General features: G+C 32.8%; 2 protein-coding genes across 2 annotated transcripts; both read left to right on the forward strand.

The window, feature by feature from the left end:
- The first annotated feature begins 8190 nt into the window (after window positions 1-8190).
- Window positions 8191-72609, forward strand: LOC129231794 (WD repeat-containing protein 48-like). Its single transcript, XM_054866169.1, has 20 exons — window positions 8191-8244; window positions 10473-10613; window positions 13633-13708; window positions 14040-14122; window positions 17585-17714; window positions 20028-20218; window positions 25010-25114; window positions 29538-29657; window positions 32645-32710; window positions 34270-34357; window positions 37847-37944; window positions 43602-43709; window positions 45926-46022; window positions 46198-46298; window positions 47863-47867; window positions 48329-48394; window positions 51670-51784; window positions 64486-64562; window positions 65502-65709; window positions 72517-72609. The coding sequence occupies exons 1-20, from the start codon at window positions 8191-8193 to the stop codon at window positions 72607-72609; spliced, it is 2022 nt and encodes a 673-aa protein (XP_054722144.1).
- Window positions 72610-102825: 30216 nt separating this feature from the next.
- Window positions 102826-134157, forward strand: LOC129231522 (uncharacterized). The gene is made up of 4 exons (XM_054865861.1): window positions 102826-102986; window positions 111741-111841; window positions 130979-131079; window positions 133880-134157. Exons 1-4 carry the CDS (start codon window positions 102903-102905, stop codon window positions 134035-134037), a joined length of 444 nt encoding a protein of 147 aa, XP_054721836.1. The 5' UTR covers window positions 102826-102902; the 3' UTR covers window positions 134038-134157.
- The last annotated feature ends 10022 nt before the right edge of the window (window positions 134158-144179 follow it).

Raw genomic sequence — 144179 nt, forward strand, 5'->3', positions numbered from 1 at the left:
CTTGTTGAAAACCTTTTCCATAAATATCCTAAGAAATAATGGCTGCAAAGAAAAAGAAACTAAAACTCATTCAGAGCCTCAAAATCGAAAGCGAAAGCAGCGCCTCATAACTTTAAGCTTTTTCTCACAGTCTGTGAAATCGCTACATTTCTGAAAGTGGTAAGGACTAGAGTCCCTCTGCATAATGATCCTCACTATGTCTACTAAAATTCTCCAAGTGTATTCAACATCCCACTCATTCAATGTACATAGATAGCAATAATATACTACAATCATTTTTTTTTTCAAAACAAAAATTTTAAGAAAATTTTCCACACTGACTGTAAAATAAATTTATATTAAATTTGAATATAGCATAAATGAAAATTTTAAAAAAAAAAGCGATTCTTCCAAAGTTTTTTTTTATAAATTCTCAAAACGTTATCTCTTTGTTGAATTAACAAGGGCCATAATCATTCCCATTTTCCCATCACGAGGGGTGCGTTCAGAGTAACGGCACGAGGCACTCGTGACACTCGGGTCATGCCCCAAAGCGTCCAGAGTAGCAGCCCGAAGAGCCCGAATGTCCCAGGTGCTGTCCAGAGTAGTGGCCCGAGTCACTCGGGACAGAGCGCAAGCAGCCCAAGAAATTTAGCTGGGCAGATAGGTCACGTGTTTGGGACATTCGCAAAGGATGATGTTCATTGGCTGAAAATTTTCCCTCTTATTTATCAACTTTTCACACGTTCGAGTTCGAAAATAGAGAAATTTGTAATGGTTTTCGCTGCGATTGTTTATTATTGTTTTCGAATCAAGAAGATTTTGTTGCTCATATTTGTTTAGAAAGAAATGATGAAACTTTTGAGTGGAAAAACTCTGTGTATGCGCTCATTTATTAGTATTTACGCAGCTCCATAAAGAGAAAATTGACAAAATTTCTTCAACGTAATACTGACAACGTAGCCTTTCTTAAAAGCCGGTAAAGAAAGTAAATGCATAATTATGCCATCACTAAGAAAGAAGCTCTAATTTAATTGAGAATCGAAGAAGGTTTTTTAAAAAATTTTTGCTTTTCAATTTGAAGTAGTAATTAGAATTTTTAGTACTGTTCATTTATGTCATTTTGTGTACAGTCCTTTTTTACTTTCAAGACAACATCTTTTTTTTTTTTGAATGTGAAGTAACAATGGAAATATCAATTACAAAATGGGCAGCAAAAGAGTATGCTAGTATACTTTAAAATCTACATACGCTGTTGCTGACCTTTTTTGTTTTATATGCTACACTGCATGCTGTGACTGGTAGGTGAGAATAGCTCTTGTCCAATGTAATTTCAATTATGGAGTTTTAATGTGCTACTATTAAATTAAGTCTTATTTGTTTGTTGCGTAATGTAATGATTAAGATATCTTGATATTGTTTGCTGTTTTAGTTAAAAAAAAACTCCATTAACCATTGAAATTACTTTTTTTTAGTTGCATGTTTCCCTCTTTAAAACCGATGAATTTCATTGAAAATTAAGAACAACAATTTTAAGTGCACCTCAAGCAGAGCAAGATAGCATTAAAACTGTTTGCAAACTCAAATAATATCTTTAAAATTTTCTGCAAAAAACCACTACTTCTCCCAAGTCTTATATTGTGGACCACAACAAGAATATCAAGTTGAAAGTGAGTAGAGTTCCGCAATGAGTCCAGCATGTTATTAATTGGGGGGAAACTCGAAATTTGCAACCAACATTTGTTTCTTATTATAAAAGTGTAGTAACTAGTGATACATAAATTTGTTTCAAATATAACAATTATCTGTAAACTTTGAAAATGTTTCTGTCAATGGCGTTCACCTGTTCGTCTATACAGTGTTTCTTAATTTCTTTGAACAGTGTAACCCTTTTAAATGCTTATTTTTTCATGGAACCCTCAGCTTATTTTTAATAGTTTGCAGTAGCGTATAGTTTTGTTTTCAAGAGAGCCCAGGTTCTTATCTCAAATAGACTGTCGCATTAACTATTTGTCGTTAAATTGATCATTAAATAGACTTCATTATAGACCATGGTAATTATTGCTAGCTGCTAATTTTCATTGATTATTATAAAACACAAAAACACTCCTATTTGCATTGGCGGCTGGTGCATTAAAAAATTGGGGGGTTAAAGGAGGTGCTGGGGAGGGGGGCAGGTTTGGTGAGCAACACACCCTTAAAGCTAAATTTTTTCTTCAAAAATTGGGCAATTGAATTTTTGCGTCATTATTAATGTGAATTGACCTTCTTCGTCTTTCATTTTACAACATTTTTTAAAGTTATTTATAAATCATAGACTTTGATGTCACTGCATGTTATGTTGACTTAAATAGGTCCTTGTTAATGTTAAAAATGTGCTTTCAACTGCCATAGATACTGGGAGAGTGGCTAGTATTAATAGTAGAATATTTGAAATTCACTTCAAAAATCACAATTTTAGGCAATATTTGGTAATGATGCAGGAAAGGGAATTTGAAGTGTCATTCCACAAGTTTTTCAACATTGAAGTCACTTTTAAACTATCTTTGGTGATAGGGGTCAGTTGCTTCTTCCAGAATTTTTTCGAAATTGAAGTGTTTAAAAGCAGTGGTGTTCCCATTGGGTATACTCTGGGAAAGCGTTTTATCGATTTCTTAAGTGACAAGTTTGAAAGATGTGGAATGAAAATGTTTCATGGAACCCTTGAGGGAACTTCATGGAACCCTGTGGTTCCGGGGAACACAATTTAAGAAACGCTGGTTTGGGTCTGACCCAATTAACCAAAACTCTTTTATATCAAACCTAATTTTCCTTGAGAGACTAATAATGAAATCAATGAGTTAGATGAAGAGTGCCACTTGATGATTAACCAGATTCTACAAATGCTCAAATGAGAAATGCATTGAGTGCTGAAACATAAACTCAGTGGCAGATAGAAGGGGAGGGTCATGGGCGTTATGACCCCCCTAAACTGTCCATATTGTGTTCAAACACTGAATAAAATGTAAACGATATCAGTTGTCTTTTCAATTCATTAAATATTTTTGAAATTTCTCTTTTCAGTGCTTCTGATATTAATTTGCAAAGTTTAGGCCGATTAGGAGGCTTATTCCTGACCGATTTTGTGCTTTTTATCAATACCAATGCATTTGAAGAAATTTTTCGTGCCCAAAACCGTAGATTCACTGTAAAATGGTAATCTGTATAAACCCCTGCATAGACTACAGCAATATTCTGACGACATAAAAAAATTTTTAGCAATTTATAAAGGAGTTTCTGAAAAATTCTAGACAACATTTGATGATTTTTTAAAAAAATTATGTTTGTTTTTAATATTTTACAGGTAATACTCTAAACATACGATGAGCTTCCTCATTTTATTTTGAAAAACTTCTGTTAAATCTTAAAATGCAATTGATTTAAAATGTGAATTGGTGATTGTATTGGTGATTTCATGATACGTTTCATATTAATCGGTTAGTTTTCCCAAGTTATTGCAATAAGTGGAGACTACCGTATGTGTAATACATGTATACTAACATGTATCTGGTTTTGCGATTTGTAAATGATAAAAGTATTATGCATTGTAAAATTGAATTGATAAACTGGTATTTGAAAACTCCAAGCTTTTTTTATTATATGCCATACATAAACACATATAACTGAAGTCCAATTATCCAAACTTCAAATTACCGATTAACTTTAAGAATTTGAGCAAAAAATTTCAAGTGAGTTTATTAAAGCACTTGTTACGATTCGCAAAATAATGATTCTGACGAGGCACACAATACCCTTCCCTCCTGAACAGCACTTGCTAGTTGGTACGCTTAGCATAAAAAGCCCTGCCTTTCTACTGGATTAATTGAAAAATCTTTTTTTTTTAATTTTTCCCCCCCCATTTTCAACATTTATACAGTACTGATTAAAATATACCCCCTTTTTCAGAAAAGTCTAGTTATCTGAAAGGGGTCCGGTCCCAATAAATTCTGATAATTGGAGATGCTCTCCAATTTTTCGAAAATTAAAATGAAGTGTCCTATAATGTTGCGACCCCATAAGAACCTTTTGAGGTCGCGACCCACAGGTTGGGAACCCCAGTTTTAAATAAAGTATACGTCCTTATTTATTGTACCAAACATTTTGAACAATGCATATTTCTAATTACCAGAAAAGAACTTGGTTTGCTGCAACTTGCATAGCAACGAATTGGTTGTCCAGCAGATGTGTCCTAGGTTATACTAAAAATATATTTAAGGGTGCTAGCTTTGCGTCTCAGTGATAGAAATCTGGCTTTTGAAACTGTCCAAAGATGGAAGTTGGACTAAGAAAACTACTCTTGCCGAGGGAAATAAATTGGGTGGTCAGTGGATTACTTTGGGAGTTATACATGTCACATGTTCATTTTCAGGTAAAATTGCACAATGAAATGAAAGCAAGTTCGTCTATGAGAATAACTGCACAAACTATCAAATAGCTGGTATTTTTTGCTAAATAAACAATGTGCAATGCTGGCATATATTCAAGTACACTGCGGTGTGCAGGTAAAGGGCAGTAACTGCAAATTTTTCAGTTTTTTGCATTTTTGTCATCTTTGTACATTATCTACAAGCTCGCTTACTTGGTTTCCGCTGAAAAAAACATCCAATTCCAACATTTTCCTATTTTTTGTATTGAATCCACCACACATTCCTTCAAATGTCTCGAAAACTCATTTCTGCAGATATTGCCGTTTACCTGCACACGGCAGTATTAACCTCCATGTTTGTCTGCCTGGGTTCAATTTATGGGTTGTTTTGTTTAATAGGTACTTGCATTAAATTGGATTCAAGAGGTTCTACTGTTTAAAGCCATAAATAAAGGGTGGCAAAATATTAACATCAGCGACTTAACAATGAACTTTTGTAGAAGTTGAATGCAGACTTAACAGTTAATTTTTGTAGAAGTTGGGGATGTGGAAAATGATTTTCGCCATTTCTTAAAATGCTGCTCTCGCTCATTTTCATTCAATTGAAAGTATATCGACTTTCAAGAAAAATAAACAGCAATAGATTGAATTTGTCTTGGGGCAAAGGTCCCAGCTTTTTCCCCCATGATCCGGCACTTCTATAAGTATATTCATATAGAAGTGGATATTTCAGGGGCGTAGTTCCCCTACTCTTTTAATATTTCATTAACTAGCATCCCCCACCTTTTTCCAGGACTATTAAATGCTACAATAAGGAATCAGAATATGATTTTAACGGAATTTCACCAAATTTTTCAAGTTTTGTTTTGCACAAACATTAATTAATATTTCAATTTAAAAGAGTAAAATGTGTTAGTTTTTTTTTTATTAGGACATTGTGAACCCTTAACTATCTCCCCAGTCAGATCAGCAGAGTAGGTTTGTCATTGTGCAGTTTGGTTGTTGCATTGTGTGTGTTGTTTCTGCTCCTACCCTCTGATAAAAATTGTCTCTCGACTGCATGGCATGCAAGTATTCATTTTTTACCAAAACTTCTTTTATTTTTATTTGCTGCGAAACATTGTTCGAAATAATTCAGATGATAGTACACATTAGTGCAGCACCGAGTACTTGGTATATACTCGGTACTCGGACCAATTTTGACCCTTTATTCTGCCAGTATCAAGTAGTTAAAATTTAATATAAGTATGTCTGAAAACAATGAGAGTTTCAATTGCAGAAAAGTATTCAAATATACTACTTGAATCATAGAATCTTGATATTTTGTGTAGGGATTATCAACCAGAGAATGAACACTATCCAGTGAATAAACACCTCAGATGTTTTGTAAAAAAATAAGGTTTTAAAACTTTTTTTAAGTGAATTGGCAGAAGTAACTTTCTTTTACCCATCTCCAGAAAGAAAAAGATCTTAACAGTTTTTGTTTGTTGGTACTCTGGTTGACAAAACAATGCTGTGTTTGTCCACTGGTTGGGCTGTTCATTCTCTGGTTCGTAACATTTTTTCTTTCATCCCCCCCCCCCGAAAAAAAAAAACCTTGATGCAGAACCATAAAAATTCTCACATTTTTTAAAAAAATAAATACATCATTTGATGAGATTTTTCTGTCATGTGGCTAATACAGTGCAATTCCGTTACATTGAACTTTAAAGGACCCTAAATAATATTCATTATAATGGAATTCTAGTAATAAGGACTGCAAATGTATTTTGTTGAAATGATTATCTCATTGTAGTGGCATTCGTTGTAACGGAATTTCACTGCACATTTTTTACAAAATAAATACATCATTTGATATGATTTTTCTGTCATGTGGCTAATACAGTGAAATCCCATTACATTAAACTTAAAAGGATCCAAAATAATATTGGTTGTATGGGGAATTTTAGTTTTATTGAATTCTAGTAATGTAATGGTAATTAAATGAGGACTGAAAATGTATCTGTTGAAAAGGGCATTTCATTGTAGTGGTATTCCTTGTAAAGGGTTTTACTGTACGACAATTTTTAACAATGCTATGGATTTTTCAAAATTAAAATTCGTTTAAGTGTTCATTCATTGGTCCGTCTACCCTATGTTATGTGCCAGCCCTCGATTGGCCAGTTTGAGTTTAAAAAAAGCATGTATAAGAAGATTTTACCTTTCGTATGAAACTTTTTTTTATAAATTATTGCATGAGATATCTACTGATGGGAAAATTATAAAACAAAACAATTACATCTGTGAAATTTATTGAAAGCCTGTAGGTATATATTGTACTGTTAGATATATAAAGTAATGTTGAATGAACACTACCTATTTGATTGCGATGAATTTTGGAAGCTTAGCAATTACAGGTTGAAAAAAAATAAAATAAAAAAATAGAGACACTGAATGGTAGCATTTTTTAAAAGTTGGCTGAATCATTTATCACTTCAACTGCATCAAGCCAATAAAAGTCACTATTTCTTATCTTTCTTTCAAATTTAGCAGTATTTTTTTCATTTGCATCACCGTCCAAAATTAGAGCTACATACCGCTTCATACTTTTTTTAATGAAAGTTTCACAAATACATAGTAACCAGCTTTTGTGGCTGGATAATCAGTTCTTCTAGGTCTTCTCTATTATTTTGTATTTCATCATAAACATTTCTTCGTCAGAGTTGCTTTTCATTATAAAATAATCACCCTTAGGAGGGGGGACCTACTTATCCCTTAGAGAAAAACTTTGCAAAATACCATTGCAGTACGTACTTTAGGCTAAACTGCACGAAAAAAAGTTCAATGAACATAAAAAAAATAATTAAAATTGACCAAGAAACAGAAAAATGTGCTCTTGAATCCGCTAAAAATTACTTTGAGTTAAGTTCTAAGACCTAGAAAAAAGTTCCAAGAAGTCCAAATATATGCAAAACCATCGATCACTGTGATGAAATGTGACATGTTCAGTGTTACATATTTTCTAATCCACCAGTAAGTTAATTGTACCATTCTTCCCAACTCTTTTAACACTTTCACGACTGATTCGAAAGTGACATCTGAAGTCTGTATTCAGCATCTCAGGAAATTTTCTCGCAGTAGCCCTGAACTCTGGGGACGTCAGTTCTTCTCCTTGATGCATGTATAATTACAATTTCATCCTCAGTCGATAAGCTTTCTTCAGAATCGCTATTATCTTCTAGTAATTGCAGCGCTTTCAACATAACATTATTTCCCTTCGTTGTCCGCCATGTTGTTTTCACCCAAATGGCCCAAGCGCTGTCCAGAGCACAACTCTCGGGCTCTGCCCCATACGATTTTTGTGACGTCATGGCTGGGACACTTGGTCGCCTCGTGCCGTTACTCTGAACGCACCCGAGGAGATCCCTTGCGAAAACAACGAAATAATTTGTTTGATGGCAGCATAAATGACGAATTTTCGTTTTGAAGTTGAATATTCGACTGTTGAGCCGGCTGAGCACACACCAGCGTGTGTTTGACGTCACAGAAAAGACTGGGCTTGATTTAATCGTTCGTAGTAAATCTAGCTTTTGTTGCGAGGTAAACTGTGTGGTGTAGTGAATTAAATGGGAAGACTCTTCCGGTCAAAATGTGAGTGCGATCGGCAGCGTGTTTTGCTGCGTTTATGCGAACAATCTAAACAATGGCTTTTCCAAACATGTGAAACAATTACACTGAAAAAAATTGCAGTTTCATCTGCATTATGATATTGCTAAATTATGTGATTGTTATTATATTGTAATATGTTAACTCCTGCGCCTACTAGTATGGCTGCCCATCACAGGCAGGCTAGCGGTCATGGAATGCGTAAAAAAGTGCAGGTAAATTTTTTTTTAGTTATTTACTTACCTGTAACTAATCATTATCTAACGATATTATTAATATACATATGTTATTGTTTACTACGTTCAAAGTTGCGTAAGAAAAATCCTAAGCTCCTGATTCGTAACAAGACTTTCTAGTTAGATAGTTTGTTTTTTAATTTTCTACTTGGACTATTATTTATTATTTGCACCAAATATTTAGGCAATACTAAGCACCATCTTTCTCACAATATATGTGTAATGTTGGCATTGTGTTAGCTACTTTTTTAAATCATCGCATTGTTAGGAAGAGAAATATCTATTATCGTTACATGGCTCTCTTTTATATAGTTTCTACATGATCCTAGTCATAAGTATAATGCAGAAATAAGGATCCTGGGGGCTCTTCATCAGTCAAAAGTTTTTCCAAATTGTGGTTGTCCAAATGCACTTTTAGACTGTTTAGTAGCTTTTAGAAATATAGAGGTTTAATGACCTTCTCTTGGAATTTTTTCTTTACTAAAGTATTGAAAATGTGCTTGTTGGAGAGGGGATGGGGTTCAGAGTCTCTATCAACAATGTTTCAAAGCTGAAGTTCCAAGACTGTCATTGATGCAGTTTTGGATAAATTTTTTGCAATGGAAGTTTTAGATGATATTAAATGTGTCTGGGTATGCAATTGGCCTAGAAAAATCTTTAAAATTTTACATGTCCTGTCGGGCATGTTTGTCTAAGACATACATGCCCAATTTTCCATATTGTATATCAATAAAAGCATTTGAATTTGTCGTACAGCATTAATTAGACAAATTACTTTTATATAAATCATTCAAAAAATAGTTTGAATAAATAGTGTATAATAAGCCATCATTAAATTTAACAAAATTTAAATTAGATAATGGGAAGGATCACTTCCACACAAACTAGAAACAGCAAATCATTTTAGCAGTAGGGCTTGAAATAAATTTTAAGGGTAAAAGATTCATGCCCGATCAGAATTTTTACATGCCCCAGGCATGTCGGGCAGTATAATTTTTGAGCCCTGGTTTGCAAGCATATCCCCCCTAATTTTTTTTTAAACTGCAGGTCTGAAAATGTGATAATACACTCTCTGGTAGTAAGAAACCTTTGATGAAGTTAGAGGAATAATTGGGATTCAAGACCTTCTCCCAAAAGCTTTTTTAATTGATGTTTCAAAAAGGCAATTTTCGATGATGTTGGGGGTTCAGAGATTCTCTCCTGGAATATTTCTGAAATTGATAATCTGTAAATCCTTTTCTAGGTTACTTTTGGTAACTTAAAAGGAAGAGCTTAGTTTCATTTCCCTCTTTGGCTACATTCAGATCTTCCCCGAGTTTAAGTAAAAGTGAAAGTTGCGGGAAAACTCTCGGAGATTTTACTTTCCAAAAACAGTTGACTAGTGACTTTTTCCATTTCAGCCATAGTATTTTTAATTGCTTGAAATATAAACATATAGCCCCAGTGATTTAATTTTTAACATTTATAACTGAGGTAGGCTATGGCATAGGCAGAAAAAAAAATCAGAGGGAAATTCGGTTAGTTTTTTTTTTCCTTTTTTGGATAGGGTTTAATCTCTAAATCTTTTCATCCCTTTAAGAGAGGGACATATTGGAGGTGGTATTATATATGGATACCTAAAGTCACTTCAATTTTGTTATAATATTTTAAATCTCTTTTTGCTAAAACTTTACTTATTTTTAAAGCACATTTCAGCATCACGTGTATATTCCCCCTTCTCCCCCACTTTGCTGTGGTTTGTGTAATGATATTTTGATTTAAAAAAAAAAAAAAAACAGAAATATCAAAACCCAAATAAAAATATGTTTATTTCCATACTCATTTTTTAATGGAGTCATGCCAAAGATTTTACAATGTACTGTTTTTTTTTTTTAAATCAACAATTTCTTGAAATTGAACATTGTTTTATATACAACAAAGTGAATTTTTTCCTTGTTTTCTACAGCCTTGATTTTTTCTACAAAATATATTGTATAGAATGCTCTTCTTGACATTGAAAAAAGGAAAAAAAAAACATATGTTTAATTTTGTTCCATTTACTATGCAGGAGGGGGAACTCTTCTCAACTGGGCACATCATCATGGGCACTGGGCACCCTTGAGTTTTGAATGACTTTCAAATTACTACTGTTTAATCACAATGACTAATTTTATTTTAGGATGATGCTTTCATATGAAAAATTTCATTGCACAATTAATCTATTTCAGGTTTCATTTGTTATCCGTGATGAAGTGGAAAAATATCACAGGTCTGGTGTTAATTCACTTCAATTTGACGGATATCTTGGCCGCTTATACTCTGCTGGGCGCGATTCCATCATCAGAATATGGAATGTAAGGAACTTGAAGGTATGCAAATTCTTGAATTTATTTTCCTCTTTTATGCAAATCAAGTGTTTATGTAGTGAATTGTAGTCTAATGTGTATGTAATCATCTGGGGAGAAAGTTTTTGGTCTTTTTACGAATTTCTGTCGAAAGCAAAGTTCGACTGAACAAGAAGAAAGATAAAAAGTAACAATTGAGTTAAATCTGTGAGAAGTTGAGATAATTTTTTGTTTTTATTTAATTTGTATTGCATGATCATAATGAAGAGAAAACTGCTACTTATTGCCTAGTAATGGAAAAAAAATTCTTAAAATAATAGCTTATTTTATGTTTAATTTTAACGAATGGATTTATTTTTGGACGCATGCTTCCTTTTTAATTGTACTTCGCGGGAAATTGCATCAAGTGCTTGAGATTTCAATCCTATTGCTTCTTGTTCATATTTTAATATTTTTGACAATTGGAAGTTGTTTCGGCATAAGCTACTTTAAATTAGCTTATTTGTTTATTTTAATAGATAATCCATACGTTTATTTTCATGAGACATGCTGACATTGCACAGAGGATTCGCGAAAATTTTTTGAAAGTACCTTTCAAAGTTTTTGCCAGTTGAAAACTATATTTTAATAACTAAAAATTAATAAATTCTGCTTATATCTATATTGACTTTTGCAAGTTTTATTTTTATTATTTTAGCTTAAGTAGTAATACAGCGCATCAGAAGTGGACATTTTTGCAAAAGGCTAACTTAAGTTTCTTGTATTTTTTTTCTTTTTTTAAAATTAGATTTTGCAGATTTTTTAGACATTGTTGCAAAAACATCTCAAACCTTGGAAACAAGGGATATTTTATAGCAGTGCATAGTTGCAGTGTCAGTAATGAAAAATGCTGTGCAGTGACCAACTGGATCACCTCAAAATAATGCAAAAATTACTGGTATAATGCTTTGCATTATCTTTAGTAATGCTGAGGTTGACAGAGTGTGGAGTTCCAGGAAAGATATCATAGGCATGAAGAGCATGTCTTTAAAACGAGATACATTTGAAGCAAGGTTGAGAATCAAATTTAATGACCAAAAAATAGCAAACAAGGATTTCAGCAAGGCCATAAACTTATAGTGGCAGGTATCCATTAAAGCTAGTCACTCTAGGTGTCAAATTTTGCAGAATTATATTAAATTGTTCAATATATACTAATTCTTATTTTTTCTGTTTTGATCACTGGAGTAGATGCTTTTTAATATTAATGTTCTATAAAATCTAATAAATCTATGCTTTAAAAATATTCAGAAGTAACTATCAAAGAAAATAGCTTATTTTGTTGCTTTTAACAAAATATATTATTATCCCTAGTGAAATGTCCCCACTATATTAGAACTTTCAATCATTTATTTATTTTGAGGAACATAAACTAATTCTGTTAATGAATCACACAGTTTTTTACACTTTGACTCATTTTTTTGACTTAAAATATGCATTACAAGTTTGAGTGCCAATTTCTTCTTTAGAAATAATTTTTATTAAGTACAATTGTTTCTCTACGTCCAAAATATGTAATGTGACAACGGTGTTACATGTGTATATATTATCACATACAAGCTGTGACTAATTACTGCAGAATATGTTCCAAAAAATTACTTAGTAGTTTTACACCTGTCTACTGCACTTATATATCATGTTTTATAGCTATTGAATGGATCTGTAAACTGAAATTTTAATTAGCATTGATATTAGCAACAAGTCATACTCTGTCGTCGATAAGAAAAAGAAAATAATGACTGAAACTGAGATTTTTATTGGGTAGGGTAAAATTTTTTAACTTACACGTATTTGTAAATATATATAGAGAGATATGTATGTGTGTGTAAGGCTACCAAAAATTTGAAGTGGGGTTACCAAAGTTTTTGGTGTTAGTAGCCACTGGTTGCCAAAGAGAAATACCAGTCTACACCTCTATTTAATGTAGTTAAAAACTGAATTTGTGACTCACCAGAGGTCAAAATTCATGGTCTAAAAAAATTGAAAAGGTTCCCCCCCCCCCCCCCCCCCCATAAAAAAAACTGCCTCAGTCGCCAACTTTTTCCTCTTTACTTCCTGAGGAAACTCTTGGATTAAAATCGAAGTATGCCCTCAACCCAACAGGAGGGAAAGTAATTTATTGCTTTAAAAGTATGCCTGGGGATCAACACTGAGAGGGAGACTTGATCGAGGAAGATCATTTTCTGACCTGATAGAAGATTGGACTTTCTGCTAAGCATGAAACGTAGTTGCCATATTTGGTCATTTGCAAAGATGGAAATAGGCAAGATGCTTTGTGCCTTAGTTTCCGAAAAAAGGATTTATTTTTTATTTAATTATTTATTTATTTATTTATTTTGTGTGGTTTAAAATATGTTTATCATTTTTATTATTATTTTTTAGAGATAATTTTCGTGAGAAAAGAAAAATTTTAAATTTTAAACCTATCCTTATTGCTTTGGATGCTACTGTGCTAAAAACTATAACATTCTAACTAAATTGTAGTTTCGTGAGGATTTTTATTTTTTAATTATTTCTGTGACAAATTAAAAAAACGATCTAAATTTTTAGGGCATTGCCATATTTGGTCATTTGAAAAATGATAGTAGACAAGTTTCCTAAAAAGGAATTAAGTGTTTTTGCAGAGCAAAATGTTGAAAATAACGTAAAATGTGCTTTTTTTTCCCAAATAGCTTTAAATTATTTTCTTGAAAAATGCAAAGTTTTATCATCAGAATATTATCTTATATCTTATTGTCATTGCTTTGGACACTGATGTGCTAAAAACTGACTATGTCATCTAAATTGTAATTTCTTCAGATTTTTGAATTATTTAATTACTTTTATGCAGCAATTCAAAAATCTATTTATTATCTTAAATTTTATGTCTATTCACCATGCTTGGTCATTGGCAAGATAGAAATAGGCAAGACTCTTACCTGCCTATGTATCCAAAAGCAGAATTAGATCTTTATGCAATGTAATGTTATGCAATGTTTCTGACCATGTAACTTTCAATTTTTAGGAACCTTACATTCAATCGATGGAACATCATACAGATTGGGTGAATGATATAGTCTTATGTTGTGGTGGAAAAAATCGTAAGTTTTTGTTTTTATAAAAAAGTTGCCTTTATTTTTTAAAACTGTGTTATACACTTGTAGAAAGTTTCTAATTTGATGTAGGTGATTTTGTATTCTGTATAGAAAAGCCTCAGGAATAAAATCTTCGATTCAGTTTGATTTTTGATTATGGACTAGTACAAAGCACAAAAGCTCACTCAATAAAAAATTTTAGTCAACGAAAAATAAAACATGAATCAACCATTCTACATTGAGTTACTTATTTTTTTTCTCTCTTTTTGTTCAGGTTTTTATTTTTATATGATGGTATTTAATGTTTACTCTAACTCTTATTTTGTTGTCTTCTTAGTTATTTCTGCGTCAAGTGATACAACAGTCAAAGTTTGGAATGCTCATAAAGGATTTTGTATGTCAACTTTAAGAACACATAAGGTATACTACATGAAGGCATTTATTATGCATGATGTGCTAACAATCAAGTTTAATTTAGTCACATTTTATCTACTAAATTTAAATTGAGCTGAAAAATCTTGGAAATAGGGTAATAGAACTAGTCATAGACATCCTTAAGAATCTTTTTTTTTTTAAGCTGGACAAAGTGAATGGGGGCCTGATAGTTGACACCTTCAATTTTTCTGAAACTTTCAGTATATTTTACTTATTGTAATAAGAAAAAATGAAGCTTCTTTCCCCTCAAATTTGACTTGTTGGCCCTCGAGTCAAGGTCAAAGTTTAAGGTCATGAAAAAAAAAAGAAAAGAGCTAAATATATGATTACTTTGCTTCAAAAGCAATGAGTGAGCCAAGCCAATTCTTTTAAATGTGGATACTACTTGATACTAGGTACATTCTAGCATAAATATTTTGGTGACTCACTCAAAGCTTTGAGGGCAAAGGTCGATTAAAAATGCAATTTTTTTACTTTTTTTTGTCTTGTTTGTACCCGGATATCTTTTGCTAAAGCCACTAGTAACCCTCGTAAATGACTACTATATGATTAATTATACCACAGTATAGTACTAAAAAAAACATAAAATAGAGTTTGTTTCTCTTAGTTTTAGTAATTAAATAGTCTCAAAGTCAATGATTTTTTTTAAATGGCCAAGTTCAGAGGTCAATAACTTTGTGCTCGAGGGTTCAACAACTTTGGGACACAGCTGTAGTTGTAGTCCAAGTGGTGTAGTTTAAAGTTCAGGTTAGAAATCCATGGCAACTAATCCACTTTTTTAGTTATGTGGCCTAAAATTGATAATTTGTAACAAAAAAAATCTTAAGTTTAGGTCAATTACTCTAAAATGCCCGAGTCAATAACTTTGAGAAGGGGCTGTAATTATACTCTATGTGGTGTAGTTTTAGACTCATGTCAGAAAACCATAAGATCTAATCATCTTACTTAATTAAATGGTCTCAAAAATGATGATTTCAGTATAAAAGAACATTTTTTCACTAGTTTATATGTGTGCTACTCAAAATCTCATGAGCCCAAATTCACATAAATACTTCAACAAATCAACAGCAAAATGTACTTTAAGCTCCCAAAATTTCATGGTTCCAGTGTAATAAGATTTTTTACCTCAATAAATAGACTATTCAACACAAAAATAATTTTTCAATTCGAACCAGTAGTTCCAGAGATTAGAGCGTTCAAACAAACAAACTCTTCAGCTTTATATTATTAGTTAATCAATAAGAAAAATAAGACAATGGTACGTGTATATATATATATATATTTGTGTATATATATATATATATATTTGTGTGTGTATATATATATACAAATAATTTTTAGCATTGTTTAGGGTTTCTTTGAGAAGTACCTTCAAGATTTGCCTCATGGCTGACTCGAACCTATGCCTACTGCATCCCGAAGCCTGCACTTACAGGTCGAGCCACTGTGGCTACGCAAATTCTGCGTTCCAAGCATTTTATATTATAATATAAATTTTTCCATTTTCATAACATTTTTTATTGCTGCTCCACTCCTATTAGTCATAGTGTGATGTTATATAGCCTATAGCCATCCTCAATAAATGGACTATTCAACATAAAAAGAATTTTTCAATTCGAACCAGTAGTTCCTGAGATTGGCGCGTTCAAACAAACTCTATAGCTTGATATTATTAGTATAGATTAAAGTTTTTGAAATTTCGATATAATTAAGAATGAATGATATTTGTACTATTATTTATATTTATTTATATTCATATCTTGATCTATGGATGTTTCATTATGTTTAAAAAAAGTTAGAAAAATCATTTTACACTGTTTAGAAAAATCTGGAAAGATTTTACTATCATATATTCTAAATATGCAAAAAAAAGGTAACAAGTGCACCATTTTATAGTGCCATCCTATAGTGATCCAGGCATACGTTTGATGTTTTAGATTTGCCACTCAAAGCGATGATGAGCCAAGATTTTGTTGGAAATTTTCTGTTTCTCATAAACCATGTTCTCTTCTAAAGTTATATCAAACAAATTGTTGGGCACAGGTGTCATTCTATTTTGTTTTATATTGCATAATGTTACTATAATTTATGTAGTCCAAATCTGGGAGCTTTCTTCATAATGAAGAGGGGGGGGAGCACTGGGATGTTACAAAAATGTTAGTGAACTTAAAAAAAAAAAAATCATTTAAATAGGTAGTCGGACTAATGGACTAATAAATGACTGATTTTTTAACAAATGAGGTCTCAAAAGCCTTTTCTTAGATAAATTAGCAGCAGTAATTTCCTTTTCTATAGTTCCAAAAAGGAAACAACTAGAAAATAATGTGGTTATCCACTGGTTGTATGTGCTCATTTACTAGGGTGCTGTTTTTTTATTCATTTAAAAAACCTGATGCAGAACCGAAAAAGCTCTACAATGTTTGAAAAAATATTGACATCGCTTGTTTGGAAAAAGAGTGCCATATCTCAATTTTTTTTTTTTTTCACTGAAAGGGCTTCAAATAATGTTATCTTCTTTGAAAGATAAAAACAGATTTTTCGTTCTAATATTAACTACTGTAAAGCTCAGCAAGTTTACTTTTCTTACAGCAAACTTCAAATGCTTCCTGTAAAATTTCATTTCTTCGTATTGTGCACTCTTCTTGCAAATGAGCGATATATCAGTAAAAATGTTTATTGTCATTTGCCAAATGCTACAGTTTTTGATAACACTTTAAATTTCTGAGAGTAAAATTTCACTTAAGTGTTTATATACCAGTCAGACTACCTTATGTATCAGATATACTCATTTAATGTAAACAAAAAGCTTTGTTAATTATGATTAATCAAGACTTTTTTTTAAAAAATGTATTGTATAAAAAATGTAATGGTAGTAAGATTAAATATTACCCTTTTAATTTATTAGTTCAAACAAATGGTTTTTGTTTTATTATTAAAAAATCTCAAGATATTCTTTCACATAAAATCTAAATATATCAAATAAATCTGCTTTTTTTTTTTTTTTTTTGGAAGAGAGACTGGCAGATATAGTATTAGTTGTATACCAGGCAGGTTATAGTATTAGTCCATACCAGGCTGAATAAGGGGGTGATGGTATGTGTAAGATAAAGTAAAGGAACTTTAATTTTGTTAATGTTTTTAAAATATATCATAATCATGCCAGGAATTAAAATAGTATGCTTGGTCTGAATATTGTTTATCGGTAAATATTCGAATGCAAAAAGTCACAAGAACTTTTATTGAAATTTAACTATCATATTCTGCTAGAAAATTTACATATTCTGTTATGCAAGATAGTTTCCAATTCTGACTACTGAATGTTAACACAACTTCCTCCAAATTTGGCTTCATTGCAATTTTTTTTCCTTATGTATTTTCGAACAAGCTTTGAGAATATTTTCATCTTTCTCTCTTATATTCATTAAAGATCATGATTTTTCCCTCCAGGATTATGTCAAAGCATTGGCATATGCTAAAGACAGAGAGCAAGTTGCTTCAGCAGGCCTGGATAGAGCAATTTTTTTATGGGATGTTAATACATTAACAGCACTAACTGCATCAAACAACACTGTTACAAGTAAGAATTCTTTATTGCAATCTTGTTCAGCAAAATAAAAGTACAGATGAGTTCAAAGATTGAAAGTACTCTACTAACACATATTTAAGATATGTCAAATAAATAATAATGTTACTTAAGTCACTTTATTGGTTTTGTATAATTTCAACTTACAATATAAAGTTAAATACAATAAAACCCAGATTGAACTATAGTCAAGAGACTATTGGGCGCTACTGTTCAACCAAGACCATATTTAAATCAGAAAAGCATACAACCTTAATTAAATTCTAACCAGTAAAATTAATCCTTGGTTGAAGACTCAGTCGTGCTTTAAATAACAAATCAAAAGTTGCTAAACCTTAATTACTACTTAACTCCTGGCTGAAACATCTCTCAAGTCACCTGATTAAAAAATCATAATACAACAGTATCACCATGTTTCAAGTTGTTTCTGATTTAAATTGCTAAGGACACAAGGCATATGACTGTACTGTGATCACACTATGATGTTTCTTAAACATTGAGTATAAATAAAATCATGGAGAATTTTAATAGCCTAGTCGATAAATTTTTGACTGCGAAAGAAGTTAACTGGCTGGTTTTCAGTGCCAAATGCTGGCTGTTTTGGAGAGGAATCATGTTTGACAAGTCAGTGAAAAAGTGGAGTGCCAGCGTTTGTGAAAGGAAGTTGCATTTCACATTGGTGTAGCTTTAGATGCTCTTACAGATGCAAATATAAGAACTATTTGAATTGATAAAATGTATTGAAATTATATAGAGAGAATGGCATCTCCTCTTAAATACACTACTGCTTGCTGGACACGACTGCTTAGAGAACAGCATCCTTCATGCTGCCAGCATGAAGGATGCTGTTCAAAGATTGAAAAACTTGATGTGTAAAAACTTAAAAGTCAAATCACACAACAGCAGTTCTATTCCTAAGCATGTTCAATGTTTTTGGGACTTCAGAAGTATTCTCCTAGAAAATTTAGATCAGTTAAGCAATGAGATACTTTTTATGCCATCTTAGGTATGAATTTTGTCAATTTTGTTTCGACTGAAAGTATATGTTTGCAACAAAGTACTGCAGTATTTTTCTTGGCACATTTTTCTCTCATTTTTGAGTTTATGTAATTACTACAATGCTTCTGGTGACTCCTGTGCCCATATCAATGGTTCAACAAAATCAGTTATTTCTAGTGAATTACAGACGTCTTGGGGAAAAGAATCTAAAACTTTTTTTTTTGCACCAAAAAAAAAAAAAAACCTTAATATACAGGGTGTTTTAAAATGATGACCTGATTTGAAATGCATATATTATGAAAACTATTGAAAATAGACACTTCAGATTAATTTTATGTAACATTTTTAATAAGAAAGTTTTTTTACAAACAAAATTAAAGGTGCTCAATATGTCCACCTTTGGATGTGTGGCACATGTCTACACAGTAGTCATTCCCAAACTTTTGCAAGCATGTCTGCATTGACTGCTTCCGCTGCTTTCACAAACAACCCGTGTCTTTGAATTGTTTATATCTTCTAATGCTCTTGGGGGCAGGAAGTTCAACACCAGGGTATTCTCGACAAAAATCATGCTGAACAGCTGTTATGGACTCACACTTTGTGAAGCATAGAACACAATATGATTTTTGTCGTGCAGTCCCCGTTTTCACAAACACTGAAATGGCAGGGGAAGAAAGAGAGTTAGCGCTACCTGTCAGCAACTCTGTGAAACTCGAGATTTTCCCCATTCTAATTATACCTTTATTTAATGAAACAGATTAAAATCTGAATAGTTATGATTTTTTGAAATCAGGCCATTCTTTTTGAAACACCCTGTAAAAATGATGTGAATAAGAAAAAAACCTCTCAAATAAAGCACAAATCTACTGACGTACACTTGTTTTAGGGTACAAAAAAAAACTTTTTGATGCATATTTTTCAGTACATTTATCCTATAATAATCTCCATCTTATGTTCCTACTCAACACTTACGAATGAATTTCGTTATATGTCTCATATCTTGTGCTAATTTTAACCTTTTTGTAAATTTCTTGGACTTGAAAGATTTGTCTGCACATGATAACTAGTTTTGTCTACTTGTATTATTCATTTTAACTGAAAATAATATGAAGAACTGATATTAATTATAATTCAAGAGTGAAAATGATCTGCCTTACTGTGGAAGATGTAATTTATTATTTCAGAACTAATAGTTATTGATTGAAATACATTGTATGCATCATTAGATTTGCAAGTAGTCATGTTATTTGAAGCAACTTCATCTTCACGCAAATCTTTATTTATTCATGTTTTATTTTTTTTTTACAGCGTCATCATTGTCGGGAAACAAAGACAGCATATACAGTCTTGCTATGAATCCTCCAGGGAATGTAATTGTTTCTGGCTCTACTGAAAAAGTTTTAAGAGTTTGGGATCCTCGAACTTGTCAAAAATTAATGAAACTAAAAGGACATTCAGATAATGTAAAAGCATTGGCAATCAATAGAGATGGTACACAGGTATGATATGCCACATTTGAGTTTTATATTTTAACACGTTAAAGGACAAGGACCGGCAAGGCCTAAATGGAAAGTACTAACCTAGAGACCGGGTGTCCCTTAATGTGTTAAAGAATTGCATTTTCCGGTTAGAAGATTAAAGTTTGGGGTTTAAAAAAAGTTTTATTTTCATTTATGTGTATTTATTTCTATATTTGATTCATTACTAAATTTTATTTAAAAATCTTAAAGTATTCTGAAGTTTTATGTATGGAGTCATTGTGTGAATGGGGTCAATTCATCGCCAGATGGCGATGGAGTAGACTCACCTGATAGCTACATAAACAAACCAAAAATTGTGAGTTTGAGTGTTGTTCTCATCGAGTTCGCTAGTTTACATGCTATTAATTAATTTTCTTTGGAATTACATAAATAAGTAATGTTAAAAATGATATTTTCCATTCTGGAAAACAGTACTATTAACGTTGTCCATAATGAATGACATATTAATTTTTTTAAGGCTCTTAACTGTACTTTTATTTATCTGAAATCTAAATGTATTATGTTATAACAGGAATTTTTCTTGTATTTTAGAATGTGACTTGTCTTGCATTCAAAATTTCGCATATGTCTACAAAAAAATTTTTGGCTGAAATACTAGTAGGCCAGTGGTTAGGGAGTGAAAAAAGGTCAAATACGGAACTAATTGGTGGAAAGCTGGAAATTGCTTTAATCTATGCCGTATGGGTCTGGAATGACCATGCTAAGTTTTTCCCCCTTCTACTAAATGAGCTTTAGCCGTTACCTCCAAATTAGTGACAAAAAACACCTGTTTTTCATTACTATAACAGCATCTCAAAAACAACACTTCCAACGGCCATACATTTAGGCAGATTACTTGTAGAGATTAAAATTTTGAACAAAATGAGTATCTACAATATGTACCTTTGTTAAATACTAAACGCACAACTTAATTTCAAAGTTTGGCTAAAATCACTACTCAAGCGCTTCAAGCCAGAAAATACCTTTCCCACCCCCATTGGCCCTCTCGGAGACCCATTGGAATATAATGCCGTAACACTAAAACACATGGCGGTACTTTCCTACCTACTAAAGCAGCTATACAGGTACGTATTCATCAAGTTGACAACTAGATGTTGCTGAAAATAATTTATTTCATTACAATGTAACAAAGAAATGAAAAAGGATGCTATCTTCATACAGAACTCATTTTAGTTCTTAAAAGGAAGCACAAAAATACTGATAGGTTAATTTCAAGTAGAACTATCCAGAGAAAATGACTGATTTTGAATGACATAATTTGAAATAGAAATTCGCTATTTTGTTCAAGGTAAAAAAGTTTTCCAGTTCACTTTTCTTGAAGTAAATCAATTTTTTACTTTAAACAATTTCAATATTTCATCTTTCATAAGAAATGTTTTGCTGTGAGATATAGTATTATATGAGATGCGGTTCAGGAAATCAACATAAAATATTACAAATTCGAAGTTCTAAAGAAATGCACATTAAAAACAATAGATTAGTATTTTTAAAAATGTATTATTACAACAAGAATTTAAAGTACAAATGGCAGTCATCTGGACTTCAAAAAAGTTATTATTTTCCTATTAACAGAGTAAAATAGCAAATATTAAAACAAAAAGCAAAAAGATAATATACGCAGCAACTTTAAGTAGTTTTTGAAACATAGCTGAAAAGCTTTAAAAACTCAGACACATAAACCATAAACTAAACAATTTGCAAAATTTACTATACAAAAAAAATTAGTTCAGAAATGCAAAAATCATTTCTAAGAGTATGTATTGTTGAAATACATTCGATTCTTATTTAAGATATTTTTTGCTAGATCAGCAGCAATTCATTAAAAAATATTCATATTTTTAACAAACGATCGACAATAAATAAAAATTCACACCTATTTCCATTAATGCTCAACTTTTGGATTTCATCAGTGCATAATTTTTTCAACACATACAGTAAAGAGCAATTTTACATACAGTTAAGAATAATTAGAAAAGTATTAGACGTGATTATAGAAAAAATATGTTATTACAATAACTTGAAGTACAAAGGGCGTAATAGAGAAAGTCATCAGGTATAAAAAAATACAAACAATATATATAATATATACATGGGTCACCTAAAATAATACACTCAGCGAAAAAATGCGAAAGTTTAACAGTGCGTGGGATGGTGATAGAAAACAATATAAATTTTCTTGCTTAATTTGACATGATAGTATTTTATGGCTGCTTTCAACAATTTTTTGAATACCACGTTCTTTGTCTTCAATCACGTCACCTTTGGTATATAATTTAACCCACTTCACACACAAGTCAGTCATGTTTTTCACAAATAATTCACTCATGTAATCAATGATTGAGCTATATAGTACAATTTCTCACAGCAAAACATTTAATATTATTAATTAAGTTTTCTTAAAATTGTTTAAAGTAAAAAATTGATTTACTTCAAAAAAAGTGAACTGGAAGACTTTTTTTACCTTGAACATAATAGTGATTTTCTATTTCAAATTATGTCACTCAAAATCAGTCATTTTCTCTGGATAGTTCTACTTGAAATTAACCTATCAGTATTTTTGTGCTTCCTTTTAAGAACTAAAATGAGTTCTGTATGAAGATAGGATCCTTTTTCATTTCTTTGTTACATTGTAATGAAATAAATTGTTTTCAGCAACATCTATTATGTCAACTTGATGAACATGTACCTGTGTAGCTGCTTGCGTAGGTAGGAAAGCACCACCATGTGTTTTAGTGTTACGGCGTTCTATTCCAGGGGGTCTCCGGGTGTGGAAAAGGTATGTTCTGGCTTGAAGTGCTGGATTAGTGATTTTAGCCAAAGTTTGAAATTAAGTTGTGCACTTAGTATTTAACAAAGGTATATATCGTAGATGCTCATTTTGTTCAAAATTTTAATCTCCACAAGTAATCTGTTATATGTATGGCCATTGGAAGCGTCATTTTTGAGATATTGTTATATTAATAGAAAAAACAGGTGTTTCTATCACTAATTTGGATGGAACTGCTAAAGCTCACTTAGTAAAAGAAGGGAAAACTTGTATGGGTCATTCCAGACCCATACAGCATAATATCCAGCTTTCCACAAATTACTTCCATATTCAACTTCCCAACCACTCGGCTATAGGTATTTTTAATCATTTTTGTTTTAGTTTAAAGAACATATTTACTGGCAATATTTCTGCCCGTGGTTGATTGCAAAAATTAATGTCTTCATGATAAAAAAACCTTTTTTTTTTTTTTTTTTTTTTTTTTTTTTGTTCAATATGCGAATTTTGACCGTCCCATGAAGATTTTATCAGACTGTGATGTTACTTTAAATCGGATTTCACCGTGGTCAATTTGAAAAGTAATTAAAAATTAATGTATTCGTAAAGGACAAAAACTGCTTTTTTTGGGCTCAATTTGCAAACTTTGACCACCTTGCAGTGCATGAAGATTTTATCTGACCAACTTGAAATTTTACATGTAAATGTTTAGTCCTAGTGGACAACTTTTCTCACCCTGGCAGACTTGAAATTCCATGAAAAAGATTTTTTATCCACCATACTGTGCACCTGTATGAAAACACAAAAGAAAAAAAAATTGTTTTTACTAGTTGTTCTTAATTTATTTTTTCATTTTATTTTGAAAAAGTGAACCAACAAATTTATTTTATTTTCAAGTGAATTCTTAGATGAATTTTGATCTTTGTTAAAATTATTTCATTTGTAAGTTTATTTCTCTGGTCATAATATTTTTGTTATTTGTCCTTCGTTAAAAATGGATTTTATTTCACTTATTCAAAGTTGTTGTTTTATTTAATGATATTTTAAAAAATCTTAAACTAATGCTACTTTTTAAAATTAGTGGAGTTGTAATTTTAAAAGCTTGAGGGTGGAAGCGGTTCCCCCTTGCAGCCCCCTGTTGGCTCTCATACACATAAACATGAGATTAATCATTTTCCTGATGTATTTTGTCGTTTGTTGTTTAATGAATTTTATTTCATTTTTAAATGCCACGGGGTGTGATAATCTACCCACTTGCTTCTCCCTACCACTGCTAGTGGACATAAACATGAGATTCTTAGTTTTCTTGATGTATGTTGTAGCTTTTAAAGTATTTTGTAGTTAGTTTCTGTGTAAATTAATTAAATATTATATTTAAAAATCCAGGGTTTGAAAGCACACCACTTTGAACCCCTGCCGGAATCCAAATAATTTAAAATTAACTAAATTTAAAATTAAATATTATTTTAAAAAACAAAACAACTTTTCAAAGTGCTTAATTAGTATCATTTTTTAAAACTAATGTCATTTTATTTTAAAAAGATAGGTGGTGAAAGTGCACCCTTTTGCAGCCCTTTGCTGGTGCTCTTGGAAGAGAAAGTGAGATTAATGTAGTTTGTGATGTATTTTGTAGTTTCTTAAAAGTAGTTTACAGTATTTCCTTGTTTTTATGAGTTGGTTTATTTTTTTTAAACCCAAAAGGTGTTGGAATGCACCCCCTTGCTTCTGCCTATTGGCACTTGTAGACATAATTTTCGTAATGTATTTTGCAGTTTTTAAAGTATTTTGTAGTCCCTTCTTAATTAGTTAAATTTCATTGTTAAAAGCCTGGGTGTGAATGTGCACTCCCCTGCAAGCACTCTAATGCAATATTAAAATGTTTTCATTTTATATAGTTTTTATATAGTTGAAATTTAAACATAAGTTTACTTATGTTCAAATAAAAATTAAAAGTGTTCTTCATGTTTTATTTTGTCATTTTATAGTGTTTATCTGGTAGTTCTGATGGTACAGTTCGTTTATGGTCTCTTGGTCAACAGCGATGTGTTGCTACTATTAGAATTCATGAAGAAGGAGTTTGGGCACTTCAGGTAATAACATAAGTTAAAATCAACCTCTTGTATATTGAAATTTTACCAAAAAATAATAAACTTTCTTAAAAAAAATCAAACGAAATGTATAGGATAGAGTTGCTTTGATGGTTTCAAAATCTTGCATCAATAGCCAAATTCAAAATTGTAATTAAATATTAACATATTTTATTTTTTTATGCATCGCTTTTAGTGCAGTGTTCTGCTTCCAATTTACTGGTTATTAGTGCTGGGCAATGTTGCAGATTTTAACATCGCGATACATCGCCAGTAAACATCGCGATATTCCGATACATCGCAATATTTCGATGTATTTTCTTTTCATTAAATCAAGGGTGTCCACGAAGGGGGAGGGGGTGGGGTAAGGCGCAAGGCAAAAGCATGAGCCACATAAAAACACAGAAGATTCATTTTAATTTCATATTTTGGAAGACATTCCCCATTTCAAACAATGACCCCAGTCCAGTGCGCATTTTTTGTGCGGGGGGGGGGGGGAGTCAGAGAAGGGGTCTGACTGAAAGAAAGAAGTAGCAAGGTCAAGGTGAAGGGGAAACGTTTTGATTAGAGGATTCAGAGTCTTGGTTGTTTCTTTTCTTTTTTCTTTTGAGTGGAGAAGGAAAAACTAAAAAAAGGGAAGGATTAAAAAGTTTGTGTCCTAGAATTTCGGGGGGTATTTGTCCCGACGGTCCCTACCCTGTCTACGGCCCTGCCATCGACATAATATCACGATGCTTCGCCATTGGCTGCGAGAAGCGATGCTTCGACTTCAGTCGCCGAGTCATCATAAGCCGCGATGTATTCTCAAAGGCAGTTCTTCCGACGCATCGCGGTGTATCAGTGAGCCGGGGAGGATCGCGAAGGCCCCAAGCGAACGCAATCTCGCCGAATCATTATGAGGCCGTTCTTCCTTCCGACGTATCGCGGTGTTTCAACGAATGCGGTCTTTCACAAGCATCGTGGTTCGCTCAGACGTTCTGATGCCGTTGGAAACATCGCGGCGCATTACAATGTATCGTGATACATCGCCTTTCACCGGGAATCGCGATGTATCGGAAGAACAGTAAATATAAACACCGGTGTGGCGATGATTGCTTGACACCGATGTTTTGCGATGTATCGCCCAGCCCTACTGGTTATCCTTTTTTTTTTTTTTTTTTAAAGAGATATCTGAACCAAGAATTTAGATTAGTATAAATTTTAAAACTATTTTTCTGTATGCATAATCTGGTTTTTGCTTTACAAAAATGCTCTCGTTAAGGAAGAGGGGGACACTTTGTCACCAGTTGAATTTTGAAAAATTGGGACAGCAAAAGTAGATTTTACAACTAACTCTAACTGCCCAGGGCTGCTGCTTCCATGCACAGGCAGTCTCAGACACCTTGTGTGTCAGTGAGCTTGACTAAGAGTTTTATTTTTTATTAAGTGCTCAAAGTAAATTTTTTAGTTTGTGATGGACATTTTGTTACTCTACCACTATCAATTGAATGTATTTGAATATTATTTTATCTTAATCCTTACTTAATTAGCTATATATTTATGTGTTTGTGTAAAAGTTTGGATAATTTTAATTTACTGAAACCTTAAAGAAAACAAATACATGGAGGGCACTTAGCCACAAAAAAATTTGAGGCTCTTTGTCACAAGTGTGGTTACAATGTTCAAAGTGGGCTCATGAGAAATAAATGTGACTCCCTTCTTCTACATGGCTTAGCCTGTATAAATGAGCTACTGAGTAACATTTTATTTGTTTGTTGATTGCAGTACAGTAAACTATTGATGATTATGTAGTAAATTACAGATGGGGGGGGGGGGGGTAGCATTTCATTTAAATAATGTAATAAACATAATTCAAAAAGATGTTAAGGGTTTAACTAATTTCTCTTTTAAAAGTGTATGTGACAGGCACTTTGTCTTACTTAAAGTGCTTAGGGAAAAACAAATTAATTCATACTTGGACATTTTTGTTTTGTCTCAAATACTAACTAAAACCTGGTGGGAAAAAAAAACGCTAGTGAAAATTGTGACAAAGTACCCAGCTCTCCCCTATTGCTTTTGTTTTTAATCTTTACTCTTTATTTTTCATTTATTTATTTTTGTCGGATTTTTTTTCCATTTGTTAGCACTAGTATAGAGCATACAGAATAATCAAAAAGATATTTTCACCTTATGACACCCTTACGTAGCAGAAAATTAATGAATTGCAATTTATATTTAATGCCAAAGTTTAGCTTTTCAAATACTGTGGGACACATGATTATTATAGTGTTGAGGTATAAAAATAAAAAATAAAAACTTTTTTCCTAATTTAAAAATAAACTTTAAATTTTATTCAGAGTTTTAAACTTTAAATTGCATTTTTAATTTTTTTAAAGATACTTAAGAAATTTTGGGTGTGAGTTAATTTACACTTATAAATACATTTAAGAAAATTAACAAAAACATTGTACTTCATGTATCACTTCACCAAAATACTTTCATATTATGATGTTAAACCAAATTTAATGTAAGTGCAAATGATTTAAATCGAATTTAATATGAATTGTGGAAGATTACTTAGATATCTTACATGCTACAAAAGATGCATGCATTGAACTCTGTTCAACTGCTGCAAAAAATTAAAGCATGGGAAGATTCAGCCTCAAAGACTACACCTTTCTACCTATCCTCATTTAAAATAGTGGTGATTCAAGCATGAAGTTGATCGGCATTATTTTAATCAAAACTCAATGCACAATGGATGATAATGTATTTATAACCTTATTTAAACTTGATGTTTTAATAAAAATAGAAATTTTTGTCTTTTTACTTCTAACCATTGTAATAACCAAAAAAAAAATGTTGATCACTTAGAAAAAAAAAAAGCCTGTTTCAAAATTTATCATAGAGAATTAATACCACTGAACAGTTCACAAGTGAACCACATGTGAACAGTTCACATCTGCTCCACACCTGTGTTTATTGAGCTTATTGCCCCAATCTTTGATTGACTGATACTTTCTCCCCCCCCCCCCCCCCTTCCTCCTTGAAGAAAAACCACAAGTTGGCGCAAGTAGGCATCGGTATTATTAAAAACATTAATGCCTAATTTTAGTTTGAAGTGAAAAGTATATAATGAAGCAATTTTCTGAAATCATTCTGAAACCAAAAAATAAAAGTAAATGCTTAAAGTACCTTTTTTACAATTTTTCACTTTATTTTACAAAACAAACTGGTAAGTATTTGAAGGAAAATATTACTTAACTAAGATCGTTGACTTACTTTTCAAAAACGGAAGTATATATTTTTTTAATTATTATTATTTTTAAATTGTAATCTGGGGGAGTAAAAAACACCAACATTTACAATTTAAAAAAAAAACTTGAAATTTTTGAAGATTCAAACTTGGTAATGAATAATGAAGTGCTTCCTTGGAATTCAGCTGAGGCCTGAGGAGTAAACTCTTGAACTTTAAGTTGTACCCTTTTTAACACGTGATTCATTGCCTGAAGTCTGAATAATAAGTTTCATATACGTTTTGAATTTCGATATTCACAGGCTTTTTTTTTTCTTTTAAATACTAATCGCCCTTGAAGAGCCTTTGGGGACGATCACCCCCTTAGGTTGGGAATCCCTGCCCTAGATGATAAAAGCAGTTCATAGGTGCCCCTTCATCTCTTCCTTAGACTTAACTTACAAAAATAGAAGAAAATTCTTAGTGAAATATTATTTTAAAATGTCATTAACTTTCCTGAATGTTCATGTAATATTTTGCAATAATAAATCATTTCGTCTCATTCTTTAGTTTTAGCTATGGTTTCACTTGAGGGAATCTGTGGTAAAATTATATACAATGCTTGCTGAAACAAGGAAATTTTTGCTACAAAATGGGTTTCATCCTGAAAGAGTTGCAGAGTGATAAGATAGCTCTATTATTTATTGAAAGGTTTTCAAGACATTTTGTGTGAAATTATCTTAGTTAAATAAGTAATGTTAATGTATATTCTTTTCCCTATGCAATATTGCTTTTTTGATACAACAAGTGGCTATCACACATTGTATGCATAAGTATATTTCTTTTCTTTCTTTTTTTCGTTAATAAGTGGAGCTGATATTTTAATATTTTTAATTCAGTTTTAATGGAATAGTTAGACTCAAAATATTTGGAACAATAGAAAAATAATTTTGTGTTTACAATTATTGAAAAATTAACTTTGTATCAAATGTTTGTTCCACATAAGTGGCATTGGAGTAATGTTCTGTGTGATTGTTAGCATTACTTTAATTTCTATTCCAATTAAATGATTTAAAAATAATTTTAATTCAGAAGCTTTTACTACATTCAAACATTATGATTTTTTTAAAAAAAGTATAAAAGTATTCCTTATAGCTCTGAAATGTATAACAAAGATAAAATGAGTAAGAAAAGATGAAGTATTCATTACAGGCCAACGAAAGTTTTACTACTGCATTTTCTGGAGGAAGAGATAGAAAAATTTTCAAAATAGATTTAAGGAATACAGAAATGAAAGCCTTAATTGGTGAAGAGACTGCATCGGTTCTTAAGGTAACTATATAAATCTTTGTAAGCAAAAATTTCATCTTTAAAAAATTTAAAATAATTAAATCTTCTCTTTTATTTTGCAATTACAGTTCTGTAACTAATGCCCTTTCAGTTCTAGAGATATTTTCAATTATTATTTATAAAATCATATGTTTTTACTCCTAATTTCTTGAAATGGATTTAAATATGTCTTCTCTTTTATTTTGATCTTATCCATGTCTTTTCCCCTTACTACTTTTTAAACTACAGTTGAATCTGTTAATTCAAAATGTCAAAAAGCATATTTTGTATTGGCATATTTATCAGTTTGTATCGTTTATTCATAAAAACCCATGAATAGGTGATATTGTTAAAAATAAATGCTTGCATATATTTTAAAAAGTATCACTACTTTTTGTTATTGCTAATACACACATGGTAATCTAAATACCATATATACTTGCACATTAGTTGAGAAATTTAGTACAGAAATGAGGTTAAAAGTTAGGGAGTCAACTACACTGGTCTCAAAAAGTTAAGGTACAACTGGTTTTTTGCATCTAATTTGCAAATGAATGAATGTAGAAACAAAAAAACAGTTACATTGACGGACAAGATTTTTTTTCACTGTGATTTTTAACTGAACGGTCAATCAAGCACCGTGCGGTTTGTTTACATTTTTCTTACTACGCATGCAGGAAAGACCGAAAGTTTTGGGACTGTATTTAATTAGTGCGGCGTCAAGATATGGAGAGTCCCCTCACATAAAAATAGGTAAGTATTATTAATATCATTTCCCCAGTACCGGAAAGTCAAGAAAACAAATAAAAAATATCAAATATTTTGACAGATACTCCCAAAGATGTTCTATTCAGGTCTGGAGATCGAGCTGGCCATTTCATTTGTTCCAAACCGTGATCCTCAAGATGCTCCTTAAGGTTCCGAGCTCGGTATGGTTGTGCATTATAATCAATCAGAGTGAAGTCATTACCAATAGCACCAGCATATGGGTGCACATATGGATCAAGAATCTCATTCCGATATCTCAGACCAGTCAGAGTTCTTCCATGGAACACATGCAGGCCAGTGTGACTACCGAGCGAGATCTCCGCTCAAACCGCGATTCCAACACCTCTATTACTGTGGTCTTTCAATAGTGTTGGATTGATGGTATCTAGTGCGCTGTTCCCTCCAGATCAGTCAATGCCCTGAATCACTCTCCAATGTAAATCTAGACTCGTCCGTGAACACCACAGAAGCCCATTGCTGCTGGGTCCAGGGAACATGTTCTCTTGACCAGCACAAGAAGGTCCTTCGCTGCGGTTCGTTGAGGGGAACACACACAACTGATCGTCTTGCATAGAGACCTGCATTGTGAAGACAAATTTGCACCGTAGTAGCAGAGATTCTTCTTCCTGATGCTGTAAAGTGATCTGCCAGGGGCTGCAGCACAGTAGTGGTTCTTCTCCTTTGGGTCGAAAGAACTAGAAAACCGTCTTCTGCAGGTGTTGTAGCTCGTGGTCAGCTTGGTACAAGTCCTCTGGACACAGAATCTTTGATTGGTATAAATCCCAATGTCCCTAAGCAACACGGAGACACGTTGAGACCTTAGACAGCATCAGCCTGCGACAATCCTATTTCCGTCCATCTAACTACCCTCCACCTTAACGGATGGAATAAACAACGTCTCTGAGACATTTTCTAAACTCTGGACTATTGTCACCGAAACTGCCAACAACTGTTGAAAGTCAACACAACTTACACACAAAAGTAAGAAAGCTTAATATTTGCGTATTTTTTTCTCACTCGTCAAGATACGTTCTTTTCTATAAAATAAAAGTGGTAGCTGGGGTGGTCGTTTTTTCATAAGTTGTTTTAAAGTTCATTATTATCATTCATGCAAACTATGCTTTTTGTTGTTACTGCCTTTTTTTATGGTGAGCTTCCAAAAACATGTTGTACCTTAGGTTTTTGAGACCAGTGTATTATGTAAAGCAGAATTTCATATAATAATCACTTTCCTCATTTTAGTTAAGCACTTTAAACACATGCTAAAAAAGTAAATTCACACTCTGCTATAATTTTACATAGTCAAACTGTGAAATAAAGACTAAAAATTTCAGTTAAAGACAGGCCATTGTCAAAAGTGAGAATTGCCGTACTTGCAAAGTTTCCGGACATTTGGTTATGAATTTATGCTCATTTAAAAGAAGAATATTGCAGAACTACAGCACAAAACTTTATTGCTATTAGTTCAAAACAATAGCAACAAGTAACAAGAGTCATAATTGCAAAATCAAACCCTTTTTACTAAAATTGCGTCTGCAGAAATGAATTATTTTTGCACAAAAGAAGAAATCCTGCATTTTTAACGTAAGAATGCATTATATTTCATTTTCTCATTATTTATAAAATGTTTATTTTCAAAAATCAAGGCAAAATGTCCCCCCCCCCCTTTTTTTTTGCAGAACATAGTAGCTCGACTTATAGGCAGGTTTTCGATTTTTATTCCCTGGTTTTCCTCTTAAAAGTAGGAGAGTTGATTGAAATGCGAAATCAACTCATTCCTGAGTTTTTACGGAATAAATGCATTCACAATACTTTGACTCATCTCTTAAAATTTTATGTTTTTTGGAAAAATTATAGAGAAAGATACGCAATCCAAGACACATTGTAATCAACAGTAAACGATAGACAGTTTTATCTTCAAACAAATTGAAATGTCCACAAGTAAACAAGTATATGGTCTTGATTCTGTATGCAAAAGATTTGATCATTTCTTTTCGTTGCATAAGTTCCAAAAAATAAAATTACAGTATTCAATCACAAACAATTTTAATGAAGATGTAAGAAATTTTTGTTTGTCTCAGTTAAGTAATAAGGGACTTTTTATGCCAGTACCATGTGGGCTTTAAAATAGTTATTGCTTGAGTTTATTAATAAATGAAAAAGATTACTTATATGCAATTTAAGCATTGATTTTCATCTTTTATTTTATGTTTCCTTCTTAGATGATTCTAACTCCTGATGCCTCTTCCTTGTGGGTTGCTACCACTGATTCCAGTATAAAAAATTGGGTATATTTCTAACATAATTTTTAAATTTTTATGTGACACTGATTTTTAAAATTAGATCTCTCTCTCTCTCTCTGTGTGGTTATGTTCAGTTATTTTAAACAGAATTTGATTTTTTACCTTCTTATATTGTACATCTTATGATGAGTCTCTGCATTTTCTCCACCTCTTCAGAAAGAATGCATTATGAAATTTAATTTCAAAAGTCAAGACTGCCTTTTCATTATAACAATAATATCATCACTGAAAGGAACTCTGAGTGACATAGGAAGCTCCGCATAAATCTGATCTCACTTTGTCAGTGACAGATATTTGTGGAGGCCGTAGGAATATGCAACCCTCCCCCCTCCCCTGTTAAGATACAATTAATTTCTAACTAACCCATTATTTTCTTGAAGGCCCACATTGAAATTTTCAAGCAATTCTGTAAAAAGACACAAAATATATTTCAGTAAAATCACTTTTGTTCAACAATCATAGCTACTCCTTTATTAAACATTGTATGCCATAAGAATAATACTTGAGACTTTCACTTTGCTCACGTAGCTCACTTCTTTCAAATTCAAGGGTACATAACATCCTTATTAGCTCACTGATGGTTCTTTAAAAGGGTCAGTAACTAACATAGAAATAAGAGCATGTGTGTACCTAAAATTGTAATTTAAAATACCGAAAGCACATTGAAATAGTCATTTTTTTAGCTTATAATAAATGATACATTTAATAAATTGCTTAAAACAAAGCCATAGTATTAATTGTAATGGGATGTAGTACCCATGTAATTTCAATTGCTTCATGGATTTAGGAACAAATGGCACCTACCGGCTTTAAAATTCATAAAAAAATTGTTTTTGAAAACTTGTATGCTATGAATTTTTAAATGATTATAATTATGTGATATTATGCAATCTAATCAATTCCAGGCCTAGCGTTATGGGAATGGGTTTGATTAATACTCCCTCCATGGGAAGAATACATTAATACAGTTATGAGAGCCCAACGTAAGACCATGCATCCATTTACTAACCTATTTTTCATGTTATACTCAGCATGACAACTCAGGAACTGTCATTGTAGCATTTGGTGAAGTTATGCATAGAGTTTAGTCTTTAATAGTCTTACATTTCTTTTGAAATATTGTGCCATCATTCAAAAGGAAATATCCTTAAAAAGAATTTTTTGTGGTTTCCAAAAATATATTTCTATAATTGTGCAACTTTCATGAAAAATCAATGTTTTCTGGTTTTATTGTGTTTTATGGTGGCTGTATTTAGAAAATAAACCAAACTTCTATTTTTTCAATTTTTATATTTCCTTTAATCAGCTTTAAAACTTAGTCAGGTAATTTGTTAAGATTTTTAAATCAAAATTGGTAATGATTTTATGTAAGCATTATAAAATATGAGTTAGAAAGCAGACTCAGAATAGAACTCAACAATTTTGTTTAGCATCAAGAACAATGTAAACAATAGTTGAAATCTTTGAATTTTATGAAGAGATTATAATGATAATTCTGTGACAAATGTCATTGAAGTCTTTTGATTGGTTTTTTTCCTCCCTAGTCTGTTAATAATCGGAATTCGCGTATGGAAGATTATGACACTGAAACTCTGCCTCCCATTAACCAACACCCTGACCATATGATAAAAGGTAAATATGGAATTTTATATGTTTTCTATTGAAAACTTCTTATGCATGCTAATAAAGTTTGGATGCAAGGTTATGATATGATCATCTTGAAAAGTTAAATTGTCAAATTATAAATGAAAGGATTACTTTTGTTCAATAAGTTGAATCAATATACCAATATTAAATTTGCACAATAAGATAAGATAGTAAAAAGATAGCTATAAGAATTCTAAACATGATTCAAGTTTGTGTAGAACTCCCTTTTCCATGCAAGCAAATAAGAGCTTATGAATGAACAGCAGGGTCAAGACTTTCGACGTCCCTGGTTTTTGACAGGACAGGTGGTTTTTTTACCATCCAAAACTGACGAAAAATGTCTGAAAGTGTCTTGAACTGTCCAAAAGTATGCTAAATCTAAAGGGGTGTAAACTAATCAATTTGTACTTACTGAAGTATTATTAATGCATAATTATAAATGCAATGAAATCTTGTTACAGCAAACTCCAAGGGACAGATAAAAATTTCGTTGCAAAGGAATATTCGTTGTAACAGAATAGTCTTTCTGTATTTTTAGATGGGGTTAATTTTGCAACTCTATGCTCTTATATAATTAAATCTACAACGTTTACCGTTACTAACATCCTAAAATATGAATAAACTCATTACTTATTCTGTGAAAAGAGAAAATTATTAAACACTGACCATTTTGACCATTGATTGTCTTCACAAAAAGTTTTTCTTTTTGCAAGAAATTTGATCTCAGAGGACATTATAAAGATTTTAATTTATGAACGCTACTTATTCTAACTGCAAAAAAAGTTGGAATCTTGTTGACCTCCTTATGAGTTAGTTCTACAGGGTGCCTCACGTTTGTTGCGCAGAAATGACAACACATGTCTAGACTCTGGCTTTTGTTTTCTCACATCAGCTTACGTTTCAGCATGAGCGTATTTCCTTCTTGAATTACTCTGTTTTGGAAATACAAACAGAGTTTTCAAGTTGCAACTTGTGAAAGTCATTTTTTTAATTTCTGGAAACAGCATTAAGTAAAAAATATTCAAATTGACTTTGAGAAAAATATTTCTTTGTATCAAATTTTCAAAGAAATTCATTTAATTGAAATGAGATTTTTTTTACATTATCTTAATGGGTTTTGAAACGTGACCGAATATTTTTTTTCCTTTGGAACAGGATTTCATTGAACTATTTTATTGTAATTAATGAATAGTTGATAATATTTTTCTATAAAATGCTCATTTGGAAAAGATAAACATTTGAAACAAATGCAAAAAAAAAAAAAAAAAAAAAGGCCTCAATAACTCTATTATATGAAAATTTCCTTATGTAATAGTTGGTATGTTGTGAAAAGAAATTTGCAGCACTACCATAGTATTTAATTTCAGTTCCTTTAACTGAAAAATCTATTAAATGTGTCATATTTAGCAGCAAAAAAAAAAAAACGCTTAACTTTTTTAATGGTTTCTGCATAAAATTATTTTACATGATGTTTTAATGAAAATTCTTTTTCAAATCAATGATTGAAGAATAATTAATTGAACATAAAATGTAAGCACCTCTATTTAAATGCTAGCACAATTTTTAGTTTTAATTTATATCTTTCTTATAACACATTCTGTAAAAATCAATATTAAATATATAGTAGCTTGATATAGTGTACAAAAAATTAAAAGCATTTCCCGTGATAGCCCAGTGGTTGGGGAGTTGAATACGGAAGCAATTGGTGGAAAGCTGGAAATTGCATTAATATATGCCGTATGGGTCTGGAATGACCATGACCATTCTAAGTTTTCCCCCCTTCTACTAAGTGAGCTTTAGCTGTTACATCCAAATTAGTGACAAAAAATCCCTGTTTTTTCATTAATATAACACTATCTCAAAAATAACGCTTCTGAGGGCCATACGTATGAACAGAAAATTCGTAGATATTAAAATTTTGAAAAAAATGAGTATCTACAACATATATCTTCATTAAATACTAAGCGCACAACTTAATTTCAAAGTTTGGCTAAAATCACTAATCAAGTGCTTCAAGCCAGAATGTACCTTCCCCACTCCCACCGACCCTCCCGGAGACCCCTTGAATAGAATGCCGTAACACCAAAACACACGGCGGTGCTTTCTTACATGTGGAAGCAACTACACAGGTACGTATTCATTAAGTTGACATACTAGATGTTACTGAAAACAGCTTATTTCATTGCAATGTAACAAAGAAATGAAAAAGAATCCTAACTTCAAACAGAACTCATTTTAGTTCTAAAAAGGAAGCACAAAAATACTGATAGGTTAATTTCAAGTAGAACTATCCAGAGAAAATGACTAATTTTGAATGACATAATTTGAAATAGAAAATCACTATTATGTTCAAGGTAAAACAGTTTTCCAGTTCACTTTTATTGAAGTAAATCAATTTTTCAATTTACGCAATTTGAAAAAAACTTAATAACATTCAATGTTTTGCTTAGCGTATTATTATAGGTGACCCATGCGTATATTATGTATTGTTCGTAACTTTTTATGTCTGATGACTTTCTCTATTATGCCCTTTGTACTTCAAGTTATTGTAATCACGTATTTTTTCTATAATCACATATGAAATACTTTTCAAATTAATCTTAACTGTATGTAAAATTACTCTTAACTAGACTTGCCAGATGTCCCGTTTTGACCGGGACAGTCCCGGTTTTCAAACAAAATCCCGTGTCCCGGCCGGTTTACTTCACGTCCTGGTAAAAGATAAATTTGATTACAAATGACCAAAATTGTCGAAAAATAGTTAAGTGTGAATGATTATTTAAGATAATTACTTTATCATGTGTATCATTGGCTTGTAAATTAATACTGGATTAGCTTGTGTGGATTTTTGACCAAAAAATATCCTAAGAAAGTCCTTAAAAATGAAAAGTATATATAAATACCGTTCAACTTTTTATTCCTCATTCAAAGTGTTTTTTTTTAACTGAAATAAATTGTAAATGTTTACATCCAGGAAGTGAATTGTCCAAATTTTATCTGCTTATGTCATTTTTTATTACCCCTGTTTTAGGTTCATAATTAATAACCATTTATTCATAGCATTGAGAACTTTCCCACTAACTTGATTCAAGAATGATGACTCAAGAAGTACCTTTATTAATGTCAAAAAAGTTATTCTGATGAAAGAGCTCACTAACTGATGCTTTATGGCAGCAATTTGATGTAACTAAAATTAAACTGCCCTATAAAACACTCCAAAAATCAGCCAGTGGTGTGTACCTTTTTTACTGTCTCAACATGAATGCAGCAATTTTTTGTCAGGACTGCAAATAGAATTACTGTACAGCAGAGATAAATAGTGTGTTTGAGAGCTTTAAAATGTAAATGTTATGTTCCAAATTTTCATAAGTCTTTTTTTGAGTTTGAAAAATATTCTTTGTTAGTTTGTTTTCCTTTCAGGTATTAAATATGAACTAAATTTTGCTCAAAGTTCAATTTGTTATGTAATTTAAGGCAATCCAAGCATCAGGCACTATGCTGTTTTAAATGACAAGAGGCATATTCTGACTAAAGATACAGATAACAATGTTCAGTTATATGATATATTAAAAGTAAGATACTGTTGTGTTTCAATTTTCATTATTCTTAATGAAATTCTAATTTTTCTATTTCAAATGCTAAGTTAGGTTTATTAATTTATCACTTTGTAGTTGGTGCCAGATTTCTTTTTTAAAACCAGGTCTTTTGGTTAAAATTTTTGTGAGTGTGAAATATCATCTGACATGTTTCTTTTATGATCTGTAGTCGCATTTATTTTCCCTTACTTTTACCTTAATTTAATTTATTAATGTTGAAGACTTAAGTATCAAATTTGCTTTAGCTAATAAATTTGAATTTCTATTATGCATTTTCTGGCATGTAACCTTAATTTTAAACATAACATTGGCATAAATGAAATTCACTGTATAAACATGTTAAAAGATAAGCAATATTTTAAACCATTATCACTGTATGAAAATACCACACAGTGTGGTTACTGTATTAATTGTGCATTTTGGACATAAGACTATTTTCTGATAAAATTATGAATGTTTTGCAGTTTTTTTCTTTATTTTTAATAAACACTCTCAAAATTAGATAAATGTAATAAATTTGTTTATGATTGAAAATGTGCAATGTTAGAAAAGCTCAAAGGTGTATACCTCACAAATAAATTGGTTGACAAATAAAAAATCATTTTTTAGAAAAAAAACTTATTAAGTGAAAAAATTTACTACAAGTTTAATATTGTGCAAAATCTGAAGCAAATATATGACTTATATCCAGCTATTGTAATAGTAGCAAGAAAGCCCTCCAGACACACTGTCCATCAATCAGCAGGTAGCTCCTAAATACTGTTTCTAGTCAAAGTATTAATTTTCTCAACAGCATCCATTCCAGTAATTAGAATGTGTCATGAGATGTGATTTTCGTCATTCTGACAGGAGCAAAAGAGAACCAAGACCATGAACAATAAACAATGAATTTAAGATAATGATTCATCAGTCATGCCTGCTGCATTAAAAGTCTATCCATTACTAGACACCTCAGCGCAACAGTAAGACATCTAGTCCTAGGAATAAGAGTAAGATATCCAACTGTTGCTCTGAGGCGACGATATTTGCATAGAGCCATATGAAACTTGTATCAAAAAGTAATCTAAAAACTTTTTTTCATAAGTAGTAGCAGTCCATTCCCACAATTGAAATCAATTTCTCCCTGAACTGGAATGCTGACAGTAGCAACCACTAACCTTGTTTACATTTCACTTACTAAACTTAACCATGTGACTATGCTGATTCAAATATGGTGTTGTTGTTTCTTATCTCTCATGTGGTCCCACGAAGTCAGACCAGATCAATGAAAACATTGACATTAGTGATGTCTGACTCTAGTAGGGGACAAGTATCATCCCAGTTCTGCCCAAAGCAATGCCAGATATGCTGAGGTGATGCCTGATCTTGCTGGCATTTAGGGCAGAGAAGAAACCCCTTGCTGCCCTCTGAATAAGTGAGACTTTTTGAGTGTCCACTGGCAAGTCGGGATAGAGATGTGTTGAGCTACCTGTCACAAGGAAGAAAAAGTGAAAGTTCAGGTCTTGCCTTGTTACCAATCATGAGTCGGGAACATTTAATACTTTTCCTTATTTAAGACCTTTTGTCTTGAAAATTACTCTAGATATGTGAGCTCTGAAGTGGAAAGTACAGAATTATCTAATCCCTCCTTTGAAGAGAGTCCGCCACTTCATTTCCATAGATATTAATGTGAGACGGAAACCACTGAAAATGAACTTTGCTGGTAGGAGATGAAATTGACTTTTTGAAAAATAGATAAACTCTGGTTTTATCTGCTATTAAGGCCTAGTTTTTTAGGTGTTGGGTTGAGCTACTACTATCAAATAGGATCCAGAGGCCTCCGTAGTTCTTTTCAAATGATTTTCTCAAGTCCCATGTCAATTGAGATTAATTTGTTTCTGAAAACAGAACAATAATCAGGGTTAGGCTGATTCAAAAAAAGGTTAAATATGGACACCCTTTTCCAAGACAGATAAGTGTTAAAATTAATAAAAATCCTAAGCGTTGAACTTGGACAGTAGACTTATTTTAAAATTACACATATTTTTGTCATAACAAGCTTATTTTTACTACTAGGTCTTTTGATAATTATTGCTTTTATTCTGATTAAGTATCCAATAAAATTTTGCTTTTTAATTTTTTGTAGCCTTATTCATTTTTTAGAAAAGAAATTATTTCCATTGCAATCAACTATATGATGAGAAATTTACAAATCTGTCACTCCCTGCATTTTTCATTGGGCGACCTTTTTCTGTAGTTATGTAGTATTTAATTTTCAGATAATCTAAAATTATATTAGAATGTGTGCATTATTATTATTTATTTATTGTGTTCATTTAAGAGGGTTGCACTAAAATCAAGAAAATTTCCATATTTTCGATTGTTTATTTTTATGGAGCTGTTTCGGAAAAAAATTTCAGAAATATATGTGGATCCCATAATTTTAACCCAATTTTTTGTGCTTAGTTGTTCATTTTGTGTGTGAGTGTGTACTGTTACTGATTTCTTTACAAGTACTGCACTAAATGAATTCACACTTACTGCAGCATTTATAGAGAAAAATAGGAAGTTCCATTCTATGGAAATATATTACAAAAAACTATCTGTATATTTATCTAAAAGTAATATAAAATAATGAAAAGCTAACCTATAGAACACTTGTACTGCATAATGTTTTCAAAATGAAAAAAAAAGAAAATAGTATTTTTCTGATCAGAAAATAGACCAAGATGGTTGACCACTTAAATTTTTGTTTACCTTTTTTTTCTGTGCACTGACAATAACAAAGGATATCCCATTCTAACTTACCTATTGTTTCATTGCTCCATTCTGTCTTTACCTTTTTCCTTTGCTCAATATACATGAATTCATTTACTACTGGAGATTCTTCAGTTTGAAGTTTTTTCTATTTTAATTTTTTTAAGTTTTCTTCTCCATTCTACTTTTATGCTGATGGATTATTTCATCATGAGGCTGAGAGTCTCCATATACTCTACTGTATGGGTAGCATCCATGAGTGTGAGCCTAAATTATGTCCAGCATGCTTACCTTGAGCTGAAGTTTTGGTTATCCATGTGATCAACAATCCTCAAAAATTAAGTCAATGAGGCACTAGTGATTATCATATTTTCATTTAGTTCTTTGGCATTGTCTTTTTAATTTAAATAATAATCAATCAAGAAGCAGTAAGTTAAGTTTATTACTTCTTTTTTTTTAAGCCATGCTGTTACATTGTCTACACTGAGCAAAACTGCACCAAGCATGCTTTTCCATCTAATACTTGTACATGCAAAACACAAATGCTATTCCCAAAATGGTGTATTTTTATTGGACTGAGCAGTCTAGTCCAGCCTGTTTATATAACTGCATATTCGCAGTGCTCCCAACTTCTCAACAATAGAAACTCTGCCCTCTTTTGCAAAGTGTTTCATTTTTTTTTCTCAGTTTCAACGTATCTTCAGAATGGTTCAATTTATACTTGAGTTTTTTCTTTTAAATCAGCAGAAACAATTAAATATTAATCCATCAATGCTTTAGTAAGCGGCAAAATACCAATCATATTTTGCCAAACAATCAAAATCATTGAAGTTGTATGTTCAGCATGTTGCAAGGTAAACCAAAATCTTAGTGATGTAGGGATTGTTTGGAGAAAGAAGGGAACATTTTCTATTGATGTATACCAATAGTCTAGATATTTTTTCTCCTTTGACTCATGCCCATTTTGTGTTTCGATTTGCGAAAAATAAAGAATTTACTCTCATAGCCAGACTGTTTGTTAGTGTATGTATAACTGCCGACTCTCCCGATTCATTCAGGGGACTCCCAAATTGGGATGTCTTCTCTGGAACACCTGAAGTTTTGCCTCAGTTATGCTGGAGATTGGAAACTGAAGGGGAGAAAAAATAGTTTTGTTCTAGGTAGAAGCAATAAATGTTATAAAAAGTTATTCCCTGCAGTTGTAAGCCTTTGTGGTGATTCAAAAAGTAAGAATGTTGCTGTCCAAATTTCAAAAATTGAAGCACAGTGTGCACAGCATAGAAACAAACTGCACCTTTGTATTCTCAGGCCTTAGAATTTTCCTGTTACAAAAGCCAGATACAAATTAAACAGACGGTTTTATTATATTATACAAGTAAAATTGAAATTCACAGAAGAAAAATTATTGAAAGTATTTAATTTTTAATGAAGTATGTCCTATTGTGTATAAATATATAATAAACATTTCAATAGTTATTGTCTAGTGTTTTTCTGTTGCGCTGTTTGTAGTGTACATTTAACAATATTAATCCGCAATGGTCAAACATTTTTGAAGATACCTAAAAACTCCCTGCAATATCTTTATGATATAAATCATTATCATAATCTGCTCCTTTTTTTTATTATTTATTGCTCCTTTATTTTCTAAACATAGCAATAACTCTTTGATCAACATTCAGTATTTTGCTTTATATTTAGAGGATTTGAAGAAAAGATTAATTCCATTTATATCTAGTAGCAGAATGTTTTGCTATGTTCTATCTGAAGAAAAACCTTCGTTTTGCGTCATGTTTTGCGAGTTTATGATAAACACATAAACTAAGAAATTATTGATGATGTAATCCTCCTAAACAATGGTACATATAACTATTCTGTCACTTAAACAACTCTGAGCAAAAGAGAGTCAGAGGTTAATTTAGTGTTCCTAGAACCTATTCGGTGTTTCCCTGGTTATTTAAATGAATTGAAGAATGTTGATGGGCAAGGGGGTTCCTTGCAAATAATAGTATCAGAAGTTATTGTCTTAAGCTTTTCAAATCCCAAGCTAATCTTGAAATGAGAAAAAGCTATTACTTTAATAGATTTTAGACATTTGGAATAGTTTACTGGAAGCAATAGCTGATCTTGGAAGATCACTTTCTTAATAATTCTTCATGCAAAAAACAGTTGTTGCTGATAAAAGTACTCAAGGCAGTTAATAAAATGAAAAAAGAACATAGAAGTCTGATGAAAACTAAAAAAGAAAGAGCTGAGAAAAGAACCCAAAGCTTGGCAAAGCGATTCTGAGGTTTGGTGTGACTGTGGTTGTTTAGATTACATTGAATGATACTCAAAATCAGTTAAAGGTTCAGTCGTTTGTTACATGTGCAATTAATGAACTTACAATTTCTATGCAAGTATTAGTAGCAATGATTATGAGATTGTTCTACTGTGCATTTTATGATAAGTTAAAGAAATGGACAGAATAAAAGATAACTTTATCTAACTCTTATATAGTCACTGAAAAATTAGTAGAGAACAACATTTTTTTTTTTTTTTCACTTTTGTTTTATAAATTTTTTATAGTAAATTTTCTTTTCTATCCTATGCATAGAGCAGAACCTAATGCCGTAACATTCCATTTTGACAAATTGCAATTTGTTCTCTTTTTTTTTTTCCCTTACAAAATCTTTTAATATGGTGAATAGTTTTAAAAGAGCTCTTGATCGTCATTGGAATGGCTAATTTGATGCTAGTTTGAATTGGTTCTGAAAGCAATTGTTTTTCTATTGACTTCTATTGTGGTGACAGTTTATTCTATTTTATATTTTAAATGTCGTATACGTATCAATATATATATATATATATATATATTTATTTATAGAAGAGAATGTTAATTGCAATCAACTTTTTTACAGGCTGCAAAGCTAGAAGATTTAGGCCAAGTTGATTTCGATACTGAAGTGAAGAAAAATTTCAAATTAGTGTATGTTCCTAATTGGTTTTCCGTTGATTTAAAAACTGGGGTATGAAACTTTTTTGAATTGAATTAACTTTGATAATTAATAGGTGATTTTTTTTTTCTGTGTGTGTTTGTTGAGTTTACAATTTTAATCAGTAAATGTTTATCTGTTGTGAAAATTTTTAATTGCAGATATATTTCTCAGCAGATTTTTGCATTAATGGTATTTAAATTAGTAGAGTGTGCAATTTTAGTTCAAAAGAAATTATCTCTGTCATTCTGTGCATGGTGTGCTTTGCACATCTTTAAAATATGCTTTGTTTCAAGGGTCGGCTCCAGGACCGATCTTATACGACTGTGGGGAGGTAAAGGGCAGTATCTGTAGAAATGAATTTTCCAGATATTTGAGAAACACATTTTGGATTCCATACTAACAATAGGGAACCATTGGAATATAAATTTGTTTTCGTTCTTTTTTTTTCAGAGGAAATCAAATCAGTAAATCTGAGCAATAAAACTTAAGTGCAATCGATGACAAAAAAAAAAAGAAAAAAAAAATGCAGATACTGCCCTTTACCTTCCCATGACAGTATTAACAACCACAATTACCAAAAGGAAATACAGGAGATTACAATTATGAGTTTTGTTTGTTATATCTTTAAAAATATGATTGGTTATGAGTGTGATTATAGAGCTGAAAATGTTAATCTATTACTGCTTACAAAGTAACATTTATGATTGCACAACAAGCTAAGCCATTTCAAATCAGGCAAGGATAGACACATGCAGGACCCGATCAAACCAAACTGTTCAGGTCATGTTAAAAATTGATGCTCTATTAACTAGTAAATCCATATATTTTTAAATAGTAGTTATGAACTGAAAAACCAATCAAACATTCATACCTATATATTGAACACCAGTGGTGCCCAACCATTTTCTTCCCCAGGGCAGTACCTCATATGAGGCAGTGAGAAGTAAAGGAATGTAAGTGGACATATTCAAGTTTTGAGTAAAGCACATTTAAAGTTCTGGTCCTAGATAGGGTAGGCTTTCATTGAAAAGTTTTTCCAAATTATGTATCAAGCTGTATAGCAGCACCTACCAGAACTATATACTAGTATTGTCTCTACCTTGCACCAAGATAGGGGAAAAATTCACCTACCATTTGTAATAGTAATCTCCGAGTGTTGAATTTTGGCATTTACATCCCTTTGCTTCTTACTGCTTTACATAAAGATGACTCTTGCTGGTCAGAATACATATAAAATTTAAATATGCAGTCGAACCTCCATATATCGAACTTCCACATATTGAAATTTTCTATATATTGAAGTCCCAGCAAATTTCCATGTCCATTACATAGGAAAATTGTTTCTATATATTGAAAAAATCTCTATATATCGAAAAAAATTGAGACCTTCGTAGATTTTTCCCCCCTTTAGACTATTTGTCTCATGAACAATAAAGGTTAGGGGAGAAATTTATGTTCAATAAAGGTTGCACAAAACTCACAAGAAATTTGGGGTTGAGGGGGTGTGTAGATAGGTCATTATTTCGTTCTGTAGTCCTTAAATTCCCTCAAGTTTATTTCAAATCTTAGTTGCAAACAGTAATACTGTAAAATCAGTTTCAAGTTATCCCTATTGTCTGTTGATTATCATTCCTAGTTTTTTAGCTTCAGTGAAAGTGATTCAAGTTAAGCAGAACGATTTTTTACTTTTCTGTCGATTATAATTGTCAACACGAAAATCCCCTATTGTATGGTAAATTTAGTATTTCCACAAGTAGAATTCCTGCTACTATGAGAAATCGGAAAGCCATAATAAAAGTACTGAAACTTTCAGAAAACTCACTCAAAAAAAGAAAACGGCATTACAGTTTGCGAAAATTAGTTTCAATTTTAATGTTTTAGGAGATTTTTATGATAAACTAAGATCATTTCCATAAATCTAAACTTATATATCAAATTTTTTCCCCGCAATTTGTTATTTCGATATGTGGAGGTCCGACTATTTTGTTTTTTTCCCTAGACAACATGGGAGAGCATTGAAATGGAAAGAAAATTTCAAATCCAGAATTATTTTCATCATCATGCTTATTTTATCAATACAAAGTTTCCATCCATCTTTTAGAAACCAATTTCTGACCATTAAAGTGAAGATTTTATATTCATTTATATATTTATTAATTTTACCTGTTTAATATGTGCTATTTATTGACTTTTAATACATTTTGAAAAGAAATTATTTCTTATATCTGTTCATTCTTGATAAATAGCTACTTTGCATTCATATGGACGAACCTGATAGTTTTGCTGCTTGGGTTTCTTCTAAAGAATTTGGGCTTGGAACAAATGATGGTCCTGACCCTAAAGGTAGCCCTCTATCCTTTTTTTAATTGTTTTATTGGCAATTTTCTAATTGCAGTGTAAATATTTCAATTTCTTTTTAAGTTCTTTAATACTGTTTCTACTCACTGATTTGAAATGTGTAAAAGAATTGACATAATTGGGATTCATATGTTTATATGATCATTATAATGCATTTCAGTAAACTTGGGAGGATTACTACTTCAGGCTTTACTTGAACATTGGCCTGCTACATATTCTGTTGATGAAGAATGTGAAAATGGTATGATTTATATAAATGATGTATCCTAGCAATTATTATAAAAACTAATTTTATATTTTAAAATGTTGTTTCTAACTTTTTCTTTCATAAGCAAATAGATCTGAAAATATTAACAGAAATTATAAAAATATGCTAAACAAAAATTAAATGAATAGCTTCTGAAAGCTCTTGTTCTGTTTACTGAATTTATTAATCTTCTTTCTTATTCTGAATGATTTTTTTAAATAACATTTATAGCTTTCAGAGATAAATTATAATAAAATACTTCAATGATTAAATAAAATGTTTAAATTATCATGCTTATTGCAAAAATTAAATGTTATTTTTCAAAAATGCTTTGTTTTTTCAACATTCTAAGCAAAAAACTTTTAAAAATTAATAATTATGCATGTTTTATAAGTCACAGGCTTCTGAGACCATTAGTTTGCTTAACCTTCTCACCAGACCTAGACAACATAGATGAACTTTGCAAATGCTATTTGCAGAACATTGTGAAAGTTTCCGGATAATTTTGATATGTTTTAATCAAATTTCTATATTATTACTTTTTTTGGCTAGCCTCTAATGATGATTACCAATTTTTAGGAGTCCAATTAATTATACCGAATAATGCAGTAAATATAATTTGAAAAACATACTGATTTCATAGTGGTACAGTAAAACCTGTAAAGTTGACTGCTTTTTTCAGGCACGGAATTAGCCCTTATCATATAAATCAACCTTTGTAAGTTGACCACCTGTTTAAGTTGACCATTTAAGTAGTGCACTGCAAGTGGTCAACTCACACAGGTTTCACTGTACTTTACATTTCGCTGTTATTAGTAGTGAAATAAGACTGGGGAGAAGTATAATGGTTTTTTGTAGAAAATGTTAAAGAAATTGTTCAAATTTGACAGTTTTAAATTTTATCTGCTTCTCACTGCTGAGCAATTTATTGTGTCTTGCTCTTGGCTTTCGCCATCCCAGTGCAGATGTAGCAACTAACACACTGCAATCACCTCTTGTCATCTATAAAAGACTTGCAGCTAAAAGATGGACAACTTGCTGCTTCATATTTCAATACAAAAATTTAACTGATACCTGAAATATTCAATTAATTTATGAATTTATATACAGTGATCCCAAACCTACTCCAACTGCTCCAATTTGCGCCGCAAAATACCTGCTGCTCCAAAGTGCTCCAAAACATTTTAAAGCCCATTTTGGGCCAAAGCTGCACCATAACACTTTCATTGCTAAGATTTTTTTTTTTTTTTTTTTTTGTGTGTGTTGATACATTTTTTTGGGAAGTTGAGAGTTTTTACCAGGAAAACACTGCCTGGAAAACCTTACTGTTACCTGGAAAATGTACTGCCAATGCAAAAGGATGTCGGCAGAGAATGGTATTTTCCTCTTGAAAGTAAATAACTGGTTTTATTAATATTTTGGAGCTTTGTATCTTGTTTCAAATTTAGAGAAACTAAGTAGCTTAGCATCTCTCATTGTAATTTGTTAGTTAAGTGAAAATTATTCATGATTTGAAAGATTCTAATATCTTAGTTAATTGTTTGAAAAAATGTCATTGTGTAAATGTTTATGGATCAGGAAATGTTTCTTTCATTTTATGATTTCTAGTCAAGAGTACAGGGAGCATTTCAGGCTTTTTGGGCAATTAAATACTTAAAAATCATTGTCAGCATTTAAAAATAAAATAAATAGTTTCAAACTTTCTAATAAATTTTGTTATATGTAATATTAGTTATAAATTGTTAAAGTTTATCAAATTATTAATTTTTATTAATCCGTAATTAATGTTTATGTAACTGCTCAGAAAGCACTTTGTGTGCTCCAAAAAGACCATTTTTCTACTCTGAAAGGAGCTCCAAAATGCTCTGAAGCTATTAAGATCACTGTATGTTCCATGTTTTAATGAAATATTTTGAGTCATGTTGTGCTAAGTGAGAATGCTTTCAAAGAATGATTGTGCTTATTTAGGCTTTTAATTAGTTAAAAAAAAAAAAAAACTTGCTTTTGTTTTTGTAAAAGGTACTTTGCCTGAAACAAATGTCAGTGATGAACGTCAAAGACCTGGAAATCCATATTTTAGTGTTCCTGATCATACACCTGTAATATTCAGGTAATTTAAAACTTTACTGTATTGACTTTTTTGCTACTAACTTTTTAAATGATTTGGCACCTAAAAGAATCTCTTTAAACACCAAAAACTTAATGCATTTTTTTTTCATTCCCATTTTAATTTATTTTCTTAGGTTCAAAATAGTTGCCAAATCTGTCACTAAGCCTAGTAATTTTTAGGCTACTCTTTGCTAATCCACTCTGTTTCAACAGCATTTATGGGGGGACTCAAAAGAACTCATCAAAGAGAACTCTGACACATTTCAACTATTCTATTTTTTGACTAAAGACTTCCGTTTTTGCTCTGATTTTCCTATCTTCCGGACAGAATACAAGATCTTTCGTTTTCCCTCTTTTTGCAGCGTTTTGACCCTTTTTTCTGATCTTTCATACTTTTTGAGAAGAATTGTAAGCATAGAACCCTTAATAGCACAAACAATGCTAGTTAGCAAGAAATATTTCTGAAAAAACACAGGCTTCCTCATTTGTGAGTCTTGTGCAATATTTCCAATTTTTAAACAGGCTAGTAGATTTTTATGGTACGACCACCTGTAGCTATTGTTATAAAAGAGTGAAACTTGGAATGAGAGAAAAGCATATTAGGGTTTCCAGAAGATCAGCCCTCCTTTTTTTTTTTTTTTTTTTTTAAAGCATATATGTAGAGTAGGTGCTTTAAAAGAAATATAAATGTCACTGAAATTAAATTAAGGATATGGAAATTATTTCAAACATTTATTATGTTATTGATGGTTAAATACTTAGAGTAAAAGGAAATGCAGAAAGGGCATTTTATGGCTTTTCATCATTTGCTGCTTATTTAACCTAAAAAATGTATTCATTCATCTGAAGAGGAAACTATTAATTCTGCCTTGAGAATCTTAGTATGATTCAGATCATGATTAGGTTGTTCTTCTGAAATTCAACAACCATTCTGAAGCTACATAGTAATCATGCCCCCCTCCCCCCACCCTGTAAATGTGTAAAAGAAAGTTCTGCTTTAAAAAAATTGTTTTAAATTAAAAATCCTTCAAAAAAAATTTATGAGGACTTATGATATTAAATGCTTTTAAAAATTAAGTCATTTATGTTTCAAAACAGTAGTTTTTCCTGTTAAGTTATCAAAAAAAATGGGGGGGGGGGGAGGGGATTGCTAAGATACAATTCTAAGGCCAATTAAAATTGTAGGTTCATAACAAAGATCTTTATCCTCTCTCCCTCTTTATCTTATGTTTGCTGAGATTTAAACTTCTTATTTAGGAGTTTCCAAAGTCAATAGTTTTTTAATTCTGTGGATTCTAGATTGCCATTTAATATTTGTATGAAAAATCTTCTCGTTGGTTTAAATAACTTTCCATTATTTTCTAAGAATTAAACACTAATCTTGCGGAGATTGGCAGGTGTAATTTAGAGTAGTTCTCGGTTCTAATTCCTGTGAAATACTATTGCTTACTCATGCTAGTTGTTTCTTAAAGGTACAGTCAAACTCCAATAGTGCTCCCGTGGTTAAAACTCCCCATGGAGAGTTTGCTAGCAATAAATTTGTGGTCTATTCTAACTAGTGGTTTGTAGAACAAGGATTAGCAATTGAATAGGAAAGAAGATCTATTGCTTTGCTAACATACAACTGCATATCCCAAGCCAGGGCCTGATTTCAAACACCCTTTTCAACGGCTTTAGCTTTAAGGTTCATGGGATGAATTTACACCAGAAACTCCTGTCAGTTATCGTGGACATGGAGGGTTTAGTTGAAAATGAAAAACATTGTGCGTAAAGTGAATTAGAAATGAGAGATTCAGGATGACATTGACAAACCGACTGTTTTACAACATTTTCTTACAGCAAATGAAAACATTGATGCAGCCAAATCAGTTTCAACTTTTGAAGATAAGACTCACAAGGATATTATTGGGGGTTAACAATTCCCGATTCACATCATCAGAAGCAAGCAGAATCTTAGAATTAAGAAGTGATCATCAAATTTGAATGCTCAAAAGATTCCAATTAGAACTAACAAGGTTTTTAGGGAAACATGCGATTGATAGCAAAGTGATGTAATTAATATTTACTTGTATTACAAACATACATAGAGAGGGAATTATTTTGGACAAAAATGTCAAAGTAGTAATTGAAAATATTTTGCGCCAAGGAACAAGTCGTTAACATAACATAAATAATGTTGAAACTCTGAAACCTATTCAATTTTTTAACTTTTTGAACTAATAGAAGTAAGAACATGCTTTAATTTGTTCATATTTCTTAACATTACTATTCTACATTTTTGTGTAATCTTGTACTTTACAATTTGATGTATTGCCAAACTCGATATAATGCTACCACAGAATTGGATCAGACAGTGGGGTTATATCAGAGTTTGACTGTATTTGCTTTGTATGGGATGGGTTACAGCATCGTGATCTACTGTTTTTGCTTAGTGCATTTGAGCAGCAAAACAATGCATCTGGGGATGACTTGGGATTTGTGAGGAATGTTGTTTAACATTTTCTAGAGATTCCTAAATTACCTTGAAATAATTGTAGTTTTAGAAGCTGCTGTTTTTGCTTGTTTCACTTTAAAATGAACCTGTTCGAGAGTGGATTTGTCTGGTGTTCCAGAAATAAATTGCTCTTTTTTTTACTCAGTATCTCATTATTTATGAACCAGGATCTTATAATGATTACAATTTAGTAAATAATAATGCCCTAAGGTTTGGAAAATTAAATTTCATATTTTGTATTACCTAATAGCTATCTTTTTACACAAAGGATACATTTGGTTGGAAAATTATTCTAATTTAAGAAAAGAATAATTTGCTGCCTTTGCCAACTAAGCGAGTGATTTAGCTCATGTTAAAAAACATTGTAGTTTTTGTACAGAAGAATAGGCATATGTAGTTCTGGCCAAACTTCTTCTCTGCCTACAAATTTTATGCCACAAACAATTGTGATGAATACATTCATCATAATGAAACATTTTCCAGACTCTACCTATGCATACTACTATGTATGCATATTTTCTATGTATGTTGTTTTATAATCCAAAAAGTATTTAATTTACACCGTTGAAAAAAATAAACTCTTTACACGCCAGACTTAATATTAAATCTTGTGCATTTTCCTTTTTCAAGTGCTCATTCTAGTAAAATGTTTTCCAAACTTATATTTGTTTAATTTAAAACTGGATGCTCATTCATCCTGTTTTTATTTTAAATAAAGTTTCTCATGTTCTATTTGATTAAGCATGTTTGCTGCATAAAATAGTTTTGTGCCTTTTTTACAGTGAAGTTGGTGGACGTACTCTTCTTCGACTACTTGTTGGTGATGCTGGTAGAGAAACCGAAGAGTTACTTCTCCATGAAACTGTTCCTGCTTGGGTTACCGATGTTGTTGTTTCTGTAAGCTTTATTGTTTTATTGTCTCTAATAATTGACATCTTGTTAATTTTTTTCAAAATCTTGTTTTTTTTTTTTTAATTTTTTTTTTTTTAAAGTTTAATTAAAATGTCCTTGATTTCACAAGTTTGTTCATGTAAGTTAGAATAAACAGTGAAATTTCAATTCATTCTAGACATTGAACATGTATTCACAATTTATTCTCTTTTCATGTTGACTGTATCTTGTAGATTTTACATGTAAATGTTCTTTCTAAACAATCAGGGTTTTTTTTTTATTCTGCAGTGAAATAAAACTGATTTCAACTTGAAACAGAATATTTTGATAGACGTTATTTAATGTCTTAAACATGCGCAATATTTTTTGATTAATTGTAAATGTGCAAATTGGAAAGCATAGTATGAATCATCTAAGCTATTGCTCGCAGTGTGCATATTTAACAACAGCTAGTTCATTGCTCTTGTTAAAATTGTCATTGACACGGGAGTTAAGTCAGAAAATGTGTGGGGTAAGCAGTAGCGTAACTAGGGGTTGCTAGCAGTGGCTCTCGCAAGGGGCGCAGCAGCTAGGGGGGCAGCAGTTCAACTGATTTTAAAAAGTAATAATAAATTTATTAAAAATATTGATCATATGAGCAGAGAAATGCTTTTAAAAATAAAAATTTAAAAAAGTCTCGCTAGATGGGAAAATAAAACAAGCCTTAATTTTCACAAAAAAAAGAAAGAAAGAAAAGGGGTGGGAAGCTCTACCCGTTGTGTGAAATTCTATTCCGATTCATTGAGTTTGTTAAAGACTTAATAAAAACCCCGGTGCACACAAGAGAAAAAGCAAAAAAAAAAAAAAGCCAGTGCGACGCATATAGTGGGTGTGGCGGATACTATCTTTTTTTTTATCAATTAAAAACATTCTAAGTTTTTAAAAAATGTTGAAAAGGTATTAACGTAAGAGAAGTACGTCAGTCGTGTCAGAAAAGTCCGTGTTTCAATATTTTTTTCTAACATAAAACGTTTTTCAATGTTTACAATTTTCTATTTTGCTTCCGATTTCTATATAAATAACAATGTTACTATATAAACGCTTTTTGTTATGATTAATTAATATCAAACATCGAAATAAGCAGTAAAAATGACTTTTTAAATCAAGTCGGCAAAAAAATATACTTCGACATAGTTCTATATGTTTCAAGAACTTTATCCGTTATTGTTCGATATTCAAACGTTGACCTATGTCGTTTTCTACGCCGATTGATATTTTTGTGCTACTTCTGCCAGAGAGTTTGACATTGGCAAGGCATTGAGAAGGGTCCGCATCCCTCGCTCTGGATAACCAACTAATGTCTCCCCCCCAGGCTTTTAAGTTATTTAATATTGGGTTTGGCGCATATGGCGAGAGCAATGCTTATACCGTGTGCGGTGCATATATTAAAAAAAATTTCCTAGAGAATATATTTCTATGCGGCACTTACACCGGGTGCGGTGCTTATTCCCGAAAATACGGTATATACACAATTTGCGCACCATGGAGCCGTGGTGGAGAGCGTTGTATGCTGGATGATTACATTTTTTTAGGGGGAGGCGGGCGACTTTGTTCCAGGTATAGTTTGAAGTGTATAGTTTTTCTTAACCCAAGTATTTATTCTCATTATAATACATAATAAAAAGTCTTAGTTGAACAAAATATTAGGAGGCCTTAATTAGCAAATATATAGTATTTTTATTTTGCCTGTATGTAGGGGAGGGTGGCCCAAAGCAGGTAGGTTTACGAAGAACGCTCAAAAATTGTAGTTTTTGAATTTTTATTGCAACAATTTCGGTGTTATTTCCCAGCAGGGTTCTTGAACTTGAAAACAAAAAAGTGATTTTTGTATTATTTCAAACTCAATATTTATTTATTATGAAACTTTACAAACAGTTGAAAAATCTGCTTTGCCGTACCAGGGAGCCCAAAGCAGGTAAGCTTAACTAATTGTCATTTGTACATTTGCCAATCGAATATGAAGTTACAGGGGCGGACTGCCCAGGTTAGCTAGTCGGGGATCCCCGACTGGGCCAACTGCTGGGGGGGGGGAGCAACTTAAATAGTTGACCCTTTTTTGTCAAACAAATTTTCCTAAAAAAAATTACTTAAATTCTTGCATTTCAAATTCAAGTTGAAATTGTGCGTAAAGTAAAACGCAACAAGTTCTATAGAACTGAGATTGATGATATGCATCATTGGTGCTAAACCTTTTTTAGTTTTACCTTGGGCCACACCTCATATTAAGAGGGATATTGCAGGCCAGAACAAATATAAAGTTTATTTATTTTTCTAATTATAATGGAAAAACAAGGAAAATTAAAGATAATTACAAACAAAAATTTGCTTTCATTATTACTGCATGACTATTTTATTGGTACAAACTTTGGATCTGTTTTTTCGAAACCAATACATGACTACTTGGCTGCTAATTTTGCAACTATCATTCATAAAACCCAATGAAGATGATCAGTAGGTTTGAAATATTGCAGAATATATTTTATTCTTCATAACATTGAACATATCAACGGGCCACATAGATCAGCTTTGCGGGTTCCATGTGGTCCACAGGTCTAGGTTGGGCACCACTGCTATACATGATATTTCAGTCTTAGACCAGCTATCTTTATACATCCATTCCGTGGGGAAATAAATTTAAGGCTATTAAAAAGGCTAATAGCCAAGAAGACAATATAAGCACGTGAGATAAGGGGAAAACTTTTGAGAGGAATCGAAAATTGGCTCTCTGCAGCCTCAAAAATTGTTGACTGCCCATTTAGAATTGGGACAACAAATATGAAAGGACAATATCCTGGATTGCTGCCCCGATTGGAAAAAGACATCGATAACATTCACTATGTTCTCAGCTGGTTGTGACAGATTCAACTAAATGCTGTAAGTTGGCAAGAAGTTTCATTGGTCTATAGTAAATTATGGCTACGAATACTTTCATCTCAGAATTTCATACTGGAAAGCAAGTCTGGACTACGATTAACTGAATTCTGAAACAGGGCAAAAATTTGGTTTAGAAGGGACAGCTCCTGAATCTCTCATCACTTCCTCTATACTTTTTTGAAGCCTCAATGTCAAAAATTTTCCTAGGAAAGCCCCAGAACCTCCCCCCTTACATCACCAAACATAGCGTAGAAGTACGTTTTCAACCCCTCAATTTTGAAAAATTTCCTATTGGGAGAACATATATTTAACTTAAGACTGTGAGTACTTTTAACGTACACACACTGACACTTTCACTATACAGAAAAAAACTGTCTTTAAAATCTTTAATGACAAAAAAGCTCTAAGGACATCCTGACACTTTTATGTCCTCAAAAATAGCCTGAATAAGATTTTAAATAGCAAAAAAGCACTCCTGACCCCTTTAATAAGCTAAAAGATTTGAAATTGACTTAAATTTGAGAAAGGTTTTATGATTAAAGTTTCGAGAAGCCCGAACCTCGCACTCCTTATGTCTCCTATTGTTTCCAAACGAAGTCTTAAGTCGCGTTTTTAGAACTTTAAATTCAAAAGTGTCTCCTGACTCTACTTTTGGTAACGTCAAAGCTAACGTTGATGCAAGAACCAGGTAAGTTCAAATTTTTCATTTTTTTATTGTTTTTTTTCCTTAAATTCATTTTTGCGTGTGGACATTACAGATGTTCCGATTGGTGCAACAACGGGACAGAAATTTAAGATGAGACCTCTGCTTTATTAAATAATTTGGGAAAGATAATCGAGTTTCTATTCTACACTGATGTTATTTGTTGGTCCTACCAAAAATGAGTGAGTCTGAACTTACCTGGTTCTTGCATCAAGACCTTCAATTGTGTTTTTCAGACTTAAAATATTAAAACATTTAAAGACAAAATCTTGGAATCTTCACCATTCCATTAAAGACATTAAAGATAGCTTAGAATTTTACTTAATAGATATTTCTGTGGGAGAGCTCGGTAACCCTTTTATCTGCACTACAGCCTAAAATTCATTTGAGTTTCAGGAAAAAATGCCGAGAGGGAACTAGTGTTTCCCCCAAACCAAAAAAAAGGAGTGCGCTTTCAGATAAAAAGGCACTTTTTGATAGAAGTTTTGTCATATAAAAAAATGCTTTTTTTGCTTTTTGGTATACTAGGTGCACACAAATTACAAATGTTTTCGATGGCATTTAGTTTTGAAATATTGAGAAGCTTTTTTGATGCTTAATTTTTAAAAAAATGCTAAAAATATTCAGTTATGTATTCTGATCAGATTCTTGTGAATGAGTAATTGAAATGAGGGAGTGAGGTTTCATTAACAGGCTCATGTGAATCTTTACCTTTCGATAAAAATTTGATTTTGTGAAGTTTTGATCAAGCTTTTAAGAGGCAAAGATGGTTGATTAAGTAAAGGGTCAAAGGTTAGCCTAAAAGTGCAAGGGCACTGCCCCCTTCTAAAAAATCTTAGAGCAAACCCTCGGGTTGTTGTCAAACCCTGTTTCCTTTCCTTTTAAAGTTTCCGAACCTATTGTAATATTATGTTTTTAAAATTTCAATGTCGAAAAATTCTGAAAGAGAGTCGCCGGATTCCCTATAGTAACTAAATGTAGTTTAAAATTGCGTCGAGTAGAACTGATTTCGAAATATTTCCTGGGGAATTTACCTGATTCCTCTCTTTTCTCAAATCCTTTCTATGTTGTCAGTATAGAATCCTAAAGATGTCGTTTAAGACTTTTAACCATTACTATCCTTCTTTCAAGGCACATAAAAAATGTGTCAAAGTTATAGCTTCATTTTACATTTAACAATTTTCTTTTTTTATAAATTAAAACTAGATTTAAAAATGTAAAGGAAAGTAGAAACTAGCGACTAGTGGTAGTTTAATGTCTTTGCTCGACCTCAGATGAATGAGATCCGGTACTGCTGAATTAAGCATTTTTCGTTTTCAGAGGTGTGCCAAAATATTCTTCTGCCAAAGGGGCCGAACTCAGCCAGTCCGCCCCTGTGAAGTTATAAATGATTAAAATAGTTGACCAGCTACCTGCCATTATAAAAAAAATGAAACCGATGTACTTATCCAATTTAAAGTCAGCGTATTTGTTTATAAAACATAAAGAAATAACTGATTAAATTAATAGACTAATTAATTGCCATCCTAAAAAAAAAACTTTTTAAAGTTATACTTATCCTATTGAAATAGAAAATCTAGTCAAGAAATTATAAATAAATACAGTGAAACCTGTGTAAGTTGACCACTTCATGTGTACTACTTTAGGGGTCAACATAAATAGGTGGTCAACTTATAGAGGTTGAGTTATATGATACAGGTCTAATTGTGTGCCTGAAAATAGTGGTCAACTTAAGACAGGTGGTCAACTTACAAGGGTGGTTAACTTTACAGGTTTTACTGTATATGATTAAATCTTATACCTGCTTTGCCCGAAGGCACAATTTTCATTTCAGTAATTATAACTTTCAATTTAAAAAAGAAACAAACAAAATGACTATTGTAGTTTGTAGGTAGATGGTGTCAGAATAATGTAATATTATTGACAATCAAAAAAATGAGCTTTTCTTCAACTAATCCCAAGTTACAAAAAACCTTTTTTTTAAGAAATGTATATATATATTTTTTTTTTCATTTTAAGCCTGGTTGTGGCATGCCGCTTCACTGCTGCTTTGTTGGAACTGATTAAAACTCGGGAGTGTTCATGTTAACACAACATACGTATGCATCGCCGCTTACACACCATGGGGGTGCATATGACGGCCTACCCGCTTTGGGCCACTCTCCCCTAAATGGTCATGTTTTTACGAGGGTTGTCTGAAAAGTTTCCGACCTAACGAAGAAAAACAATATTTACCTTCCAAGTTGACTATTATTTTTCAACATAGTCTCCTTGTAAGTCCACACACTTGATCCAGCGATGCTCCCATCCTTTTAACCCATCCAAATAGTACGATGAGTCTTTCTCTTTGAAATAACTGTTCACGAAGTCGATTACCTCTTCATTTGAAGAAAACCTTTGTCCCCCAAGAGCTTCTTTCAGCTTAGGGAACAAGAAAAAGTCACTTGGGGCCAGGTCTGGTGAGTAGGGTGGGTGCTCAATCAGTTCATATTTCAATTCATGGATTTTGGCCATTGAAACTGCTGAGGTGTGTGCTGGAGCATTGTCTTGATGAAAAAGGACTTTTTTCTTTTTCAAATGAGGCCGTTTTTCTTCAATTTCATTGTTTAATTTGTCAAGTAAAGTCGCATAGTATGCTCCTGTAATGGTTTTACCCTTTTCAAGATAGTCTATGAATATAATTCCATGGCTATCCAAAAAAACAGTTGCCATCACTTTCCCAGCAGAAGGAACTGTCTTGGCCTTTTTTGGAGCTGGTTCTCCCTTTGCAGTCCACTGTTTTGACTGCGTTTTTGTTTCAGGGGTGTAGTGGTGAATCCAGGTTTCATCTACAGTGATCAGTCGTCGGAAAAATTCCGTTTTGTTGCGCCGGAATAGCGCCAACAGAGCATTGCAACTGTTCATTCGGACCCGTTTCTGGTCCAAAGTGAGCAAACGCGGCACCCAACGTGCGGCCAGTTTGCGCATGCCCAATTCTTCGTTCAAAATGTGGCAAGCACGTTCCTTGGAGATATTCATAGCTTCTGCTATCTCCCTAACCTTCAATCTACGGTCATCCAGCACCATCTGATGAACTTTGGCGATGTTTTCGTCAGTGGTAGCAGTTTTGGGCCGACCCGAACGTTCATCATCACCCAAGCTGGTACGGCCACGTTTAAATTCTGCTACCCAAAATTTGACTGTAGTAGATGATGGAGCAGAGTCCCCATACACAGCGTCCAACTCCTCTTTAATCTGGGCAGGCGTATTCCCCTTCAAAAACAAGTAGCGAATGACAGCTCGATATTCGATTTTTTCCATTTTCACAAAAACTGTAACATCAACTCAAAAAAATGGCTGACAAACAAACAATTTGAGCTCAAATTGGCGCCAATTTCGGTTCCGAGCTACCAAAGAACGCCTAAATAAGGACACCCCACTTTGAACTACTAGTGCTGCCATCTTCATATCAAGGTCGGAAACTTTTCAGACGACCCTCGTAAGTCATTTTCGAATTAGCAATGTTTTTTGTATTTTCTTTGTTTTCCTAATTATAATATAATTGTTTAAATGCTTTGATTTTTATTTTTTAAAAAATTAAGGTTTCTTCCTTTCTTTTAATAAGTGTTAATTATGCTTATTTAATATGTTTATTGTATTGTTTATTTTGTAATTATGTTCATTGTACATTTTCTGAATGGTTTGAAACAAATTCTCTTAAGTTTAACTGTTTAAAAAATAATAATAAATACATTGTTATAAACGGAACAGATTTTTTAAAAATTCTTATTTGGTTCAAGAACATACATTATTTATACTATTTACTAACAAGTTGAAAATATTATTGGTTTTATTGAATTTATGTGAAATGGGGGGGGGGAGAACTAAAATTTTTGCGAAGCGGAGAATTCTGAATATGCCGAATGAAATCCCAATTTTACCGAATGGTACATAACATCTACTGCGAAGGAAAATTGGGCAGCATTGAAAATAGTTTAAAAACAGAAAATAAGAATATTAAAGTTATAATATTGTTTCCTAATTTGTCAAATCAATTATTTAAATGTTCCCCATCCCCCCCCCCCCCCCCAAAAAAATGGGGATCACAGTGGCCTCCAGTGACTTCCCATTGGAACGACGCTGGGGGGGGGGGCACAATTTTTTAAGTTCGCCAGAGGCGCCACACCCCCAGGTACACTACTGGGGGTAACCCCAGTACTGGGGGGTTCTTTTCTTATGACACAGTTGCAAAACAAATATAATAATGATCTAGAATCATGGAGCTGAAAACTGAAACAAGGTAGTTGATAAAACTTCAAATCAATGTTTATGAGTGTTATATCAAATGTTATAAGTGTTTAGCATATGAACTTTTTTTTTCCACTGAACTATTCTGCTTCAATTTGAAATAAAAACTTTTTCAAATGAAGAAAAAAATTGAATCAACTTTGAATCTATGGGTGATAATATGTTTTGGTCCCTACTAATTAAAAATTTTAATTTTAAATGGCTCTAATCATTTGTAATTACTCAAATAGGGCAATTTGAAGTATTTTTACAGAATATTGTTAATAAACCCTCATAACTGCTGTATTCTATAACGTCTGTTAACTAAGGTTCTATATTTCTGTTTATTCCAGTTATAACATACATACCATGTACAGAAACTAGATTTTTAGGAAAGAAGGTTTACTTGTTAGTACACATAGAAATAATAAATTTTATATTCATATTAGTGAGTAGTATTAGTATTTTCTGAATTTTCTTTTATTCTTAAAAAAGTAAACTTGCAAAATGAATCAGATTTTCAGACATCACCGATAAAATTCTATCTGTACTTTAGTCATAAAATAATAAAAATGAATTGATTATTTTTCTTCCCTTTTTAATTTTTATTTTATATGTTATTATTTTTCCATTGAATTAAGATTGCTTTCTGTAGATGTATAATAGTTAAAAGATGTTCCAAACTTGCTCTTTTATAATAATTGATTTTTTAGCATCTAGCATAGCATTTGTTTACATTTTTCTTATCATAAGTGTAATGGTTAGAATCGTAAGATGTCATCCTGTAATTTGATTTTTAATCCAATATATTTTTTTTAAATGATCATAAAAAACTTTTTGATATTTGATGCATATGTTCTTTAAATCTTGAAGGGAAATAATTCAAGACTGCTTTAAAATGACAGATAAATGTAAAGTTTTGGAATCTGAACGGACCCCTAACTATTTAAATTTTTTAATGAATGGTAACTATTAATAAAAATTATGAGATGCTTTGTCAATGAAATGTCCCCCCCCCCCCCCACCACAGTGCTATCAGCACAAACAAATACGTATGTGCTGATATTAATGTGCAAAATAATGTGGTCTGTTTAACATATTTTAATGTAGGTATTGATTTCTAAAACAAAAGAAAAAAACTGAAGAGTAAACTTTGTCATATTTAGAATGAATTTTAAGCTAATGCTAAAGAGTTCTACATTAATATAACCCTATATTTGTAGACAAGTTTATAATTAGAAAATTGGCTTTTCAGAATTTAAAAAATTTTGCATCTTCTTGTTAGGAAGGAACATTCCAAAGCTACATTGCTATCTGCAAGATGTCTTATCCTGAATAACAATGGGATATTCCATTAACAAACTAGCATTAGTTAAGTAAACCATGATAAGGGCCATTCCACGGTAAACGGTAATTTTGTCTGGCGCGTGACGCTTCATATATTTCATAAAAAATAATAACTTATAAGGATGATGAACAAAATTTTGTTGCTTAAGAAATCACAAATGCATGTGTGACTTCTTAAGCAAAAACTTTCTTTAAAAATTATTTCTTATTTATGAAATATAGGAGCCGTCACATGTGGGACAAAAGAACTGTTTTCAATGGAAAGGGCATATACATTATTTTTTTCAATGGTTAAAATAATTATTTCTAAACTAATGAGATATGTTTCCTTTACCTTGGAACCATAACTTTCAAAATCTGCAATTTGTTTCGTCATTGCTGCATTAACAGAGCAAAAATATTAGCTTATTCATAAGCAAGTTACCATAGGTTGACTTTGGATGTCCCGCACATGATGCATGTAAATAAATTTTATTAAACATCAAAATTGTTCAATACAAATATAATTGTGTCAGGAGTATCTTTGTATCAAATGTAAAGATTTAAAAAATTGCTTACCCCTGTTTCATTAAAATATTAAGAGATATGACGAAATGTTAATGAAATTTAAGCTTATTTTTGTCCCGCATGTGACGGTGGAATGGCCCATAAGATCTCTGATTAATGGGGCTTTGGTGATGTTTGGAAACCAATTGATTCTTAATGAAAAAAATGTTTTAGCAATGAGAAACACTGATTAATTTTCTAAAAACAAGTACTTAGGATTTTTTGCAATAAAAGTCATTTTGATCTTTCTCACAGGGATGTACACAGGAATTTCGGGGCCCGTCACAAATCACTTTTACAGGCACCCCTCCATATTTATTGTTTACCCTTATGTTCTTACATAAGTTTCACCCCTCATTTTATAAATCTCGTGGCCCCTTCAGGTTTGAGCCCGGGCCAAAAGGTGTCACTTCTCCCCCCCCCCCTCCCCTCCCCTTCCCTGTGCACGCCCCTGCTTTCATATGGTCAGAGACCCATAGTCAGTTGATAAATTTTTTACTGATATGAGAAAGATCCTCTTTAAACCTTGTTGCTATAAGAGATTTAAAGTTAATTAAATATGTTGCGGTTGGGAAAACAATAAATGCATGCATTTATAAAAGTACATACTCTAAATCCAAATTCAAAAAGAAATGGAACAATCTGAAAATGATACTAACGTAATCGCAGGCAACAGAAAAAGTTTTTATACCTTCAAAAAAGATAAAATTGTGGAAATTAAAGAAAAAAAAACAAACATAAGTGCATGCAAGAAATAGAAGCTGCACAAACTCTTATTGATACAAGTAACAATAAAAAACAAACTTACAAAACATAAAATGGAGGCAAAAGCTTTTCAAGAATTTGCAAATTGTCAGTGATGGTGTCATATATATCCTGTAATTCCTATGAAAAATGTTCTATATGTTTTAAAGTTGATCCTTTCTACACCTGAATGCATACATTCCATATATATAGTAATTTTTCACTTTCACTTAATGTTGAACGTTGATGTCACACTTGTCTGAGAAGGATCATACAGACAAATTAGAAAGTTGTTGAAATTATGCCAATGCAATTTGATTTGCATATTCAAACACATCTTGTAATTGTGCTTTCTTTGTTTTTACAGCAAGTTAAGGCAGTTTTGAAATGATATTGCTAAGTGGTCACGTTATTATGAAACAGTTAAACAAATAAACCCTTGAAATCATTGGAATGTCTGGCCTATTTGAAGTCCTGTAGTTCTAAATTTAGTTCTTATTGATCTGTGTATAATGTAAGGTTTAGCAACACATACTTAATTCAGAAACATTTCAATGAACTCTGGCGTCCGTTAAATGTCATTTATTTGAAAATGTCAAGTCAGATTTTATTCTAGATATAATGATGCAACTTTTTACCCATTTTCCAACAAATCTTTTAAAGTCCAAATTGGAAGTAAAAATTTTCACAAGTAGGGGAAAAGGGGGAACATGTGAACAATTTTTTTCAATTCTTTACTTTTCAAAAAATATTATGAATTTCTCAACGCAAAAGTGTCCCTATGATTGAAAAAAACTTTTCTTTGTGGCATGGATTTTTTTTTTCTGGATTTTTTTTAAAAATATTTTTATACTTTATGGTATTTTTAGGAAACATCTTCAGTTAACTTGTGCCCCTATGGAGAGGCATGTGTGAACAGGCTTGGGGCACATATGAACATGAGTAAAAATGCTAGAGAAGCATAACATTTTAAAGGAAAATTCTTCAATATGAAACATATACCTAAATAACAAATACGTTGAAGTGTTTGTAACCTATACTGCATCAGTTTCAATTGTACAGTAATTGTTCCACTAAGAAAATATTTTTTGGCGAATATATAACTGCTCACTGTCAAGTTCTAAAGCCTCGTAGCCTGTTCTGATCACTAAATTGACTAGAAAAAACTAATGTGACCATTTAATACAAAGCACTTTTTATTATGTAAGGGTTATTCTATATATATATTTTGCTTTTAAGCTTCATACATTGTTTGATACTGTATTTTTAAATGATTTTGAGCTTCAGTTTTCAATTAAATGAAAATATTTTGTGTCTTTTTATATCCAGTAAGTATTATATAACTAAATTAATGACTAAATTAAAAATTTAATTAATTTAGTAACAAAAAATTTAAAAAATCAAAATAATAAACATAAATAAATAAATACTGAATAATATATTAATAAACATTAACAGTAAATTTACAAACTAATTATAGGAAAATAATAATTATAAATATTTACACATTTTTTAACACTTACAAAGTCTTGCACTAATATAATACATATTACAGAGAGCAACTATGAGAACTGTTCATTGTGCCCATAGATATTGTGTTCGCAAGTGCCCCATCATCTACTTTAGAGCTAACTCACAAAAATAAAGAATTTTTAATTTAATAAAAAAATTTAAACTTTGTCATAAATTTACTTGAATGTTCGTACAATGGCTTATAACACTTAGGTTTAGCATTGCAGTTTGTTTTGAAAATGTTTTCACTTGAAGAAAAGTCCTGTCCTTATTTGAGAATTTTTTCCAGATTTTTTGCTTGAAGCGATCTTAGTAAAACACACCATGTTCACATTTGCCCCGTGTTCACATTTGCCCCCTTTTCCCCTATGTTTTTTTTTTTTTTTTTGAAATGAACTTCACATACTTCTAATTTCTAACCTTTTCAAAAATGAATTTCTTTGTTAACTCAAATTTAATTTTAAGTGCAGTGCTGTTAATAAAAATGTATTTTAACATAAAGTTTGTAATCTGAGCCATAAACTTCGAAATAATTAAATAGCAACAAATTTCAACTATGCATAATATTTTTAATGTTTTTCTGCATAAAAATATGTGTGTGTAATTTCATTAAAATTGCAATTGAAAATAAATTTGTATTCTATGAACAGTCTTTATCTTTTGTTTTACATTTCAGAAGAACATGCCACGATTCAACAAAATTCCATTTTACCTTTTACCGCAACAGTTATCAGGGGCGAAGCCATTGAGAAAGTAAGATTTACTAGACTAATATACACCAGATTTCATAACTACATTTTTGTGAAGATTTCAGAAAATTGTATTTAATGTTTAAACGCTTAAGTGATGGACTAATGCTTAACACATTATTAAAGTTTTTTTTTTTCTTTGTATATTTTTATTCTAAATATAATTTTTCTAATTTGTTCTTGTTTTTACAATTGTTCTAATCACAAAATATTGAACATTTTCTGCATTTGGTCTGACCTAATGCATTCTTCATATAATACACCTGATGAAGGTAATCATATTTAAATATAATATGCATTCAAAGTGTTTTATAAAAGAAGTATTGATAAATTCTATAGAAAGAAACCTGCTCCCCTGATTTCAACCCTAGCAAATTTTTATAGGATATTCTGAAATTCTGCTTTTCTTACGACTGTCAAAAGACCCTTCCAAGACCTGAAGGTAACATGCGGATAGAAATTGTCAACATACTTGCTTATATACTAGTAGGCATTATGTGAAATGGCAAAATATGGCTTATTCTGTGTATACTTTTGATTCTTACTTGCATTATTAAAAATTATAAACATTGTTTCTTAAATTTTGATTTATTGCATTTTGATGTAAGAAAGCTATTTTATACTAGATCCCGTATGTATCATGGGATAATGTTAGTTTATTCATTGTTTGACTCTGAAATAAAAAGTTTGTGTTGATGCTTAATTTGTATTGCCGTTAATACTGTAAAATGCTGTTGAAGGCATGATGACCCATGTCCGCTAGCATAAAATGTTATTTCCTCTCTTTTTTTTCTTTTCCACAGAAAACTTGATGAGTCTTTTTTTTTTTTTTTTTTTTTGAGGATATTGTAAAAAATATTTCTGCCTGTATATTTTTAATTTAGCCATAGATTAAATTTTTGGTACATTTTGATGTTTCATGCAAATTGTTTGATATTTTCAGAGAACGTTTGTCTGCTAGTGATATGCTACAGGTGCGAAAAGTAATTGAGCATGTATACGAAAAAATTATGGGTGCTGGGTCGGATGCTGGATCACAAACTGCGAGTCAATCTGGGGGCTCTGGTGGACAAGAAAAAGGAGAATCTGAAAAGGATGAAGAAAGAACATCAATAGCTGAAGAAAAAGTTGAATTGTTATGTCAAGATCAGGTAACAGAGAGAAATAAGATAAATTGATATTTTACCATTATCCAGATTTTATCAATGTGACTTTTTAAATGAAACGTTATCTTGAAACTTTCCCTTTTATGTTTTTAAAATATTGTTTTGTGATGATTAATTACCCTTCATTTTTGAAAGAGAACATCTGAAATTGCTTCATTCATGTTTTCTTATTATCGATGATCAATTTAATTTTATCATCTTAGACTAGTAAAAAAAGAAATGAAGAAGTTAAATTGCACAAATTGCAAATTACTGCCGACACCTGTTTTGGATTTACAATTAAAAGCTTTTTCAATGCAAAATAAGTGAGCTTATGTATCAAAGGACATCCCACAAAAGCAAAAAGGCAGATATGCAAGCAACTTGAAGGGTAAAAGGTCAAATGACAACTTGAGGGGTCAAAGGATGCAAATTCAATGGAAGTTTCAATGGAAAACAGCAAAACTCATACCCTCCCAAATGTAATTACATTTTTATTTCTCAAGGTCGTAGTAGGGGCAATAGACCACCCCTGACCGCCTAAATGCCAAGCCTCATCAGGTGGAGGTGACAGCAAGTTGAGTCCAGTTCACCACCCTACCTAATCAACCAATCAATTTGGGTGATACTGAAGTTCTTTAAATTCTGACTTCTTATCAAAGTTGAGAACAATCTGCGGCTTGAAAATTAATTAATGAAAGCTTGAAGAATCCAAGGTGAGGTAATACTGGCGGCTCATTTCACCACGGCATTGAGAAGTAAACTATTTACATTTGGATGGGGTGTGATTTTTGCTGTTTTCCGTTGAAACTTACATTGAATTTACACAATTTTGTTGCAACCCCCCCTAACCTGGAAAAATTAAAAATGGCAGTCCTGCACGTTTTGACTCATTTCAGCACAAGAGAAATGCATATAAAACATCAAAGAGGATGTTTAATAGTAAATTTTTATGGCTTTATGTCTGCTTGAGAATTTTTTTAATAATATAATTTTTACTTTAAAAATGGTATTTTAAGGCTTTCTGCGTGAATTCAAATGATCGATAATACTCCCCCAAGTTTTTCCTATACATTTTGGTAACCACAAAGTGTATTTTTTATACTATTAGAAATAAAGTAAATTATTTTTTTCCAAAAAAGTAAACGTCTTTAAAAATTGCAGATTTTTTTTTCTATTTGTTCTGAACTTGAAGGCTCTTGCTCAATTTCAAAAATAATTTATAAATTTTTAAATTATTTTTCTCTTTACTAGGATGTGAATGCGCAAGTTTTCCACGTTATTAAAAATTGATTAGAAAAAAAAAGTTTTTCGACCCACCCTAATGGGCACCCTTAATATTGATCCCCAGCACCATGAAATTAGTGTGGGTGGAGGTTCTTTTTCAGTTAAAATTTTTTCGAATGCTTCATCTTTCCCAGAACAGCACCATGGTAGCATAATGATACATTAGTGTCCTGCCTCAATCATGTATTGGCACTCATGGCAGAAAATGGCTCCCAGAAGCATTTTATAACAGGACAAGGCTCGGTCACATACAGCAAGGGTGTCAGGGGACATTTTCTTCCTCATTATCACTTTCATTGGACTTTGTGATGCCCCAATTTGTCACAAATCAAGCATACCTGGGGTCACTTAAGATGATAAATTGGACAGCATTTGAGTTTGATCGAATTAGTGTCACGTTTAGAGTTACTATGATACACAATAACGTAGAACGTCATACCGACTGCTATGTCTAAACGCTTGACTGTATCGCTTCATAAATTCACACCAGAGATGGCTCAACAGGGTTCTCCTCTATTTATTTTGTATTTTTCCAGTCATCATTTATAAATAATCATTTTGCTTTCTTTTTACAATCACTTTTTAGTATCAATCATCGCTTGTGCAAATTTCCTTTCATTCTGACTACTCCTTGGTGCTACATTTTGTGTGGCTATCCCTTGATGAGAAAGAAAAATGAGCCCCTTTTAAATGAGTTTCAAAGACTTATGTACTTATTTTTCAAGAATTCTAAAATAGTAAAAATTATTTAAAGCACTTCATTTGCATTTTTCAGTCTGACATTTTAATACTTGATATTATTGTTTTACAGAAGTTTTCTAACCTAGTAAGAAGCACCTATTTTAAGCTAAAAATTAAATAAACTACAAATTTCTCTTTAAAACATTTTTTTTTTTTTTTGAGCAATCACATTGCTCATTGTTTTCATTTGACTGTTTTGATGTCCTATGATTTTATTTCCCCCCCCCCCCTGCCTTCCTCAGCAGCAGCACCATCGACCAGCCCCACCTGATGCTGCTGCTCTAGCAAGCACCGTCTCCAGGTTGCGTCCATATCCTATACACATATGCATGCATACACACACAATACTCAAGCCTGCACTCAGACACAAACACTCGCATAAATACACACTCATACATACACACAGACACAAACACACTCATGCATACACACACCTACATACCCACACACTCATGCATGTACACTGACACAAACACACTCATGCATACACACACATGCCCACACACTCATGCCTGCACACAGACACAAACACTCATGCATACACACACCTACATACCCACACACTCATGCCTGGGCACAAACACACACGCCTACATACACACACACACTCGTGATTGCAAAGAAGACATAATTTGAATTCAAGACATCAAAATTCGTTTTTTTTTTTTTTTTTTTTTTTTTTTTTTTTTTTTTTTTTTCCGCACAATTTCAAGTTGGGCAGAAAACAAAAAAAAATAGAGGTAGTTTTTTTTCTTTTGTTAAACAGATGGACGATGTTGTGAGGTAAGATAAAGACAACCAGTAACAAAAGAACTTCGAAAGTATTGAATACAAGATTAAATAATTAGCAATATATGAAACATATGTGTCACAAAAAAATTTATCGAGCAGACATTGATTTTGATTGGGAACTTTGAAGACTAGTGAGTTTTTGATCATCCTCCAACCCACAAGCAGAAACAGAGCAAAATGTAAAATGATCAATAGTAAAATATGCTTCAAAAGGAACACAGTAGAGATTTAGAAAATAAATAATGAGAAAGTAGCATCCTAGCAATTCATACAATTCATGACTTATAAAAAACTAGCTGCATTGCCCATTGTTGCACTGAAGTGGGAATATTCTGCGCAGCCATTTTGGGGAGAAACCCATTTTGGCCCTACCGTTTCCGCTCGACTGTTTTGGCATGAAACAAATTTCTCGCAACCCATTAAAAATCTATTTTTAGTTTATGAATTTCATTTTGTACATACGTAGGGCAAAAAGAGTGAAATATGAACTTTTTTTTAATTTCTTTATTTATTAAAAATATAAATTTTGCAGAGCAAAATTGTCCCTAGGATTGACCAGCCTTTTCTTTGTGTCGTAGAATTTTTTAAGATTTAAAAAAAAAAAAAAAATATTTCTTTACGAAATGTTATTTTCAAAAAATTTCTTCAATTGTTCACATGTGCCACTGCAGGGCGCATATGTGAATAAGTCCCGACGAATCTGAACAAGGTTAAAAAGGCAGGACATTCATCATTATTTCCAAGAAAAACTTATTAATAATATTAAGCTCTAACGTAGATACGAATTGCAGTGAAGGGTTTGTAAATTATATTATACTCTGTCAGTAACCTATACTGTGTCAGTTCAGTAGTGTGTCAATAAGAAAATATTTTCCCTCAAAACTTCAAAACTTGATGAAAGTTTCGTAGTATGCTCTTAAAACTGTATTAGACAAGAAAAAAATTATAGGACTACATAGAACAAAGAATAGTTTATTATGTAAGGATTATTCTTACTATATATTGCTTTTAAGCTTCATAAAGAAGATGATGTATTAAAAATTGATTTTAAGCTTGTATTTTTTATTAAAATAAGTTTTGTAACTTTTTATTTCCTTTAAAAAATGTTCTAAAATACTAAATATTTGACAAACTATTCATTAACGCCAAAAAAAAAAATAATTTTTAATATGTAAATCATGAAAATAGGGAATCAATTTTTTTAAAGAAATTAACTATACATTTATAAATTGGTTGTGGAAAAATAACTATAAGTGTTTAGAAATAACTTTCAAAAATGAACCATTCATACTCAATTAAAAAAAAGAACAAACATTGCTCTAAGATTACCTAAATTTTCATCCAATGAGTTGTAATAGTGAGCTTTAGCTTTTTAGTTAAGTTTAAAAATGGTTTTCACATGAAGAAGACAGCAATGAAATTATAAACAACAACTGCTAGAACATAGAAATTATCACCACAGAAACACAAAATGGCTTTGCATCACTCGAAAAGTTTTAAAGATGTGGGAGTGAGACTTCCATTACTCGAGAATTTTCGAGATTTTTTTTAGCAGTTATTGTAGCAGCATGTATCACGTGCCCCCATTTCCCCTACAGTGCAAAATTTAGAATATTTTTTAACAAGTTTCTAGAGCTCCAAATCCTCATCATTCCTCCCCAACATTTTTTAAATTGATATTTCTGACATTCAAAAAGTTCAGAATGCAAGAATTGAGCACCAAAATGGCTGGAGACGAAATGGTTGCGCCGAATCGTAACAAACTCTTGTTGCAGGGTCTTCCTCGAAAATGAAAGTTGTGCCAATTGACGCATCTTGTGTTGTGTAAAATTTTCTGCCTACATGTTTTTTCTTTTTTCCTTCACATTTGTCCATTCTTCAAGGAAGAATTGGTTCAGTTAAATGCATTTCTTCAGATCATGCAATTTTTCAGAAGTTAGGGGCCTAAACAAACCAGGTGTCCTAAGCTATAGCTTGTTTAGCTTATAGGTAAATCCAGCACTGGACAATTGTATGTAAATGCATGTAACAAACTTTTTATACAGAAAGAAAAACAACTTGTTTAAAAAAAAAAAAAAAAAAAAAAAAAAAACATTTTTGTCATTGATTTAGTAATTTATAAAAATCAGACCTTACTCATAATTCAGTGCTGAATGATAACTGCGCTAATTAGGGTAATTTTTGATGTTTTGAATTTAGAAATATACTGGCAGAAAGCAGAAAGGCTTTTAATACTAAAAGTTCTATTCATATTTCTAAGAAAAAAAAATAATACGTACTGTATATATTTTTGAACATGTAGTTCTTTTTTTAGTTTTGTAAGAAAATGTAACCATTAAACTATATTTTAATTGGTAAAATTTCCTTTTTTTTCCCAATTTTTACAGAAAAAAAGGCAGGGGTCTTTGTTTCAACAGTTTTAAAATTTTGGGAATTTGCATCTCAATGCTCCAAAACATATTTCATCATTATGTATATTTTAATGTGAGTTGATAATTTTACTGCTTTGACAACTTGTACGAAATTGCAGAGAAATGTGTGTTTGAACTACAGTATTAGTGAATTATTATATTATTGCAATGTGTAGGATTACTTTTAAATGCAAATTTTCTTAAACCATGATATAAATATTGTTAAAAATATATCTGTGTTCTTAATGTAGGCACTCAAATCCTAATGCCATAGCAATGACGTTTGTCTGATTTTTATTATTTGACACCAATTAAATTTTCTTTTTTAAATTGTGTGTGTGTTAACCCTTAACAGGGGAGGTGCGGTCTCACAGACCGCTCGAAAGTTCATCCGATCACCTCTGTTTCAGTCTGATTGAATGGTTTTTCCGAGTAGCTTTTTGTTTTGTGTCCTTAAACACCCTCCTTGCTTATCAGTATTGTTAGGCAAGTGCATCTGGTTTAAGTTTCATTGCATTCTTAGAAGCGGTCTGTGAGACTGCACCTGCCCTTCAATGTTACAATTTTCGCCAGTAGTAGACATGACTCTTAACGTTAGAAACTGCGGATATAGGTTCATTTAATCTTATTTGCGTTATGTGGAAGAGATGCAAAATATTCTAGATGAGGTTGGGAGTTGTTTTAAATGTTCACAAACATTACGCAATGATGTTCTATGGACAATTATTTCTCGAAATACGACGTGAAATACTAGTAGTTAAAGGGTTGTCAAAATATTCCCGTAACTTGATATAATCAATTTTCTGGTACTAAAATGTGCTGTATATATTAAATAACTAAAATGAAGTAATTACTAAATAATAGATTCACTTTTATTACGAACAGTGAGTTATTTACTGCAGCATATGACTTTCTCGAAAAATCTTAAGACTCTAGCAAAATTTCCTCGGAAAAGGTATATTTCGATTCAAAGTTAAAAAATATTTTTTCCCCGTGCTAATAAAAGTTCAAAGAAAATCTGAGGGAAAATCGGGACTGTATCTTAATTACACGATTAAAAAAAAAAATTTAAATAGTGCGGTCTCTGAGAACTCCCGTCCCCCGTTACGTCCTACTTTTTCACTTCCCCTGTTACGAGTTAAAAATTATGTGTTGGTTACAGCTGCATCCTCTCCTTACTATTGTTCCATACCTCCCTAGGGAGGTGCGCCGCACAGATAGGAAACCACTGCCTTAAACGATTGTAAAGCAAGTTCCCATAGACATTTAAAATTTTTTTTTTACATGCAAAAAGTTGTTTTGGAGTGTGGTACGGAAAATCAACTTTTAAGTTTTATTATTCTTAAAGTTAAAATGATCTTAAAAATGACACTTACAATTTGGTTAGGGCAACTGAAAAGAAAATGAAACCTGGTATTTCAAAATGAAAAATCTTTTTAAACAGTTATTTGTAATTTAAACATTTTTTTCTTCAAAATATTGAATTTTCTGATTTTTTATTTCATTTTATTATTATTTTATTTTATGTGTCATTTTAAGTGTGCATATAACTCATCTGATGCCTCCCCTTTCCCTACAATAGGTATTAGATCCCAATATGGACTTGAGAACTGTTCGGCACTTCATTTGGAAAAGTTCAAATGATTTGGTGTTGCATTATAGAGCTATAAAGTAGAACCTGCACCTGAAGATCATTGAAGTATTATAAGTCATTTATAGTCATGTTATGTGCAAATCATTTCTGAAAACAAAGGAATTCGAAGATTTGTTTGGTACTGTGATGTAAAGCATTTTATGAACAAAGTTCATGTGTTGATTTTTTTTTTTTTTTTTTTGAGACAGAAGGCTTTAAAAAAAAACAAAAAAATTGTAGTTGTGTGTCAAAGAACATTTGAAATGTTCCTGATTTTAGTTCAAGGTGTATCAATTTTTTATTCATAAGTTGAACTAGAAAGTTGCTTTGGTTATTTTGTAAATACTGATGAACTAAGTTGAAAATACTCTTTGGCATCATAAAAAGTGAGTATTTAATGAATTCAGGTTGCAATACAAAATGGGCTTTAAAACGATCCTGATGCAATGTATTTAAGCACCACAAAATGTTACTATTGTTTTTCTTTTTTTTTTAAGTACAAAAGTTTCTTGCATCCGTAAAATTCTCACTATAATGTATATGCTGTGATATTTGTGATAAAATAATTTAAAATTGTAAAGGTAAAATTTGAAGTTTATCTTTCACCAACCAATTTCAACCTCTGTCAGGCACCTAAACTGCCGTTTGATGCCTTCTTCAACCATTAAGAAAGCTTCATTAATTATGTTACCATCTTGATTTAATAACAAGCAATGTTCTCATTCACCAACCAATTTGAACCTTTCTCAGGCATCCAAACTGCTGTTTGAAACTTTCTTCTACCAATAAGAAGGATTCATTAATTTATGTTTTGAACATAATTGATTTAATAACCATCAATGTTGAAAATTTTTAATTTTTGAATTATTTTTTATAATTCCTTAACTTAACATTCAATTTATTTACACAATCAGTCAAAGTTTCATTGAAGGATAGTTTCTTAAGTGGTTTTATTGTATTTTCAGAGCCTCCTAAGTAAATACACTTAACCAGCATTGTTCTGTAATCAACATTATAATATGTAGAAGTTTTCCATGAAACTAAAAATTGTGTTCATAGCTTTCAGGCTGCATTAAAGAATTGAATAAAACTAAAGGCTTTCTTGCACACTAGCATATAAAAATAATTTTGCGATATTATTCAGCAGCAGACTCCCAAATCATCCAATAAAGACATATTGTGGTAGAGGGCTTTCAGGTGTCTAGCAGAGGTTTGAGTTGGCTGATAAATATGATCGTTAGTAAGTTGTAAAAAATAATGAATTGGCTTTAAAATCTCACTAAAAAATTTAAGTTCGTTTTTTGAAGACCTTATTCACAGTACTACAAGGTCCAGCTATTAATATCCAGGACTGACGTAACTGTAGGAGAACGAAAAGCCGGAAAATGGTGCTAATGATTGCATATTGAAGAGCATTTTTTTGCGCATGTGCAGTGCAATCAGCGTCATTCTAAAGTGGTTCTCACGGGAAAACGCATTAAAACATAGCTCCAAATACCTGTCATCAAAGTGAAAATGGAGCAAAGTATTAACATTGAATTTTGCTTCAAATTGTGCAAGACAGCTGTAGAAATATATGAAATGTTGAAGCAAGTTCACTTGAATTTTTCAATGGTTTAAACACTTTCAGGATAGGCGCAAAATCGTCAATGATGATCCACACGCAGGTCCGCCGCAGTCCATACATGCTGGAATTAATTGCAAAAGTGTGCAGTATGGTGATAACAGGAATTGAAGAGCTATGTTTTAATGTGCCTTTCCACAAAAACCACTTGCTTCAGAATGGCGCCGCTTGCACTGCTTATGCATCGAATATACACAGATGGCTCTCGCACCCCACAGGGTACATTGGCAGCCTATGTGTATTACAAAGGTAGCAGAATATGCCATACATGGAGCACAAGACTTCATAAGGATAACAGCATATTCCAGGCAGAATTATTCGCCCTCGAAAAAGCTGTTGAATACTCCGAGACAATCTCGGCGGAGTCCTTCCAGATCCTTTCAGACAGCCGGTCGGCCTTACAGACTCTGCGGAACCCTTTTCAACGGAATATTATTGCATCCAGTATTCAAAAGCTCCTCCTTGCCAACAAGTCCATGCAATTACACTGGGTGAAGGGACACTCGAACAACGTCGGCAATGATCAGGCTGATCGTTTAGCCAGGGAGGCAGCGGACGATATCAACTTCTCAAACACAACATCCCTTCCTCTTCCCAAATCAGCGATACTTTCCTACTTACTCAGACAGCTGCTAGAGGACTGGCAGTACTGCTGGACAAACGGAGATACAGGCCACAGAGTATTTGGATTTTTCGGGTCAGTCCGTCTAACTCCACGAGTTAAGGACCGATTTGAAACAGTTTTCTTCTCGGGGGACATGGTCCCTTTCCCTCTTACCTACACAGGTTCTCACTTGCTGACACATCGGCTTGCTCATGCGGAGAGATAGGCACACCAGAGCATTTCCTATTTGATTGTTCACTAACAACCTAACGCCATATAAGGAAAAATCCTCTCAAAACTGACAGCCAAAACATTCTCACAGCCTTATCTCACCTTCATTCCCGTTCACTAATGAACTTTCTTTTTCTCCTTCTCTCTAAGAGGGATACCTATTTCAAGGAACGTAGTTTTTATTTATCTAGTTTTTCTTTATTCTTATTTTATTTATTTAATTTTTTTTTTTTCATATATTTATTATTTCATATATTATTCAGTTCTTCACGTTAATATTATTTATTAACAGATATAATTAACGTATAATTATCACGCATATAATTTTACATACATATCTACTACTTTAAGGAATTGTCATCTTATTGTTCTGTTCTGTTTACCTGCTGTATTGGTATAATAGTGTAACCCTGAAAAATAGTTCTGTATCTGTATTTTATAATTTGTTGATTGAACGTTGTGAAATTGTGCAATTTGTCATCTGCATGGATACAAGAAACTTGCATCTGTTTGTAATTTGAATTATGCACCTCCTCCATGTAACATGTTGCATTATTAACATAAAACATCCCTCTAGCTCAAAAGCAGGTAAATATTGTAACAAACTTTGTAATCACACCTGGAATAAACACAGCTATGTTCTTGGTTTCAGACTCTCGGCAAAAGTGCCTCTTTTCCTATGGTTGAATCCCGGGGTTGAATTGTCCCTGTGGCCCCATTTGCCCGAGTCATTTTGGGCATCTAAAACTGGTAAACTGCAAACGCGGTAGGCACGGGGGGCTACGGGGTGCAGTGTTCATGCGCAAGAAAATGCTCTTCAATATGCAATCATTAGCGCCATCTTTCAACTTTTCATTCTCTTACAGTTACGTCGGTTCTGGAAATTAATAGCCTGACCTTTTAGATTTTTTCCTTTTTTTTTTTTTAAATTGAAGACATCAATTCATTTATACAAACTTCAGTCAACTTTCGATAACTCAAGTATTCCTTTATCTCAAAGTTTTCTTGGGTCCCAAAGTTATAAGCGTTTTCCAATGCTAAGTGACCTCTACATCTCGAAGGTAGCTACTTTTAGCTACTTTTAAGTCTAAGCTCTTATGAAAGTTTTGTTTTCATTTCATGCATGAAAATCCAGCAAAAAGACCAAAAAAAAAATTTCTGTTTTCTTTTACACAGTGCTTTGCAAAATCAGTTTGCATGAGAGTGGAAGTCATTCAAAAAATATTACAGTGCTACTTAACCGCATCCCCCCCCCCCCCCCCAGATTCTGAGAGAGGAGCATCAGTGAAAAGTTGCTGATTGGGCTACATTTTGCAATGTCTAACAATCTAAAACTTGATTGAGTAGCAGCTGGCTATTTTTGGGCAACATTAATTTTTGTCAAAATTTGAAAAAGTATGTAGCCTTTTTTTTCTGGACGACATAAATAATTGTGCTTTTATGACTAAATAATGTTTGAAAGTAATGTGATCAAGAGAAATTGGGCAACCTTGTATTATCTCAGACTATTTCCTTAACATTTTGGGTTTTGTGCCTGAAAATATCCTTTGGGTTTATCCTGAAATTATGGCAACCCTGCTTGGCCATGTCGAATCCAGACTTCAGGATTGAAATTTGGTTGTGTGGTGTTCACTTAGAATGATGTCAGAACGAAAATTAATTACCTTAGCTTGAATCAGAAAGTAGATTTAGTAGTAAACACACTGAATGACTTAAATCTGATAAACGGAAGAAATGTCAGTAGGCAACCTCTTTTTAAGTCAGTATGTTAATAAATTTATTCTCTGAAAATATTTTTGTACTGTACTAATAACTATTTTTACTTTAAACTATAATTGTTATACTCTATCTAACACACACAATTTCTGAAAGAAAAAAAAAGACATTATTCTTGAAAAGTCTGGGGGGGGGGGGACTTTCGATAACTCGAAGCTTTTAGCAAGTCCCTTATAACTTCGAGTTAACCAGAGTTGACTGTACTTCTACAAATTTCACTTCTGTGAATTCAGTATTAAATGCTTATTTATCAGAAGCAAATCTAGACAAATTGAGTAGTATATACTTTGGTATAATATTCTTTATGTTTATTTTCAAGAATGATTTGAAAATGAATGGTATGCATGAATTAGGTATTTTGAAATTATTTCTCTTATTGTTGTTTTAAAGTATGAAAATTCAAAGCTGCTGGACATATTACTTATAGCGGGGGTTCCCCAATTGGGTGCAGTTGGGATAGTTAAGGGGTGCCACAAAATTCCACAGTATCAAACCTTCTTTGTTAATTAAACGAAACGTTGCTTATCAAAGTTGCACCTGGTTTCATATGTTTTATTTTAACTTAATAAAAAGCTCAAAAAGCAGTTAAAAAGTCCTATTTCATAAAATAAATATTAAGTCAAAACCCGGTTTCTACATAATTTTTGTTATATTCCATAAAATCATACAAATATGTATGAACATATGATTAACTATTTACCTCTACAAACATACATATGGTTCTATTTATACACATATATATGTGCATATACAGTTGACTCTCTGTTTAATGACGCTCTATTTAACGACTTTCTCTATTTAACGACGGCTTTTCACGGTCCCAGATGGTTCACTAAAGTGTTAAAAGCATTCTACTTATGGACGATTTCCATTTAAGGACGATTTTTTGTGGTCCCTTAAAAGTTGTTAAACAGAGAACCAACTGTATATAGATATATAGTGAGATGTATGATTAGAGTGCCGTGAGAAAATTTTAATTGTTTGAAGGGTACCATGACTTGGAAATATTTTGGATCCCCTGACTTATAGAGTCATGATGCGAAAAGTTTGTAACATTTAGCAAAGTTCTAATTTTTCTATTGCAACCTGAATTTTGATTGTAAAAGTATTTTAATTTCATTTTAATCACATAATATTTAATATTATGTACAGTATGAATTGCTGTAGGAAAAATAATGAAGCTTCATAAAAAAAAATGGCTTAAAGGGCTTAAAACATTATTTATTAAAGAATCAAAATACTTTTTAAAACCTATTCATTAAAAGGGTTCAAAATGAAAGTGATAGAGGAAAGCATTAAAAAAGTCTAACAATGTGGGCTACTACATGCAGTATACTGACAGCCCAGTTATCACATCCAGAGACTGCAGTATCTGAATGTGATAACCCGGGCTGTTGGTATACTGCATGTAGTTCTGCCTTAGCCCAGTTTAAGGGTGGTAACTTACTGCCTAATGTGGGCTACTGTTAATGAAAGTAATGAATTTGTATATTTTGCCTTAAAATTTTTTAAAAATACTTTGTACTGAACTTTTTTAAGCTGTGCTGATAATTTTATATCATTTAAGGTCTGCTGCAGTAAAAAATATCCTGTTTACGTTATATCGTGAATAATGCTTCATTTTTGTTAAATTTTTTTTCCTCAAAGCACATAGTTTAGGAAAAGGTTTCAAAACCAAAACAAATAATTGCAAGAACTCAATGTTCTATAAATTAATTTTTGTTTTAGTTCATTCCTAAAGTGATAATTTTTATTTTTATTATTTCTTTGATTTACTTATTTTTGACTACTTTATTGTTATTATCAGTAAAAATTAATACTGTAAAAGCATTTATTTTTGACAGGATTTAAATTTGCAATTTTTGAGAATCTGTCGTAATTCCAAAAGTTTAAGCCCCAAGAAATATTTTTTCATTGGATTTTTCAACTTTTGGTTGTCTTAAAAAATTTGCAAAAAAATTTCTACACAAAATCAGCAACACCTTTTTTTTTGCAAAAAATACATGAAAATAAATACTTTTACAGTAGTATATCACAATTATATTAGTTTTCCAAAAATAATCAAGTGCAAATCCAGAATAACTGGAAAATTCTGCAATGATAAGAATTATTTGGTACATAATCATGGAAAGTTTTTTCTGAATTTTGCTCAAGGGGACAAGCATTTTTTCCAAAGTTACATTTAACTTTGCCTGAAAAGTTTTTTTTTTTTTTTTTTTTGGTTGTGAACTGTGTTCACAAATTTTGAGAATGAAGTTTAGTTTTGTAAGAAAAATAAGCCACCTTACATTTAAACATATTTATAATTTAATCAGTAATCAAAAGAGTTAATTAATATATAAAATATTCTTTACAAAGCTTTCAATTTTCTGATTGATGACACATGCTATTATATTATTAGATGCATGAAAATGAATTATCTTGTACAGTTTAGTATTCTATGTATTCTAATGATTTTATTCTCTGTACATATCTTTTTATTCATCTAAATCCTTTTGGTTTTTCCATCATTTTCATTAACACTCCACTTGTTTTATAATTGTTAAAAATAGAAAAAGATTATCCGCTTACTTATGTTATTAATGCCTTAAATATTTATTGCTTATATTATACACACATCTCTTAACTTATTGTAAGTTAATTTTTACTGTTGATTATTTTCTGTTTTGGTCCTTAAAAAATACCTTATTTTTCAAGTTTTGTGTTGGTGAAATGAATACAAACCTTATAGCCATGCCTATATTTGGTATTCTCTGTTCCCCTGTGCTCTTCAAGTGATAACCATCCCTTCCCTTAAGGCACATTCTGACGAGGAAGAAAACTAATGCAAAATTTTCAGGTAGTAGTTGCAGGAGTGTTCACACTACAACAAAAATTGCAGCAACTGTTGTAACTGCTCTCACTGTAAGAAAACCAGTTTTAGTACTGTGATGCTTGATACTAAAATATCAAGGAATGATGTTGTGTAGTATAGTGCTGCTGAGCTATTTGTTTATTTTATTTTATTTTTTTACTTTCTAGACAGTTAGATTTGTGCATTTTTTCTTCATACTAAAATTGGGCTGAAAATAGAGAATAAAAGGGAACTATTGAGTCTTTAGAAATTGAAGATGAAAATTCTGCAATAAGTGCATAAATTGGTAAAGTTATGACAGGATAGCTACATTTTTCTCTCTACTAACCCTAGCAGTCCACCCCCCCCCCCCCACTCCCTCCCTGTGAAACTTTAATTGCACAAAACATAATTTTGTTAGAATTTGCCTCTATGAAACCTATTTTACTGATTTTAGTGTAATGCATGTTGATAAATGAATAATTTATTGTTACATATTGATGATGCCCTGTGCTTTTGATCTAAATACATATAACACAAAAAAAAAATTAGATTTTAATGATGAGTCGAGTAATATTTGGTTCTAATAAGAAACTTTGAGTTTTAGGATAAATTACAATTTTAGTTTAAAAATAATGCAACAAAATGGGTAATATTTTTCTTCTATTTCTCCTGAAACATAGCCTGTTACAGCTCTTTTCCTTTAACATCTTATGGAATATGGGTTGAAGATGTCTAATTTTTGTATAGAATGAAAGAATATTTTATGTATTGTAACTACACCAGTTGAGGAAGTATCCCTCTGTAATCAGATGTGACTCTCACTGAGAGAAACTGGTTTGGTGAGATACTATCAGAGAGCTGTTGTCAAGCTCATTGATAAAATGGCAATGACTGTCCTGAAAGATCTTGCAGGAGAAAACTCGCTCGTTAGACTGTGCCTTTATAGGGTTCCAGTTACAGTAATCCTTGCCAGTATTACTGCCAAGGATTACTGTAAACAATGAAGAGCTATCCATTGTGATTGTTATGATATTTATATATTAAATGTTGAATATTAGTCAACGAAAGAACCTTAATCAAGCAGAAATGACTTTGATGCATTGTAAATATTCTTTTTTGTAATCTATAAGATGTAAAAATCAAGTAAAAATCTTTGCCTCTTTTCCAAATTTTCTGCCCTGTTTTATTCACATTGAGCGGAAAAGCATTTGTTATATTCAAATGCCATTTAAACTGTGCAATATTAGTTGGATTAAAAAGGGAAATTATTAATGAACTGTGCAGTCAAAAAAGCGTGACTGAAATTTTAATTTGTTAAATAACTATTGCTTTTTGGTGTGTTTATTAAATTTTTTTTTCTTGTTTTAGATAGTCCTTATTGTGTGTTTCTTCTCTTTCGGAATTCAAAAAATAACTACATATCAGCTTGATAAGTTTATTTTCCAAAAAACTACTTTTGAAAGCTACTTGTCAACTTAAAAAAATAATAAGCTTTGCTAATTTTTCACAAAACGTTTAATTACACAATGTATCACAAATTACTATAATAGATAAAAAATAAATTATCTGTCAACAACTGGCATGGTACAACTATTTTATTTCTCAAAACTAAAGCTCTGATTTTTACAGAATTGCTTTAGCTAATACAGATAAATAAAAATGTCTGTAGCAGTTCAACAAAAAACTAAATACAGAGATATAAAAATATAAATAATTAGTGTTACAAAACCTCAGCATCAGGAAAATTTTCATAGTAAAGTCGAATGTTTGAGTGAAAGCAATAACTTCACTTGCATACAAATATTAATTTAAATGATTTAACTCATTATTAAGTCTGAGTGAACAAGTATTTGGTATTGCTTTGATTTAACTCATAAAGTATTAGTTTTTGATAATATTTTTTCCTGACGTAAATATTCATTTGTTGATCGATAGTAAAATTAAATAATTTGATTAAATTTTTCAAGATCCTAGTTAAATTTTTCTAGCTGCTAGATAGTAGTTACAGTAGAAGATCATTATAATGCGTATCTTGAGGTCAGAGTTTTTCAATTGTAACAGATTTTGGCAGTAAATATATAGATCATTTCACAAATTTATAGAATAGAATATATGAATATATTTGTACATCATCATAAGTTTTAGCTACAATGAAGTTTAAAGCCCAAATCATGCAAGTTAATATATTGTCATTCATGAATAAATGTGCTTCATAATCAAAAGTGCATTGTCCTACCAATCAACTAACTTATAAATAGAAATGTGATGACCAGCAACAGGCTTTGGGCCCAACTAGGCTGGTCTTAGTTAGTGTATTAGTCTCAAATGAAGATGAATGGTCCTTACTCCCTTGCTAATTACAGCCTCTTCCAGTAAACTGTCCCAAATGCCCACAACAATACTAAAGTAGTAATGTTTCTTAATTTCAGGGTTAGCCTGAGATTTAAATAGCTTAAAACAATAACCCCTTCTCCTACTTTCCAAATGATATTAAATTTGATAAATTTAAACAACTGAATCATGTCTCTCTGACCCTCCTTTGCTCCATGCAATACATACATACTAAGCGTTTTTAGTATGGCATCATAATTTAAATCTACTATCCTAGATGTCCTTCTTTGAACCCTTTCCAATAAAGAAATATATTTCTTGAGATAAGGAGACTAAAACTGATCAGCATACTCCAAATGAGGGCTTACCAAATTTCTATTGTATTTGAATTCCGGAAGAGATAAAAATGTGAACATTAATTGGAGGCTTCTGCATGAACTAGCCCCCCCCCCTCCTTATTTGTTAATTTATGTTATTGTTATTGAATTTGGATGAGAATTGATGAAATTTACATGTATATGAACTGCTTTTTATGAATTTTCGAGAATTGTTAATAATGCGTCAATGAATACCAATGATCTGACTCCAACAAAAGTTGTGAAATTTGTCACCACAAGTGACAAATTATAAGAAAATTTCAGTGTAACATGGCTGGTCCACAGATCATTTTACAATGAACAACTTAACTTTTTAATTAAAAAAATTCAGAGGAATGAAATTTGAAAAATAAATGAAATTAAAATCTAAAGCTGAAAAGTTTTGTCAAAACTTTAGAACAGCTGTCATTGGCAACACTTTCTTTTCCTTTAACACTCCATATGGAATTTTGTGTTTCTGTTGTATTTTTAAATGTGTTTGCAAATTCTTGTCACTTTTTAGTTAGTTTACTGAAAAGAAAATACATAATAATATTCATAAGCTTTTGAAATGTTGTAAAACAAATAACTCCAGAACTACTTTTAAAATATAAATTGACAACATAATTTTACAAGCACTTGAGTTTTATTCTCCAAAAAATAAAATCAGTAACTTCAATTTTTTTCTACAGATCTTTCTGTTGGTTTAGTAAATCAAATGCTAAAAGTATCTTTAATATGTTTTAAAAATGTATCTCTTTTTTACTTTTGAATTGAATGGTAACGATACAAGTATTGTGTTTCTGGTATTTTAAGTCAATATTGAGGCGTTTCAATTTACATATGAGGCAGTGAGAAGCAAAGGAATGTAAATGGACATTTTCTAGTTTTGAGTAAAACGCGTATAAAGATTACGTCCTAGGTAGACTTTCATTGAATTTTTTTTCTAAATCATGCTGTATAGCAGCACCTACAAGGACTACAAGTACACTCTCTTGCCCCAAGACAGAGAAGGGGTTCACTTACCATTTGTACTGGTTATCTCCAAATTTTTAATTTTGCCACTTGCATCCCTTGCTTCTCACTACGTCATATTTATAAAAACATTTTGAATGAATCATGTAAATGCTATGAAATTGCATTTAGGTTTCTGTAGACTCCCTATGTTATTGTGGAGATCTGCGTATAATTGAAACAAAAGCACAGAAGCGTAACTTCAAATTCTCCCCCCTTTCCCCACAAAATCTCATTTTGCCTACCTTCCCCTTCCCTCCCCCCCTCCTACTAAAAATTGTATTAACCTATATTTTTAGTACAATTTTGCGAGTTTGTCGGCTTCACTTTTTTTTTTCTTTCAAAGATATATAATATGAATTTAATTGTAAATAATATTTGCTCAGAAATATGGGGTCAGGGGAAGTCTCTAAAATTCTTCTGAAATTCTAGTCTTAAAAGCGAAATTTTAGACTATATTAGGAATAAGGAAGGTTCAGGGCCCCCTTCATCGTAAATTTTTCGAAATTGGAGACTTAAAAACACAATTGTAAACCTTTTTTGTGGATTTCAAAAAATTCCAAGTGCAAAGTCCTGCAAATGCAATGGTGTCCTATATTTAAAGATGACAAGAAGAGAAGGTTTTTGGTTCTCTCCCACTAAAATTTTTTGGAAGTGCTTCAAAAACACAATTTTAGACGATATTGGATGATATTATGAAGAAATATTTTTAGGCCCTTTCTGGAAATTCTTTGAAATGAAAGTCATAAAAATGCATTTGTAGAATACCTTTAATGACATTAGGAGAAGGGATGAGGTTCGGAACTTAGCTCTGGAATTTTTCAAAATCACAGTTCCAAAAAGGTAATTTTAAGTGATCTTTGGGCATAATAAGGAAGGGGAGGTTTGGGGACTCTCTCGCAGAATATTTCCAAAATTGAAATGTAAAAACACAATTCTTAGGCTGTTTTTGGTGAAGTAAAAAGAAATTACATGCAATTTACCAGACAGCACGGTTATCACATCCAGTGACTGCAGTTTCATTCTTTATTTTATCAACCAGTTTGTTGGCACTCTCAGCTTCAATGAGATGACATCTTTCTCCAGCTAGGTTATTCACTATTCCAGACTGAGGAGTTCTAATAAGAACAAAACTGCAGTTGCTGGATGTGATAACCAAGCTGTCTGATATATTGCCTTAGCTCTGGCTTAGGGGCAGTAACTTATTGCTAAAATGAAACTATTTACTTTTAGGATCCTTTCTTTCCCACTTACTTGGCTACATCCCTATCTTCTTTTATTTATTTTGAAAAAAAATGTAAGAAAACTACACCCCCCCCCCCCCCCCCCAAGTTTGTCATTTGGTAGATCACAGAGGGCACTCCTTGCCAGTTTTCAGAAACAATGTAATTGTGCATTTGTTTAAGGACTCTGTTTTTTCCTTAAAAAATCTATTGAATGTTCTTTGCCTCCACTTGGAAATGATAGACCTGCTTTCCCCATTTTTTTTTTTTTTTTTTAACAACCGGTTTTTGAAAATGATTTTTTTTTTATATGTTTGAAACACACATATCTGTGACACCTGTGAAAATACTCTTAACGTTCTAGACTGAAGTGGTTATTACCTGTGGTTATTTTTTCCACTTTGTTTTGTATGAAAAATGCCATGTATCCTGAGCTTCTTGATAAATTTTATTTTACTTTTATTTTTTTACCCTCAAATATTTAGATGGAACTACATACTAATGTGAGTTTTCATTCGAATGTTTAAAAGTTCCCTCCCTATTTTAACTGCTTCCATCAGGACTACCAAGAGGCAGCCCCCTTGTCCGCTTAGTTGCTTGTGTTGACTCTCTCTGCTTCAATGAGAAAACAGTTGCCTGCAGCTCAGTTATTCCCTGTTCCATACTGATATGATTCCATAACAAAGAATAAATTGCAGTCTTTGGATGGGATTACCGGACTGTCGGTATATTGCATGTAGTTCTGTCTTAGTCCTGGCTTAGGGGCGATAACTTACTGCTTAGTAGAAAACTGATTTTATAACCTTGCCAGCTGAGTGCAGCACTAGGCCTTCTCACTTTTTTTTAATATACTAAAAATTTGAAGTGGTGCAAAATTGACTGGAATTGCTCACAGTCACCTTGAATGATTGTACTTATTTGCAGTCTACTTCACAATTCGATAAGTCATTGGAATTTTTCCATTTGCTTCATTCATATTTTGTATGCATTTGGGTAGTTTTTGTTTTTCTTCTCTTTTCCCAGTGTATGTGCATGCAGATACATCAGCTGTTTGAAGTCTGCATTATTCCTGTTTTATTTAACTGAGAGTAAGCTCACTTGCAACAACAAAAGCATCTTACTTATAAAATGAAACATATGTTTTATATATATGTGAATGAAACATAGGGTTACGCTGTGTGTGTTTTTTTTTTTTTTTTTTTGTGCTAAAGACAATTATAATTACAGACTTTTTTTTTTTTCTTTTTTTTTTTTTGCCTGAGAGGTGCTTTTATTTTTGATTAGCTGTTTTGTGTTCTAGCTCTGTTTGCCTATTACCTTCCTAGATTCGTTTTTCAACTTTGATTATGCATTTCTTCTTATATCTTTGTTATGCTTAAGAGTAGTACTATTTTCTTTAACATTGTTTAAAATTTTTATTTTAAATTTTATAAAAGGAAAGCTGTTTTGATTTAATGTATTTTTAAAATAAACTTGGCTTCTACAGAAAGTAAATACCCCCCCCCCCCTTTTTTTATATATTTGAAGGGTATTAAACTAAACAGTTTGATAGTTACTCATTTCATAGGTTTCCTACTTCTCTTTCTTTTCATCTATTCACACATTTACTTTTTTTTTTTTTTTTTTTTTTTTTTGTAGTTTCTTAGAAGTATTTTTTAATTAAAAGTTCAGTTCCTATTCTTTGCATATTAATGAAATAAATAGCTATGCAGCAAAGTGATTCAAAATAACTAGTTGTTATATAAATATACACTACTGGCCATTAAAATTGCTACACCAAGAAGAAATTGCCAGAATGAAGCTAAATTTTGCACATGTGATAGCAAAATTGACATTAGAAAGTGATTACAAAATGAAAGCTAATTCATCATTTACTGTTGGAAAAATCTCAAATGAATGGAGGTTTAAGCACCCTGTTAAGTCACCTCTAGCATGAATGTACGATGTATGAAGTGATACAATTGGGCATTGAGGCATAGCAGTCTCTTACAATATCCTACGTCATCTCGTACCACAGTTGCTGTAAACGTGCCACTCATTCGATCAAATTCATACGCATGTATTAGCACTCACGACACACAGTGGGGCGAAAACGCCAATAAACGCTTAAAAACGTTTTTCAACCTCTCTCACTTGTTTGTTTACACAGGCATGTTATAATGGAGTTTTCTCGACTTGTTTGAGCTCAGGGTCAAAAGTTCGCAGGTTTACGCAGCTAATTCCTCTTTGGAGTCTTTCTACAGACCATTTATGATTAATTAATATTAATTTCTAAGAGAACATTTTTTTGTAGAGTGTTTTGAAAAATATAACCTTGAACTCCCAAGTTTTCGGTGCTGATTAAAACCGATTACTCATTTTTTTTGTCCTATTACTATCGTTGGACACGAGAAATTAAATATACCCGCCTTTAATAAGAAAAAAAATTATAGACTGCTTAAAAGCATTTTTTTTTTAATTTCTGCACTCATTGTTCTATAACTTTATAAAGGCTCCCTTCAGCTTTGTAGTGGATGAAGGGCTCTAAAATTCCAGTTCTGATTGCCTAAGAGGTAGGCCTGTGCAAATTTATTAATCTTCAATTGGTTGGATATAGTAAGAAAATAACATTTATAAGCGCTTTTTGGCCCACTGTTTTTTTTCTCCCCACTGTACGACGGGGCTCCCAGGAGCCATTTTTTAACATGACAATGCTCGGTCACACACAGCAAGAGTGTCAAGGAACTTCCTCTCCCACGTTATCACTTTCTTTGGTCTGCGCGATGCACTGATTTGTCACAAATTGAGCATATCTGGGATTACTTGAGACGGTAACTTGGACAGCGTGTAAGTTTGATCGAATTAGTTGCCCATCTACAGCAACTGTGGTACAAGAAGACGTAGGACATCATACAAAACTGCTGTACCTCAATGCTCGACCGTATTGACTCTTACATTCCAGCTAGAGGTGGCGCAACAGGGTACTTAAACTTCCATTCATGTGAGATTTTTCTAGTAATAAATGATAATTTTGCTATCATTTTGTAATCGTTTTTTAGTGTCAATGTTGCCATCATGTGTGCAAAATTTTGTTTCATTCTGACTCCTTTTTGGTGTAGCAATTTTAATGGCCAGTAGTGTATATTAACATGAATTCTAACATTGCATGACTAACTATGCATTAGGTATTGTCATGCATTATCATCAAGCACTCATCAATATGTGCATTGCTATATCACAAACATTCTTCCTTAAGTTTGGTTTAGTTAGTGTTTTCATTGGTAGCATATGGGGCCAGATTGTTCATGACTTGTCTAAGAAACATGTTCTGTAACAAGTGTAGGAATAGCCCAGAATTACAATCCAAAATTTTATAATAATTTAGCATTCTTTAATTTGAAACTCACTGCCATTTTTTGATAGAGTAAACATTGAGGTATTACTCCTCTGCTCTTCCACTAACATTTGGGAACAAGCAACTTTCTGGACAGCAAAAATCTTTGAAATATCTTTTTTAAATGTTGGTTTTCTGCTTAAATTCTTATTTGTAAAGGTCCTGGAACAATGTTTTCATGCTTGAAAATAAATGACAAGATTTAAAGGAAGTATTTGTGTTTTTAAATATATATATAAACTTCTAATAATGTGCTTTCATGTTCTATTTAAAATGCAATAGTTTGATAAAAGTTTCATTTTGTTTTACAGCTTTACTTTTGCTTACTCACAATTTCAATTTTTAATTTTGTTGTATACATCATCACTGACTGTAACCAGTTTTTTATATCATCCACATATTTCAGACTGAAGTGTATCATATGATGTAACACTATGTTTTTTAGATCCCTCTCAGAATTTGTGCCATTGTCATAGAATGCTTTCTTATTTTTAAAATGAGCTTAAAAACTGAAATTCTTTCAACTTCTATATAAATGTGTTTGTATGAGAAACATACTTTTAGGATTGTTGAAGTGTGGAAAGTATAATTATTCATCTTGTAAATACACCATTGATAATTTTGCAAATAAAGATTACCTTTTTTGCTATTTTGTGCTTTCTTATTTGAAGTTGTTTGTTTGTGTGTGAGGTACATCTAAAAACACATGAGCTATCATTTTTTTACCCGACTCTTAAAATATTTTATGTGTGTTGAGAAAAACCATATCTGTTAAAAAATATTTACCACAATATTACTCACTTTTAAATTCATGATGTTGTAATATTCCTTGAACCACAGAACCACGCCGTTTGAGCTGAATTCATTAGCCAAATGGTGAGTTCTAAATTCAATTTTCAATTATTGCATGCAGTTAACTCTTACGTGAAACTTACAAGTTAAGTTATCATATAAAACCCAATTCCTAGAAGCATAGATGCATTTTGCAGTATGACATTTTTCAGAGTTTTGAAAATTAGTTAATTTAACCAAAAATGAAAAATGTTTCAAAATGCTGTGCATTTCACTTGTGCATGCTATGCCGAGGACCACTGCCAAAGGGGGTATGGGGGTGCTACCCCCACCCACACACACACGTACCCGTTTTTCAAGAAATGAGACCGCCTATTTAATTTTAGTGATGAAAAAACAAAGCAGGAAAAACTTTCGCGATCTTGAAAAAAAAAAAAAATAGAAATAATAAAGTGAACAAATTGAATAATTGCAAATTTAGGACTTCAATTCCGAAACTTTTTTCATGGGAAAACCCCAAACCCACCTTTTACTAACATAATCGAAGATCATATAAAATGGCGTATCCGATAGTTCAATAGTAAAAAAACTCGGTGGAAAATTCCTTTATATTGCCTGTTCTCCCTTGTATCCGTCTTTGTTAATGACCCGCTTTCAAGAAACAACCCATCCTTTATCTCTGTACAGAAGACTCCCGCTACACCGCGATTCGACTTAGGCGAAATGGCTATAGCGCGATTTTTTTCACCTGCAAAGAATTTTAGACCTAACGCGAATCCTCGCCCGCAATATGAAACTTTTTAGAAGAGAATCGTGGTAAGTATCAGCTTTGTTATTGGCTACTAAAAATATTTTTTTCGTGAATGGACCTTAAGCATCACTGACAATGGAAGTTCCCATACCGTTCCACTCTGAACATCGCATCACCTTATTAGTATATACAAATAACTACAGTTGACTCCCGCTACAACGCGAATTTTTCCCGGTTAACGAATTTTAGAGCTAACGCGAAATTTTCGCCCACAACACGTTTTTTTTTTTTTTTTTTTTTGGAAGGAAGTATCTGCTTCCTTACTGACTACAAAATATTTATTTCGTAAATGTTATTACATCTCTTTCAGCGCATCACTGACAGCGAAAGTTCTCACATCAAACTAATCTACGCATCGCGTTGTTAATGCATCAAAAAACCACAGCATCTTTCATTTGTTCATTTTTTTCATACTAAATATTAAAGTGTATGAAATTTCTGGAAAGTTTCTGATTAAAAAAAAAAAAGCCTAAGATTCTCGATATGCTTTAACGACTACAAAACGTCGACGGTAGCACGACATTAATATGAGTGAATCTTCCATACGTACAATTAAAAGTCAAAACAAAAAGATATCCGTAAAAGTTCCAGTCCTCTGGCACTGTCCCCGAATTATAAGAAGCATTGAAAATGTTTGCGATTACATCTGCTAATTCCTCTGCACATTCAACTAAAATTTTCGGATAAATATTATCTGGCCCCGGAGCCTTAGTCTCTTTAATTTTTTTCAAATGAAGTAAAACGTCATCCCTGGAAAATACAAAGTCCTCAAGCTGTACTATAGCTTGTGTCTTGTTGGTGTCAACTGTTGAGATACAGTTATCGTTAAAAACACTCGAAAAAAGTTATTAAGAACATTAGCAATATCACTATCGTCCTGAATTAAAATTCCGTGCTCATCAACCAGTGGCCCAATATGACTATTTCGAACTTTCCCCGAATTAGCCTATGCAAAAAATCTCTTGGGATTCCTGTTTATGTTATCTGCCAGTCTTTGCTCCAACTCTCTTTTCTGAATCCGTACCAAATACTTAAATTTACGCCTTGCCTTACAATATTGGAGCCTATCTGCACTGTGACCTGTTTCTCTAAACCTATGAAAAGCAGCTTGCTTGTAATTTAGAGCGTCTTTAGTTTCCCTGGAGAACCACATTGGCCAAATTTTAGTGCTGACACCCTTTCTCCTAAAAGGAACATGATCCCTAACCGTATTCGCTAGATTTTCCTTAAACTCTGCCCACTGAAGGTTCACATCGCTATTGTCCAATCCAGAAGAAAAAACTGCTTTCTAACTCTGCCGAAGTGCCAAAAAGTCAGTATTTCTGAAATTCGGCACAAACCTAAAATTCTCTACTTTGTGCATATCAAATTTAATCCCAAACCTAATACTGTTGTGGTCACTATCTCCAATGTGTTCCCCTGGGGGTGAGCTCCCAAATCCTTTTTTCCCTAACATAATCAGAGATAATCTACAACTGCATTTTTATAGTTTCAATTTCAAAAAAATAGCAAGGGGAGCGGCCCCGAACCTCTTCACCCCTTAACATTGCCAAGGATCGTCTGGAATGCATTTTAAGACTACAAATTAGAAAAAAAATTCATGGGTAGCTCTGCGGATTTTTCCTTCCTTTAACATTACCGAAGAGCGAAAAGCATCTGAAAGTCCGATTTCAGAGCTACCATTTCGAAAAATTACCGAGGAAGAGCTCTCCCCCCCTTATTTTAACATAATCTTTTGCAATGGATTCTTAAAACTACACATTCGAAAATTTTCCCGAGAAAAAACCCCTGGACCCCCAATTTTATGAATGAACATTATATCTGCTTAGGATTAAGTTCAAATCATCAATACTTAGTTTTACTAATGAGTGCCTCTTAAACCAGAAGCTGAAAACTCTCTATCAATAGATGATTTTCGATAACTCGAACATTCCTTTATCTCGAAGTTTTCATTCGGTCCTAAAAAAAATTATGTTTTTAATACAAAGTTGTCTCTATGTTCTCTAATGTACTCCTGTTTCGTCGAAGTTTTTACAAAACTTTCGTTTTCATTTTATGCTTAAAAATGCAGCTAAAATAAGAAAAAAAGTTTTTTACTTTAACACATTGCTTTGTTTATCATCTTAGCGGGATTATTTATTTACAGTAGTTCAATCTTCTAAATGCTTCCAGGGTTGCAAGTTTTCCTGAAAAAACAATCCTGACAAAACTTTTTGACTTGCCTGATGACCAAACATTTCAATGCATGCAAATCTTCGAGAGACTTAACATTTTGGCAGAAATTGAAAAAGTAACCTCATGACTCAAATAATCGTGCTTTTAGGACAAAAAGACATTAAAAAGCAACGCGTACTCAAGTCAAAAGAAAAGAAATCTACGATAGAAACAGAGTAGTTAAAACTGTTTCAAGAGCTGTGTGGTTTTATCAACAGCAATGGTAGCAAAGTTAAAGTGACCGACTAAATCATTTTGAAATCTTTCTTGATACGGCCTCGGTGGAAATGAAAAACTGCTTGAATATCGAGGAAAATAACTACGTGTGAATCCTTGTTCTGTACGAAGCAGTTGTGCAAGTTGTTCGTGGAGAGTCTACTACGTGCAGATTCTGATGACGACAATGATGAAGAACCTATACCACCTCCAACTAATTAGCAAGTATAAGTTTTTTCAAATATTTTACTGCAGTACCTGGAAAATTATGAAAATGTGGATAGGTCAAAAATTGTGTTTTGAAACTACTAAATGATGTTTTAAAATGCGATAAAATAAATGTAAGCAGTCAAAAATAACTTCATTTTTTGAAGTATTTCAATAAAATTTATTATTTGTAAAGATATTTTAATGCAATACTAATAATTAACTTTATTCAAACTAAAAAGTGTTATTAATTAACTATTATGCACTATTCCTGAAAAAAAGAGAATAGAAATTATTTTTGTGAAGGTCTTCCAAATTGTTTTTTTATGTTTGTGATTTTCCTAATTACGAATGGGGGGGGGGCGGCTTACATAGGGACCATACAAAAAGTTTTTTTTAACTGGATGCTTTTTTCTCTTCAAATTTGCAATATATAAACTTAGCATCGCATTTCAACCATTTTTGCAAAAGTATATGCGAGAGTCAGTCTAGAAATAAGGTTCCTATCAATTTTACAGAAAGACAAATTTTTATTCTCATAGAAATTTACATCGTTGGAAAGATGAAACTTTCTTCTATTTTTCTACATAATCGCCATCTTTTTCTACACATTTTTGGACGGTGTTCCAATTTCTGTAGCCCAATATCATAGAACTCCGCTGCCAAACCGTTGAGGAAACGTGTAACCTCTTCTTTGACTTTATCGTCACTACGAAAGCGTTGGCCACTCAAGTGGGGACGAGTGATAATCACTAGGCGAGAGGTAGGTCCGCACTGTAAAATGGGTGGGACATGACAATGACAGTCCACCCTAGTCTGTCAAAAGTTCCTGGGATTGACGGTGAGGTCGTGCTTTGTGGTAAAGCAGCGTTTTACACCGGCTGTCAGTCGTCCTCGCCGGCGGTGGATAGCTCGCCTGAGTTTTCTTATTAGTGTTGCACAATAACTGTATGAATTGATTGTTGGGGAAGTTAAAGGAACACTTGAGTGGCCAACGGGGGCCGTGGTAGCCTGATCGGTAAGGCATTGGACTCGGGGCCGGAGGGTCTCGGGTTCGATCCTCGCTGGTCGAAGACCCACCGTCGTCATTAAAGGGGACTGGGCGACGTTAAATATGCTCGTGGTCTCAATGTCCTCCAAGTGAAACGATACCTCTGGGGGTGCTAGCACCAGGTAGCTATTAGCTCTTGGACTAGCTCTAAATTCTCATTAACTGTTCGATCCGGTGATGGTGCTGCCATCCATCGGTATATAAAATAATGGAGGCAAGGCACTTAGTATGCAGTCCTCGACATAAATACAGTTGTAGTCAGTTGTGACTCTGAATAGAATAGGAATAGGAGTGGCCAACGCTTCCGTAGTGACGATGAAGTCAAAGAAGAGCTTAAACATTTCTTCAACGGTTTGGCGGCGGAGTTCTATGATATTGGGATACAGAAATTGGAGCACCGTCACAAAAATGTGTAGAAAAAGATGGCGATTATGTAGAAAAATAGAGGAAAGTTTTATCTTTCCAACGATGTAAATTTCTATGAGAAAATAAAATTGTCTATTTGTTAAATTGATGGGAACTTTATGTCTGGATCGACCCTCGTATCTAATACTAACGGTTAACAAAAGTAGAGATCTTTCAAGTTAAACGAGGACACGCTGTATAAATGCAGTAGAACCTTCTTACATTTATTTGAAATAGATCTATTGATCAACCCAATCATTCTATTGGCTTTGTTACAATGTTACTTTTGCTATGCTGCATTGTTGACAAAACTTGAAGTCCTGATTTATTAAGACTATCACATCAAGACAATCAGATCAATAACATTTTTTGCTTGACTAATGACTATAGACCCTGTAAATAACAGCTCATACGCTTATTTTCATTACCTAAATCCTGCTTGACATTTCCCAATAACTGCCATACCCTTTTATGTGTCCACTTAGTAATATGATCTGAACCCTCGTGCAGCTGATTTACTTGTTCTAACTTGGTACCAGTTCATTTGACATTATCAGCAAAACAATTCATGTTTTTCGAAATATTTCTATGAATATCATCATAAAATAGTAAATAGCTAGGGCTCTAAAACTGAGCCTTGAAAAACCCTATTAAAATCTTTACTCCATTTAGAATGATTTCCCCTCAGCAGAGGCGTAGGAACTTTGCAGAAATAAGGGGAGCTGGAACACAGTATACGAAGTGTCTGGAATCTAAGGGGCAGAAGCAGTGGCGCAACCAGAAAATAATTTTTTGGGGGGGGGGCACTTATATTTTTTCCCCATAAAAAAATTAGCTTCGAAGCTTCCATCTCTTATTCAATATTGTGTATATACAATTGTTTATGGAGAGAATGAGGTGATTTAACTTCTGGTTTTGAAAGGGGTTTTTTAAAAGGTTAGTACTCGAAGATGAGCACGTAGAAATAGAGGAGTTTCGGGGTGCTCTCCCCCGGAAAATTTTCAAAATTCTTGTTTTAAAAACGAATTTTTAAGCGATCTTTGGTAATGTTAAGGGGAGAAAAGGTTCCAATACCCTCCCTGAAAATTTTTCAAAATTAATGTCTTAAAAACGCGATTATATATACCATATTTGTTGCCTTTAGTGAAAATATGAATCGAAGGATTGTCCTTGATCGATTTTTTGAATCAATTTACATCTCCATCCCAATACTTCAAATTCGAAGTCCTAAAAACATAATTGTAAACAACCTTCAATGATGTCAGGAGAAAAGGCTGTACTAGGGCTCTACCCTGGAAATTGTAATGAAGTCCTACTAGAGATCATTTTTCAATGATGTAATCAGAAAAGGTTCAGAGGTTTCTTCTTCTTAATTTTTTCGAAATTGTAGTCGCTGAAAAACGCGACTGTGGATCATGTTTGTTGGCGTTAGGGAGCCAGCAATTTTTTGAAATTGAAATCCCAAAAACGAAATATTACATAATCTCCCATGTTGTTGGAGGGCAAGGAATTCAGGGACTCTCTTCCGGAAATTTTCAGGGAATTGAGCCTTGAAAACAAAATTTGAGACGCTCTGTAATAATTTTGGAGGAAAGGGGAGGCTTCGACAGGGTAGCATTTAGAAGATTTTCTTATTTTCTGAGAATTAGAAAAAGGGGAATACATATAAAAGGGGGATGAAACAGGAGCAGTGGCGGATCATGTGATTATGAGGCCCCAGGCGCAGCCTGATCCTGAGGCCCTCACAACAAAAACGATAGAGTCTTACTAATATTAACAATGCTGGAAATCATAACTTTTTAATTTTTTTGAATAAACGAACAAGCATTGGGGGGGGGGGGGGGAGGACAGTTACATTATTATTTAAAAGGGAAAAAACGACATTTCTGACCAAAAAAAAAAAACATTACAGTGAAAAATTTTGCCTCCTATATTTGTTCGTAATTTAGTCAGTACAGGGGGAGAGATCCTCCGAGCCCCGCTTTCTGGCATTTACAGGGGTCGGAGTGATGATTTCAAAAATTTTAGGACAACAGATAACAAGTTTTTTTTTTTTTTTTTTTTTGAACTTAAACGTAATGTATAAGTTTGATTTTCGCATGGATGGCAAAACGTTTGAAATTCAATCTTGAAAATTACAATACAAGGCATTCCATCTTTTATTCTTTAACACAGTGATCAGTATGAAGTAAAAATAAATGTACATATTTCCAATTGCGTCTGTCAACTTGCTTTGTTGTTGTTGAAAAAATGTCCTTAAGAAGGAGGGATTAAAAGCAGAGTGCAAGGTGCAAGTCCAAAATTTATTGCATTTTTCTTTTTATCAGATAATCTGATACTTTTTGGTATCTCAGAATCATCAAAAATATCCCTGTAAATTCCAGATAAATCATTTAAAGATGCAAATGAATAATTGTTTTTTATGGCACAACTAAAACTATAAGAAAACCTCCGCTTACGAAATTTTATCTTGGAGTGAATTTGAAACAAAAGCTTTGGATTGCTTCATTATAACCAATATGTTTCCAGTAGAAGATAAAGAACATGGAATTTAAAATACAGCTTGATTTTTCAAGATACTTGTCAACCTCGTTGTCTCGCCGCATCAGCATGAGAAAATACCTGTGAAAATAAAATGCTTTAAATTCATCCCTGATGGCACCGTGTGCTAATTTTGCATCTATTTCTCTCTACTTTTTCAACCACAAGGAAGAGAATTTCGTTTCCCATGGCATTTAAATAAAACAAACTATTATTCACATTTTTAAAACAAAAAGTTAGTGACTAAATTTAAAAATTATATGTGCAAGAAATGATCCAACTTCCCTGAACAGAAGCACAAATAAAAGCAAATTGAGTCTTTGTATTGGAAGAGCAAGTAATGCTCAGACAACAACGCAAGATAAGTATTATAAAAATAAATATTACTTCCCACCTGGGGACAAACCATTTAACCTTTGTTCTAAATATGCTTTTTGAACCAAGTGCTTACATTTGGGTTCTTACTTTGTTGTATAGCTTTTTGTAGAAGAGGAATGACTGCAAGATTTAGAAAGTATAGATAAAACAGTTTTATATTGAGCATTTGCTTTTGTTAACTGCATCCCCCTCCGTTCTCTAGAAAAAAAGTAGCAGCAGCATAGGTTTTTCTCTTCCTTTAAAAAAAAAAAATCTTAAGGTCTACGAAGTTTATCTTGTCTTTAAATACAGGCATATCAGCATGAAAAGTTTCATTTTTCTGCACAAGTATGGAATATAATGTGAACATTATAGAAATTTTAGGAATTTTAGGACAATTCCTAACCTTGGACATTTAGCAAAATCCCAGCTTTCCTCAGTTTACCAATGGAAGTATAATTCAGTAGTGCAATCAGAAAAAAGTCCAAGGAGGGCGAAGCACTTAGCAAAAAGAAGAAAGAGAAAACTTGTGATCTGATAAGGAAAGGGGGGGTGGGTCCGGGGGTTCTCCCCCTGAAAATTTTTGAAACTTGAAGGTTTAAACGCCATTTAAGACTTTCTTTGCTGATGTTTATGGACAAAAAGGTGCAGTTGTCTCAGCGGAAAGTGGTAGAAATTGAAGCCTTAAAAACGCGATTATAGGCTATTTTATTAACGTTAGGGTAAAGTTAGGGTAAGGGATAGAGCCCAGGTAGTGCCCCCAATATATTTTTTTTAATAGATCGAAATCAATTCTCTGCCTCTCTTCCCTTCCCAATTTCGAAATTGAACTTTCAAAAACAATATTGCAGACAAAATTTACATGATAAACAATTTTACGGGAAAGTGGTGCTGGGGCTCTTCCATGAAATTTTTTTTCAAAATTATGGACCTAAAAACTTCAGCAACATTTTATATTCAGGGGCTATACCATTTAAATTTTTTCTAAGTGTAGTTTAAAAAACTTAATTTTTTATGATATTAAAGAAAGCCTGTTCGGGGACCTTTGCTTGAGTATTTTCTGAGATTCAAAGAGTTCATCGGTTTTCGGAGTCCTGGGTGGTAATCCTAAGGCGTACGCTAAGAAGTGGAGTGATGAAGAGAAAAGTATAATAAGTTCGCGCGAGAGCATAGTTGCGCGCGCGCGCATCTATGACGAATCCAAGTGAAATTCTTACTCTCATATTTTTACTTTTCCTGAAATTATTTATATGCTTCTGAAATTCAAAATTCGTAATTTAATTTAATTTCATGTTTGAAAATCCTGATTCTTCAGAAGTTTTCAAGCAAATCTTAAAGCCTATGTTTTTTTGTTTTTTTATAATCATTACCATCATTTTTTTTTCTTTTGAAGCAGTAAAACATACTTTTTAGTACATGGCAAATGTTGATATACACTCCTGAAAATAAAACTGAAACGCTTCAATAGTTGGGAAGAAACTAACCTGACAGCATTAAGAAAGCTACGCAGATCTTAATTATAGCATTACGACGCTGTTAGGTAAGGTTTGCCGCAACTACAGTTTTTATATAAAACGTTTGTCTTTAATAAGTAAATCAATCTTAATGAAGTTGAAATTGTAAAATATATTGCAAACAAATGGCACCAGTGAAAGAAAGAGAACACTCAAAATCAACTACTTTCGCAGCAGAGGTATTTAAAATTTTATAGTAATTTTATAAAGCGTTTTTGCAATGAATTGACAAATGGTTCTTTTCTCTGTAATGGAAATATAATTTGAAGAAGAATTAGCAGTATATATTTTTTTAAAAAGCACTTTGTACCTCTTTAATTGTAGTCTATTATATTTCAAAATTTATCATTTAACACCAAGATTGCAGCATAATTCTAAAAATTAAATAGTTATTAAAACATATTTAACTTATCTCGAAAGGAATGGTCTTGTCGTTGATTGAAGACCCAGAGCAAAAGCACGAGCACGAGTGAATCCGAACAGCGAATGACATAACTTCTTCGTTCTTCCTCCAAAAAAAAAAAAAAGAAAAAGAAAAAATTCCCGCCTTTTCCAAACTGCTTATTTAGTTAAATACGTCATAAAACTATCTTGTTACGGGTTGGTCAGGTCACTGGTGGGAAAGTGGGAAATTTAGCAAAAAGTAAAGAAAGAAAACACAGGAAAACACAGCGGTGCGCTGTGCCCGGCGTGTGAAAACAACTTCGATCTGGACCCCCCACAGATCTGTCTCTTCTCCCTTCAGCATTCTAGATAAGGAAATTCAATATAATTGTTAGTCAAGAAGAGTGACCATTCCAAGAGGTCGAGTTTTACAACCCATGTTGTAAATCCTGCTGCCTGCTCCCCTTATTTAGAAAAACACCGATTCGGGCATAATCGCACAAATGACGATTGGTATATTTTGAGGACTGATATAATACTGACACAAAAATGACGACTGGTTATCATTTGTTTGGGAAGAGGGGGGTCTCACCTCTCTCTACCCCCTTTCGACACTTCCTAGCTATATGGCTATTTAAAGCAAATATCTTCATGTGTATATCAATAGTGCTTTTTTAAAACAAGATGCATACTCCTTACTCAGACGAAGGCGACTTGTAAGTGGTCAAAGAACTCCTTGGAACGGGAAAAGTTTTCTGGCAAGTAGGCCCAGATGTATAAATTTTGGGGCCCCCTGCAAAAACTCTGTATAGGGCCACTCCCCAGAGGCCAGCAGTGTGTACATTCGTACCGTTAATAAGAACTTAGTGTTATTTTTTTTATTTCATTTTTTTTTCAATTTCTTGGGACGTTGGGCCTTTTCAGGTCGTGTCCCCCCCCCCCTGCACTGCGTAGTTTGCGGATCCGAGCCTGCTGGCAATACTAACTGCATTTTATCAGAATAATTTTGTCGATTGAACACAATTTTATGCAGAAATTGTGGGAAGAAAAAGGAAAATCCAAACTCCTTGGAAAATCCAAACAAAGGCACCTGAAGCCAGGGCCCCCTAAGACTCAGGGTGCCCTATTTGAAGCAATCAGCTCGCGCCTAAACTTCATGATTAAATATCAATTTTCATGAGTTTTGAACATTTTCCACACAAAATTATGGCTTTCCACGACAAATTCTCAAAACAAAAAATGTTGGTTTTGAGGATAGGCCAGTTCGCAGCTCCGAGGCCCCCTGCTTTTCTGGAGGCCCCAGCTAGCGCCTCATGCGCCTATGCGGTGATCCGCCACTGAACAGGAGGGCGGAGAAACAGAACGTTGGAAATGTGTTAAAATGATTTGTTCATTATATATTATATTGTTCAGATAAATTTTTGTAAAAGTCTTTGATAGAAACAATAAAATATTATTGGCGCTTTGTTCTGCAAAAATAGATGAAAGGTAACAATTTTAGCATGAAAATATATCTGTAAGTGTTGAAAAAATCGTAATTTTGAGAAAAAAAAAAGAATAACTAACTTCGTAAAGTATAATCTGAGGGGTCAGATAACTTAAAATGAGATAAGTTTTTGGAAAGTTGAAATTATTTGAACAAGTTCAACATTATTTGAACAAGTACAAACAACCTTAGTAACCTTTTTTCAGTTATGTCTGGCGCACCTTTCATGTTATACATATGTAAATGCCAAACTGGCTCATTATTAACTCTTTTTGTGATCATGGAACAAAAAAACCGCATGCAAAACTAATAAGAATATGAACTGAAATGCGATGCCGCTCTCAAAAGCCGAAACACGAGCTCAAGGTGGGGAGCAAACCCATATTGGTACTAGTTCTGATTTCGCAGGCCGCGGGGTAAAGCCCTCTTTTCCGCATTTCTGGAATCAAGAGATGTTTTACCAGTGAAAAAAGGGTGAAGGTGAATTCAAGTGCACTGACCACTCCGTCTGCCCTCTGCTTTTGTTGCTTATTGGATGGAAATTACGAAATTCCTAGAAAAGGCAGATCACATTTTTGAAATCAGGTTTGAGGAAATCAATGTACGGCAATAAGCTGCAGTGCAAGAATTTTCCGGGGGAGCTGAGCCGGTCTGAAATATTCCAGGGGGAGCTCAGGCTCCCCCAGTTCCTACGCCTATGCCCCTCAGAGCTATAATTTGTTTCCCTCCAGTTAGCCAATTTCTGACTCAAGTTAAAATATTTCCTTTTTATTCCTAGATCACCTGGTTTCTGAGTAGGGTAACATGAGGTAACTTATCGAAAGCTTTTTTTGAAAATCATTTTAACATTGCTCGCGCAGAGAAATATTTCATAATTGAAGCATTAAAAGCGAGATTTGAGACGTTTTTCGATGATGTTGGCAAAAGAGAGAGGCAGATTCTCCCGAAAAAATGTCTATCAGTATAGAAAACGCAGTTTTAGAAGATTTTTGGTAATATTAATGGGTGGCGAAATTTGGAGTCTTCCCCTGGCAAATTTTCAAAATTGAAATTCCATTAAAGCAATCGTAGGTGATCACCGGAAAATTTCTGAATTGAAGCCTTTAACAATGAAATGCTTGAGGGCCTTCGATTGTATTAGTAGGAGGACAGGTTCAAGAGACCTACGGAAGTTTTTTTTTTAATTAAAGTCCAAAAGACGAAATTTATTCGACCTTGAATGAATGACTGAGAGGGTGTTTATTGAGAATGACGTTGGGAGCACTCTCATGGAAGTTTTTCACAATTGCAGTCCTAAATAGTCATGTGTAATCCTTCTTTAATGACGTAAGGGCAAGGGATGGATGAGAACGTTTTCCCGAAACGTTTTCAAAATTTCCCTTCTAAGCCAGCTTTGGGGACGTAAAAATAGAAGCGTTTGGAGTTCCACTCTTCGCTCATTTCGGCTACATCCCTGTCTCCATTTTAAAATTTAATTATTGATAAACATTAGGGCTCGACCGATGGCATTTTTTGGCCGATGGGCCGATGCCGATTGTTCAAAGATGGCCGATTGTTTTCCTCCAAATGGCCGATTGCCGATGGCCGATGCCGTTGGCCGATGGCAAAAAAAAAAAAAAAAAATCAAACAGAAATAAATTTATAAGATTGTCAGGGATTTAAAGGATCATTGATTCATTTCACATTACTTCCTTTCTACGAATAAAGAATTGTAATCACAAAAAAAATTCAGATTTCGACCTAAATTTCTATTTTACTATCACCAAATTTATACTTCACAAGTTTTTTCGGCACATCTGTACATACATATGTACCTAAGAACATATAGATAACCAAACATCCATTTTGAACGCCTCCTCAGTTAATTATCGCAAATTCTCTTGTGATGTCTTCATGCGCATCGGTCGAGTCCTAATAAACATATTGCGGTAAAACTTCTCCCAATTTTCGTTTGCCAAAAGCTATTATTTTTGCTTGGATCTTCCACAGTAAAACTTTCAATTTGCAGCCTAATATTTTCGTTTTCTTGAAATACAAGCGTCTGTGGCCCCATAAAAAGAATTTTTAACATTTTTAAAGGATATGGTTATCAGGTCTTGATTCGGCTTCATTTTATTTTAAATATGCTTCCTACATATCTTCTTGATCAAGTTTGGATTTACTTAAGATTTTTACGTTTAAACACTTAGAACGTCTACTGTGAGTGAGTATTCATAACAATGTTTTGAACCTCTCTTTTTATATTTAACTTTTTTTTTCTATTTCAAACATATTTCGCCTACGTATGCATTTTTCTCCACTTAGCAATGATTTTCAGGACAATATATTTTTCCTCAAAAAAGTTACATATGGGATGTTTCGGCTGCCCCATGAAGCTATCCTATTTATTTTTCCATTTTTTTTTTCACTGAAGGATCATAAAGCATGATTTTCTATATTCAGGGCAGCCGTGAGGCAAGGCGTGCGCCGTGTCAGTTTTGTCGCCGGTCCTCCCTCCCATTATGATGCATGATACTTTAATTTAAGTCTAGTCCATAATTTCCAACAATGTAGACATACCCACTCAGCGGCCTACTGAATACTCGTCTTTTTTCTCTTTTTTTTATTTTCAAAGCGTACATTTCCACTGCCCTTACTTAGATAATCTTAATAAAAGAGAATCGTATCTAAATTTTATTTTAAGATTACATTTTCTATTCAAATTTTACAGAATAAATACTTTTGTCACTATTACTTCAATTGTTCATCTATAATCTGTAATTACTATTTTAATTTTTCAAAACAACGAAGATTTTCCCTTTTTCTTCGTAAAAGATAGATTCTTGAATAAGTTTTGTACGTGGCACGGGGTATTTCTAAGCATTAAAAGTTTAACTGTAACTGTGCTTATATGCATAGTGTTTGTTTGTTTATATTTATGTTGAGTTACGCCGGCGCATTTGATCCTCAATATTTAACGCAATGCCATTTGCAGCCATAAATTTGCAAAATGGGTGACAAATTAGTGCGGCTAAGATTTTTGTTTGGAGTAACTCACCTGGCGATTTTGTGTGTCGTTTATTTTTGGAAACGAGTAATTATAACCTTCTTTTTAATTTCATTCATGATTTTGACTAATTTTATACCTTATTTGGTAACAAAAGCTAACTTTTAATGAGACATAAATTTAATATATACAACATCTAAGTTGGCTGAGCTCTATAATGTTATGAATTTTCATGCAACAATAAAAGCCTCTTCAATCAAATGAAATTTTTTTTCTGCATTTACTTTTCCTTCAAGGCTTCATTTATCTGTTTCACCCAGTTCAGGCTTTTAAAATATTATTTCCTGTTTTATTCATAACTCCAACGCTTTATAGTTTTTTTTATTTTTGTGATTTAAAATTGTAATTATATTTTAAAACTATTTCTAAGATGAGATAGGGTAACAGCACTAGTAACAGACATGCTTAAGCCATCACTCTCAGGTTAACTCAATTTTCTGAGCCTTTTAATATATTTAGACTTTTAGAACTATTTTTCTCTTATGCAACTACATCTCATCTAACGTTAAGCTGCTTCTGGATCCTCTGAATTAGTTAATTTTATTTTTATTTGCTCAATTTTGAAAAAATGTTCGACCCCCCCCCCCCCCAGTAACAGACACTGACAATTCTGATGAAACCCAGAAACAGATGGAATGAGGAAAGGGTGAGTAATGGACAGAATTCTCCTTTTCTCTTCAAAATGTGCAAAAGTTCTTTATTTTTAGATCTAAAACCTTATTAAAATTCAAATGAACATGAAACTCTCGCAGACCTCATGATGGCTGTTCATAATCTTCCACCACTGCCTTGTAAATACCAACTGGCTCATAAAATTCACTCTGTTGACACTAGATGGTTGTAACGTATTCATAGACACTAGATGGTTGCAAACGTCCCATTAACATCAGTTTTGCCCGCCAAAATTTTTATTATTTAATTCCAAACTTACGACTGTTTGTTGTTGGACCCTTGGCCGGTTACTGGTGCCGTTACCCTATTTATCCTTTCACACTTCTCCGCTTAATTATTGAAATCTGAACAACAATGTTCAATCTCCTAAACAAATTGCCTTGCTTTGAACAGTTGTTCATCACATTTTTTTTCAATTTTAAGTGAAGAATTATGGTTAGGTAATACTTTTAAAATTACTACTAAGTTATTGCTGCTATATACACCTTAGTTAGAAACTTTTGTGCTGTTCTTTGGAAGCGAAATTAACAATCTGTATTGCAGCCCTAAGGTCTGATGTAATTGCTGACCCATGTGACCCTCGTGTTACTTATGCTTCAGTTCAGAATGGAGTTGACTCTGATCCCAGTGGCAGAAAGTTTTGTAGCTGTCTGCAACAGGCTTTTAGAACTTCATAATCTGTCTGCAAAATTTGGAGGGTAGTTTCAATAAAAAAAAAATAAACATGATCTTTTTTTTTAAAATAACTATTTTTAAAATAAGGCAGGAGATGCCCCCGCCCCCACAGAGAATGGCGCACCTCCCTAAATTCTTTGAAGCACTCCCTCTCAAGAACAAGACCCCCCCCCCCAAACTGAGTCCAAAATCTGTCTTAAATTACCTCCTTCTAAAAGTTTCAATGATGCAATCTGATATCCCCCTACCCCCCTGTCCTTGGTGGGCACCTGACATTTGCAAACATGCGTTGGCTATTGAACAGGGTTCTGTCCAGGATTTTTCACGGGGTCCATTTTGTTTGTGAGAAATCAATTGATTTTGTGAAAAATCAAATAATTTTGCATGGGGGGGGGGGAGGAATTGTAAAACGAAATGTCAAAGTGGGTGTTTTTGTGATATTTTTTATTTTTTCCTTTAATAATATTAATTTCTTGTTAAATAATTGAGACAAAAAATAAATAAATAAAATTCAATCAGTGGTTGAGCATTTAACTCTTTGAAACTTTTCAAAATCTCACAATTTTGTTTAAAACTTCTAATTTAGTGATTTCAATAAAAATAAAAGGATAATTTATTTGTTTACCTCTTAACAAAGCATACTTAATATCAAAAATTCGAAAAATTCGGTTTTCAAAGGGGATTCAAAGAGATCGCAATTCTCAAAGTGAAGGCTCCAAAAGTATGAAAACGGCTCATAAAAGAATTAATTTTTTTAAAATTATTTTCGAATTGCATTTTGAAAGCTTATGATAAACTGATCATTAATACCTATCGACACAGTTGCAGCAAAACTAAAATTAAACCATCTATCCAGCATTCAAGTTTTTGACTCATAAACAAAAACGAAATTTTGATTTAAAATCTGGAAATGATGGTATTTAATTGATTTTCCATTTATTTGCCTCCATATAAAGCGAAGTTAGCTTGAAAAAAAAGAGAAAAATTTTCGATTCTCATATCGGATGCAATCAGATTGCATTTTTCAAAATGAAAGCATTAAACGTATAAAAAAAGTTAATAAAAAAGCTTATTAAAGTAAAATAATTTTAGAATTACTATTTGACAGGTCTGCATGATGAATTTTAATAATATCACTGGCATATTCACCGAAAATTCGGAGTTGTGAAAAAAAAAGGATGAGTAAAGGTTCAACACCAGACACTAAATAGTGACAATTTTAATACTAGTAACCCTATTCGAAGCGATAGCATTTCAATGCGCTGATAAATGTTTTTTTTTTAAAGTCATTAGCGGGAAGAAAAAGTTCTTACACTGCATTTTTAGAGAACTTTATAACAAGACTACTGCTAAGGATATAAAACAAAAAAAGAAGCAAAATTATTCACTATGTTAGTTATTTATCACTTGCATCAGAGAAAAGTGCCGACTTTTTTTTTATACACAGAAATATGCGTTATTTTAATTTCCGATTTGCTTTTTCAGTAAGCAATTTGAAACTGGCAGTTGAACAAGAACAATCACGTGCATGCAAATGTCCGACAGTTGCGGAGAGCTTTTTTTTTCTCTGGGGACAACTTTTTCTTCTTTTTTTTCGGAACTTTTATTTTTTTAGTGCAGACAGAACTGTCTGTGCGGTGTCGCGGTGTTTCTGCTTCAGGGACTCTGACAAAATACCTTTTGTTCACACACAAGCACAGGTCCATGAGATAAATATCTTTGTGCTGAACAGTAAAGTAAGAAAAAACAACGTCAAAAAAGCACATATTGCAAATTACAGCAGACACATGTTTTGGCGTTACAGGGAACGCCTTTTTCAATGCGAAAAGTAATGAGCTTATGGATGAAAAGACATCCGAAAAAAGTGACGTTTTTTTCGGATGTCTTTTCAGGAGGTCAAGTGAAGGAGAAGTAGAGGGAAGAGTTTTGATAAGATAGTCTTCGTTTCTTTATTTTTTGGAGACAGGTTAAAATTTTGGGGGAGGATTTGTCCTGATGGTCCCCACTCTGTCTATGGCCCTGGTCAGGGGATAGAGTTAAATAATGTATTGAAGAATAATGAATTTATAAAATATAAGCACTTACATTTTGAAACTAGTTCTATTTTTTATTTAATGTAATGAATTCTGTAACTAAAACAAACAAGCTAATTAAATTTTTGTAAATAGCAGTATTTTCCTAGAGTAGATGGTGGTTGTTTAATTTCAGATCATGAAATGGTACTTCATTTCATCACTGTGTTGCCATGGGCAAGTAAATGGCAGTATTTATAAAAATGAATTTTTGAGATTATTGAAGGAACTTGTTTTTTTATTCTGTAGAAAAACTTAGTAAAATGTCGACATTTGAAATTCTTTTCATACTTTATATTAGGCAGAAACCAAATAAGCAAGTTTTTAAAGTATAGCTAAAACAAAATAGATGATAAAAATGAAAAATTTGCACAAACCGGTGTTATCCTTCCCAGGGCAGTCAAGAGAACAAAAATTACTCCAATGAGTCTCAAATCTATATGCTTTTTCTTCATATGAAGAATTGTTATTTATTGCATTTAAGTCAATTATTGAAGGGTTTCCCACCCAAGGGCCATTCAATATATTTTTTATATTTCATATCATTGTTTTCATAGATTTTAATCTGTTTTTGATATTAACTCACAAACTGCAATTGCACAAGAGAAAAACAACAAAATAGTTTTGGACTCGAGGGGTTTTGACAATTTGGTAAAGAAAATGGTTTTTACCATAATGTCCAAAACCTTGCTAACTTTGAAAATAACACTATTGTTTAAAATGCCAAAGCTGACTTACTTTTATTGTAATTCATTGCATAAACCACCAACAAAATCAAATGCCTTCCAGAAATATGCAGTTAACCACATAAATGTTGTAGTGAAGAAAATATGCAAAGTTCTTCAATTTTGATGTAACATGAGTAAAAACGTCACCAGAGAAAATCACAGGTATATAAACAATACAAAAATACCATAAATTAATTTGCTGTCAGAAATGCTTTTAAAATACCAAAAAATATATCCAACTTTGGTTTACATAGAATAACTCTTCATATTTTTATAATGTGATGCATACTTATGGAAATGAAAACATTCTAAAAATATGCATCAAGCAGCGGATAAAAGGTTTTTCACATTAAAAAAATTAATATACAAAAAATAAATGATATAAAATTGAAGAATTTGGTTCAGTTTGCGATATTTTACAATAAAGTTATCTCAAGTGATCATGATATCAATAAGATTTAACTTTTGGAATAAAATAACTACTATTTTTGTTAAAAAAAATGTCATACATTAATGGGGGGAAAATGCACTATGGAAATGTAGTTATAAACTACGAAAAACCAAGATTTCATAACAACAGCTAAAACTTTAAAAGTGAGAAATTTAAAATTAACCGAGTATTTTTAAATTCTACAAGTATGAAGATACCTTTACATTGTCTGTAACCACAAACACAACCTACAACTACTAATAAAGAAGGACTTAATATTAGACCAGGGCAATCCAGTTTAAAAAACAAGCTGATGTGTGCATCACATGACTTCCTTTTACACCAATTTAATGTTATTTCTCTATTATTGCAATTTTAATGTGAATCTCTCTCTAACTCTCTAAATGGCTACATTAAAACCAGGTTTAAAAAAAAAATCCCCAAATTTGTCGCCAAACTTGGCGACCAAAAGACTGGCGATGTATCACCTAGTGTCCGCCAAATTATAACACCACTTGAGTTTGCATCGAAATTAACAATGAATTCCCCCCAAAAAGGTGCAAAAGACCCCTTTAGAAACACCCGAATGCAACCAAAAAAGGAGGTGCACAACTAGACCCCACTAGGAGTCTATGTACCGAATTTCAACTTTCTAGGACATACCGTTCTTGAGTTATGCGACATACATACAAGATACACACATACGCACATATACATACGTACACAACAGACGTCATGAGAAAACTCGTTGTAATTAACTTAGGAAACTTCAAAATTGATATTTTTTTGTAAAAGGAAGTTAAGTATTGTCAACAATTGGTGAAACTCAATATTGTGTTAAAATTCAGAAATCGCCAAAAGGGGGGACATATGGCAGGAATTCCAGTTCAGGAGCTCTTTCCCTATCTTTGAAAATGAAGTTTTAAAAATGTAATTTTAGACTATTGCATCTGAAATTGCTTGATATTTGTAGGAGGAGACATTCCTCCAGAAATTTTTCAAAATTGAAACCTCTTAAAAACAGATAAATCACTTTTGATGACATTAGGGAAAGGAATGAGGTTCGGAACTCAACCTCTATTTTTTTTTTTTTTTTTTTTGAAATAAGATAAATACGTAGTTGTAGGCTATCTTTGATGGCGCAAGAGGAAGGAATGAGGGCTCAAAAACCCTCCTCCGGAAAAACTTTCAGAATTTGCAAAATAAATGAATATAATTTTATATTTTTTCAAACTACTGCATTTTTTTATTTCATAATTTATCATTCTTAAAGGATAAATTTATCAGTTTAAAATGATAAGTTGATCAATTTTAATTGACAGCTTAATTAGGGTGAGAGGCGAGGAGAGGCACATTTGGACAATGGGCATATATAAACAACTCAATTTTCCCAAACTTGAAAAAATGAAAATTATGATAAAGAAGTTCTTTAAAGGCAGCACTACGATCCATTTCCCTAGAAAATTTGAAACAATTGGCAGTAAAATGTTCCCAGTTATGTCAATCAAGCATTTTTAAAACTTAAAATTAATCTATGCTGGATTTGTTTGATGCTAATAATGCATCTTTATATTGCATTATGAAAACAAAATTAAACAAAAGTAATAACTTGCTTAGTGACTATAATGTTTTATCAATCATATTCGTAAAAAAAATGAAAAAAAAAAAAAAAAAAAAAAAATCAGGCCTACTAGGCTTGGTTTAACAAAATTATAAACATCTAGCCATAAGGCATTTTTGGACATTGTTTTGGGGGCACATATGGAGTCTTAATCTGCTGTGGGAAGGTAAAGCACAGTGTCTGCAAATTTTATTTTTTTTTGTGCATTTTTGTCATCTTTTGTACTTTATCTTTATTGTACTAGCTTCCTTATTTGGTTTCTGCTGAAAATACATCATGAAAAAAAAAAGTCTAGTTTAAACATTTTCCTATTATTGGTATGGAAAATCCAAAACGCGTTTCTTCAAATATTTCAAAAACTCATTTCTGTATGTACTACACTTTACCTCCCCATTGCAGTAATGTGCCCGTAATGTATTTATAGTTTATATCACAATATATATATATAGATTATATATTTTCAGGTGTATAAGCAGTGTAGGTAAGTTTGAATCAATGTACTGCAGTCAATATGTCTTTACAAGTGAAGAAGAAGAAATATTAATATGGTACCTTATGAAATCTTTTCAAGTAGGTACAATATGCCCTGTCTTATGTTCAAGACAGAATGCTTACATTTAACTATGCAAAAACTTTGAAGTAATGGTACAGATGTGATATACCCCCCCCACCCATTTGGCGACATCCGATTTTTTTCACAAAATTGAAATATTTTTCTCGCTAATGAGGCGATAAATTTTTAAGCATGGCATCCCTGGTGAAACTAACCTGTGGTTGGCAACGCGAAGGCAAACTTGTTCGAACTTGTTTACTTGGGTTCTTTACTTGGTTTTACGCAGGAGAGATACGTGTTGTTTTGTGCAATACACCTTACAGGAATGCTTATTTTGTGTTAGTTTAGATTCAGTAGTTGTGTTTTAAAGAAAAAACATTAGAAAATGCCAGTTTCTTCAAACTTGAAGGTTAATTAAAAGTTAACTCCAACGTGGTGTGTATCTGTAACGTGCCATTGTCATATGATGTATTGTTTTAGACTGAGTGTGAATATTTATACCATATAAAAAGGTAAGTTCTTTATTTTAGAATTCAAAAAAAACCTCTCACTTCCAAAATTCTTTGTTTTTACAAATCCTTGAGGGGTTCTTGTAGTTTTTAACTTTATTTTTACTTTATGTAAATTAATTTTACAGAAATAGTACGGTTATTTTGTTCTAAAAGTTAATTCTTATCGATGCCATGAATTATTTAGACATTCTATTAACGTGCCTCCTTTAGGTACTGAATTTTATGTTAACAATTGAAAGTTCTTTCTGTTGTACTCTTAAAAATGCTGAATTTTATTAATAAATCTGCACAATAATGGTGCATATTTCACACTTAAAACTGTGTCATTATTGTACACTGAACGGAAGGACCCACCCTTGGATGTCTCCATGAAAATATACATAACTGTGACCATACTCCGACTGTAATGTATATTAACAGTCAGAGGGATAATGGACCGAGCGGAGCGAGGTCCTGGCGAGCCAGAGGTCTCATAGTACTTTCGTAATGAGACCGAGGCAGGGCCGGCGAGCCGAGGTCTCATTACGAAAGTACTATGAGACCGAGGGCTCGTATCCCGGAGAAATGATGAAAAAAAAATTAATGCATTAATTTCGACTTGTAATTAATACAATAATTTATTTCATTGTATTTTAATATGTTTACAAAAAACCCCGGCCCTGTGCATTTTTGAAGCATATATTCGTGATGTTTTTTGTTGTGCTTTTATGTTGTTTTTATATATATTGTGTTCTGAAGTGCTTTGATCATGTTTTTTTATCTGATTTTTTCCTGTTGGCGCTAAAAAAGCATCGCTAAGAACGATGTATGACATATGTCGTCATACATCGTTTTCTTGGCGACGCTTTCTTGGCGCCAACAGGAAAAAGTCGCCAAGGGTGGGGTATATCACATCAGTTCCGTTTGAAGCAACGCCAAAACCTTTCTCTTTCAAGACTAGTGAACAAAAGTTTAGCCAGGGCCTTTAGTGCAAAAAATATTGATGCATTTTTAAAAACATTGTTACATATTATGGCATTGTTACATATTATGGTTCATTCTAAGCAGACTTCTAAATTTTGATGAGTCTGGAATCGCAACTATCCTATCCAATCCAAAAGCAATTTCTGAAAGTGGCAAAAAAAAAAAAAAAAAAAAAAACAGTTTAGTCTTGCAGTTTTGGGAAAATGAAGAGAGTTTCCAATTTATGTGAATTATAGTTATTTATCTTTGCCAGTTTAAATAATTAATATTGTTTTCTTTTTAAGATTATGGCTAGTGCAGAAAAATTGAGAATAAAATTAAACAGGTTTGATTTTTGTGTAATAAAAAATAAAAAAACCCTTCCACAAGTGCCCCCCCCCCCCGTTTCCTACTTAGTTTTATATTTTAATGATGATCATGTTTTAACAAAATTGAAGTTATTGTTTCCCACATTTTTTTTTTCAGGATGATGTTGAAAAATAACTGCTACTTGTTTATGTGGAATTATGGTATATATTCTTCTTATCATTATTAATTTCATTTTTTCATTTTCAGGAAGATATTGCAAAACATGTGCTACTTGTTTACTTGCTGAATTATAGTGATGACTTAAGGATGAATAATTTAGATCTTGCACTGGAGAAAAAGATTGAGATGTAATTTTAAACTCCATTTTCTTAAGAAATTTGAAATCATGTTTCTCTTTAATCCTAGTATTACTGCATTTATGTATTACTGTATTATTACAGCTTGCTAGGGTGGGCCGAAAAATACTTTTTTTTAAATTTCGATGATGGGTAGGGCAAAAAAGGTGCCATTGGTGGAGCAATTTGCACATAAAAAATTTTGAATTTTTTCTGACACTTTCTTGATCTGCCGCAATTGGGTTGAAGTTTCAACCAAATGCGGTTTTTCGGTGTTTTTAGCAAAATTAATGAAAAAAAAATTTCTTTTTCTATTTCCCATGACGAGTAGTGCGGAAAAGTTGCTGTTAGTGGCACTAAATTCCCACTAAAAATTTGAAGTATGTAGTATGATTCTTTTTGTTGCCACTAATCCATAGAAGTTTTGGAAATATCTTTTATTTTTAACATTTTAATTTTATTTTGTAAAAATGTTAAAATTCTGTTTTCGCCGTATTTATTTGAAATAATAATATCTGTAACATATGATGCATTTTTAGATGCTTAATGTGTTATAAATTAAACATTTATTGCTTATAATTTTTTTAATTTTAAATATACCTACTATTACAAAATTTTGTGCAGCTTCATTCAAAATTAAAGTTCAACAGCTCAGAACTCAACAAATAGCTAAAGAAAGGATGAGTGTGCAGAAAATTTCAATCCGTACTCCCAACAGAATGTTTTATCTATCCTGTTTTAGGCAATAAAAGCATTTTTGAGTTGAATTTCTGCACCTCAGCACTTTTACTTCTATTAGTTTTGCTACAATGAAAGCTGGCATAGGACTTGTAAAGCACTTAAGATTCAATTTCGGATACTATGTTTATTTCAGTTCCTTTTGTCGAATGATATTTCGTGAGTACAGTGGTGTAGCTACACTTTCTGCCGCCCGGGTCGGTTCCTCAATTTGCTGCCCATTTGGATGGGAAATAATTGACATAGAGTCAAAAGTATTTGATAAGATTTTAATAAATAAGAAAAGAAACAAAGTCAAAATTTGGAATTTTTAAGAAATTTTTAGTAACGGTTATAAAAAAGATGTTTAGAGCTCCCTCCATTTTTTTTCAAAATTAAAATTAATTTTATGCATTCTTTGGTGATGCTAGGAGGGTCGGGACTTCTCAAGGAAATTTTCTGAAACGAAGTGTTAAAAAAAAACAATTTTTGAATATGTGAAGATATTGGAGAAGGTTCAGGGGCGCTGTCCAGAAAGCTTTTCAACAAAATTGAAAATTACGTTAATGTGGGTTGTACCTAGTGGTGTATGGTCTTCCCTAACTCCAACAAAGACTGGATTTTCCTCCCGAAATATTTTCAAACTTGAAATCAATTTTATTCTATCTTTGATGACGTTGAAGAGAATAGGGAACGTTCAAGAGCTCTCTGGCAATTTTTCGATGCCGAAGTTTCAAAAACGCAATTGTAAGCTATCTTTGACGGCATAAGTTTCCAAATGTTTCCAAAAATGTAGGAAGTCCGATGGTTTTTCCATCTCTCCTGGAATTTTTTTGGTAATGACGTCCTAAAAACGTGACTTCAGCCGTTGTTTGACGGACAACATTGTGAGAGAGAAAGAGTTCGGAGGGGTGTTAGGTGATTTTGTGCACATCTGGGGTCCTTACCTTAATACTACTTTTCTGAAGTTTATATTTCAAAAACCCAACTTTAAGCTATTTTTGGAGACATTGGATGAGATGGGGATTTTAAAGTTCGAAGTTGATGTCCTAAATACACACTTTAGACTATCTTTAACCATTATACAGGGAGGCAGTAGCAGATTTTAGCTGGGCCCAGGGGGCCCGTGCCCCCCAAAAAGAATGAATTAATTTCACTATTTTATTACTTTTTAATTCTCCTTTCTTTTGCAATTTTTTACTTAGTTAATTAAAAGAACACAAAACACATACAGCTTATTTTGAATAAAGGCATTTTTGTTTGTTAAAGAAGTATTACTGGAGTCAGAGGCCCAGAGTTGTAGAGTACATTTCACTCACTGGTTTCGAATTCAATGGACTGTATTATTGCGATTCATCCACTAATCACTCATTACTTATTCAGGACATATAGTTTTTATTTTCGAAAAATTAAGAGAGCATCTCCGATCCATCTCTCCTCTTTTTCATCTTTGAAAATCGTCTAAAATTTCGTTTTTAGGGTTCAATTTCAAGAAATTTCAAAGAACGTCTTCGAGCTTGAACCGTTCATAAAAGTCCCTGAACCTCTCATCCTCCGAATATCACCAGAGATCGTGTAAACTGCAATTTTAGCACTACAATTTCGAACAATTTCCAGAGGACCATTGTGAATGTTACACATACTGTAGATTCTTATTGTTAATTCTCTTTCTCCGCTTATATAACGCAATTCTCTTAATTTGATTACTCATATGCTAGTAATGACACCTCCCCCTCCCCACCTTTAAGCATAAATCTGAATTCTCTCGCCGAAGCAGAAACACACACAAATATATACAGTAAAACCCCTCCTAACGGACACCCCTCAAATACGGACATCTCTCTTATGCAGACAAGTTTTAATTCCCCGATTCCAAGGCAAATAACATTATTAAACCCCTGTCCAGCAGATATCCCTCTTTTGCAGACGAAAAAATGTGTCCCGTTAGTATCCACATTAGAGGGATTTTACTGTATAATATATATATAGGGGACACATTGGGGTCGCGTGATATTTAGTTATTGGAAAGGGGGTCGTGAAGTGAAAAATGTTGGGATCCACTGTATTAGAGTAATTTTATCATCATAGTCGTACCTTACAATTCGATGACTTTTTTTTCTTTTTTGCCTCCAGTAATAGATAAAAAGCATAATTTCCTTATTGGGAAAACGCGTTAAATTTTTTCGCATCATACGTGTAAAATTGTCGCCCCCCAAAAAGTGCCGCCAGGGGCGGGCTGCCCCCTCCGCCTCTCCCTAGCTACGCCACTGTGTGAGTATAGGTTCTCTGGTGTTAGTTGAGGACCAAATCAAACTGAGCATAGTATTCCGTAATTCTGAATTTTAATTTTGGAACCTTAAACTCTCGAATTTATTGATTCTTATTTCTTCTTTCAATTATGGCATATTTTTCCAACTAGTATTCATTACAATGTTTTGATATCTTGGTTTTTGTCAGTTACCATTGCTGCGTTTACACTGTCGTGAATTCTCACAGTGATCATATTATTTACCAGATCCCTTTATGTAACCTGGTTGTTCCTTTAAACGAATAATACATAGGGAGACTGGGGATACTTGATCCCCACTTTAGTCTTCAATTTTTTTCTCTGCTGCAAATTATCAGTTTTTTATTTTATTTATTTTTTTTTTTAAGTATGAGAACAAAGGTAATTTTTTTCCTATATCTGACAGTATTTTTTTTAGTTGAAATTAAACGGATAGTTTTGGTAAAATTATTTTTTTCAAAAATTTCAATAAGGGATCATGAATCCCCACATCAAGGGGTACATGATCCCTTCATGGAGAATACTTGATCCCACTGAGAAAATACGTAGACTTTTCATTGGGTCGGCAATTTATTTATGGATTTTGTTTTTCTACATAATGTTTCTAAAAAGTAACACCATTTCTAATTTTCTTTATTAGATTATTATAACGTGAATACAAAATAACATAGTTTCAAATTTCACTGGATATTTGAAAAAAAAAAAAAAAAAAATGTACACAACTTTCATAAACTTATGATGCTTTTAATCAGTAACTTATAATCCAATACAGTTGTGAACAACATTATATTTTATAAATAAAACTAAAATTTTCTTAAATTAGCATAACGCAACTAAAATTACAACAAATAAAAAAAAATAGGATGACAAGCACGAAAATCATCTTATTTGCTTTTTGCTTTGCAATAATAAAATTAAGAATTTCATCAATTGAATTAATTTTAAAAAAGAGGGGAAAAATGTAAGTATCAGTGTACTTATAAAAAAGAAAAGAAAGCTTGGCATATGTTTTCCAAACCTGAAAAGTCAAATGCAAACAATTTGTTTGTTGTATTTCTTAAAATTCCGCTCAACCCAATTGGATGTGTGCAGCTTAACACATTTTGTCAAAATTTCAGGAAAAATAGATTGATTAAACATATTGCCTTTGCACTTCAGAAAACCTATTTCTAACTCTAGAAATCCAACTTAGCTTTCTATCCGCTTATGGGTCTACATAATGGGCAACTCACTTTTTTGTTGTAAATCTAACTATAGCACAATCATTTTTTTCTTTCAAACAAAGATTTGACATCTATTTCAACTTGTTCAAGCTCATTTGGCTGATCAGAACACAATTTGTCAGTATAGTTAGTTTATGTTTATATGTTTGAGGTGTTATGTGGGTCACAAGTGCGGATTGATAAATAAATAGTTTAGCATTTACTGTAGTGACTGTTTAAATCTATCACTCAAACTATGATATATTTTATTATGTTAACATGGTTTTGAATGTTTAAAGTTAATGTCAACTAAGTAAACAACATTTATAATGTTTTCATTGTGTTTATATTGTCATATGGATAGTTGATACCTGGGATCATGTACCCCTCTAAACAAAGGGATCAAGTATCCCTAATTTGCGATTTTTACAAGCAATACTTGTTATATTATTAACATCAGTGGCAATTAACTAAAAATATGTCTCAATTATTAAAGGTTGCCTGTACTTTAACATTACACTTCGGAATTTTTTTAAGTTGTATTTAACGGATAATGTAAACTTCGGATGCTTTCCTAAAAAAAGTTTCCCTTGATACATTCAGATGATCATTTCTTGAGCTAAAACAAAATGGCTGAAAAAAAAAATGTTGCCAGTTTTTATGTACAAGTATAACTGTAATAAAATTGTCAGATTTCAAAACTCTACTGAATGATTTTGGTACATTTTTGGCTATGGGATCATGTATCCCTAGGGATTAAGTATCCCCAGTCTCCCCTACAAATTAATTCATAATATGAGCAACATAAGACATTGTAAGGCTCCTTTGGGTTTTATTGTAAGGCTCCTTTGGATTTTGAGGTAAAAAATTGCTAGCAAACATTTCTGTAGGCAGCTGTGAGCCATCTAGACTACGTAATAGGCCCTGGTTGGCTGTCTTGAAACTCTGGAGGGCACAGTCCCGTTGAAACAGTTGCACAACTATCATGTATTTTTAATGCTCAAATTTTCAGTATTTTCTCTTTCTTTTGCTCATGTAATATGACAGACGTAACCTAGAATGGTAGTATAAGTGGGTTTTCCCTTCCCATCAACTTGGCTTTGGTTTGACCAGAAAGTCCTTAGGTCCAGTAGTTTCCTTCTATCTTATTTATCAGGTGTCAGACTGGGTGTTTGTCATATGAAAAATGCACCTAAAATGTTGCAGTTCTTTCTTTCTTTTTTCAACACTGGCAATGACACTGTTTTTTTTTTTTTTCTGTTTTTAGAGGAGTGTTGTTTCACCCGACTGCTTTCAGTTAAAAGATAATAACTTTGTTTTTATTTTAAAAGGTTTACTAGTGATTAAGAGCGAGTTCTGAGTTACTTCCTTTGGTTTTGAACGTGAAGCAAACAGAGTTGCACTACGTTTTCTAATGGCATATTTCAATTAAAAAAAATTACAAGCATTAAGTAGTTAATTTATAACACATTAAGCATCTAAAACTGCATCATATGTGACAAACAACGAAATTATTTCAGATGAATACGGCAAAAACAGAATATTAACATTTTGACAGAATTTAATGAAAACCGTTAAAAACAGAAATTGCCAAAACTTCTATGGAGTTGTGGCAACGGAAGGAATTATGCTACATACTTCAAGTTTTTTATGGAAATTTAGTGCCACCAATAACAACTTTTCCTCACTGTACCCATCATCGAAAATAGATTTTTTTTTCTTTTTACTAATTTTGCTAAAAACATCGAAAATCAGCATGTGGTCGAAACTTCAACTCAATTGCGGCAAATCAAGAAATTATCCGAAAAAATTAAAAATTTTTGTGTGCACTTAGCTCACTATCATCAGAATTGAAAAAAAAAAAGGTTTTTCGGCCCACTCTACTGCATGCTCGTAAAAAAAAGATGAAAAAGTTCAGTACTGTTCTGTAGATTCATTTATAAGATGCTTAAGAACTCAGCTTTTGTGACATTTAACCTACAATACTATTCTTAATCATTAGTTGATGGACCTATATAAAAAGGCACCAACCTTTGACAGAGCACTTTGTTAAATATTTTTTATGTATGTTATGTGTGCAATGTGGACAATATTCCAACATTTCTGAATAAGTTCCTGTAATTATTTATTAGCAAGTCTACTTCACTATTTCAAGCTTTCTCTAATTAATCATAAGCAGAAAATCACATAGGATTCCTGTCAATATTTTCTACCAGCCTTTGTTTCAGTTTCATTTTTTGAATCCGTACTAATGAGTACTTATAAGTTTGCCAAAACAAAATCTTATTAAGCTAACAACCAGTCTTTTTTAACGGGAAAAAGTGCTTGCTTATAGCTTTTATCTCTTTCGCGAACCGCATTATTCAGATTTTTTTTAATAAAAGCCCCTTTTATCTTAAAGGGAATACTATACCTTAACATTTTCTTTACTTTCTGCTTAAAGTCTGCTCACTAAAGATCACTATTTTTCAAGCCATAAAGAAAAATCTTATGCTTATGTGCCGGAAAATCAGCATTCCTGAAATAGGGTACAATTCTGAAATTTTGCTTAGGACAGAACCTAATACTAGTGTGGTCACTATCTCCAATATGATCATCTACATACAAACCCTGATGGAAATTTTCAGCATTGCAAGAAGTTAGGTCCAAAATTGAATCATGCCAAATTCCTTGAATAACAGCTTGATCTTAAAAAAATAACTAGAAAATCTGTATGTGATGTTGTGTTAGGTGAAGTGCAATGCGTTTTTTGTAAGTTTTGAGGATTTCATGAACTTCCATTTGTTTGTGCGATAAAATGAGTTCCAAATAATTCCTACCGAAGGTTCAGGGCCTAATATCTCACTCATTTATGATACAATTGGCTCTGATCTTTGTATATTCATCGAATATGTCTAATAAACATGAGAAAATCGTTTATATATGTATATATATATATATATATATATATATATATATATATATATATAAATCTCTCACTTGCAGAAAAGTGGAAAAGGGTGCAAATAATGTTTTTCATGTCTTATGTAAATGTTTTATGCAATGCTGGTATTGTTACGATAAAATACTGTGGTAGGATTAATCTTAATCAGATTTGGTTATTATTAATAAATTATTTACTCTTTATTTCGAAAAATGGTACTAGGTGAGAAATGCAGTATTAAAAAAAAATGTTAAATAAAGCAATAGATGCACAAATTCTTTGTACAGTAAAACCTGTAAAGTTGACCACCTTTGTAAGTTGACCACCTGTCTATGCTAACCGCTTTTGTCGGGAACGGAATTGGACCTATCTTATATAATGAAGGAAAACCTCTGTAACTTGACCACCTCTCTATCTTGACCACCTGTCTATCTTGACCACTAATGTACACCAAATTTGGTTCGGAGTATTGTAAAAAACCCTTTGTAAGTTGACCACTAGGGGTTTTTTTTTTTTTTTAACTTAATCAAGCAAATTATTTTCTTTTATTATTATTTTTTTTTATAGCTTTCCAAGAATAATTTTGATGCTTTAGACCAGCATTTTACCAACTAAATAAAACAACAGCATAAAGCTTATGCTACTCCTAATTCTCCAAACTTGTTTTTCTTTTGTTGTTCTATTTGAGATTGCTTTTTGTACTCTCTGTTCAATGAAAATAAAAAACTGGTGTCAGTAGAAAAAGTACAAAGTCTTTTCTTCCAGTAGCAATATTTTGAGGCAACACTGGAATTGTGCTAAAGAGAAAAGTTACTTATTTCTGGTGCAAGGGATTAAGAGATGGGATATTTTCATTTTTAACTGCCTTTATGAACTAGGAGAGTCCAGCTTGTTGCTTTGTGTAAAAGTTTTACATAAAATGGTTTCAGAAAGAAAGTTAGTTGAACTTGAGATTGATAAAAAGTATGAAGTATTAAAATTATACGAAAAGGAAGAAAGTTGGCGAAAATTAGCTGACACATACGGAATTTCTAAAACTACAATGTCTAATTTAGTAAAAAACGAGGAAAAAAAGCAAAAATATTTGAATAACTTTTTTAATTATTGTTTCAAAGTAATGTTAAACAATAAAAGTGACTTAAACAGAATGAGTAAGTGGCAATGATTCCAGAAATGAATATATGGTCCATGGTGCAAGGAAATGACAAAAAAAAAAAAATCATTACCACCCTTTAAACGTTGACCACCTGTCTAAGTTGACCACCAAAGTACTGCACCGTAAGTGGTCGACTTACACAGGTTTCACTGTAATTGAATTCTTCATAACTGCTAGCACCCTAGCATTAAAGTAAATCCCCCACGAGCTGCGAGAAGAGCTTGCAGTGATCCTGCATAGAAGACATCGACTTATGAATGTACTCTTAATTTAATGGAACCAGAGCCTAATAATGCTTTCCTGCAATCTAGTAGAAGGTTTCTTAACAGCAATTTTGGACCCATTATACATGTATGCCAAAAAGTTTCAATTCAGGAGTATTCGCAATCTAATCCAAAACTTGAATGCCAGATTTTTTTCATGTAGGAATGCACCGGATGGAAAGTATTTGAGGGAAATTTACCTTTACAATGTCCGTAGTGTTTTGGTGATGAAAACTTGTAAATTAGGCAGCAAAATCATTGATGACTAAGTTGAATTGTGCGTACCAATTTGGCAGTAAGACAGAGTGCAAAGTCCGTTGAAATATGTAATTTCTCAAAAAGATCCAGCTCAGGGTTTGAAAATTCATAACTGGAATAGTAAATCTAATTGTTTATATCAAAATCTTAAGGAAGTGTTTTAAATCCAGCTATTCAGAAGTAGTATAAAAATGAGAGTTCTGTGACCGCAGGCGCATCCGCTCATCAACTGCGCCGTCGATCTCCGCGTGCCATTGCGCCTGTGACATTCACGTAGTCTCCCTCGAGTGGAGTTGTGTTGTAGAGGTCCTGCTGCGAGTTTCGGTTTTGGGTTTTCCCAACCTTTTACGGATGGTTTTTCAGGAATGGCAACGCATCGTATTTGTTACAGCAAGACTTGTCGTCATGACAACCAAAGTTTTTAACTTTTTGGATGGCAACGGATCGTCTTTGCTACAGCTAGTCTTGTTGTCATAGCAACAAATGACAGCAGTTCTAAGAGCGCTCGTGACGCCATTTATTGAGAGTTTAATTATTTTTGTGATTTTTTGGACCTAGAATATTTTTCACAAATTTTCTCTTTCACAGAGCGAACCCGAACCCGGAACCACAAAAAGATCTGCGCAGCTGTCAGATTAGCGAACACGTGAACTGACTGAGCTACAGAGATCTGTCAACTATTTTGTGAACTATCATCTCAATATAATTTTCAGATGACGCAAAAGCTCGCGTCGCCAGCTGTTGGAATTTTTGTGCACTTTGTTGATTTTTCCAGCATGGATTAACTTGCAGGTTTCGCTAAAAACATATAAATTATGATAGTGTATGTCATTTATTTTTATTTTTAAATATGGTTTCTAGAGAAGAGGTTGTGTGGATTATATAGTCCTTATTGTTTGAAATGTAAGTATCATTCCTTATTAATGTTTTGTAAACTTATTTTTGTAAATTCGTTGAATATGTATTTTTCGATGAATATGTATTCATTATTTTTTATTATTTGAAACAAGATGGACCTAGAGTCCCTATGTATAAGCTACAAGAGTCGCGCAATATGAAGAGCAACTTTACCAAGAGGGGTTGCTTTGTGGCTAAGCGCGTGCAAGATTGGCAAGTAATCGCTCATTTCATTCTTCCCGTTCTTTTTTCTTTTTTTACTTTTGCAGAACCAGTACATGGGCAGTTAAATTACTATGCAAAACACCATTCGCATATTTGTTAGATTATTTTGGAAGTTTGATTTTTTTTTCACTTATTTCAGGTGCGCAATCAGGAAAATATTGTATTTACAGTTGGATATTTGTTTTTGAAGTGTATTTTGGAAAAAAAGAAAATTGCATTTCATGTGTTTTTTTCCAGATTCGCGATTGCATATTGTGAGGTTATTTTAGAAGTGGGAAAAATTTGTTTTCACATGTTTGAATGTATTTCGTATGTTTTACAGTCGGGTATTTATTTTGAAATGCGTGACTGTTTGTTAGAATTTTCAGGTCTATGTTTTGGTAAGTGTTAGGTTTGTCCCCCTTGAGTGATATCTGTGATGAAAATAGGTTTTCGTTAGATTTCCGTTGAAAATTGGCTGTTGTGTAGAATATTGGTTTTCGTAGAGTTAGGAATAGGTTTTGAGGGAAAACTTTGCTTTTTAGTTAGCATGATTCTAAAAGAGATTTTTTGTCTCTTTGATAGGTGTGTTAAACCTGCAACAAAGTCTTCTCTCGATAGAATAATTTGATGCAGCGCGTGAAAACTCTTTCAGGTACAAAACCGTTTAGTTGTGATTGCAAATGTCATTGCAACATGCATGGAGAAATATATATCCTTGAACGTGAGCGATATGTACAAAGAAGTAAAAATTACCCTCCAATTCATTGACAGCTTTCAATTTCTCTTAACATCACTAAAAACAATAGTGTTGAAAATGAAGAGGGATGAATTTAAAATTCTCAGAGAGAATATCGGGAATAATGCTGATCTGCTAATCAGAAACGGTGTGTACCCCTATGAATATTTAGATATTTTTTAAAAATTTGTTGAAACATGCCTTCCACCTAAAGAAGCCTTCTACAGCTCTTTGAGTGATGAGCATATTACGGAGAAAGATTACGAACGTGCAAAAAATGTGTTGGACACTTTTGAAAAGAAATAAAAATTTCGAAGATTATTTGAAGATGGGTTCAGGATGGGTCCTCGAAAAAATCCAACGTGTCAAACTCTTCATTGCAAAATATCTCCCCCTAGCTGCTAGCAGTTCTATCCAATTCCCGAGAAAATTGGCTGCGAAAAGCACTTGTAAATATACAGAACGATGATCAGAAATGTTTTATATAGTGCCTTCTCATCCATAAAATGAATATTAGAAGAGAAGAGTAGCCAAAAAGAGCATCTCATTATCTTCCACATGAAGCGGATGTCAAATTAGAAGGCGTGGAGTGTCCAGTCGCAATCAATCAAATACCTACAGTGGAGAACCAAAACAACTTGAGAATTAACGTATATGGATATGAGGAAGAAGAAATCTTCCCCATATACATTTCCAAACAACAAGAAGAAGATGTGATCAACTTTCTTATATCCAGGGAAGAAAGGCAGCATTATTGTCTAATAAGAAACATGTCGCATCTCCTCGGGGACTTGAAGAACCATAACGGTGCCCACTTTTACTGCAAGAGATGTCTTCATCGCTTTTCAGAGGAAAGACTTCTAAAGGATCATGCAGAATATTGTAATAAATTAAAGCCTCAAAAATTAAGATGCCACAAGGTAAAGACGCAATTTTAAAATTTAAAAACCAACATTATCAGCATCCCATTCTCTATATTATTTATGCAGATTTCGAAGCCATCATAAGAAAAATCAGCGGAGCAACACCTGATATACAAGCTTCATTTGCTGAAAAAAAGTCCTCTCACGAAGCCTACGAATATTCATATGTTATAGTGGCGCCTGATGGAAAATCTGTAATACCAGCAGTTGTATATAGAGGTGAAAATTGTATAGAGCATTTCCTAAATGCAGTATTAAATGAAAAAGAAGGATTATTAGAAACATTAGTGCACATAGCACCATTAAAGATGTCTCCTAAAGATACTGTAAAACGTTTTAGTGCTACTATCTGCAACATTTGCAAGAAGCCCTTACAAAATGATCGAGTGAGAGATCACGACAACCTCACGGGCGTATACAGAGGGGCGTTACATAATGCATGTAATTTGAACTCATCCCAGTTGTATTTCATAGCCTGAAACACTATGACGCACACATAATCATGCAGAAGCATAAAAATTAAAGGCCATAAATTTAATGTCATTGCAACATCCATGGAGAAATATATATCCTTCAACGTGAGTAATATGTACAAAGAAGTAAAAATTACCCTGCAATTCATTGACAGCTTTCAATTTCTCTTAACATCTCTGGAAAAACCAGTGTCGAATATGAAGAGGGATGATTTTAAAATTTTCAGAGAGAATATCGGGAATAATGCTGATCTGCTAATCAGAAAAGGTGTGTACCCCTATGAATATTTACAGTTTTTTAAAATTAGGTGAAACATGCCTTCCACTCCAAGAAGCCTGTTTCAACTCGTTGAGTAATGAGCATATTACGTACGTGCAAGATTACGTAAGATTACGTACATGCAAAAAATGTGTAGGACACTTTTGGGAAAAAAGAAAAAGAAAAAAAAGGTGAATACCATGATCTCTATGTTAAGTGTGACGCACTATCATTAGCAGATACGTATCAAAGATTCCGAAAGTTGTGTCTCCAATCATATTCAATCGATGTGGCCATGTGTTAACTTTGCCAGGTTTTGCGTGGGAAGCCTGCCTTTAAATGACTGAACAGCCACTGGAGTTGTTAACAAATATAAATATGCACTTTTTCGCCGAAAAAGGCATCCGAGGAGGTATCTCCATGATTACCAATCGAATGGCCAATGCAAATAATCCAATGGTCCCTAATTATTACTCCGGCAATTCAACAAATTATTTAATGTGCTGCGATGCAAACAATCTGTATGGTTGGGCCACGTCTCAAGCTCTACCATGTGGAGAGTTTAAATTGCTCTCCCCCGATTCAACTTCCCCAAATGAAATTTTGTCAACGCCCGATGACGGAGAAATTGGATATTTTCTTGAAGTGGATCTCCAATATAAAAAAGAACTCTATTTGATGCATTCTCAATATCCACTTGCACCGGAGAGGATGGTAATTGACGAAAATTTGCTCTCTGATTATTCGAAAAGATTATTAGGGGAGAACAAAAATGTCAAGTGTGAAAAGCTAGTTCCCAACTTGCTGGATAAAAAAAAATTATGTGCTCCACTATAGAAACTTAAAATTTTATATATCACAAGGAATGGAAGTAACCCTCATTCATAGCATTATACAGTTGAAGCAAAAACCACAGTTAAAAAATGTATCAATTTCAGCACGGAAATTCGGAAAGGTGCAAAATCCTCTTTTGGGAAAGATTATTACCAGTTACTTAATACTGCAGTATATGGAAAGACACTGGAAAATATTCGAAAAAGGATTGACATTCAATTGGTTAATAATAGTAAAAAGGCTGAGAAAATTGTAGCAGCCCCGATGTTTCATCATTTTCCTTTTTAATGAAAATCTCGTTGGAGTGGACAGAATGAAAAAAAGTATTACACTCATTCTTCCATTGTACGTAGGCTTTACAATATTGGAATTCAGCAAAATACACATGTGCAGATTTCACTAGAAATATATTATGAAAAAAATATGGAACAAAAGCACACAACTACTTTTTACAGTACAGACTCTCTCACACATGAAATTCAAACTGAAAATATTTATGATGACATGGCTGAAAATCAGGAGCTTTTTGATTTTTCTGAATATCCAGTAATGCACCCTCTTTACAGTCAATCAAATAAAAATAAGAATTGGATGTTTCAAAAATGAATTGTCGTCAACACCAATGCATGAATTCATTGGCCTACATGCCAATATGTACTCAATTCAGTCTCAGAAAGGTGAAAAAAAACAAACAAACAAACAGCAAAAGGTGTTTGTAGAAGTGTGATAAAAAAGAAGATTAAGCACGAAAATTATAAAAATTCTCTGCTGAACGGAAAATTAATGAGAGGGAAGCAATTGTGTGTGTGAGGATACAAAGTATCAAACATGATTTGTGTACCATGCAACAAAATTAAATTGCTCTTTAAGCGTTTGATGACAAACGGCATATAATAGAAGATGGGGTACACACTTTAGCATATGGCCATTGCAAGATAAAAAAGAAAACATGAGGACTTAGGAATAATAAAGAATTGTAAATACTTTTATTTGTACGTATCATGTAAATAATTTTATGTAAAGAGCAGTGTTGATAGGGGGCGATACAAATCAAGTTCAAGAAAAATATTATAGAAAAAATTGATGCAATTGGGAAATTTAATGAAGAACAGAATAATGGAAGAAACGAAGTGAGAACATTTTTGAAGAAAAAATCACAGGAAGATTTTTTTTTTAGAAATGAAGATTATGGAAAATGATGATTTCTTGAAAATGAAGTATTTGAAAAAATGAATATAGTTGTTTGAAAAGAATATGATGGAAATAGATTTAATTAGGTGAGCTCTTTTTTTTTCTTTTAATTAAATGATGACCATTTAACTTAATAATTTTTAGTTTCATTATGATTTTTATTTTATTTTTATTTTAAAAGGTACCTTAGTGTATGTTTAGGTATAAATGATTATTTCCTTTCAGCAATAACGTCAAAGTTTCCCTTTCAGATTCAGCTTTTTATTTTTGACCGTTATATTTTTGAATGTACACTACTGGCCATTGAAATTGCTACACCAGGAAGAAATGCAGATAACAAAATGATATTTCTTGGACACATATATTACGTTAGAAATAACAAATGATTAAATTTTCAAGGAATTTGGGTGAATAGATCCTGAGAAATTAGTACCGAGAACTACCACCCCTGACAGCAATGACAGCGCTTATGCGCCTGAGCTTTGAGTTATACAGAGATTCGATGGCATGTACAGGTACAGATACCCATGCAGCTTCAACACGATGCCGCAGTTCATCGACTGTAGTGGCTGGCGTTTGCTGACGAGTCGGTTGTTCAGTAACCATTGACCGGACGTTTTCTATTAGAGAGAGATCTGGAGAACGTACTGGCCAGGGCACCAGTCGAACATTTTCCGTATCAATTAAAGTCTGTACAATACCGGCCACATGCGGTCGTGCATTATCCTACTGAAACGTAGAGTTTCGCTGGGCTCGACTAAAGGGTAGTGCCACGGGTCGTAACACATCAGAAATGTAACACCGACTGTTCATAGTGCCGTCAATGCGAACAAGAGGTGACCGAGATGTGTATCCAATAGCACTCACAATTTTTTTCAAATCGAATTTGCACGTTGGGAAATTGGCTGTACAATTTCCTCATTTAAACACATTGTAGGTGTCGCTGCGGGCGCTTGCATTGTCTGAATGCGCTGAAAAGCCAATCATTTGCATATCACATCATCTTCTTCCTGTCATTTAACTTTCATGTCTGTACCATGTCGCCTTCTTGGTGTAGCAATTTTAATAGCCAGTAGTGTATACACCTTTTTATATAGTGTATATATTATTGTATTTTAATATGTTTGCATAACTGAGTTTATACGTATAGATGTGTGAATGAATTTGTGTGAATGTGTGTGATTTGTAATTTCCTGGCTGAACCGAGGAAGGGGGCTTGGTACCTGGGCGTCAAAGAGCCTCTCGGTCGATGGCGCCCTGAGTAAAATCTCCAGGTGCCAGGAAGTGATTAACTTAATGTGAGTTTTGTGATCTCACAGAGTAATGATCCGGCAAAAGTCCCAATTGTTTTTATCATATGGTATACTTGTAAAGAAAATGCATGTGCCGTGAACTGAATGTGAGTGTTTGATAACCTTACATAATGTGCTCATGTGCACTAAAATCGTATAATTGCATAAAATATATATGCATAAGAAACGTTAGAAGGTATCCTGTAGAACTTAATAATACGAAGCGGGCAAGAAATGTAGAAGTGAATTACGCGAAAAAGACGGCTTTTTGTGGGTACATTTTTTAATTTGAAAGGACTGCAGAAGTGAAGTCGCGACACTCGACTTATAATTTTTACACTTCTAGGGTCCTTCTTTTTTTTTTTTTTAATTACATTGCTTGACCATTGCTAAGGAACAATTACGTTTTGGGGAATAGTTAAGAATAGACAATGATTAAAGAAACAGAACTAAGTTCATAATTAGTTGGAGGATAGCCTTTATTATAAGTACAAAATAGTACAGATATTACTGCATCGATGAAGTAAAACTAAAAAAATAAAATAAATCCTACTTAAATGATTTTCAAACAACCACAAAAAATTGATCTAGGTCAGAATGATGGAGACACCTTATACTAAGGATGGACCTTAGCATGATGTGTGATTACAACGGACACTAATGACATTTTGCATCTGTTTTCCATACTCCCCATTAAACTATCGAGGAGTGCTTGGGGGAAATTTGGTTGCGGATTTGAGTTCTTTTACTGTTCTGGGAGAGACGGTTCCTTACGTAACATGTCTACCAAGAGCATCCCAGGCATGTTCAATTGGATTTAAGTCGGGAGGGTGAGTAGCCTGCTGCATACGGAGAATGTTTTCACTTTGCGGCGTGTCTGATACTTCAACATTCCCGTGTAGCCGTGCATTGTCGGCCATAAAGAGAAAGTCTGGACCTACAGAACCCCTAAAAGGATGAACATGATCCAGTATAACTTCTCTGTAATACCTTTGCAACTAAACGCTTCCTTGTTCAAAAATGTGAAACGCTGTTCTGCCATTGTGCATGATGCCTGCCCATACCATCACACCCCTCTAGACCGATTTTGACGATTCCTACCAACGTGTTCCTTACTCCAGCGTAACCTCTCTCGACGACGTCGTGGTTGAAGTGGGATGCAACGTACGGGCTTCCGTGCATACAAACCAACATCATTTAATCGCCTTAAGATGGTTCTTGCAAAAACATGCGTACCGGTAGCGGTTGCAAGATTTGCAGCTATCTGTCCATGAGTGAAATTTCTGTTCATTTTTGCCACAAAGGCTACACAGCGATCTCCTGAAGGTGTGGTATTCTTACCATGACCACTGACATGCTTTCACTAATCATATCCACCTTCAACAGCCTTCTTTAATCGCCAGATGACACTTTTTGATACACATATTACAGCAGCTACAGTGGTGACACTCTGACCTGCTACAAGTCGTCCAACCGATCGTCCACGATCGTAGGTACTCAAGTGATGTCTTGCTAACATTTTACTCTTAAATATTTCGAGAACCAAACGAAATTTCAGAGAAAATACTTTTTCAGCATCCAGCATTATTTTCGTTAAACACTAAACAGCGTGAACTTTCGTACGAATCTTAAGCTTGAATGCACTGTCTTTTATACAGATAACGAGTCTTGATCTATTATGCCATCTGAACTTGAATTTACTTCCATTGGCCAGCTGTCTGAAGCACAAATCACTTGTTCCTTAGCAATTATCAAGCTGTGTATTTTATGTGATAAATTTTATTACAGCACAAGATTTTTTTTTGGCAAATCATTTATTGCATTAAAAAAATTTTATTGATGGGGCGTGTTTATTTAATACACCAGGCTGGAAAGAGTGAAACCATCAACTTAAAACAAAAATTAATTGTCTGAAAACCGACGAAGTCCAAAACAGAAACCAAAACCTTCTGCGGTTGCACTCTCGCGATCGGGAGTGAGAGACGGTGAGGAGGAAGAGTGGGAAGTCGACGGCGCAGGCGGAGGTCATAGGCGCAATCGGGAGGTCGACGCCGCTGCTGATGCGCCTGCGGTCGCAGAACTCATTTTTATACTACTTTCAGAATTTTTTGAAAGGAGTAGGATGTTCCATTTCCCAACATAATCCCTGATGGAAGATAGCCTGAAATTTTCCCGGTCATGCAACGAAAGAAATAGGTCCGTACAATCCAACTCATTCATGAATGATTTAGTTTGGCTTACAAGTTCTCATCTTCAAAACAATATAAGCAAAAATATTTACAATATATAAAAATATATTCAAAAATATTTAAGTTTTGGATTTAAGAGGGATTAACACTGAATTGAAAATTGTTGGTTTATAATGAGCAAAAAATTGCAATTAAGAAAACATACTAAGATCAAATTACAGGAAATGATTGAGTCTGGTTTCTTGAATTAGGAAGGTATACTTTTGACAGTTGATATCTTGTATGCAGGACTACTGCAAAGCCAAATAGCTAAGAGAAAATAATGTACTAATCTTAACAAAATGTAATCAAGAATAATCCTACAACTGTATTTTATTAAAACTATACCAATATTGCTTAAAATATTCTCATGAATAACATTATTTGCTCCTTTTTCCACTTTTTTGCAATGAATGCAAATTTTTTCTTTCTTTTTTGTCTCCCTCTGTAAATCGGCAAAATCCGAATCTTTCTGATGAATCATCGGTGAAAGTCGACATTCTCCAACTTTGGTCTGTCATGGTAACATATATAGATATATATAGGGTGTTCCGTTTTAACCTGCAAGACCTCTGTCTTCGCTACTGTTATTCCTAGATGCGCTAGAATTGCAAAAATGTTCAAAATCAGATGCAGGGTTAAGATAATGATAGTTTGAAGCAAAAATAAAAATAAGTTAAAAATACAAAATTTAACTTTTTATATGGGCCCTAGGTCCCCTAATTCATATTTAAGGAAATAATCTCCATTAAAAGATATTACTAAAACAAAAATTTTGATATTTGTGTGACCAAAACTCAAGGAGATATTCGAGTTTAAAGTGTTAAGCGACCACATAGAAGATGAGATAGGAACTTATCGCCCTTTCAGAAGAACGATAGGTTGTCGAAGTAAAAAAACAAAGTATGTATGTTTTTCATTGCTGTTCAAAAATAAATGCAAATGTTATACCATGATACGCAAAAACACAAAACCTCAATCAATTTAAAAAAAAACACACTCTATGCACACATATAATTTTAACCCTTTGTAAACTGCTATATTTTCCCCCAAAAGGTGTTATTGACGGCGAGTGTAAAGTGGCGTAAGTCACTAAACGCTGCGTTTCATATCTCGGTGAATATTGGTCGTACTAATTTAAAACTTTTTGTAACGGAACACCCTCCATACTTACATACAATTATATACACTTTTTGAAAAGTTTGTTATTGTTTATACAAATACAATTAATGTCTGATAAATTCAAATTGTTTTTCTATCAACAACCAATAACTTGTCTTTTTTTTTTGTTTGTTTGTTTTAGGTTAACAATGATTTTGATAACTGGCATTTCTTTGATTTGTATTGAATTAAGCCTTTTTATTGGAGGTCTTTCGATGTTTAAAAACTGGCAATGCTTGAATTGTATCCTTTAGAATTTTTATTTTAATTGTTTGACGTAATATTTTTTAATATTGCCTTCATTTTAAACATAATAGTCTTAAGCTAAGACTGCATCATTACTGCCTTATCTATTTTTGAAATGAAATACAATTTTCGTACATAATTGTGGTTAGAGAAATGTGTTTCTGCTGGGTTGCCTATCAAAATATGGCCAGAAGTAAAGGCAGCTTGTACTTTCATCTTGGATTTTAGGCATGTTTTTTGTTTTTGTTTCAAAAGTGAAAACATTACTTGATTATTAAATAAAAGAGCATAAAATTACCTTGAAAAGGTGTTTTATTTTTATTGTAGCTAAAGAGGTGAGGATATATTTAATTTCAGCTTGAATTTTTGCAAAACGGACCCCTCCCCCCTCTTGTTTTAATTTTATTAGGCTGCTCAAAGATTGATTTTATTTGATTCTTCTTTTTGGTGTGAAATAGAGCAGGGCATCTGAGTTTTGATTCTTTGAAACTGGAAAGGTGATGTGTGTATGTGTGTGGGGTGGGGGGGGGGAGGAGGCGAGCGACGAAGAGAAAGAAAAATATTCCCGTGTGTTCTTTTTATTCTTATCTTTTATCCCACCACTGACGTATACACATTTGTTTGTTTGCTTGCTGTTCTGTATTTTGTAATTAAATCAAGTCAAAGCATAAAGGTTGCATGGAACTCGGTTATAACTTCATTCAAGGAACAAGAATATTAATGATGCTATAGCTGAGTTACGTTATAGGACAGGCAGGGTTCGTAGAATAGCAACTAGAAATGGCGGATTTAAGCTGCATTCTTTTCATTTGTTCGGCTTTTCGCCGAACACTTTCCTAGTTGTCCGCTGTAGAATCCTTTTATTCTTTTTCTGTTACTGTATAGTGTAAACTACAGCATTGCATGTATAAACTGCCACAACATAATTCTTACGGTTCGTTGTTTTACTGCATAGTGACGAAGATTAATTTGAGGATGAAGATGCCCTTTCAGATTGAGTATAGTCAAGCTCTGGTAAAAAGACCTCTGATCGGCTGTGGCTTAAACGATTTCATTTGTTAAAATAGGGAAGAGGAATTGCCGATAGCTATTGTTATTGGTGTGACAATCTAAGAATTTCTCCTTTTTCAACCCAAACGAAATTTAGCTCCTACAAGTCCAAACATCTTTTTCCAGTGCCTGACTTTACAATTCTATTGTTATAATTTCGCATCAATATTTCATTTGAGCAAAATTGGTTCATTTCTCTCATTTTTTAGCTACATTATTTACAAGTTGTGCATTTTATAATGAGTTATCCTCATTTCTTTTTACCATCTTCAGAGCTAATTGCCTCTTTAACTGTTAAAAGTTCCAACAATAATGAATATCATCTCCATACAGAAGTTTTAATGTTTTGTAGATTTATTAAAGCGAGATTTCTTCAAAACAAGCTATTTTTTAATATTTGGAAAACCTTTAAAAATGATCCATATCCCAATATGGTGGTGTGAGCTCAGCCTCAGTCATTGGAATCTTATAATGCAACTAACAGGTGTACCTATATAGAGTTTAAAAACTATAAATTTTATGATGGAAGTGATAAAAATTCCAGTATTTAATTAAAAAATTGTGGGACGTATTGCATGCAATTGTTTTAGGGTAACAATGATCCCCTTCTTCGATACAGGAAATTGTTCTGAGTTGAGTTTTCAAAAGAACGCTGTTTTGCCTCGGAAACTCAAAATATTGGGTACATTGAATTGAGAAATAATTTCTTGTTAACTCAAAACATGCACATGAAAATTTTTGCCTGTTTCGACTTGCATTACCTAGGAACTTTTGGTACGTTCATAAGGTGCCATTAACGTACGTGTGAGCCAATTTTCAATACTTTGTGTACTTTTCACTCACATTTTGGGACATTGAAAACAAGAATATGGTGAAAGAAGAAAGGTTACAGTAAAAGAAAAGCATTTTTTAAAAAATGTTTTTATCTTTCGTCGTTGCTCGTACCTCACCCCCCCCCCTCCATCTTTCTAGTTTCAACAAATCAAAACACTCTGATGACCAGCTCTATTCCGTACCAAAATAAAACTCTTGGGGTGGAGGGGGGGGGATCAATTTTTGGGGAGTCTTATTACTAAAAGAAAAGCTAAAACCTAAAGTAATTTTATGCCCCATAATTTATTAATGAATAATATTACTCGCAAGTAAGATAACTCTATTTTTAAGATATGAAACAAGAACTGAACTGAAAAAAAAAAAAAAAAACCAAGAAGGTGGCGCGAGCTTTTCCTTATACATCCGGCTATATTTTTATAGGCAACCAGGCAGAAACATATTTCTGTAATCACAATTATGTAGAAAAGTGACGTCTTGTTTAAAAAATAGATGGGATCGTTTTATTAAAGTAAACATTTTTACTTTAATAAAAATGTTTGATTGCAAAATTATTTCTTTCTTTTTAGTATTTTGGATTTCTCGGCAATCACTCACATGAAATGATGACATATATGTCTCTTTGTAACTGTTTTAGATATTTTTATTATACTATAAAAAAGGGGGGGGGGGGACTTATTGCATTCAAGTTTTCAGCACTTTTGTATAAAAAAATAGCAAATTCTTTGGTTTAAAATTACTAAACTAATTTCAGAATATTATTTGAAAGTTGATTGTGATATACATTTTGTCAACTATGATCAATCGGCACTTATGCAATTAATGAATTGACTTATGTAATTTAATAATTTTCATTCTTCTTATGGTTTTTAAAATAATGTTGCAAACATGTTTTATTTTCTTCAACTCCTGAAAGCCACTCTCTGCCACTTCATTGGAGCTTGTGCATCATCATATTTACTCTTTACAGGATGGAATGAGTTACATTTCGCAATTACTTTTTTCATTTCGATTGTAATTCCTTCCTTAGCGGAGGGCTTTATTCTCATTGATCATTTATTGAAGAAAGTGTAATGCACTCAAATTCTCATTGGTTATTTATTTAAGAAATTGTAATATACTCATATTATCATTGATTATTTCCAAAAGTAAATAATGCATTCACATGATCCAAACAGGTTTGAATAAAATGTGTACAGATTTGTTCAATGCTTTGTTTTTAAATGTGTGTTTTATTTAAATAACTAGCTTCATATTAATTTAGCGTTTCTTATTAATATTGCTGTGAGATTATGTTCTTAAAAAAACTAACGACATTAATTATGTAAGGAAATTCTGATTTGTTTTAAAATTTTTGAGTTTTGAAAATAGAATGCTAGATATACAAAAGGGCGAATAAGTTTTGCTGACTCTTTTTACTATACATTAAAGTACAGAACATAACTTTTGTTGAAAATGAATTTTCTTTTGGACGATTTGTTGGAAAAAATAAAATACATGAAAATAAAAATGCTAAGTATGTAGATGAAATGCATGACAATCAAATTGAAGATTAAATTTAGCCACTTTTATTTAACCTATTCATAATAGGGCTTAAGGATGGATAGTGAAAAGTGTGCAGCCAACTAGTGTGCATGATCAACAGCACTTCATTGGAAATGCTAATACTCTAGTACTACAATTTATATCGCTTTCTACTGCAATATTCAACAGCGACCAAGGGTTGGGGATAAGAACAGCGACCAACCCCCTCTCTTTTTGGTAGTCTAATATTTTCCTTAGGAGTTCAATATCGGAAAATTTCCAAAGGGGAGTCCCTAAATTCTATCCCTTCACCAAATGTGACTTATAATGGCGAATTTAGGATGTAATTTTCAAAAATAATTCCGAGGAAAGTCCTGAACCTCATTGTTTTTTATAGAATGGTTGGTCATCAAAAAGTGACCTTGCTATTCCGATTTTGGACTTCAATTTCAAATTACAGCACCCCTCCGCTTCAACATAAGATCGTTAAAAATAGTGCATTAAAAAAAAAAAAAAAAAAAGCTGGGACGCTGCAATCAAATTAGTGCCGTAAGAATGAATTTGTAAAACAATTAGTAGTCTCATTATCACAGTAAATGAAGTACTTAGCATTAAACTTGTAATATTTGTTTGTATTTATATAAGACTTGTGACTTCTGTGAGCTGAATTTAAAATTGTTGTATGTATTAGCAAAACAACCAAAACAAAAAGGGCCTACAGGGACTGCACCCCTCCCAGAATGCTAAATTCAATAAATTTCAAAAATATTATTCCTGGGAAAACAAAGTTAGTTTAGTAATTTAAAAAAATTCTTTGGGAAAACTTTAGTTCTTTTAAAAAGAATCTTTAAATTAAAAACGTTCAATAGTTTTAGGTTATTGATCATGATCAGCTAATTAATTTCCCCCCTCCCTCCTCTTTCTTTCATTCTCCCCTTTTTCTCACTTTCTAGTCCATCTGAAAATAAAAAGTTTTCAAAATGTTGCGCCCCCGAAACTTCCCGTAGGAGAGCTCTGAAACACTTTGTCCTGTAATAAAATCGGAAATCTTCCAAAATAGCGTTTTTGGAGCTTCAATTTCGAAAAATTGCCTGACTTCTAACGTTACCAAATATGGTCTACCTTCGCGTTTTTAAAGCTTTAACTTCAAAACATTTAAGGGGGAGAACCTCTGAACTTCTTCTCCTAACATTACTGACAACTAGATAAAAACTTTTATTTTAAGATTTCAATTTCAAAAAGTCTCCATGGATTAGTGTTAAAATTCTTCTACCACGAACATCATCGAAGATTGTCCACAAATGCATTTTTCGAACTTCAATTTGCAACATGAGAGAGGGAGATAAATCAATTAAAAAAAATCAGTGACTGTCTCTGAGCCCCATTACTTCCTTCAGTTTAGTAGCATCAGTGTTGGGCAAATTTTAATTGCATGGACAAGTAAAGATTAACAATTGATTAATTGGTTAACGTAACCACAACAACTAACAGTTAATCAATTGTAATTGTAGAACATTACAATTAACAATTTCTATCAATTGTTAACTGTAGTCAGAGGCGGCGATTGGGACTGAAAAGTGGGGGGGGGGGGGGAAATGACAACTGAAAGCCGTAGGACTTTTAGCGTCAGCAAAAAAAGTGAAAAAAAAAAGAGGGAAAAAAAGTACAAAATTTTGCTATGGCTGGTTTTGAGAGCAGATGAGAGGTGATTGATGTAAATCTAACAACTTAACTCACGTTTTTCTTAAGATTTTGATGAATTTGTACACTAACTTTCCCTGAAGAAACACTTGAAGATGAATTAGACTTACATCATTTACCCCTTAGTACTTTGAGATGTCACAAATACTTGGTAATAATTTCATTGAACAAGTATGGCTTGTTTAAGTAAAAAAATTGATTTACTAATATCTAAACAATGAATACATAAACTAAAAAATACTGCTTGTGCTAAATTATGTTTCATAAACAAATATACAAAGTAAAACAAATAATAATGTTCTGAAAAGTTCGACTTAGGTTCCTAAATTGAAAAAAAAAAAAAAAAAAGAAAACCATAAAAAGTGCGGGGGCGGTTGCCCCCCTCCGAATCGCCGCCACTTACTAGTAGTAACAGTTAACAATTAATTGTTAAATATAGTTTACTACAGTTAACAATTAATTAATTGTAGTTTACTACAATTAATAATTGTTAATTGTTTTGTGAATTTTAATTAAAACTCTTAAAAATTACTGGTTTTGTATGCTATATATTACAGGCGACAGGTCTGCTTTGGACGTGGACTCTGGATGGGACTCGTAACTATTTAAATACACATGTCAGCAACAAATAAAAGATCAATGCAAATGAACCATCAGTAACATTAATGAAACTTATGGAAACCACAATTACAACAGTAACTTTATTACGAGTTATAAATTATTTCTGCAGCATATCACTTTTCTCAAAAAATTTCATGGCTCCAGCAAAATTTCCTCAGAAAATATATTTCAATAAAAAGGTCAAAAATATTTTTTTCCGTGCTAACAAAAGTCCAAAAAACATCTGAGAGAAATTACAGAAATCTATCTTAATTCCATGATTTAAAAAAAATTTTAAACAGAGCGGTCGCTGAGACCTTACGTCTACGTTCTCTGTTATGTTTTTCTTTGTCATCTTCCCTGTTACGGGTTAAAACAAAACAATGGTTTACACAAACTTAAAACAATTAAAACACAAACTTTTACGTGTTGAAAAAGCTTGCCAAGACGAGACTGGTTCACGCGGCAAGCGAGCAATTAGCACTGAACGAAAATTCGAAGTCGAATAATACTTTGAACTCTGCGCTGTACCTATTGGTATATAAAGTTAATTGTTAGTTTTAATTGTTTCATAAAACAATTAAAAAAATTAATTGAAATTATTTTGATTGTGAGAAACGATTAACGTACATTAATCCAATTAAATTAATTGAAAATGCAATTTATAGTTGGATTGCAATATTTTAATTGCTATTAATTTTTAATCAATTAAGAAGACAATTGAAAAAGTAATTGATTAATGCCCAACACTGAGTAGCACCGTACCTTTAGGGAAGTAACACCGCAAACTTCTCAAGAGGAAGTTTGTTAACTATCATGCTGTCTACAAACATGGTCTATAATTGAGTTTTTAGGACATTAATCAAATAATCAACTCTCTCTCTCTCTCTCTCTCTCTCTCTCTCTCTCTCTATATATATATATATATATATATATATATATATATATATATATATATATATATATATATATATATATATATATATATATATATATATATATATATATATATATATAGGGTGTTCCGTTTTAACCTGCAAGTCCTTTATTTTCGCAACCGTTAGTCCTAGATGTATACTTCCAATTGCAAAAATGTTCAAAATTAGATGCAAAGTTAAGGTATTCAAAGTTTGAAATGAAAATAAAAATGAGTCAAAAAGTACCAAATTTAACTTTTTATACGATCCCCAGGTCCACTAACTTATAGTTAGGGAAATAATTCTAACACAAAAAATTTGAAATTAGTGCGACCGATATTCACCGAGATATGAAACGCAGCTACACCAATTTTCACTAGTCATCAATAACACCTTTCTGTGGAAAATAAAGCTGTTAACAAGTGTTTAAAATCATATCTGTGCATAGAGTGTGGTTTTCAAATTGTTTGAGGTTTTGTGGTGTGTTTGTGCGTAACACGGCTTAACATTAGCATTTATTTTTGAATAGCAATGAAAAAATATAAATACAGTCGGATCCCGACTTACGCGAGGGATACGTTCCAAGACCCCTCGCGCAAGTCGGAATTTCGCGTTGTGGAACAACGTATGTTTAGAAATTTTTTATAAGCATACCCAATTATTTCAGACGTGTTAACATCCCTCAAATTGTTCCAAACCATTTCTTAACTGTATATTACTGTATGTTTTATAAAGAACTGACTTTTTAATGTATTTTTTTTTAAAAGCGTTACTATTTAACATGATTACTCTGTTATGAAGCACAAAATCAGTGATCAATAAGATACATGTACTAAATACATGTACTAAACAGTAGGGTACTTACAGAAAGAACATTACTGCATTATAATAGTACTGAATAGTAGATATCGTAATTTTAATTATAATTTTAATAATTATGTAGTTTATGCAGTGTGGGAACACCACTATTTCTGGCCTGGCTTCTATTTTCATGATGTTTGTATTTTGCTCAGACACTAATCTGCGAGCTTCATTATTAGAACTAAGTTCTGAACTTTTGCGGATTTCCATTTCTTGAACTTTAATTGTACGTATCGAAAATTCGCTTATACCTAATTGTCTTGCTACCTTCGAGGCACTTTATAATTGTTCAAGCATCGAGAATCTTTACCCTTTCTTGCATTGTCAGAAACTTTCTGTTTTTATTTCCACTTTTGCTAACTTTAGATGAAAGTTGTTGTTTGGGAATCATTCTGTTTCATCAACGTTCATAAGAAAGAAAAAAAAAAAAAAAAACCGTTAAGAATCGGAGCAGTAATTTGTATAAACTAAGGCAAAGCGTTGTTTATGCTAATACTGTGTATGAACTTCCGCTTTCAGTGATGCTAAAGGGATGAAAGTCTATTCACGAAACCAATATTTAGTGTCAACGAAGCCCATCCTAATGCTCCGCCGCTCCTTTCCAAAAAATTTCATGTTGCAAGCGAGTAATTTGCGTCAGAAATAAAAAAAACATTACTCATGAAAAACTCGCGTTATAGCCATTTCGCGCAAGTCGGATCGCGTTGTAGCGGGATCCGACTGTATTTTGATTTTTTACTTTGACAACCTGCCATTCTTCTGAAAGGGCGATAAGTTCCAATCTCATCTTCAGTATGGTCCCTTAAAACTTCGAAATGGAATATCTCCTTGAGTTTTGGTCACACAAATGTCAAATTCTTTGTGTCAGTAATAGTTTTCAATGGAGATTATTTCTCTAAATGTTAGGGGACCTAGGGCCCGTATAAAAAGTTAAATTTTGTATCTTTTGACTTATTTTATTTTTGCTTCAAACTTTCAATATCTGAAGTCTGCATCTCATTTTGAACACTTTTGCTATTGGAAGTATACATCTAGGACTAACGGTTGCGAAAATAAAGGTCTTTGCAGGTTAAAACGGAGCACCCTGTATGTAGTATACAAGGTGTTCCGTTTTAACCTGCAAAACCTCTATTTTCGCAACCGTTACCAATAGATGCTTGCTTCCAATTGCAAAAATGTTCGAAATCAGATGCAGAGCTTAGATATTGAAAGTTTGAAGCAAAAATAAAAATGTGTCAAAAAATACAAAATTTGACTTTTTATATGGGACCTAAGTCTCCTAACTTATATTTATGGAAATGATCTCCATTTAAAAGTAATTCCAACACAAAAAGTTTAATATAAGAACGACTAATGTTCACCGAGGTATAAAACGCAGCGTTTGGTGACTTTTATGTTAATGATTACAGAAAGGGCATATGTGAACTTTTTAAAAAAATAATTTTAATGAATTTCACTAACGAAATGAAACTTAATTTAATGTTAAGTAATGATCCTAGATTAATCATAAAAATTCTTCTAGAATTTAGTTCATTTTTGAATGAAACAAACACGTCATTTAGTTCCGAAAAATTTTATTAATATGACATATATATATATATATATATATATATATATATATATATATATATATATATATATATATATATATATATTATATACAGGGTGTCCCAAAAGGTCGTTTACAAACTTAACATGCTGGTCTGCCATATCATGATGAACAGTATTTACATAGTAACATACGTTCGCAAGCCCAATGCTGGCGCACTACGCTCACCAAGTCAGGCACAAACGGATGCAGAACATGTCGCATATTTATTACACAAAGACGATTTTACACAACATTTTAGTTTTCAAGGAAGGCTTATAGCTGTTGTTGAAATTTGCTGCCTTTAACTGTCAGACACCGTCGCAACGAACGAAGTACCGACCGTCGTAATAACGATCCATTCTGACAAGATTTCTCTGATCGCTGCGTTGTCGTTGCAACGTGATTATGAGAGCTGGCAGGACTCAAATTTTAGCAACTGCTTTAAGCTTTCCTAAAAGACTAAAATGTTGTATAAAACCGTCTTTGTATAATAGATATGTGACATGTTGTGCATCCGTTAGTGTCTGACTTTGTGTGCATGGAGTGCGCCAGCATTGCGTTTGCGAACACATGTTCCTATGTAAATCTTGTTCATCATGATATGACAGACCAGCATGTTAAGTTTGTAAACGACCTTTTGAGACACCCTGTATATATATATATATATATATATATATATATATATATATATATATGCCCTTTCTGAAATAATTATATTCACTTTAAAGACCCGTGCTAATGTTAGTTGTTTAATTCCTTTCACATTAGTTGAACTAAGGTTAAGATGAATCAAGTAGTTTCCTTCCAAGTAGTAGATCCTTCCAAGTTCATTTTGACTAAGTTTGGCAACGAAATAATTTTTATACGCAAAAGATTAATTTTTACTATTCAGTTTCTAATGCTTCAAAAATGTGCTTGTTACTATAATTATTTCTTTTGCTTTTCTCTTATTGCGAACTAGAAATTAACAATGATCACTAATTTTGGAAAACATGCAAAATTAGAACAAGCGCCTAGAAAGCAAGAAACTCTTAAACAAGAACACAATATGTTATAATTATTTAAAAACATTTTACATTGTTAAAATGTGTTGTTTAAATTTGTAAATCATGTATGTTTATGAGACATTCAATTGACATAACGTAACTCCGAAATCCTATTTTATTAAAGCTACTAAATGTTAAATTGGATTTTTTTTTTTTAAACATTGCAACTAGGTGTAGCAACAAGGCAACCAAGTTATAAAGGATTTTCATGGAAATAAGCAGTCATTGCCCCTCTTATTTGCTTGGCAGGTTCATTAGAATTGCCAATAACAGATGTTGAAGCTTTGTCATCAGCGGGATTCGTGCTGACTATCCTAGTAGAATCACAAAAGTCCACAAATAATTGTTAAAAATACATGTAGCATGGATGACATGTATCGCATTTCTTATTGTATTTTCCTAGTTTGCGCAAAATGCGAAACCGAGCCTTCAACCTTCCAAAGACATTTTCCACAATAATTCGGGCCCTGGACAGTCTCTTGTAATATCCCCTCATAACATCGGGCATTGTTGCATGTTCTTCGTAAGGTTTCTGAAGTGTCTCCAGCAATGGAAATGCAGAATCGGCAACAACATACACAGGAACCGACGTGCCTTTTATATTCCTTGAAAGATTTTTCAAAGTTTGGTGACACGTCAAATATGTGTAGAAATTTGAGTTATGGAGTACATACGAGTCGTTTTTCCTTCCGGGTGAACCAATGTTGACATAAGAAAATCGATATGCGCTATGCACAACAGCCAAGCACACCTGTAGCAATTCCTGTAGTTGAAGAAGCATCTTTTTTTGGTGGAATGACTCGAATGTGTGTACCGTCAATAATAGCACCTACACATTGAGGAAAACCCCATGTATTTTCAAAACCCTCACATGCCAGGGAGATCTCTTCTTTGCTTATGGGGAGCTTTATGAAGTCCCCACAAACATGTACAAACGCTTGGCAGAATTCCTGCACAACTGTGCACACCAGGAGTCTGGAGACTCCAAATAAGTTTGCAAGTTCTATACTCAGTTGATAACCAAGGGCATACAGGACTATTGTAATTCTTTTATCCTTTGTGTGGAACTACTTCTCTGAAGTTAGTGTTCATTCTGTCCAAAGAAGTCAGCTTGTCACAGAGAAATTTATAGGTTCTTTTGCTGACGAAAATTGCTTCGCCACTCCGTTTTGTTCATCGGCAACACAACATCCTGCCAACACTTGCTGCATTTAGGGATGCTCCACACAGCATGACTTCTGATCGAAAGATTAACTACTAAAAGAACGAAAATCTTCATAACATTTCGCCGAATTCTCCGACTCCTTCTAAGTCGAGTCAACAACATCGTTTGCTTTTTCAGCAAAGCCGACTGATCATCCATTGCAAATTGCTTTCAAATCAGATTACTTTGAAAGTAGGATTTAGTCCTGAAATGGACTGTTTTCTTTAAAAATAAAAATAGCGCAAGCAAGGCAAAAGAAAAGCGAGACAAGGCAAGCAAAGAAAAGCGGGGTCGAGATGACGCTAAGACCATCTGCGAGCAAACGTAGACAAACAGAAATACAGTTAAACCAGTTTAAAACAAGTCCAGTGGAAATGCACGTTTTCGACTAGCGTTTAACTTGAATGCGGTTTAAAAATAAACAAGTATAACTCGGCCAATGTAAACGGGGTATTACACCGCTTTACATTCGCCGTCAATAACACCTTTTGGGGGAAAATATAGCGGCTAACAAGGGTTTAAAATTATGTGTGTATAAAATGTGGTTTTTCAAATTGTTCGAGGTTTTGTACTGTGTTTTTACGTATTATGGCATAACATTTGCATTTGTTTTGGAATAGCAATGAAACATATCAATACTTTGTTTTTTATTTCGACAACCTGTCATTCCTCTAAAAGGGCGATGAGTTCCAATTTCATCTTCTGTATGGTCCCGTAATACTTTGAACTCGAATATCTTCTTGAGTTTTGGTCGCACAAATGTCAAGTTTTTTGTGTTAAGCAACATTTACACTGCGTCCGCACATCCCGTCACCGACGTACTTTTCTCCCTTAAGCCCTGGTTTCCTAGAAGCGAAATCACCGAGCTTTGACGTCGATACTCAGCGTGACGCTGAAATCAAAGTCAAGTGATTCCGGCATGCCACTCATAACGCCGATCTTGCTCGGGCGCGCATGCGCAGAAGAATCAAGTTTTCCTCTCGGCGAGAAGCGACGCCGAAGGTCGGCGATTCCCTCCTAGGAAACCAATGCTTTAAACCTGTTTTCGGCCTGCGTTGCCATGACAGCAAGCCGTATTGTACGGGACCCGTCAACGGGACTAGAATCTTGATATCTGACGTCCGTTGGGGAGAAATCATTGGTCTCCACAAGATTCTATTGTCACTTAACGAGCGTCCGCAATATGAACGCTTCTCCTTTCGGAAAACGTTCGTCTGTCCGCTTGACGTGGTTAACGTGATGTGCGGACGATGTTTGAATTACGCTTTAGTAATACTTTTCAAGGGAGATTATTCCTTAATATAAATTAGAGGACTTAGGACCCTAATAAAAAGTTATAGTATACTCCCGTATAAAAAGTTCTGAGATTCTGTATCTGACTTTAAACATTTTTGCAATTGGAAGCATACATCTAGGACTAACGGTTGCGAAAATAGAAGTTTTTGCAGGTTAAACCGGAACACGCTGTACATGTACAGTTTGAGAGAGAGATGACTTTTGAAAAAATGACTTTAGCGTTCAAATGGAATTTTTTTTTCTTTTAGTCCCCCCCCCCAATCCAGTTTTTGGTTGTGCCACTGAAGTCTATGAACTTGCATCGTTGCAAAAACTGAGGTGCTTAAAGCTATTATGAGAAAGATGGCGGTTATACAACACACTTTTCGACCCCGTTAATCTCCGCTCCGGCTCCGCAAAAAACCGATTGAAAAATTCCATGTAAAAAGAGGTTTTTGCATTGTACCAGAGAAAGCGGTTTTTACCCAGCATCCTTA

This window comes from Uloborus diversus, chromosome 10 (genome assembly GCF_026930045.1).
Source record: "Uloborus diversus isolate 005 chromosome 10, Udiv.v.3.1, whole genome shotgun sequence".
In the NCBI taxonomy this organism is placed as follows: Eukaryota; Metazoa; Arthropoda; class Arachnida; order Araneae; family Uloboridae; genus Uloborus; species Uloborus diversus.

Coding starts and splice junctions, on each gene's coding strand:
- LOC129231522 (XM_054865861.1), top strand. CDS start 102,903: ATGGGTGACAAATTAGTGCGGCTAAGATTTTTGTTTGGAGTAACTCAC. Junction 102,987..111,740: donor TCGTTTATTTTTGGAAACGA/GTAATTATAACC, acceptor TTTCATTTTCAG/GAAGATATTGCAAAACATGT. Junction 111,842..130,978: donor CTGGAGAAAAAGATTGAGAT/GTAATTTTAAAC, acceptor TGTTTGTTTTAG/GTTAACAATGATTTTGATAA.
- LOC129231794 (XM_054866169.1), top strand. CDS start 8,191: ATGGCTGCCCATCACAGGCAGGCTAGCGGTCATGGAATGCGTAAAAAA. Junction 32,711..34,269: donor ATTCCAGTATAAAAAATTGG/GTATATTTCTAA, acceptor TTTCCTCCCTAG/TCTGTTAATAATCGGAATTC. Junction 65,710..72,516: donor AATTGTTATGTCAAGATCAG/GTAACAGAGAGA, acceptor TCCCTACAATAG/GTATTAGATCCCAATATGGA.